Source organism: Chionomys nivalis, chromosome 4 (genome assembly GCF_950005125.1).
Source record: "Chionomys nivalis chromosome 4, mChiNiv1.1, whole genome shotgun sequence".
Lineage (NCBI taxonomy): Eukaryota > Metazoa > Chordata > Mammalia > Rodentia > Cricetidae > Chionomys > Chionomys nivalis.
The window spans coordinates 52,855,342-52,956,427 of NC_080089.1; the positions used below are offsets into that span (position 1 = coordinate 52,855,342).

At 42.3% G+C, this 101,086-nt stretch overlaps 1 protein-coding gene across 1 annotated transcript; it reads right to left on the minus strand.

Annotated features, from left to right (window-relative positions):
- Positions 1–4,133: 4,133 nt before the first annotated feature.
- Elmod1 (ELMO domain containing 1) lies at positions 4,134–70,770 on the minus strand. Its single transcript, XM_057767909.1, has 11 exons — positions 70,467–70,770; positions 48,680–48,781; positions 35,759–35,904; positions 35,589–35,617; positions 34,386–34,483; positions 31,712–31,841; positions 19,024–19,157; positions 17,692–17,760; positions 14,711–14,761; positions 13,407–13,540; positions 4,134–5,537 (listed from the first exon to the last, which is right to left on the minus strand). The coding sequence occupies exons 2-11, from the start codon at positions 48,694–48,696 to the stop codon at positions 5,365–5,367; spliced, it is 981 nt and encodes a 326-aa protein (XP_057623892.1). The 5' UTR covers positions 48,697–48,781; positions 70,467–70,770; the 3' UTR covers positions 4,134–5,364.
- Positions 70,771–101,086: the final 30,316 nt, after the last annotated feature.

A 101,086-nucleotide genomic window follows, 5' to 3' on the forward strand; every position in this document is an offset into this window, starting at 1 on the left:
GCACCACTATGACGTCCCCACTTCCCTGTTGTTGGTACACACTTGGCACAGGGCACCACTATGACAAAAATGTAGTGTGCTCTGATATGAGGAGGTTTCTCAAAAACTTTGTGGAGCTCTGTTTGGGAGTCTTGGGCAAATCAGGAGTCACTGGCGTCCCCTCCCTGACCTAACAGAACATTTACACCTCTTTTCAGCTTCTCACAAGCTGTGAGATGTATTTCCTTGCTCAGAACAACATTCTGCAGATACCATGATGTCCCACGCATGAGGGGCTGCGCCCAGTCAGTGGGCAACCAGGTCCAGTCTTCCAGGCTCGCTGCAGCTCTGACAGTTGTTTTCTTGCTTGTTCTAAAATGAAACAAAACATAAAAAACCAGGTGGGGGACTCTCTACACTTGAATTCAAATCGTATGCTTTTCTCATTTTTGGATTCTGGAGTTAGAAATGTCCTGAATAAAATCAATTTATTTGAGCCTTTGTATGTACTGTAGGCAACAATCATCAATGGAAATGTTGACTTGCAGGGTAGGGAGGGTTTAACTTTTTCTTTTTAAGTGTGTGTGTCTGTTGCACGTTCTCATGGGAATATAGGCATACATGCATGTACACATGTACATGCATACACATATGCAGAAGCCAGGGCAGGATTCCAGATGCCTTTCCTATGCTCTCTGTGTTACTTTGAGACAGGGTTTCTAGCTCAACCAGGAGCTCACCGTTCAGCTAGGCTAGCTTGGCCAGTGAGTTCTCTGGATCCACCCGTCTCCATCCACTGCTGCTGGGGTTACAAGCATGCATGTAACTTTTTACATGGGTTCTGGGGATTCAAACTCAAGTCCTCAAGCTCGTAGAACAAGGCTCTTACCCACTCAGCCATCTCTCCAGGCCTGGGTTTTTCCAAACTTAATCTTGGTTTCTCTCATCTTTGCTTTACTTCCCAAATTGTCACGAATTTTCTTCTATGGCCTCCCCTAAAAGCATAGTACCATCCTAGGTATTTAGATAAAAAAATAACTTTTGATCTGTGACCTTTCTCTGACTTCTTTCACTACCAAGACTGTTTTGTACCTGTGAAGTATCCCAGGAATATTAACAGATGACATTATACTCGTTAGTGTAAGCCATAGCATTCCGGAGGCTGCGCCAGGTCAGTGGGATGGGTGGGTGGAGGGGACATATTATTAATGAGGAGTCCACATAGTAACCATCTCAGATGCTTGAAGAATGGAAGCCAGCTTTCTCCCCCAGGGAGGCAGGTGACAAAGAAACTTCGGATGCCGTCATAATGGTTTGTGTAGCAAAGCAGGGAATTCCTCAAACGCAAATGGGAAATTGGAAAATGCAACAGCAACTGTAGGCATGAGTTTACTTTGCAGGTATCTGAGTGAGAAATATTAACATGCTATCACTTAGGAGCAAGGCATGAACAGCTGTGTTTACAATCCACCAGAAACTCGGGCAGTAGTGTAGAATTCTAAGTGGAGAGTGTGGTGGTTTGAAGAAATGGCCCCCAAAGGAAGTGGCACTACCAGGGGGTGTGGCTTTGTTAGAGTAGGTAGGGCCTTATTGGAGGAGGTCTGACTCTCTGGGACTGGGCTTTGAGGTCTCATATATGCATGCTCAAGCCTTTCCTAGTGACTCAGACCACTTCCTGTTGTCTGTGAGTCAAGATAAAAGAACTCTAAGCTCCTTCTCCAGCACCATGTCTGCTTGCATGCTGCCTTGCTTCCCACCATGATGATAATGGACTGAATCTCTGAACTGTAAGCCAGCCACCATGGTTAAATGTGTTTATAAGAGTTGCCATGGCCATGGTATTTCTTCACAGCAATAGAAATCCCCACTAAGACAGAAGATATAATGAGTAGAAGTCTTGACTTTTGGGCATGGGCACTCCTTCTCTTCTTCCACCTTCCCTTTCTCTCTTTCTCCTCTTCCTCCTCCAATGCTTCTTCTGCCTCTAATTTTGGATTTTGAGATAGGAGCTCACACTGTAGCCCAGGCTGGCCTGGAACTTATGATTCTGTCTTAGCCTCCTCCGTACGGGGATCACGAATGTAAGCCACCATGCCTTATTCATTTACTTGCCTGTCTTGAGTCCTTTGGTACTGCATTGAAATCCTATATGCCTGCCTGTTAAGAAAAGTGGGGGTGGGGGTTGACGGGTAGGGGGGTGCTGGAAAGATGACTCAGAGGTTAAGAGCACTAGTTGCTCTAAAGAGGACTTGGGTTCAATTCCCACCATATGGTAGTCTACAACCATCTGATACCCTCTTCTGACATTCATGGGCACCAAGCATGTACACATAATACATGTATGCAAAATACACATAAAATAAAAGAAATGAATTTAGTAATTTAAAAAAGGAAGAAAAGAAAAGCAAGAAGAGAAGCTACCCAGCTTCAGAGGCTGTCAGGGAGCTGAAGCCATGCAAGGTCAGGGCTAGCAGGGTCCTGACATACGGCCCTGAAGCTCGCTCACTAAATGCTAGCCTTAGAAATGGAATCCATGTTGGAACCTCTTTCCAGGGCTTGATGTTCCACTTGGTTCTGTTTTTCTGTGCTGTCTCCGACTTAAAGCGTTCCCTGACTATGTTCCCAGGAGAGCTGGAGGCAATGCTTTGGCAGAGTGTGGCACTATTGTGCCACAGGTTCCGCCAGGTGGCTCTGGGCTCAGTGAACTAAGAATTTCTGCTTTCTGTTTTCTCTTTCCTCTCAAACATCCCCTGATTTGGGAGATACATTTAATATAAAGGCGTCCCTTCCAGTGTTTGGAATGATGCCTACCTGGGCTTCTTTGCAGATACAGAGAAGAGGATGGGTTATCAGGCAAATGTTCTTCACTGCAGCACAATAACAAGAACTGTGAGAAGGAGGCAAATCCAGCCGAAGTCTTGGAAGCGATGCTTCAAACAGTATTTTTTTTTTTAAATTTCTTTTCCTGTAGTGCAAACTAGACATGTTTTAAAAATCATGTATCAAGTAGTGTTTCAGAAAACTTGAAGGAAATGTGCTACACAATTTACATTTTATGTGGTCAACCCTTGCTCAACGGGATAAATATGAGGCAAGCTAAAGATTCCCCTGGGAACCACATACACACATAGCAGACATCACGTGTCTCTGATGCTCCCCAAACCTTCTCCTTTTCTTTTTCTCACTTCGCTCTGTGTTACTGGGTAGATTGCGTCTCCTACAACGAGGTGTGAATGAGAAGGCTAATAATACCTTGAAGGAGCTGGCAGCAACCGTTCATCCTGAAGCTGTGCAGCCATGTTTAGATACTATCGAAAGCAGCCAAGGAGCAGGGAGGGGAATGTCTTAGCTTGGCAACATGAGCTGTCTCTACCTGAGCAGAAGAGTACCACATGCCATTACACTGCAGTGCTGATAGAGGACCATGGGAAATAGGAAGAGGCAGTGCAGACATGTAGTTAGCCAAGTCTGCCCTGCCTGTGCAACCATGCCTGCACCGGCAGGTGCAAGCACTGTACGCTCAAGGCAGACCGTCCACTTGGCTGGTAGCTTTCACTTCTGGAGATTTTATTCTTGGTGTGCGCTAAGCACCCACTGACGCTCCTCTTCTCGCTGTCAAGAGAGGGCACAGGTTGAAGGAGAGGCAGTGGAAGGGCTACCACCTGACCCCAGGCCTGAGAAAGAAAGGATGATAACCCGAGAGTAGAGAAATCCTACCAAGCAGCAACAGGCAGCGGGGTTTTTTTAAAAATCAGACGTCCTGCAGTAATCAAGGCAGATTTCATAGAATGTCATGAAGGAAAGGTAAGAGGATTAAGGCATGGCGATGTATGCCTTTAATCCTAATTTAACTGGTGATGGACGCAGGTGAATATCTGAATTCCAGGCCAGAGTAGTCTACACAGTGAGTTTCAGGTCAGGCAGGGTTACATAGTGAGATTCTTTAAAAAAAAAAAATTAAAAAGAAGTCTTATTCATTAAAGCATTTCCAGACCTCAAGATGAAGGAAATCTCTCAGCCATTACACCTGGCTGCTCTGAAGACAGTAATTTATAACCAGTTGATTGTCTTTGACATTCCACCCACTCATGTGTTTGCATATCTGAAGACCTACAGAGTACAAAGGCACCCAAATGAAACCCACTCTCTGTTACTGTAGAATGATATGTAATTTATTCATATACTGACAGTAGGCAGTACTCAAAATTCATTTAAATAAGCAAGTGATTACACAAACATCTAGTAATACTAAAATCGATAGTCCCAAAGTATAAAATACCATGGGTATGAAATACCATGGTAAATACTATTCAACAGACTCCAATCATAATTCCAAACTAAATCACATTTTGAAGAAGATGATTCTTAGCAGTTTGAGGATGATTTCATTTTTCTTCTCCCAAGCAACTTCTTCCACTGTTATAAGGATGCTAATTTCAAGAAATAGTGCATGATATCACTGCTCAGGTTCCTTTGTTGTAACACGTTTTCCTGAAAAAAGTTAAAATATTGCCCCTCAACCTAGAAAACAAACCAGTCAGACCTCAATCCCCTAAGCAAAGATGCTCGCATCGGGGTAGCGCTAAGGACAAACTCTGGGTTCAGCAAGAGGCAGGCAGTGAGAAACCCTTTGCAGCCTTGGGAAGATATGGCTTCTTTTCTGGGGCTCCACACAGCATATACATATTTACACACCCAAGCCGTGAGGTGATGGGAATAAAATAAGTTTCTATCCTGATGGCTACAGCAGAGTTGCAACTGTGGTTAAGTTAGGCTACAGGTCTGCCGGATTTCACACAAGGCTGACTCCTAGTTAAGCTAATTCTTTATAGCCTCATTACAGTTTGGTGAAGTGCAGCTATATGTGCAGGAAGAGTTTGGCTTATCATGTGTCTGTCTGTATTATTTGAAAGTCTTATACTTTACCAGAATGGGGTCCAAGCGTGAACCCAGTTTGAGAAGCTAGCAGCAGTCCTCATGAAGCATTTTTAATAAATATGAACACAGAATGTGATCCAGTTAAATCTCTTACATACAAATTACAGCTAGAGAATTATCACACATTTTTAATATTGAACGATGAGGGGAGGAACAAATCTAAAAAAATAGAAAACTTTCTCCATACCTGGGCATCAAGGACAGATGCTCACACTGCAGGATGCCACAATATGAGCAGTCCCTGGAGGGTAGATACCCCAGAAAGAGTGGTATTTGGGGGATCTTGGAATTATGACCAAGAGATGAAAATACTGTACCAAAAGGCATGCATATATTTATATATGTATAGTCACTATGTGCGTTCAGTGTGTGAGCTGTCACCTAAGCAGAGACCTAAGACAACAATGAGGCAGTGTTCTGGGGGACCCATTGAAACCGGCGCGGGCACTACATGTTGATTAAACCCTCAGATGCAGCAAAATGCGGGCACAGCGCCATGTCTGGATTCTGCAGCTGTTTTATGATCCTCTTGCGGAATTTCTCCCGCACACGGTTAAATTCCATTATGTCCATGGGGTCCTCCTCGATCCAAAACTTGTGAAACTCGTGCATCAAATAGCCTGTTAGGGACAAGACAGTGAGATAGTCCTTAGCCACACTCCAAACCACTGCACATGAGCTAGACCAAGGCAACAGTCTCAGCCGAGTTCACATGAAACACCAAGGTTTATTATGACCAGTGGAGTAGAAGCTATCAAGTTGCCTATTTTGTTTTCTCCCTTTGCTGTTAACATTAGAGACATTTTTCAGTTCCACAAAGTAGGAGGGCAAACCAATTCTCTCACTTCTTGAATATGAATCACATTGGGAAATATTCTCTTTTCTTAATTAAACTCTTCTTTTATGTTTATGAGTGTTTGCCTGTGATGTACGTCTGTGCACCACACTGTGCGGTGTCCCTTGGAGGTCAGAAGAGGGCACTGGATTCCCTGGTACTGGAGTTACAGTTGTAAGCTGCTATGTGGGTTCTGGGAATTGAATCTGGATCCTCTGGAAGAGCAAACAGTCAGAGCTCTTAACCACTGAGCAATCTCTCCAGCTCAACTATGATGTCTGGTTTCTTTCCTCCCTCCCTCCTTCCCTCCTCTCTCCCACCCTTGCTACCTTCCTCCCTCCCTTCCTTCCTTTATGAAGCAAGGTCTTTGTAGCTCTGGCTGACCTGGAACTTGTGTAGACCAGGCTGGCCTCAGTTCACAGAAATCCACATGCCTTTGCCTCCTCAATGTTGGGATTAAAAATATGGGCCACCACGGGTTTATTTTCAAGTATTTCAAAAAGTATTTTAAATACTTAAAACTACATTTATTTGTGTATGTTTGTTGCAGGAATGTGGGTATGTGTGCATGCATGTGCACACATTGTAGGGACCGGGGAGAATACTGGGTGTTAGGTGTCCACTCTCCAGCCTATATATTGAGGTGGAGTCTCCAGCGTGAACCCAGGGCTTGCCACTTCAGTTAGTCTATCTAGCTAGCTTGTTCTGGGGATCTGTCCTCTGCCTCCTGAGCACGGGAACTGCAGATGGGCCATCACGTCTACTTGGTCTTTGTGTGGGTTCTGGGGATCTGTGCTCTGGTCCTTGTGTTTGCAAGGCAAGTGCCTTACACAGTGAGCCACCCTGTCCCCAGAACTTATTCTTTTTTTTTTTAAATTTGAATCTCACTTTATAAAATAACTTATTTTAAAAAGCTGACAGTGACCCCTTCATCCTTCCCTCCCAACTAAATTACACAGTGATTCAGTCTTTCAAAATTACTCCAGTCTGCCTTTTGTCCTCTTGATACTCAATTTAACTAAAATTTTAAATTACCCTGACACATCAAACAAAGGCATTTAACCGCCTATTATGAGACAGTAAGAACTATAAATCAAATCTAAGCTACACAGACTCGTGATCGAGCTTCATGAAATCGCTAATAACACTTCCTTCCAAAGCCCAATTCCATATTCAAATGTTTTTGTGTTTCAAAGTTGTTATCTATGAACACTCTGGAGTCGAATTTTTTTGTAATAAATGCTAAGCATTTGAAGCAAGAATCTGTTTATTGTTTTTCTCTTCCCCATTTTTATCCTTCCTTCCATTCCATTGCTTGTTTCAACACACATCTAATTAAAAGGCATTATTATATACTTGTTTGTATGTAGTAAATCCCAATGCAATGGCAGACTTCTCTATAAATCAGAAAAAAGAAAATAATCCCAGTTTAGAAAAAGAAAAGGTGAATGTTATATAAGTTCTTCTTTGTTCTAACTTGAGAAGGTGCCAGAAAATACAGATAGAAAGCTGGAGAAGACCTTGGTTGGGCTCTCAGCTCTTTTATTTTTCTATATAAAGGGAACCCAGGAGGGATGAGCAGGGGAAAGAATTCCAGGCTTTGGTATCTCTAGGAACAACATTGACAGCTACATAGATGAGGGGATTTTTTTTTTTAAGGCCTTGGTATGGCGTCCTGGCTAGTCTTCAATTTGTAATCCTCCTGCTTCAGTCCAAGAGTCTTAGAAGATCCCTGTGTAGAAAGTTGCTGGCTTGTACTTCATGGACCAAATCTAATCCTCTGACGCTTGTAGTGTGCGTTGTGCCCAGCACTCGTCTCCTCTGCAGGGCACGCATCTGGCCTCCCCATCATGGCTCACGTGCAGTGAGTGGTGGCAGCCCTTTGTCCCAGTCATTTCAATGTGTGATGACAGCACTGCTTCTCCTGACCCCTGGCTCCTACTCACCCCCAGGAACTCAACCCTCTGTCCATTTCAGTGACAGGAAAGCTCCTAAAATATCTCAGGAATAGCCTGGGGTAATTTGTTAAATACACAGATCCACCCAGATTCAACCAGACGAATCTCTGTCACTGCAGTTTAAAACCTAAGACCTAGAAGACTCTATCTTTTCACCCCCACCCCCAGGTCTCCTTCTAGGAATGTTTCAATTGATACGGTTATAAAAGAAATGAATGTTCAGCGAGACCGGTTTTGTCCCATGCTTTTTCAGTCCCCGGCCAGCTGGCCTTGGTGAGTTCCCGATAGATCATCCCCATTGCCTCAGTGTGTGGGTGCACCCCTCGCCGTCCTGAGTTCCTTGCTCGTGCTCAGTCTCCTTCTGCTCCTCCTTTGGATCGTGAGACTTCAGTCCAGTGCTCCAATGTTGGTCTCTGTCTCTGTCTTCTTTCATCGCCTGATGAAGGTTAATATTCAGGGGGATGCTTATATGTTTTTCTTTGGGTTCACTTTCTTATTTAGCTTCTCTAGAGTCACGAATTATAGTCTCAATGTCCTTTATTTATGGCTAGAAACCAAATATGAGTGAGTACATCCCATGTTCCTCTTTTTGGGTCTGGCTTACCTCACTCGACAATGAGGACTACTGAGAACTGAAGAACAATGGCAATGGGTTCTTGATCCTATTGCATGTAATGGCTTTGTGGGAGCCCAGGTGGTTTGGATGCTCACCTTAATAGACCTGGATGGAGGTGGGTGGTCCTTGGACCTCCCACAGGGCAGAGAAACCTGCTTGCTCTTTGGGCTGAGGAGGAAGGAAGACTTGATTGGGGGAGGGGGAGGGAACGGGAGGTGGTGGCGGGGAAGAGGCAGAAATCTTTAATAATTAAATTAATAAAAAAAAAAAAAAAAAAAAAAAAAAAAAAAAATAAAAGAAATGAATGAGATTTCATAATTTCTTCTTTTCTTAATATATAAAACACAAACACTTTTTTTCCAACTGGTCTTTGAGCTCAAATAAACAAGCTTGTGTTGCTTTGCTAGGAGAGTCAGATTTCTCACAGTATAAATTAAAATCATCCATGGTGCATCCATCGCATTAGTCTCACTAGCACACTTCCGCTGACACCGAGAAAGCAGCTACTGTGGGAACCATTTTTTTCAATTGTATTTTTGACTGTATTTATATGGTACAATGGGATAAACTGTTGCATGGGTATGATATGGACTATCAAATCAGAATATGTAGCATCTCGATCTCCTTTTAGTGAATGACTTTTTTTTTTTTTTTTTTGTAGTGCACGTAAAGATGCCCACTTTTCTACAGTGTGCAGACACCCTGACTCCACACTCTTAAGAGGATGTGGTACATCACGGAGTTCCAGGAGCACGCAGACACAACTGTTTCCCTCATTTTTCTATTGTACACACAATTACAAATGACCGTTTTGGAGGGTGATGGTGCTTCCTAATCTGATACCAATGTCATGATATACTTCTTTGATAACTACAAAGGTAAATTGCAAATCCTATAGGCAGATTCCCTAGGACTCTCCCTATCCTATCAGGAAAATGAGTAGAGACCATATAACATGATTGCAATAAGAATACAGAAATGGTGACCTGGCTTCCAAACTACACATCATAAAACTCCACTCATTTATTACACAACATTCAAATATTCATTTGGCCCATTGTCTGGTCACCCCATCTGCCAATTATGTTTGTAACAGATACATTGTTGGGCACTGAGGATAGAGAGAAAGGCAGGGATCTCATGTTTCCTAATTCTCTGTCTCTTGGAGGGAGAGAGAGATAGGTATTCAATTTCTGACAATGATTTGTTAGCTGAGAAAGCTAACAGTAGTGGGGAAAGAGGAGGAAGAAAGCAGAGTCAATCTATTGCTTCTAGTCTCCAATTTCATTCATTCCCCAGCGCTGCGGGTTGGCCAAGCAGATTTTATATCTCCACCTTATGGAGATGAACACTCGGGTTCAGCCAGGAAGAGTGAAAGGTGCAAGCTCACACAGTTAACAGCTGGAAGCCAAGGCTGAACCAGGCCATCCTCCCATTGTCTCTACAGGCTGCCTCCTGTGTGTGTGTGGGGGGGGGGGAGTGGGTAGGTGGGAGGAGTTATTCCTTTGTTAACAGTTCTCTCCACTGAAGGTCAAGGAACAGATAATTCGCCCCCTCTTCTGTGCTTGTCCTTCCCTCAGCTTGCTATACCTAATCTTACCCCGTTACTGTCGGGTTGTGTGTTCAGTTGAGCTTTTGATAGGATGGCGTTTTTTGCAACACAATGCCTTGGCAGAGCAGTTCACTGACTAAGACTGTGAAGTCAGGACAATAAAGCCATTACATTCTTATTTCCTTTCCTCTGGATGAAACTCTCGCTTTGAATACTAATTTGGCTTGCCATTTGAAGCCTGACGCATATTTATTGCTGCTCAAATGTGCCTTGGTTTTGCTTCACTGCTTCCGGTTAGCAGAGAGCAGAGGCATGAGCAAGGACGCAGATAATTGCAAGAGTATTACAGAGGAGGTTGCAGAAGTGACCATGCCCGGTGGAGGGACAATGAATCCAGGGCATGGTTGGCCTCTTCTGAAGACATCCGGTCTCTCTGACCATAATCTAATCTGTTGGTGATTGCTGCCCTTTCTAAAACCCGAAGAGTGTCCTGGGAAATGAGAAATACTACTTCATGCTAACTTATCTGGGCTAGGACTGTTCTGAAAAACCTATCAGCTGGGTAAGGCTAAAGCATTTCCAGGTCAGCTACACCCTCTTTTTCTCAGACGATATTATAGTATGTTTTCTGTCAGTTCTTCCATCCACCAGTCAATATAGAGTTACTAAACACTCCGGTAGGCTGAGCATACAGCAATGAACAAGACATCTTCTCCTACCCTTAAATGTCAATTCTTCTTGGTTTTAACTCTGATTCTTTCCTGGGAGATGTCATTTACTGTGTGGTTCTGATTTTTAACTCCATGCAGATGAATTCAAAGTCTGTAGGCAGAACCCTTCCACCTCACCAGGTTTCTAGGACTTCTCATAGGAATGTCCATTTTGTAGCTCCGAATAGATTTCCCCAAAGGAATTTACCTTCAGTTTGCTTCAAGTTAAACTCATCCTATTTTCTCTTACAAGAGCTTCCCTGATTTTCCCAAGAAAGATGGAAACTATAGAAAAAGGCAACTTATGAAAGGCTAACAAAATCATGGTGCAAGATATTTTGTTTGTTATTAGTTCTGCGTGTGCTCTCCAACTTGGCTTAGAGCTCCTCAAGGTTCATTACAAATTCTGCTCTTAAATTTCCTGTATTATATCTAACTATACCCGCTCAGTGTCATAGCTAATCATACCCTCTCCACTATATTGTTTGAATCTGCTGTACACGCCTGTCTTATGGCCTGTGTCCTCACCACTTCTCTGGCTGTACCATTCAGTGCCCATTGCTTTACTTTCTGCCACCCAGCCTTTGGTTCGCACTGAAAATGGCATTTGCTTTAGGGAGCTCTCTCTGCTGCAGACTCAGTGGGTGATGACAGTCATGTGCCTCGGCAGCATTTTGAAACAGTATCTTTACTTCTAAGCATATTGTACTTAGTTGTTTTGATGCCAGTCTTCCTCGGAACAGACACCGACCTGCGGTCAGAACCCAGTCATATTTGTTGGGGACAGAACTGTTACAGGAGTGGATATAACCACCAACTGGTCAAAATGGGAGCTAGAAAACGCCATGTGAGGAGCTTAGATTTTCTACTAACAAGTTATAAAGTAAGTACTTCTTTAAAAGAACACCCTCTTGATTTTTTTTTTTTTTTGCCAATTATACTTGCATCATTCGGCATCAGATAGCTTACTATGTTTTGATGGGAAAACCAAGCACCATGAAGAGGTAGCCCCGTCGACCCTAGTCCTTGCTCTGCATCACTCCAGGTGAGTCTTCTGACTGCCAAACTCTCCAGCACCACAGCCACACTGCACTCCATTTCTGGGCTGTTTTTAACCCTCTGTTTACAGAAGATGTGGTTCTAGCCCCGGTTCACCCGCCCAGTCATACTCAGCCCCTTATTGGTTTTAACCCAGGTCTAACTGCTTTCTTTGTTCATTTACTTAGTTTTCCACTGAATTTAACCACAAACCACTTTCCATAAGGATGCCAAATGCATTCTAGATGTGTTTGAACATGGTAAATGTTTGCTCAGTTCCATTCCAGAACTCGGTCAAATCTAGATCTGTTCTCGGTCTATTACATGGACCCGTCTTGGGAGGGCCCCCTTCCTTCACCTATGAATTCCCTTTGCTTTCCTCCTGGAAAGATTTCCTGTTGTCTGGATTCATTTATTCTTTCTGGGATTACTCTCTTATTTTGTAGAAACAATGCATTTTTTCAGAAGTTTCCTTGTTAAGTTATGGGGAAGTAAATATTTAAGACTTTATGTTTATAAAAAAAAGGCTATCTTATTTTGATACTCAATGCTCAGTTGATAGGTTAGCTTGGGAATATAATTTAAAATTGTAAATCATATTCCCTTTGTGCCACCTTAAGTTTTTGTAGTCATCATTCCATTGTGCTTGAGAATAAAAGGCTGCTTCCGGGAAGCCCAGTGTGGTCTTTGTGTGACAGTTTTAGAATTTTTCAGCATCATCTCCCCAGTGTCAAGTATCTCACAGGGACATAGACCTTGGCTTGGTAGATTTCAGCATCATCTCTCCCCAGTGTCAAGTATCTCACAGGGACATAGACCTTGGCTTGGTAGATCTTAATCTGTTATATGGGTGCTTAGAACTTAAAATATGAAAATCTGTCCTTCAGGCCTAAAGTTTTATCACAATATTTATTTATTTATTTAGAGACTGTGTGTGGAGAGCTTGCAGGAGCTGGTCCTTGCCTTCCATTGTACAGACCTTGGGATCAAATTCAGGCTTGGCAGCAAGTACCTTCACCCACAGAGCCACCTTGCTGGTCTGTTTTTTTTTTTTTTTTCCTTGATTTGGAGATTTGTTTCCTTTCCCTGAGTTTCTCCTTTTTGTGACACCCTCATTCTCCAGGTAAGATATGTCGCACAAGGCCCGTTTACGTTTCAACCTCTATCTTTACTTTTTTTTTCTTTTTTTAAGATTTATTTATTTATTATGTATACAGTATTCTATCTGTGTGTATGCCTGCAGGCCAGAAGAGGGCACCAGACCTCATTACAAATGGTTGTGAGCCACCATGTGGTTGCTGGGAATTGAACTCAGGATCTTTGGAAGAGCAGGCAATGCTCTTGACCACTGAGCCACCTCTCCAGCTCCTCTATCTTTACTTTTTACCAGTACCTTTTTGATCTACATTCTAGGCAAGTCTTTCAACCTTACTGTCTAATCTTCTTGTGAATCTCATTTCTGTCAAGACATAGGACCTGGCAGTCAACTCAAGTTGCCTTTAGAGTTGCTTTCTTCAGTGTTAAGCTGTGCTAGATCAGAGGGAGACAGACAGAAAGTCAGGCCTGAAGTTGACACATGCATATCACATAAGAGCCGAGAAAAAGAAAAATCCATGATACCCAGAAATATAAACGTAGGTGTTTAAAGGAGAAAATAAACAGACAACAAAGTTAAACTTCCTCCAGGGCCTAACGTAGCTCCATCACAATGATTTCTCAGCTTTGACCCTTGTCTGCTCTATAGAAATCCATGCTGACAATTGAATAACAGGACACTTACAGAACGTTTGTTGGAAGTGAGACAGCGTCGGCGCTTCAGGGGCGATGTTGTAGAAGTGGGTTTTCAGAGCACCACTCACAAGCAGATTATATGCCAGATCGGTGATATTGATGCCCACAATTGCAAAGGAGTACCTGCAGGTATGACCCACAAAAACCAAAAGTGTTGCACATGGGGATATAAGCACTTCAAAAACCGACAACCCGAGTTCCAAATTCCTCTTAGACCACCAGAGTGGCAAACCAGCTGTCCATCTCTACCATATCAAAGCCTTGCCCTCTAATTCTACCACAAGGGCTCAGTAGCATGTGCTAAGAGAACTGAGACTTCACATGCTTTGGCTTGGTGATTCTACTCCCAAACATACGGTAGGTGATCATCTGCAGTGGACAAAAGTTTATACATAAGACTATTTATTACAGCATTATTTGTCATGGCAAGACATAGACACCACCAAATATGCTAAAAAGATTTGTAGAGAAATTAATTATGGCAATTTCTGTGTTAACCAAATTATGGTAATTTTACAGCTAACTAAAACTGCATTCTTAGAGACTTTAAAGCAAGACACCTGTGTGGAGCGAGCCGAGATTTAGTGTGGGTGCAGGAGAACCTCTAGAATGAGAAGCGGCGAGTCCTTTCTATGGGTGCGCAGAAGTGACAGGATGGGCTGGTGGCTGAGCTCTGCTCCGCTTTCCTGGGCTTTTCTAAATTTAAATTTTATGTGAGAAAGCTTTAAGATATTATTATGTTTTATACCATAAGGTATATTTTATGTCCCTCTTCTACAGAAAAGGGAACAGAATTCTTAAATTCTCTCTGTTCTTGTATATCCAGCATAGAAATATTTCTGAATGGAATAGGCCAATAAGAACATTTATCAATTTGTTTGTTTACTTATTTGTGTGTGTGCATGTGACCTCACGTGCCATGGCATGTGTGCGTGGGAGCCGAGAGACAGGAGTATTCTTTCCTGCTACATATAGGTTCTGGGGATCAAATTCAGGTCATCAGGTTCGGTGGCAAGTTCTTTTACCTGCTAAGCTAGGTTGGCAGATATTTAATGTTAAAATTTAAAACATTTTTTAAATTTTATTCCATTATGAGTATTGATTTTTTTCAGCATGCCTATCTGTGTACAATGTGAGGGCCTGGTACACATGGAGGCAAGAAAGGGGCGTTGGATCTTCTGGAACTGGAGTTACAGATGGTTGTGAGTTTTCATGAGGGTGCTGGGAAACAAACCTAGTTTTGCTGTCCCTGGGCCAGGAGCTGACAGTATTCACGTATGGTCCCACACTTACCCAATGGCTTTATCCATCCTCTTCTTTTCCCATTCTGCTTTGCTGAATTTGCTGAAAGAATGAATAAATAAATAAATGAACATTTATTATTTAATTTATTCTTGCTCTCTTTGAATGCTTATACTAAACCATTAACTACACATTACATGTACCTCTATTATCGCACTAATCAGCCTGAATATATCACTGCTATAGGCAACAGTACAAGCATGACATGAGGGCACACTGCTTGAATCCCAACAATCCCAACTTGCATTGTTGATTTTAGAGTTAATATGTTCAAGCTGATTAGTGTTTCTGTACATAAATATAAGGTAACAGTTTTAACATAAGCCAGTGCAGGGAGATTTTGAGTTCTAGGCTAGCCTGGGCTATACAGTAGGACCTTGTCTCAAAAACAAACTTTAGCATTGGCGCTACATACAATTTTTAAATCCATCTAAGCGGGGAAAAAGGAGAATTTTCTAGAACAGATGGCAAATGACACACTGCAAACATTCATGTACTACCACAGCACACAATCACAGAAACATAGTACACGATGGATATTTACACACGTGAGCTTCCTACTCTATGAATGATAAATGAATGAATAACTGCTGGAATTCATGCTAAAACATCTCTCCTATTTTTAGAATGTGATTCCTAACCAACAGAGTAAACTAAGGTGGCATCCAGGAGAGTTTTGCCCAGATTCATCTTCAAAATGAGTTGAGTTGCATGTGAAATTAAAACATGTTTTAAGTGTTCGTTTTCTTTCCAACAAAGCTTTGAAAGTCCACAGTAGGTCCATATTTATTAAATGAAATTTTGTGTCTGTATTTGTTAAATGAAATCTTTGTATTTGAAATATAACAAAAGGCCAAGTAGCTTCCATTCATTTGATAACTAATAAGATAGTCCCCAAGTAAACAAAAATCAGCAGGCAGAATTCTCCTCGTAAGATCACATCTACCTTTATCCCTCAAGTTACTGAGGACCCTATGATCAGTCCCAAAGGCAGCAATGTATCATGGTTGCTGAAGGACAGCTGGGAATATGTCCTTAGTACATACATCCATGTCTCACTGCAGAATACCTGGAATGCGCAGAATTTGACAGAAGCTATGCTAATACCATAATTGGTCAAAATTTCAGACAATTATATAAGAAATAAATCAGCACTCTCAAGACATTTTGATACCGACTTGGTGACCTCCACTATCAATTGGAAGCAACGAATACAAAAACGTCTTTCTCTTTGACTGGGTTGCAGCTTGAGGGATAAACTAGGTTCCTTCACAGCACACACAGAGGTCAGCCTCCTGAAGAGTGGTCCACAGTGCCTTAAGCCCTCTCTAATCTCCGCTGAAGGAGCCACGACCATGGAGCCTCTGTCTACCCTCCCCTTGCTTGAGAATGGCTCACTATCAAAATTCATCTCCCTTCCACAGTTACCCCCAAAATATTTTAAGCTTATTGTTACTACCCCAGGACCAAAGAGTATCCATGACTCCTGGTTCTGATCTGAGAAACACCACTTGGAAACACACACAGACTCTCGGCCAGCTTTAGTTAGAAGGAGTTCATAGGCTCCACAATGCAGGACTATGCAATCCAGAAGATATAGTTTAAAAGCCAAAATAACTTGAGGTTGATTATGCATTCTGTCAAGAAACATCTAGGTGATTTTAATGTTTTTCTTGAAATAAATGAAAGTAAAGAAACTGAATTTTTAATCTCATAAAAGACTATAAAAATAAGTTTGAGAAAGTAATATAATTTAATGAACCTTAGTCAATTGGGGTTAGGAGGAAGATAATAGTAACATCAGGGAAATAAACCTAAGTCAATCAATTCCTGAATTTTAAGACTGCTATAGTATAACTTTCGGTTTATTTAGCCAGTAATAACTAAGTGCTATGAGGTGGAGGACAAAAAAATAATCTAATGGGACCAAGACAGTAAAATAGAAGGAACTCTCAGGAGAGCCACTGACTCATACATTAACTACTATTTAGAATTATTAAATTGGAAACACACCCATCAAAGCCAGAAGTGGTGAGATAGGCTTTTAATCCCAGCTCTAGGGAAGTAAAGGCAGGTGGGTTTCTGGTCTACGTAGTGAGCTCCAGGCTATCCACAGCTACGTAAAGATAGTCACCTATGACTACATAGTGAGACCGTGTCTCAAACATAATTACTAATCGAAGAACAAATTTTCACTATGCAAGAAAATTCTAAAATAAAATGTCTGTTGAGGAGATTAGGTCATGTTTGCAAGATGGCCACCTCTTCAGAGGAAGGGATTATATGCCCCTCAAACTGGGTATAATCCTAGCTTTCATTAGATTAGATCAATCTGTATTTTAGCTAATAAAAATGCAGCCGACAAGTGATCAATCATATCAGGTTAAAAGTTGGTGAATGTTTGCCTTTAAAAGTGGTTTTCACACATCTATTTATTTTAGAAATTCTTATCCTATTGATTCTAAAACAGAATAAAAACAACAAACCACAAAAGCAAAGAAAAATACCTTATTTCCTCTTTAGTGATATCCCTTCACGTGTTCAGTCAAAGAAAAGAAATCAAGTAAATGGAAATGCAAGCATAGCCCTGAACTTTAAAACAAAAGAGCCTCAGAAAGTCCAGTTTTCTCCGTGGGGCCTTAACTTCCATTCTTCCTTATGACCAGACCTTGCTCCCTTGTCTCTGAATTCTTTCCTCCATGTCTGTCCGTCCACACTCACCTTTCAATTTTCCTAGGCACTCTTGACACACATCTCTACCTTCTAAGTCCTGAGGTGAGTATCTGAAGCGCTAGCCTTCCTGTTTAGTACCTGTCAAAAGGGCTAGCGAGAGCACTTACACCTGGCTCCCAGTGAGCTGGCTCTCCTGATAACACTTCTCTATAGATCCATGTGGAAAACACTATTTACTGACCCCCCCCCACGCCCGAAAAAACCCAAAACCTAAACCATCTTTTATTTGGAACAATTACCTGCATTTTGGATGAAGAGAGTCGGAGAGGACCTGCTGAGCCACTGTGGCATCCCGTTCTGCGAAATACCTGCAGGCAGAGGGAGACACCATGATTGCACTGTCCGTGAGACAGCCGCCCTCACCTGGTGGGATGCCTCTTGGCACCCAGAGATAGACACTGGCATGAGGTCACCGCTCTTCCAGAGCCAACAGACCTGAAAACTTAATTACAAATTTCGTTACTACCCAGAGAGCCAAGCCTACAATCCAGCATTCTAGATAAGGTGTGGGTGGTTCTGTGATGGGAAGACCCCAGGGGCAGAAGCCTGAGAGAAGCAACATGGTGAAAGGGAGAGAGAACTCTAGGTCCTTCCTTCCCCTCCCACCCCTCCCCTTTCCTTTGTCCTTGTATCCATCCTTTCTTCCTGTGTTTTTTTTCTAAGACAGTAAGTCCGTCTTGCAGCTCAGGTTAGCACTGACCCCATTACACGGCCAAGGATGCGTCCTGATCCCCTAGCTTCTGTCTCCTAGGAGTTAGGATTACAGGCGTGAGCCCCAGCGCCCAGATCAAATGCATCTTTCTTAGAAGGCAGCCACACTGGATTTAGATTCATCTCACAGAACTTAGGGATGTTAATACAGTGAAATTTCTGCCGAATAAACACAAAAACTCACACCACCTCCAAAGTACTTCATAAAAAGTATTTAACAGGGCAGTGATAAAGCTATATTATAAACCCAAATTACTAAGTATGACTCCATATTTTATTACACAAATCTAAGGGGGGTACAGGAAGATTCCAAGCAGAAATTTTAGATTTGTTTGTTGTGTGTGTCTGTGCACATGTGCAGGTCAGAAGACAATGGAGTCGGTTCTTAGCTTTTGTTATGTAGGTTTCCAGCCTCAAACTCAGGTCATGGCCTTTAGCAGCAACCAATTTTCTCTGCTGAGCCATTTTAAGGCCCAGCATTGATATATTTTAGGGGTACATATTGAAATATGAGAGGTGAAGTGACAAACAGTATAGGATTTTTATTAATATTTTTGTCTAAAAATGATGTTGAAATTTCTGAATTCAGTTTATCAATATAAAAGTTTTTGAATATTCTTGAAGATTTCATAATAAAAAATTAAAAATACATATCTAAGAGCTGCTTTCAAAATTCTGTGAAGTCTGTTGAAATACGGACAAGGTGCTGGCAAGTTTGTCTGAACCCGAGCTTCCCCTCAGATGATTTGAATATTCTTCTGGTGTCTTTTGGGACATGGCTTTTGAAAGTGATAGTTCTGCCTTGGCATTTCAATAGACCAGCATCGCTCTAATGCTCAACTCTTCTTCATTCTACTCACTGTAAATTATAAAGTCCCAGGAGACCCATTCCTCGAAAATCCGTTTTCGGATCATCGCCTTGGAAACCGATCTCACACCACTGCTTAGAAATCCGAGATTCCAGGGGCGTGTTGGGCTTCAGGAACTGCCATAGCTGCAGTGGAAGAAAACAGAGCCACTCCTGAGTGTGCACATGCAAGGGCCTTGTCTTATTGGTTCAGATGCTGTGAGCTGTATTCTCACAAGGGGCTTTGCAAAGCTGAGTATAGGCACAGATATTACAATAGCAGTTTTTAAAGGTGACCCCAAAAAGCAAAAAATGTTATTTCATAATAAGAGTAGAGGGTTAAACACCTTTACTCTTTCCTCCAGAGTGAACTGTAGGCGCTGTTATGGGGCTGTTGCTTTGAAGACAACAGAATGCACGCATGTGTATTCTAGTGTTTTAAACCTTTATATTTTTGTTCCTAATCAACGAGGTAAAGAGATAAACAATATCCTACAACAATGTTCTTTTGGGAGGGTCGCTAAACTATTTAAGACCACAAAGGGAAAGGAGAAGGGAAAATGTTAACGTCACCTGCTGTTCAACTCCACAAAAACTTTTTTCTAGCATTCCACCAACAACTGAGCATGGACACCATTAATAAAAACAAAGCACACTGACTCGAGTTTCATCTTTTAGGTCTCATGTGTGACGGGAGTGAGAGCAAATACCGTACAACTAGATAAAGGAACACTGGCAGTACTCACGAGTGAGCCTCAAAATACAGTGTCATCGTGAAGAGTTGCCTAAAATAATTTCATCCAAAATCAACTATATCCCAGTGAAAAATATAAATTCAGGACATTATGCTCTCTACTGCTTTATAAATTTTATTTTCCAGGGTTTCTGTAGAAAACTAGGTTTAGCACACATCATAATGATAGAGCCAGGTAGACAGATGGCAGGGACTGCAATCCATGGCTCTATATAATATGTAATGTTTAAGGGTATGTGCAGCTCTGAGCCTCCTGACTCATGCTGGGAATCGGCTTTGGGTCCTCTGGAAGAGCAGAAAGCTCTCTTAACTGCTGAGCCATCTCTCCAACCCCACAAATATTATATAAATCCAAATATTACATTTTATTTCTTTGTGTGTCTATTTTGTGTGTGTATGTGTTAGAGTGTGGTGTGTTATGTGTGTGTGGACATGTGTGCACATGTCTGTTCATTTGAGCAGGGCCAGAGTTTGGTACTGAGGGGCTTCGTCAATTGCTCTTTATCTTGTTTTAATTTTTTCAGCCCGGAGCTCACCAGTCCAGCTAGCCCGGCTGGCTAATGAGTTCCAGGGAGCCTCCTGCCTCTGCCTCCCCTGGACTGTGGGTCGCAGAAACATGCCATCCCACCTGGCTTTTGCAAGGTTCTGCAGATTTGAACTGCAGGTTCTCATGCTTGTACAGTAAGCACTTTGCTAATAGCCTTTTCCCCCTGGGCCCAAATATTGTGTTTTCTTCCAACTCTTTCAGAAATAGTTAACCTTCTGAATGTTTATTTTATATTAGGTGAATCTTAAAGTTTCAACAGAAGAGTGATATAAAATTATCTTGCTTTACTGTGAATTGTCACATACCAGGCACAGTGTAAAGTATAATAATAGCAAAAAATACAAACAGGTGAAAATCTGCAGTTCAGAGGTAGAAAGAGAACTTAGCAAGTAATGTGCTTGTTACACAGAATGAGGGCCTGAAGTAGATTCCCAGAATTCTGTGCAAAAGCCTGGAGTGATGGCTCCAGATTTTAATTTCAGTTTTGAGGATGTAGAGAGAGAGAGGGGAAACTCCAGAATTTGCTAGCACCAGGTCAATGAGAAACACAGTTGCAAAAAGCAAGTGGGTGGACTCAGGAGTGACATCTGAAGGTGACTTCTCACCTCCACAATCACATGCACAAATGTGCACGTGTCCATACTTGTGTGCATGCACCTGCACGTGTGTGCGCCCCTCTCCCACAACCTTGCAGTTCACTTTTGTTGTGATTAATATAGACACAACTCCAATATTACTTCTTAATCAGATAAAATATTTACGCTGGTGTCACTGCATGCCAGGTCAACTTATCTAAAGATACAGAGACAAGGAGACGTGGTGGTATATGCCTGAAATCATAGCACAAGGAGGTAGAGGCAGATGGATCAGGAGTTCAAGGTCAGCCTTGGTAACAACGTGAATTAAAGGCTCGCCTGGGTTAGCTGAGCTTATAAACTGGGACAGCAAACTCTGCGCATAGTCTTTGCAGCTACTCCGGGCAGTGAGCTGTGTGGACTCTGCTGTCTTCATAGTAGGACAGCAGACAGGGACAACAGAAACACACACACAGCTATGTGACCATACAACACTAACAAAAATGGGTGGTAGATGTGGCTCATGTACTTTTGCTTGAGGATGCTTGTACTATCATCACCCATCTTAAAGATGAAGCCTGAACTGGGGCAGTCATCCACCAGCCCTGGCCAGGCTCTGCAGGCACGGTTTCCTCTGAAAAGATACTGCAGTGCAGTGGCGGGAGCACTTTTTAGTGACGTGGGCTTGCATGGCCACCGCGGAGCCTGCTTTCTCACCCCCTCTCCAAATGGAGATAATACAGTATATCAATCAGCACAAGGTTACTGTCAGAATGGAAATGGAGAACTCAGTGCAGAATTTATTGTAGTGGCCAGAACCCAGCAAACACCCAGCCAGTGTTTCGTTACTATGATGTCATTGCTCTCATACTTGGAATTCAATTACCCAGAAGGGCAGAAGAAAGATCTCACCTCTGTGTGTTCGGGGAAATTATTTCAAAATCCAGTGAATAAAGATTAAGAAAGCCAGGTGGCTTCTTCTGTGAGAACAATGAATAGCAATAAGAAGAACATGAGCAAATTCCTGGGCACTTGGTTGTCACGGCCTAGCCCGAGTTATGGTGAGATGCTCTCTATGTAATGGACAGGGGTGCAGCGGATAGAGCTGAGAGAGGTACCTCAGGAAGGGGCCAAGGTGCTGTTCCGAGCAATATGGACTCCACTATAGGACACAGCAAGTTTGAAGGCGTTTTGTTTTTCTTGAGAAAACGTCTTGCATATAGCCCAGACTGGCCTTTGAGCCCCAGTCATCTTTGCCTTGTGTCCCCAGTGCTGGGATTACAGGTGTCTAGGGATATTAATCCATCTTAATGGCTAGACTTGTCTCCTAGAAACCTCTCTGTCAGTATGAAGAAGATGGAAGGGGAGAGTCTTATGGTTAGGCTCAGAATTACAAGGTTATAATAGCCAAACTGGAGACGAAGGCAAGAAGAAGAGAATGGCTACGGTCCCACTGGAGACATTTTGCTGTACCGTGTGGATAATAGTTAGGGATTTCTGGAGTTCAGAACATGTGCTGATTACATTGCAAATCATGTAAGGGTAAAAGGGAAAGACTGTCATAAGAGGGTCCAACTCAGAGCCAGGCACGGTGGCTCACACCTGTAATCTCAGCATTTTAGAAACTGAGGCAGGAGGATTGCCACAAAGTCAAAGACAGACTTGGCTACATAGTGAGTTCATGACCAACTCACAAAAACATAGTGAGACGTTCTCTTAAAACAAAAAATAAAAAGCAAAAAGTGGCAAACCTGATGGTAAATAGTTCTGGCTTTATTATTTACTGATAGGCGATAGACAGTCTGCCTGAACTAAAATAAATGTAGTTTTTTTGCCTCTAAAATAAAGAACTTAATCACTACATGATTCTTTAGCCATGACATCAGAATGAGAGCATGTGCATACTCAAATCACAGCCACCGATAAAAGTCAACAGACTAGTCCAGGGGGTCTCAACCTGCCGAGTGCAGAGACCCTTTATGTGGTAACCCTCAAGCATAAAATTATATTGTTGCTACTTCATAACTGTGATTTTTGCTGCTGCTAGGAATTGTAATATCAGATATATTTGGTATGCAGGATATCTGATGTGTGGCCCTGTGAAAAGGTCATTTGAACCCCCAAGGGGTTGCAACCCACAGACTGAGAACCACTGGACTAGTCACGTGTGTCTGACGTACTGGATTTCACTGGCTGAAATAGACGTGAAACTAACCAATAGCATTTGGACGCCTGCTATGTGCCATCTTTAGCTGTTCTTAACATAAACATTGTGGAATATTTGTTACACCGTGCGAAGATGTGTCACTGTGATTGGTTTAATAAGGAGCTGGATGGTCAATAGTTAGGCAGGAGAGAATAGGTGGGATTTCCAGGAGGAGAGAGAACTCTGGGGAGAAGAGAGATAGGAACTGGACAGTGAGACACAGGGAAGCAGGACGTGCAGGAGAGAGATGAGGGAACAAGCCATGTGGCAGAATGTAGATTTAAAAATACGGGTTCGAGTCAGGCCCGGCAGGCAGGCCTAGGCAGCAGAAGCACCGGCGCACAGACAGGCCCGGGCGGCGGAGGCACCAGCACGCAGGCAAGTCCGGGCGGCAGAGGCACCGGCGTGCAGGCAGGCCCGGGTGGCGGAGGCACCGGCAGGCAGGCCTAGGCGGCGGAAGCACCGGCGCGCAGGCAGGCCCGGGCAGCGGAGGCACCAGCACGCAGGCAAGTCCGGGCGGCAGAGGCACCGGCGTGCAGGCAGGCCCGGGTGGCGGAGGCACCAACAGTCAGGCCCGGCAGGCAGGCCTAGGCGGCGGAAGCACCGGCGCGCAGGCAGGCCCAGGTGGCGTAGGCACCGGCAGGCAGGCCTAGGCGGCGGAAACACCGGCGCACAGACAATTCCGGGCGGCGGAGGCACCGGCAGGCAGGCCCGGGCGGCGGAGGCACTGGATACAGGATAGTGCGGGCAAGAAACAGTGAAGCCTGCACTGAGAACAGATTGCCCCGCTACAATTAAATCAAACCCAATAGATAGCATCGGTAAGAGGAGATGGGCAGACGCCAAGGCAAGAATTCACCCAACAATCTGAAAAACAACATGAAAACACCAGAACCCAATGATCTTACAACACAAGGACTTGAACACCCTATCACAGGAGAAGAGGAAAAAACTGACTTTTTGAAAGCAATAGAGTCCCTTAAACAACATGTAAAAAACACCCTCATAGAAATGGATGAGAAGTATAACAAAAAGTTTGAAGAAATGAGTAAATACGTAAATGATACCCTGGGAAGCCAAGAAAAAACGATCAAACAGGTAATGGAAACAGTCCAAGAATTGAAAACTGAAATGGAAGCAAGGAAGAAAACACAAACTGAGGACCAGCTGGATATGGCAAATATAAGTCAACGAGCAGAGACTACAGAAACAAGCATAATCAATAGAATACAAGAGATAGAAGAAAGAATCTCAGATTCTGAAGACAACATAGAGAAAATAAACGGACTGATCAAAGAAAACACCAAAACCAACAAATTCTCATCACAAAACATTCAGGAAATATGGGACACAATAAAAAGACCAAACCTAAGAATAATAGGGATAGAAGAAGGAGAAGAGGCACAGCTCAAAGGTCCAGAAAACATTTTTAACAAAATTATGGAAGAAAACTTCCCCAACATAAAGAAAGATATTCCTTTGAATATTCAAGAAGCATACAGAACACCAAACAGACTGGATCAAAAAAAAACGTCCCCTCGCCATATAATAATCAAAACACAAAATATACAGATTAAAGAAAGAATATTAAGAGCTGTAAAGGAAAAAGGCCAAGTAACTTATAAAGGTAAACCGATCAGACTTACACCTGACTTCTCTATGGAAACCATGAAAGCCAGAAGGTCCTGGATAGAGGTACTACAGAAACTAAGAGACCATGGATGCAAACCCAAACTACTATACCCAGCCAAGCTATCGTTCACTATCAATGGAGAAAACAAGACATTCCAGGATAAGAACAAATTTAAACAATACGTTGCCACAAATCCAGCCCTACAGAAAGTAATAGAAGGAAAATCACAACCCAAGGAATCCAACATTGCCAACACTGCCTACAATAACCCAGGCATCTAGCGACCCTTCAACAGCACAACTCAAAGAAGGGAGACACACAAACTCTTCTACCAAAAGCAGTAAGAATAACCGGAGTTAACAACCACTGGTCATTAATTTCACTTAATATTAATGGTCTCAATTCACCAATAAAAAGGCACAGGCTAAGAGATTGGATACGAAAACAGGATCCAACAGTCTGCTGTTTGCAAGAAACTCATCTCAACCACAAAGACAGGCATCTACTCAGAGTAAAGGGTTGGGAAAAGGTTTTTCAAGCAAATGGTCCTAAGAAAAAAGCAGGTGTGGCCATACTAATTTCTAACAAAACTGACTTCAAACTAAAATCAATCAGAAGAGATCGACAGGGACACTTTATACTCATAACAGGAACGATTCAGCAGGATGAAGTCTCAATCCTGAATATCTATGCCCCTAATATAAAAGCACCCACTTATGTAAAAGAAATATTGCTAAAACTCAAGGCAGACATCAAATCACACACACTAGTAGTAGGAGACTTCAACACACCTCTCTCACCAATGGACAGGTCAATCAGACAGAAAACTAATAGAGAATTAAGAGAATTGTTGGAGGTAATGAATCAAATGGACTTAACAGACATCTATAGAACACTCCACCCAAATAGGAAAGAATACACCTTCTTCTCTGCAGCTCATGGAACCTTCTCGAAAATTGACCACATACTTGGAAACAAAGGAAACCTCCACAGATACAAAAAAATATCAGTGTCCACCTGTGTCTTATCAGATCACCACGGATTAAAGTTAGAAGCCACCAACAAAGCTACCCCCAGAAAGCTGGCAAACTCATGGAAACTGAACAGTCAACTACTGAACCACACCTGGGTCAAGGAAGAAATTAAGAAAGAAATTAAAGTCTTCCTTGAATTTAATGAAAACAAAGAGACAACATACTCAAACCTATGGGACACGATGAAAGCAGTGCTAAGAGGAAAGTTCATAGCACTAAGTGCCCACTTAAAGAAAACGGAGAAAGCATACATTGGGGACTTAACAGCACACCTGAAAGCTCTAGAAAAAAAAGAAGCAGACGCACCCAGGAGGAGTAGAAGACTGGAAATAATCAAACTGAGGGCAGAAATCAACAAAATAGAAACACAGAAAACAGTCCAAAGAATCAATGAAACAAAAAGTTGGTTCTTGGAGAAAATCAACAAGATTGACAAACCCCTATCCAAACTAATTAAACGACAGAGAGAGAACACGCAAATAAATAAGATCAGAAATGAAAAGGGGGACATAACCACAGACACAGAGGAAATTCAGAGAATCATTAGATCCTACTACAAAAGCCTGTATGCCACAAAACTGGAAAATGCAAAAGAAATGGACACTTTTTTAGATAAGTACCATATACCAAACCTAAACCAAGACCAGGTGAACGATCTAAATAGACCTGTTAGTCGCGAAGAATTAGAAACAGTTATCAAAAATCTCCCTTCCAAAAAAAGCCCAGGGCCAGATGGTTTCAATGCAGAATTCTACCAGAACTTCCAAGAAGAGCTAATACCTATACTTCTTAATGTATTTCACAATATAGAAACAGAAGAGTCATTGCCAAATTCCTTTTATGAAGCTACAGTTACCCTGATACCAAAACCACACAAAGACCCAACCAAGAAAGAGAATTACAGGCCTATCTCACTCATGAACATCGACGCAAAAATTCTCAATAAAATACTGGCAAACCGAATCCAAGAACACATTAGAAAAGTTATCCATTATGATCAAGTAGGCTTCATTCCAGAGATGCAGGGCTGGTTCAACATACGCAAATCTATCAATGTAATCAACCATATAAATAAACTGAAAGAAAAAAACCATATGATCATTTCATTAGATGCTGAAAAAGCATTCGACAAAATTCAACACCCCTTTATGATAAAGGTCTTGGAGAGATTAGGGATACAAGGGGCATACCTAAATATAATAAAAGCTATTTACAGCAAGCCGACAGCTAACATTAAATTAAATGGAGAAAAACTCAAAGCCATCCCACTAAAATCAGGAACACGACAAGGATGTCCACTCTCTCCATACCTCTTCAATATAGTGCTTGAAGTTCTAGCAATAGCAATAAGACAACATAAGGGGATCAAGGGGATCCGTATTGGAAAGGAAGAAGTTAAGCTTTCATTATTTGCAGATGATATGATAGTATACATAACCGACCCCAAAAACTCTACCAAAGAACTCCTACAGCTGATAAACACCTTTGGTAATGTGGCAGGATACAAAATCAACTCCAAAAAATCAGTTGCCTTCCTATACACTAAGGATAAGGAAGCAGAGAGGGAAATCAGAGAAGCATCACCTTTCACGATAGCCACAAATAGCATAAAATACCTTGGGGTAACTCTGACCAAGGAAGTGAAAGATCTATTTGGCAAGAACTTTAAGTCTTTGAAGAAAGAAATTGAAGAGGACACCAGAAAATGGAAGGACCTCCCTTGCTCTTGGATTGGGAGGATCAACATAGTAAAAATGTCAATTCTACCAAAAGCAATCTATAGATTCAACGCAATCCCCATCAAAATCCCATCAAAATTCTTCACAGATCTGGAGAAGACAATAATCAACTTTATATGGAAAAACAAAAAACCCAGGATAGCCAAAACAATCTTATACAATAAAGGATTGTCTGGAGGCATTACCATCCCTGACTTCAAACTCTATTACAGAGCTACAGTACTGAAAACGGCTTGGTACTGGCATAAAAACAGAGAAGTCGACCAATGGAATAGAATAGAAGACCCTGACTTTAACCCACAAACCTATGAACACCTGATTTTCGATAAAGGAGCTAAAAGTATACAATGGAAAAAAGAGAGCATCTTCAACAAATTGTGCTGGCAAAACTGGAAGTCAATCTGTAGAAGAATGAAAATAGATCCATATCTATCACCATGCACAAAACTCAAGTCCAAATGGATTAAAGACCTCAATATCAGTCCAAACACACTGAATCTGATAGAAGAGAAAGTGGGAAGTACTCTACAACACATGGGCACAGGAGAACACTTTCTACGTACAACCCCAGCAGCACAAACACTAAGGACATCATTGAATAAATGGGACCTCCTGAGACTGAGAAGCTTCTGTAAAGCAAAGGACACTGTCACTAAGACAGAAAGGCAACCCACTGACTGGGAGAAGATCTTCACCAACCCCGCAACTGACAAAGGTCTGATATCCAAAATATACAAAGAACTCAAGAAATTAGACTGTAAAAGGTTAATCAATCCAATTATAAAATGGGGCACTGAGCTGAACAGAGACTTTTCAACAGAAGAAGTTCAAATGGCCAAAAGTCACTTAAGATCATGCTCAACTTCCTTAGCAATCAGGGAAATGCAAATCAAGACAACATTAAGATACCATCTTACACCGGTCAGAATGGCTAAAATCAAAAACACCAATGATAGCCTCTGCTGGAGAGGTTGTGGAGAAAGGGGCACTCTCATCCATTGCTGGTGGGAATGCAAACTTGTGCAACCACTTTGGAAAGCAGTGTGGCGGTTTCTCAGGAAAGTCGGGTTCAACCTACCTCTTGACCCAGCAATACCACTATTGGGAATATACCCAAGAGATGCCCAAACATACAACAAAAGTATATGCTCAACTATGTTCATAGCAGCATTGTTTGTAATTGCCAGAACCTGGAAACAACCTAGATGTCCTTCAGTGGAAGAATGGATGAAGAAAGTATGGAATATATACATATTAGAGTACTACTCAGCAGTAAAAAACAATGACTTCTTGAATTTTGCATACAAATGGACGGAAATTGAAAACACTATCCTGAGTGAGGTAAGCCAGACCCAAAAAGAAGAACATGGGATGTACTCACTCATATTTGGTTTCTAGCCATAAATAAAGGACATTGAGACTATAATTCGTGACTCTAGAGAAGCTAAATAAGAAGGTGAACCCAAAGAAAAACATATAAGCATCCCCCTGAATATTAACCTTCATCAGGCGATGAAAGAAGACAGAGACAGAGACCAACATTGGAGCACTGGACTGAAGTCTCACGATCCAAAGGAGGAGCAGAAGGAGAGTGAGCACGAGCAAGGAACTCAGGACGGCAAGGGGTGCACCCACACACTGAGGCAATGGGGATGATCTATCGGGAACTCACCAAGGCCAGCTGGCCGGGGACTGAAAAAGCATGGGACAAAACCGGTCTCGCTGAACATAATGGACAATGAGGACTACTGAGAACTGAAGAACAATGGCAATGGGTTCTTGATCCTATTGCATGTAATGGCTTTGTGGGAGCCCAGGTAGTTTGGATGCTCACCTTACTAGACCTGGATGGAGGTGGGTGGTCCTTGGACCTCCCACAGGGCAGAGAAACCTGCTTGCTCTTTGGGCTGAGGAGGAAGGAAGACTTGATTGGGGGAGAGGGAGGGAACGGGAGGTGGTGGCGGGGAAGAGGCAGAAATCTTTAATAATTAAATTAATTAATTAATAAAAAAATCAGCAAGGAAAAAAAAAAACTGAAAAAAAAAAAAAAAAAAGAAAAAAAAAAAATAAAAAATAAAAATACGGGTTCATTTAAGTTATAAGAGTTCTTTGGAAACAAGCCTAAGTTAGAGGGCAAGTCTTCATAATTAATAATAAGTCCCTGCACCATTATTTGTGGGCTGGCGGTCTTGACGAGAAAGTATTACTATACAATAGCTAAGTGTGACGGCTAGTCTTGACTGACAACTTGACCACATGTGGGATTTACAAAAACCCAAGCAGCTGGGCACACCTTGTGAGGGACTTTTCCCAGGTGGGTCACTTGAGGTGGAAAGACCCACCAGAAATCTGGGCCACACCTTCCGGTGGCCGCCCACATAAAAGGTCATGGAAGAAGGACGCTTTTGCTTTTTGCCTGCTTGTCCTCTCTCTGGCTGGCAAGTTCATCTGTCCTGTCCCTGGGCCTTTGCTAAACCACCAGTTCTATCAGCTGCTTCAGGATTTCTTCACAGACTGAAGAGTGGCAATTCTCTAGGAATTCCCTGGGACTCCAGCACCAGCTCGAGACCCATGAGACGTGCGGTCTGGTGGGTTAAACCACTGCGGGGCCCATCAGGAGACGGGCCGTTGTTGGATTGCTTGGCCCATAGCTGGTAAGTCACTCTAATAACCCCATTTTAAAGTACATATTCATTCTGTCAGTTCTGTTACTTTAAAGGACCCTGACTAATACACTAAGGAGCTACAGCAAGCCATTAATTCACCTCCCTTTCATGCTGAACACCTACTATAAACCAGCTCATAAACCAGACCAGTCACAGAGCAGACATTCAAATGCCATTAGCTAATTTTGAGTTTATCTCGGCCTGTGAAGCATTTCAGACACGGATAGCCAGGCTGTCAACTATGCTGATTCGTTTCATTTTCATTCACCTTGATCCTAGCTATTAAATCACTTTGGTGAGTTTGACGACCTCCCTCAGAAAACGGTCAGGGGGACCTGCAATAGGAGAAGGCAGAACTCAACTAATAGGCTAGCTAAAATTAACAGGAGAGAAAGAGAAGAAGGCATGCTATTGCCAAGAATGAGATTTCTTCAGGTGTTAATGATCACCTCAGATCCAGCACTAATTAGTAGAGACAAATGAATCACCAGCCTATGTACTTGCATACACAAGGCATGCACTCTTTCACACAAAACACAAGATGCATTAAAAATTTACAGCTGTTGACATTTTCAGCTAAACAAAGGCGAGGCAGATAAACAAAGGCTTCCTTCTTTTTTTGAGATTTGTTTTTAATCGCATATATGTGTGTATCAGTGTATGACTACCCCTACATAAGTGCAGGTGCCTGAAGAGGCCAGCAGAGGGCATCAGATCCCCTGGAGCAGACGTAATTGGCAGTTGAAAGCCAGCAACTTTAAGTAGCATGCTCTCTTGACTGGGCCATCTCTCTAGCCCCTCCCCTAGTTTTATTGCTGCTTATTTAAAATTTAGAAAGAGACAGAGAAACACTCGATGCCAGCAGAGTATCTATTTTCAGAAGTGAATGTCTAAAATGTTTTAATTGAGTTAGCACTTCCAAATGGTGGTCTGAATTTTATTCTTTGGACTTGATTGACCTCAAAAGCTGATGTTTTATTGCTGTTTTCTGATGATGCAGCATCAGAGCTGCTAAGATTTGAGCAAGGAGTACTTTACATTACCTTCCTGGCAATCTCAGTGTGCCAAGTAAAAACCTTTACCTCCTCTTTGAACATTTGCCAAGTTACATGAATAAATAATCAGCAGGAGGATCTTGGGTAATTTCCCCAGAGGACTATTGCTGAAGCAGAAATCAACCTCATTGTCTTTGATGTGTATTAGAGTTGTAAGTAAAAACCCCATGACACACTGACAAATGCTCTCTTGACTCTCCTGCAGCCTTCAACACATTTGAAACAATCCAAACTTGAGCCAAGTGCCAGGTGCCACTCCCCCACAGAAATAAACGTCTGATCTTTTCTCAGATTATAAGAGTCAACTGGCTTTAAAGTTAATTTCTCATATGAATATTCTGATGGAAAAAATTACCCCCAACCAGCAAGAGAACTCAGCCTTGCATATCCGTCACAGCACCCATGTCTTACTCATCTCTGTATCCCCAATGCACAGAGACCGCCTGGCCTGAGAGCTTGGTAGCCATTAACTGACGTTAGGGAAGGACTCACCTTCAAAAGCATCTCTTCGTGTTGAGGGTTGTCAGAATCGTAGGGCTCTCTGCGTAGCTTTTCCACGTCTGCAATGAGGTTTCTGTAACCCACAATTTGCAGAAGGCAAGCCTGGAGAGAGATTCCCAGCCTAAAGTACAGAAGAACCGAGTGTGGGAAAAACGAACCCATGTGCCGTTGGCATTTGTTCCCTTGATACCTATAGCAGTTTTTATGTAAATAGTTTCATGTACATATTTAGGAATGCATACTCATGTATATAGTCACCTTTCCTTTTTCTCTTCCTTTGTTTCTCCAGGCAGGGTCTCATGCTGCAGGCCAGGCTGGCCTAGAACTCACTCCTTAGCCCAGGCTGACCTCAGATTCTAGACAATCCTCCTGCCTCAGGTTCGCACCCTGCCTGGCTAGAAGCACAATTTTGTTGAACTGTGAAAATCCTCCCCCTTCATTTTAGTTTTTTCTTAAGTGCAAAATTAATTGTTTGGCTTAAAACAAACAAGGAAGGCCTTCAGGAAGGTGGCTCGAAAGATGTGAGGGCAGAAAACAATAGATTCTTAGGGACCATTTAGGCGGGTATATTGGATTTACTTCAAAAGTCTGTGTATGAGAGTAAGAGACAGAAAGGAAGGAAAGAGGGAGTGAGCTCTCAGGGAATTCAGAACAAGAAACTTTTCAACGGCAGCTGTGGTGGCTGTGGTGACATCACGCCCGTGAACAGTGTCCCGAGAGCGGAGGGAGTGCCTTGAGCGATATCTCTCCTCCACAACATTCTTTCCAGAGTCCAACCACTCTACACATCTGGACACTTTCCTATGTGGAAACAAACTTGCCTTTTTTTTGTTGTTGTTGTTACCAAGTGGACCGAATTCAGTGCTCTGAACAGATTTACCTCCACCCCCCCCCCCCAGGCCTAATTACTTTATGATGTCTACTCTTCTAGTCCAGGGGTTCTCAGCCTTCCTAATGCTGCGGTCTTTTAATACAGCTCCTCATGATGTGGTGACCCCCCCAACCATAAAATTATTTTTGTTGCTACTTCATAACTGTAATTTTGCTATTGTTATGAATCTTAATATCAGAAACTTATGATACGCAGAATGTCTGATATGTGACCCTGTGAAAGGGTCATTTGACCCCCAGTAGTCAAGATCCACAGGTCCCAAACTGCTGTTCTAGTCTCATTTACAGGGCTAGGGGAAAAAGCCCTATCCCTGCAGCTCCCTCTCATGGGGCATGGCTTCTGATTCATAAGGTACACATTTTGCTGTGAATGCATAGCATGTTGAATATATCTAATTTATGTGTATATCTGTAACAATAATAATTAAAGAAAAAGAAGCCATGAATTTGAGAGGGATGGGGGCAGAACATGGGAAGGCTGGAAGGGGGAGGGGAAGGGGAAATGATAAAATTATATTTTAACTAAAATATAAAAGTGAAAGCCAGTTTTAAAATTTTAATAAAGATTATTTATTATTTGTGTGTGTGTGAGTGAACTTATGTGCACCATGTGCAATAGGTGCCCACAGAAGCCAGAAGAGGGCATCAGACCCCTTAGAACTAGAGTGATAGGTAGCTGTGAGCTGCCCTTTGGGTCCTGGGAACCAAACCCAGGCTCTCTGCAGGGGCACTAGTGCTCTTAACTGCTGAGCCATCTCTCCACCCCATGAGAAAAATTTAAAACTATATTTATTACATAATTAACTCAACCTTAACATCTGAATGAGGCAACGCTATAGCTTACTAGCACACAAGACTAGAAGAAGATGCTGCAGAGACCAAGAGCAAATGGAGTTTTTTGACCAAGCTCTTGGATAGATGGAGAAAGAGCAACACCTAGCAGACTCCGAAATCCCGTTCAACTCTGGCTCCATCTTCGTTCTTAACAGTCTGTGACATTTGATGCCCTCATGCACATAGATCTACAAGACAGTTTGATTGTTACCAACCTCAAGCTGTGTCTAAATATACCTGCATTTAGAATTCATTCTCCTTAATGCCTTTAAGGTCCAAATTCTACTGAAAAAAATTGCTGCTCCCAATGGAAAATATAAAGCTAATTTTAAATGTCACGAACATTGCCAAATGCATTTTAATACTTCCAAGATGAGAGGAATAAATTATAAAGTTCTGAAGTATTCATATAAAAACCATCTCTTCCTCCCACACATGCCTGTCTTCTTGACAAGCAGGTAGGAACTGTCTCCAAGATTATCAGCCCGGCATAATTGAATATTCATGAGGGAACTGAAGGGATATTCTAGATGGAGCAGAATCAGTATAAGCACACTCATGATTTGAATATATGCAATTAATATAAAGCACCCAAATCAAGTCATGTCCTGAAGATGAATGGGCTTCCTTGATCTTGTGTTTTGATATTAGTTCTTGCTCCCTCCGCCATTTTTCGACTCATGGAGACAGGACCATAAGCTTACAAACCAGAAGAAGCCTAAAGTCATTACCACTTACATTCATGAAGCACCTCCATTTTACTTAATGTTCATCTGAGAGTCAAAACACTGCAGATAATTATTTTGAAGAGGGAGGAAGAGAGGGAGGGAGGGGGAAGACGAGAGAGAGAGAGAGAGAGAGAGAGAGAGAGAGAGAGAGAGAGAGAGAGAGCGCCATGTGATTTGGGGTCTGTTTTCTCACATGCAAGTCCAGTTCTTACTGTGGGTTGATGTCAGGGTTGATGTTTTTCAGCTCCATGATGTCGTCGATAGTCTTTTCGATGGCATCAGGATGAACGCTCACTGAGGTCTGCAAGAGCTAGAAAACATCTTTCCATCAGTTTCTCCCGTTAGCAGCGGTGGCTTACATACCCCTGGGGCGGAGGCTTCAATTCTCCACCTCTGTATGAGACTAGGCGCTCAAAACAGACTGACACAGTGTGTTTGGATCCCGGGGCCTTCTGTGTTTCCACAGCCAGGGTAGCGCCATTTGCCCTGTTGAGGTATTTGACATAAGCAGGCACGTAGAAGGCTTGGGCTTTGCTTTATTCTTTTTGTCGTCGTTTGTTTTGGCTTCTTTTTCACTTCATAGAATGAGGGCCCCGGGGACATAGTCTAAAGGTTGCCAAAGTTAAAGAAGATGAGGTAAAATTATCAAAAATCTTGCAAAATAAAGCATATTTTTCTCTTATGTAGATGGTCAACTGTGTACTATTTTAAATATTTTTTTCTTTATGTATGGGTGTTTTACCTGTGTGTATGTCTGTGCTCCATGTGTGTGCAGTGCACTTGGAGTTCGGAAGAGGGCATCAGGGCACCTCCCCCAGACTGGAGTTACTGATGGTTATGAGCCAATATGGGTGCTGGGAATCCAACTTGGGTTCTCTAGCCTGTCCTGGAACTCACTCTGTAGACCAGATTGGCCTTGAACTCAGAGATATACCTGCCTCTGCCTCCCAACTGCTGGGATTAAAGACATGCACCACCACTGCCCAGCTATTATATTCTTGTTTTATGATTTAAGAGATGATACAAAATGGGTTAATTTGACACAGACTAATCTTTACAAGTACGCCTAGAAACTGTCATATATGCAAAAATGCATTTACTTCCTGTCTACATTAGCTTTTTGTCAGTGGTCTATTTTGTTCTTGAAAGTTCAATTTTAGTTTTTATTGTCTTAAAGTACTTTATTCCATCGTGTGCACATCTGTGTGGGGTACACATTGCACAGCAGGAGTGGAAGTCAGAGGACGGCCTGAGGAGTCAGTTCCTCCCTGTGGAACCTGGGGATCAAGCCCAGGCTTGGTGGCAGCCACCTTTACCAGCTGAGCCATCTCACTGCTCCACAGGTTTTATGTTTCATGATCAAAGTAGGACCCTCAGTGAAAAGTTACTGAAAAATAAAAAAACAATTTATTTACCTTACTTTTCGAATCCCTCAGTGATGTTTCTGTTGAAGTAAGAACACACACACACATGCCATTAGCTATAACGAGTTATAAATGTTCGAACATGACTTACTTAAAATATTATATTGCATTCTCAATTCCACCGACTTTGAATTCTGCCCTCCCTTACACTCCCCACTCACCAATTTTCATGGTTCTAGACGCTCCAGGCTTGGTGCTGTAGCAAATCCTTTGCAGTTCACACCTTCCTGTGAGCTTCCGCATCACGAACTTCATGCAGCGCCACAAAAACTTACAGTAGAAATACAGGCACACCTGGATCAGCATCCTGTGGGGAACAAAAGACAGCGCCCTTCCCATAGAAAGCTGCGAGAGAAGAGAGAGCAGCCACCACCAGCAAGGAAAGAAGCCAGGAAGAAAACCAGCCATTAGATCTCAGCATCCACAGGTGTTCATCATTCCACTCCCGAGAGGGACAGTTACCATGGCTACACAACTCCAACAAGCTGAGGGGGGAAACCCTGGGATTCTGTTTCTCCCATCCTTGTCTAAATATTTTGGAACTCAGTCAGTGTTAACATGGCCTCTGCCTGAGACATCGGGAGGGGTGGGGATGCCTCCTCTGCCAGGATGAATGGCTGTTCACCATTCCCCATCCCATCCCCACCCCGCCTCCAGACTTAATTCCACTCACGCCCTACTGTCCGCATTTTCTCTTCCTTTCTCCCATCCTTTCCTGTCTCCCTTTCCCCTGGCTTCTGCTGCTCTCCTTTGGTCTTGTGGCTGCTGCCTTCCTTGCTGACCAATCCCAGCATGCCTTGCTTCTGCCCAAAGGCTTCCTCATCATTTTTCAGAAGAGGCACTTTTGACCTTTTATTCTTATTCCAAGAGGACTATGTTCTCTGATTTAAATTTAATTTTTTTCAGAAACTCTACAGGAGTCTTTTCTGGGCTCCAACAAAGCACCATGTTCTTACCACACATCCCAACTCCAGTGGCACCTCAGCAAACCAGCAATCGTGTCTCTAAACAGGCACATTTTCACACATAACTGAACTTGTGACTTTGCTTTTTATGTAGATTTTTGATTTGAAAATGAAATGCATGCTAGTTTCTTCTATTGTTCAGGATCTCAGTGACTTGTGCTTTAGAGACAATGACAGCCTGTCACCCAGACTGTTAGGTTCAGCCCCTCTTCACATTGTGTTCCTAGGAGACCGAATTATATCTGTTACTTCCCATTGGTGTCATTTCTAAAAGGTTTTTTCCCCCTCAAATGTTCTCCGATTCTGTCTTGTTCCAAAATAAGGTGTTTAGGGCTATTGAGATCAATTACAGTCACCAGCATTCTTAGCAATGGGACTCATTTAGCTGGCCGATTAGTCAACTAATTCTTTGGTTATAGTCATGTGTTTGAATAGGTCTGGTTCTGATATCGTCAACAGCCTTTGTTAAAACTAGAGTCCAATGTGTTTAAAAGGCACAGAGTTTAGGTTTTTATAAACACAAAGGAAATGATGACGAGAAAGAGCACGGCCTCCAAACTGTGCCACAAAGCAGGCACAGTGGAATACTCCACAGGCAGGAAAATCACACCCTAGGACAGCTCATAACACGAAAATGTTCATGATATTTCCTTGATAGGAAAAAGCGCACACAAAGACTCATGCAATGACCTAAATTTCCTCTAGAAGTAAAACCATTTTAATAGTGATATGTAAATAACAGGGGGCTGGCAGGCTTCAGGATGATGATATTAATAATGGCGTTGCTAGTTATTGGAGTCATCAGCAGTGATTTCTTCTTCACTTACTAAGCACACTTTGATGGAGGAAGGTCATTGGTTAACTAATAAAGAAACTGCCTTGGCCCATTTGATTGGCCAACCCTTAGGTGGGTGGAGTAAACAGAAGAGAATTCTGGGAGAAAGAAGCCGAGTGAGGAGTCGCCATGATTCTCCCACTCCAGACAGACGCAGGTTAAGATCCTCCCTGGTAAGCCAGCTCGTGGTACTACACAGAATATTAGAAATGGGTTAGATCAATATGTAAGAGCTAGCCAGTAAGAGGCCGGAACTAATGGGCCAGGCAGTGTTTAAAAGAATACAGTTTCTGTGTAATTATTTTGGGGCATAAGCCATGCGGGCGGCCGGGTGCCTGGGACGCAGCCCCGCCGCACATATTACTACAGAGTGGCGCCCAACGTGCTAATGAACTCCACGTAAAACCTGAGAGGGCTTAAAAAGGACACAGAGAGAATTTAAGACAGCTTTTTGCTGTTTGTGGGTTGTGTGCGGCAAAGAAATTGTCCTGACTCAGCAACAGAAAAAAACTGGCTGTTTTAAAATGCCGGCTTTCTGGGCTGTGCCGCCATCACGATCTCTGTCTGGCTCCTGCGGAAGACAGAGTCTTCGAACGGGGCATTTGGAGTAAAGTGCTACGGCTTGCTTGATGGCAATGTGGACTGCTGTGTGCCTGGAACTGTGTGTGGCTCAGGGGCACCAAATGGCTCTGAGGCAGGAGTGGCTCAGCTCTGCCATCTGTGCTGGTCTCAGGCAGGAACTACCGTAATTACTGTAATAACAGCACAGTTAAAGTTTAGACTGGGCAGGACACAATACCGTATTACCTGTATATGGTGCAACTTAAGTTTTTAAGAAGTGCTTAACATTTTTAAGAAATGCTCCTGGATAGTAAAAAAAAAAAAAATTAATTACGGATTCACAATAGGACAGATTCAGACCTATAAATGGATCACAGAGAAGAAAAAAATATAGAGAATAAAGTTAATGGTTAAAAAAAAGGGTAAAGTCTTTAAAGAGACAGAGTACAGATAGTTATAGATTAAAAGAAATAAAGAAAAATAAGCCACGTAAAAATGGAAAATTCACAGAGAGTCTGGATTCTTTGTATTATTGTGTTTTCTTTAAAATTTTTGACTGTAAAGGAGCTAAGTACAGAGAGACATTTCATTATATGGGCTGCCAAGCTAAACCAGAATGGATATAAGGGTATTATGATTTCAGAATTTGGGTCTAAGGATATGATGCTTTGGAGAGGGTCTTCTTTTGTTTTCACAGAGGATGAGACTCTGTGGATTGCGTCTTTCCCAATATGGTATGATAGACCACGCCCTCCTGAAAGGTTGCTGTGAACACCTTCAAAAAATTGCTTCACTCAACTGCCCACTGAGATGAACCTGGCACACAAGTTATACCATGAAAGACCTGAATAACAGCGCCCCCATTCAGCAGGAAGCAGTTTGGAGAGAAAAAAACTGCGCCCATATTCCCAAATATTATTTATAAATGTTCTTTTACATTTAAAGGGGGATATGATATAGATATGAATAATTTGCATTGGTATGGATTTTAAGGTCAATTTTGTTATATGTATATGTATTTCTGATCTTGATTACTGTATTGTGATTGTATAGTTCATTTAAAATGTAATGTATAATTAGGAAATATAGGTTGTTAATGGACAATCATCAATAATAGTCAAGCTTGTAGTCATGTTAGTTAGATTTTCTAGATATATAGAGATATATTTCAGTTAGATAGGCATTCTTCATATCTTTCAAAGACTACAGAATATGGCATTTTAAATGTTTTAATAACTTAGGGCTTTTCATGACAATGAGACACGTCTGCTCCTGGCAGCACCAATCTACTTCAAGAGGAAGATGGGCATTGAAGAGGCTCCTTATGGAGTTTGATAGCCATTTGGGCAAGAAACTGCTCTTGCCTGGACTATTGCATAAACTGGACACAGAGAACCCGCAGAAAGAGGACTGCTGAACTTGCCTAAAGGTGAGATGGTCTTTCGGGGTTCCTGACTCATGAAAGAGTCTGCGAGACATTCTGCAGGACACAGCAAAAAGTGACTGAACTGTCTTTGGAATTTCCTGCTTGATGAAAATGTCTGCTGGATACTATGGGCCTGTAGGTTGAAGATGGATGCCCCAACAGTACAAAAGAACTTTGGGTGACTGTCCAGGCAGTGAGATGTCTCTGTCATTTCTAGAGTTTTGGATCTCTTGTTTTCTTAGGTAATATTATATCCTTCTGGAGTCTTTGATGGAGTTGAAGAATGGATAGATAGTTATAGTTTTCCTTAGTTATGATAAAATAGATATAAATATTATAACTGTAATTCTTGCCTGATAACTGTTTTGCTATATGTAATCTTACTATGTTAAAGTGAAAGCCTTTCTTTTTTGTTTAAACAGAAAAAGGGGAAATGATGGAGGAAGGTCATTGGTTAACTAATAAAGAAACTGCCTTGGCCCATTTGATTGGCCAACCCTTAGGTGGGTGGAGTAAACAGAAGAGAATTCTGGGAGAAAGAAGCCGAGTGAGGAGTCGCCATGATTCTCCCACTCCAGACAGACGCAGGTTAAGATCCTCCCTGGTAAGCCAGCTCGTGGTACTACACAGAATATTAGAAATGGGTTAGATCAATATGTAAGAGCTAGCCAGTAAGAGGCCGGAACTAATGGGCCAGGCAGTGTTTAAAAGAATACAGTTTCTGTGTAATTATTTTGGGGCATAAGCCATGCGGGCGGCCGGGTGCCTGGGACGCAGCCCCGCCGCACATATTACTACAACACTTTCTTTTTCCTGAGTGTTATTTTAAGAAGCAAATGATAAAGCCGCTAACATGTATAACATGGCCACCAGAAGTCATTATGGGATATGTGTTTTCTGTGTGTAGCCAGTTACTATGAAATCGGCTGGATGCTGCACTTACTGTGTTAATCAAGCCTGACATTTAAGTGTTCAGGTCAAATACATTCAAAGCTCTGGCAGGATTCAGGTTAACAGGTTTTAAAAATAATAGTTACCCTAAAAAATAAAGTTAGTGGAACATTTTAGTTAGGCGCATGAGAAGATTATAAGACGTCAATGTGTTTGTTTGGAAAATGAATGCTATTTTCTAACTGTTGGATGACTATTCCAGAAAAAAAGATTGCCTTGTATATTTGTTGGCTGGTGTCCAGCCAAATGGCCATCACGGTAATCCTGGGAAGTACTGTCCTGTGACGATAAAGTAAAAGTACAGGAGAAAAGCCATCTTATCTGTTCTGTGTCCAGTTCTCAATGACAAATGGCCTCTACATGTGGATCAAAGTCCAGATGAAGCCCCCTTTCAAGTCCGTGCATCGTGACCACATCACACACTCTTTGGGTCCTTGTAGAATGGAATCTCCCAAGAGCTACAAGGCTCTGAGAATCGCTTATGGAGTACTACGGTTTAGAACTTTAACATCCTCCAAAGCCTCATGTGTTAAAGCCTTAGTCCCTAGGAAGGTATTTTTGGGACCTAACGGGAAGGCTTTAGGTCACTGGGAGTCTGTCTGTGAAGGAGACTGTGGGACCTTGCCCCTGATTTCCTCTCTTCCTCCTTTTCTGTGTGGTCATGAGGTGAGTAGCTCTGCTCCTTGACTACTTCCAACCTGGAGTGTTGCCTTCCCACAGGCCAGAGTGCCAGGGCACAGCAGTAACTTCAAAAGTATGAGTCAAGTAAATCTCACTCGAAGTTGCTCTCAGGTATTGAGAATATCAAGAGAAGCTTATTAACACAGAATTGAGCTCCTTCATCGTCCCTCTACCCGGGCGAAAGGCACTAGCCATTTTCTATATTAAATCAAGCTCCAGAATGGCTCCCCTTTGGCTGCTGCACCAGATTTATACACAGGCGTGGCTTGAGACTTGGAAGTACCATCCTAGGTGCCAGGAAGCGTCTATCTGCAGAATGACTTGGAGCCTGGGTGCCATTTCTTCCTAAGGTCTCTTTGTATTGCAGAAGAAAAACCCATGTGGGTCTCATAGACAGGTAACTTTACATAAAAGGAGAGAGAAGACACCCTATTCCGTTTGCTTTTCTTTCTTGCTCTCTTTTTCATACCCACAAGGATATTTCCACTGTCAAAAGTAATGAAAAGTAGTCGAAATGCCGTGGTGGGGCTTAGGAGAGAAGCATCACTCTGAAGTGTGCAGAAGACTGTGACAGCCCACAGTCACATAAACCACACCACAAAACTCGAATGACAAACTCCCAAATGCACTGGCTGTCGCATACTACCTACTCTTTGTAAGCTTCATCCTTGCATTCTTTGCGACACTATTAGTTATCCAAGATACATTTAAATTTCCCCTTATTTTTCTTTGTTTTTTTTCAAAGAAGGGAAGTTTGCTTTAAAGACTTATTTCTTTCATGTGTATAAGTGTTGTGCCAGCCTATATGTATGTGTGCTACATGTGTGCCTGCGTGTTCAGAAGAGGGAGCTGGACCCCTTGGAACTCAAGTTAGGGATATCTGTGAGCCACTGTATGGGTTCTGGGAGCCAGAGCCATGTCCTATGCAAGAACCATAAGTGCTCAAAACTGCTGAGCCATCTCTCCAGTCCCTCTCTTAATTTTCTAATGAGCCAACATACACAGGCATTTCATTTAAAGAACAGCTTGCCATACTACGTACTATCTAAAAAAAAAAAACACCAGATCAATATTTTGACAGACATAATCTATTTTGTGTTTAGTGTGTAGGTCTGGTCTAGGTAAGACATGCTTGAAGGTAGTAGCTCGTAGTCCCCCCTACATTGGCAGTACTATTTTGAGGACAGAAACTACATCCAACTTTCTACCTGGTGGAAGGACCAGGTTGGCAAAACTCCTGTATGCGTGACTTTAAGTCCGAAAGCTCTGAAGTTTGTGGGAGAAACTCGGGATGGTCAAGAGCAGAACAAATTTTTAAATGATAGCAAGTCTTTTGAGATTCTTAACTGTTTTGGCATATTACTCTGAGAAGGAGTAAATTAGGAAACACGTGTGAATATATTTTCCCCTTCTGATTGGGGAAGGGAAGGTAGAGAGAGGGAAGGGGCGAGGGAGGAAGGGTCTGTCCAGTTCTCAGGGTGGGGAGCTTTCAGACTCAGTCTTCATGGTTTCCCATTGTGTTTCTGCCCTCAGGTCTGAAAGGAGGCAGCGCAAACACGCTCATGGGTCAGACCTCGTTGGCTTTCTCTTCCACAGTTGCTCATCCTGTTCTATCTCCCATCCTTCCCACCCATGACCCCTGCTCAAGGGGGCTTCTCCCAGCCAGGACCAGCAACTGATGAAAATGTAGTTTTTGAAAAATATTCTCTTTTTTCCATTCCCTACTGATAAGTCTGTAAGATGCTGTAGGGATTCTCAGGACTAGAAGGCAACACCCCAACAGTCACCCATTCTCAGGCAGCAAGGCTTTGAACTTGCTTCTGATTTCTAATCTTGTCTTTCTGATAATGTTCCAGAACGCGGAAGGGCAGCATCTGGGCAGGGATGCCTTGCTGAAGCATGGGGGTCTCTGACTCAAGTGTAAGTGCTTCTATACATCTCCCATTGCCAGCATTTTATCAGAACACTGCACAGCGGGGTTTATGGCTGAGTTCACAGCAATGTTTTCACAAAACAGTTATGACGATGTTTAGTATTGAAATTCATGCTCTAGCCTGAACCAGTGTAAATTATTGAAAATGAACCATATCCTCGCCACCAAATATACGTGAACTCCTGTCTAGGCTGCTTTGTTAGAGGAACACTATCAGCAGGAATGGGGCCACAGGAAGAGGGGGTTCAGCTAGGTTACACCTCACTCTGAGGATGAAGGGATGGGTACTGGTGTTGCACACTACTCCATCACCTTAAATTTGGGGATCTGACATCTTCATTTGAAATAATAAGAGAAAACAGGTTTTAAAAATACAGTTTCATTGAATGTGCTAATGAAAATCCTGCAATAAACAAGAAGTAGAATCTTGCTGAAAAAAGGAGATATCCAAAAGGGAAATTTGCTCAAATCACTGTTTCCCAAGATGAAACGCTTCTCACGGAAGTGAGCATTAGGTACAGCAGCTGCTCAGCATTCCCAGTCTCTCTCTCTCTATCTCTCTCTCTCTCTCTCTCTCTCTCTCTCTCTCTCTCTCTCTCTCTCTCTCTCTCTCTCTCTCCTCTCCCTCTCCCTCTCTCTCAAACAGTTGGAGAAAACTATGGTTGTTCTTTTGAAGTTCTTAATTAGATGTACCTGGAAATTGGTGTGGAATTAATGTGGCAAAAGTAGTTTGGCTTAGTGAAGGGGATGCTTTCCTATGTAAGCTCCCCAAAAGGAAGGAAAATTCAAATGCAAATCACACATGGAAAATATTTCCCTCCTACAGAGCAGGGAGAGTCCCCGGCCCTGTCACCAGCTGGAGTGGGGCCCAGAGTCATTCTTTGCCCAAAGAGATCATCCTGGCTTCTGAAAAGTAGAAAATAAAGAGACTGCTGGGTAACTATCTTCCACGGTTTGATGCTGTCGGTAACTCTGTTGCCACGGCAACAGGCAACATGTTGATGTTCAAAGAAGTTTTGTCTGTGGGTTTAGAGAACAAGTAGTGATCATGGGTCAGTGAGATAATTAATTAATGGCTCATACCTCTTTCATTAAAGGAGAAGAGGATGGAGGTTTATTTCAATTTATTAATGGCATCATTATTCAAGTTAAAAATCTGATACTTAAAAGCATTCCTTTTACAAAATTCCTATTTTGAAAGTCATAATTTTTTGTTCTGTGTATCTCATGTATGAGGGAAGCAGCAAACACAATATATTGACATTTAGAACATACTTCAATGTCATCTAAACTGTACACAAACTTTTATTGGTAAATTAAAGTATTTTTAAACTAGGGTTGGGGGAGGCGGCTCAGTGAGTAGCTGCTTCCTTCACAAGCACGAGGACCAGAGTTCAATCCCTAGCACCCACATGGAGAGCCAGGTGGCACTGTGCCCTGGAACACTGGTGATGAGGAGGTGATGAGGTATCTCAGCCTCGCTCTCAGCCACTCTACCCAAATCAGAGAGCTCCATGTTTAATAAGAGGCTCTGTCTCAAGAATAAGGTGGAAAGTGATTGAGGAAAATACCCAATATTGACCTTTGGCCTCCACACACATGTACATACACATGCATGTACACCTGACCACACATGGGCACACAAACACGTCTATGTAAAAATACTTCTCAAATCATCAACAGTAAATAAATATACAAATACAGTATGGCCATCTGTAGTGTTTTGATTGCAATTGACCTCCATAAGCTCATGGGAAGTGGCACTATTAAGAGGTGTGGCCTTGTTGAAGGAAGTGTGTCAAAGTGGGGGAGGCTTTGAGGTCTCTTTTGCTTAAGCTTCCCTCAGTGTCACAGTCCACTTCCTGTTGCCTTCTGGTCAAGATGTAGCCAGCACCATGTCTGCCTGCACGCTGCCATGCTCCCTGCCATGATGATAACGGACTGAACCTCTGAATTGTAAGTGAGCCACCCCCTAAAAATGTTTTCCTTCTAAGAGTTGCCATGGCCATGAATAGAAACTCTCACTAAGACTGAAGTTTGTACCAGGAGTAGGACATTGCTGTGGTAGGCTGGACCATGCTCCTGTTGGGAGTAATATGGACTTTGGTACTTTGGGTTAGGAAGGCGGTGGAATGCTTTAAGCACTGCTTAGTGGGCCATCCTAGTAGGGGCATGGAAGACAATGCTGCTGAGCATGATTTGATGTTACACTGGAAAACATGTCCACACTGTCTCTACACTCCTTTATTTATCCTCTGCTCGCTCTAACTACAGTCCACACCTGCTGAAGGGGACTGCTGGCGCTGTGGTGCCCATTCCTACTTCACTTCGTTCATGGTGGCTTTTCCATCTCCTGCACCTGCGGTCCTCATCCTAAACTGTCTATGTCCAAGTTCTGGAGATGGCGTTTGGCGACCAAGGACAGGCTTAGAATGTCTGGTTGCTCTGCTGCTTGGGTACAGAGACCGTCTCCCATCCCTTTGTCCCACCCACAAACACTCACACACAAGGGAGGCACGCAATGCACAAGCTACCAGAAATATGTTGGATTCAAATATCTGTGTGCCTTAGAACAAGCCACTCAACAAACTAAGCTCCCTGTTCTTCCTCTATATGACGACGGGCCATTAAGTTCTTTACACAGTTGCACTGAGAAGGGAAACGCTGTAATATGGGTGTCGTCACAGCAAATGCTGACTGAAAGAATCAATGGGCCAAACGTTAGCCGAGAGTGAATGACTTACAAAGCCCCGGTTACATTCGTGAGGGATGAGGCTTTATTAGCCAATCAGAAAAGTAAAATACTTCCCCTAATTACTTCAAAGCCTGGAGGGAGGGAAGGGTCATGAGTTGCTCATGGCGGTTTGAACTTGGCAAATTCTTGCCTTTCCTTTCTTAGGGGCATACACAGGAAGGTTCACAATGGAGAAGTGAGACTCTGAGGCTGGAAGAGCCGTGGCAATTATTTATGAGGGGTGACTTTAAAATTCTCTTTATCAGAATTTTCCAGGATAATGTTCTGATGACTTAAAAAAATAAAATCTCAAAATAAAGAAATTCTAATGAAGGAAAAGATTTTCAGTATGAGTCTCTAGTCCCTTATTACTGTATCTATCAATTGAAATAAAATAAATAAAGTATGTTATAAAAACTAAACCCAATCCTCAGTTTCACTTGGGGTATAAGACATGCTGACCTCTTTTTGAGACCACAGAGGTACATTTTCTTATTCACGGTATGCTTTGCTTTCTTCTTATGCAGCTGTGGCTAACATCTGATTGAGTGACCAAGGGCCGTTACTTAGTCAATATTCCACAACTGCATTCAGTCACAAACATATCCTTTAGCTGGGCATGCTCATCCTGTAGCAATTATTTGTTATTCCTAACACAATTAAAAACACACATAAACCATTTTCTCCATCCCGTAATGCTCTGAGTAGCTCCACCATCACTATACTCGACGGCGGCAGCAGCGGAAGATACAGGTTACTGATTCGCTTTGACTGTCCCGTGCAAAACTCATGCTCAGACTGATCTCCACTGTCCAGTGTTAAGGGGTGGGATCAGGGATGCCTTTTAGAAGTGACTAGGCCATGGATGTACCACCTCATGGTTGAGTTCATGTATGGGTTAGTGGATCAATCCATTTATGATCTTGGAGTGGGGCATCTGTCACATGCCTCTCTCACCAAGCAGACGTTGTAAAGTCTTGGGATTCTTCAGGGTTTCTGGCAGCAAGAAAGTCCTCTCCAGGTGCAGTCCCTCAACCTTGGGCCTCCCAGCTTCCAGAATTATGAGCTGAATAAATCCTTTCTTATAAATTGCTTGGATAATGCAGTTAGGAAGAAAAGGACTAAGATAGACAGCACACACTTTAAATGTGAATTAGAATTCATTGCTTCTTACAATCTGGATTCCTCAGGGTTCATTTAGTTTCCTCTGGTCTAGGCCTGGAGCATTTCATTTCAGAACACTTCAGAAGTTGACAGATTAATCTTTCCGTGGCCTTTTAAGTAATGCTGAAATTCTCCTCAGGAAAAGTCAGCTCCTCGTGCTACTTAATGTAGAATCAGGAATTAATACCTGATTCATTCAGGCTGCACTTACATAACCTTCTTTTTGGTTGAAATGGAAGGGTTTCCAAAGTTGCCCAACAGCTATGAGAATGTACTGTTTAGGGAATAAATACTAATATAACCTTAGTTTGTAAATTTCTTGATGTCTACCCTTCCACCTTCCATATATTAGCATGAAACGAACTGAAACAATATAACAGTTAAAAGTATTAAAAGCAAAATCCAATAATCAACTAAGAATGGGCAACAAATTTCCTTTTGTTATTTCAAAATAATCAGTAGAAACTCTGTGTGTGTGTGTGTGCGCGCGCGCGCGCCGTGCGTGCTTTGCGTGTGTGTGTGTGTTGGCTCGAGTTTTTCTGAAATTCATTGAGACAGTGTAGAAAAAATTCATCAGTACAGGCTTGACACAGCCCTCATCATCACGTCATGTAACTGGTGGCAGAGGGAGTCCTGGACACTAAGCTTCATAACACAGCAAAGCTGCCTGTTAGCATGCTTCTATAGCTAACCGATCTACATGTGCATCCGGGAGATAGTCGTACATACCAGTTTTCCTTGACTGTGTAAACAGGTGACTTAATAACCATAGCAACCAAAAACATCAGGTCAAATAAACGCATTAGTGATATTTCAGATACTTTCTTTTCACACGGCTGAGAGGAACAGGTTAGTGAACATTCAAGATAACAAGCTCTGACATCTGGAAATGGTCTAAGTGTGATCTTCAGGTAGCTTGCATAATGACCCACTGACCATACCCAAGCACAGTGAATTCCTCACTCCCCTACCCGTGCCTCCAGAAACAGTGATGGAAACAAAACCAGGGGGAGAAGAAAGTCTTAAATTGCCTCGGATAGAGTCAAATAATTTCTTGAAAGAAGCAAGTTCACCCACAACGTGACCAGGGTAGAACAAGGAATGTGTATCAGATGGAGGTCACTACCTCGAAGGAAAGATGATCACACAAGAAAATGTGTTGAATTTTCTAACGCTCTGACTAACTCTATTTTGTAACTTTTAAATATGATTCAATATATTTTATTAATGGAAAATCCAATGGCAATTAGCAGTTTTGGAGTTAGTAACAAAGAATCTAGTCAATGGCTTCTAAGCAACAGGACTGTCCAAAGTCCATTAGCACAGACTCTGTGCAGGTCAGCGCAGGAGCTGTTCATGGATATCACGGAGACAGGAGGGCAGCAGGAACAAAGAGAGCACACTGGCATCATGGGGGAGTACTGGTGTGGACTGGTGTGTCAGTCAAGCCCTAAATTTTGAAGATTTAAAATTCTTTATTTCAGAAAAATGATTTTACAGAAATTACATTTATTGATTATTTAATAGCTGGTTTATTGACTTCAACTTTCAGACGACTGCATATCACTCTTGAGGAACACATGTCTCTGAGGTCATGAAGGACATTCATGCTTTTGACCAGGCTCTCCTGTCATCTCCAAGTGCTCTCTCAATATCAAAGGGTGGACAGAGGAAGAGAGGAGCCCCACTCACAGGTTACCCTCGTTCAAAATGCAAATCCGATGACCCTGTCTGGGGATCACAGCTGAGGAGCAGAGGAGACAGCTAGCTCTCAAACTGGCAAGGAGGTTTCTCCACTTCAGAGGCTCACCCAGGGAGCCTTGATCACTTACCTCAGGAAGTGCTTCATTGTGCTGCTGTTTGCTCTCCAGATACGATGCCAACTGCCTTCAAGCGACTGCTTCCAAATTTTCTTCTGCCAAAGTAAGTGTGGGCTACAGAGAAAAAAAAGTGAGGGTTACTGGAATTACCAAAAACCTCCTGCTCTGCCCAGAACACCATCACTAGAACCTTCCACAAAGGGAATTCAAGAGCTGGAGATGAACGCGGCAGCCTTCCCACTTACGACTGCACAAATAACTTCCCGTGTTAAGTCACTTGACAGAGATGATTGCATGAGCTTCAATAATAAGCCTTTTCTCTTTGGTGGGTATTTTTCCTACATCCTGAGGAACAATACATATAAGAAAAATAAAGAACCATGAAAATTACTATCATGGTTTCCAGATACCCTATGACCTCCAGCCTGACAGCCTCAGCCTTTCAAAAGCAACAATTCAGAAAGAACTGGAAGGAACTGATAATATTGCTGAGCTCAGAATCAGTCCAATTAGAATATGCTAATAGAAGATTTAAAATAGTCAGATACTCCAAACAAACAGACGATGCCTCAAGTGTCAAGTTCAAGTTTCTTGTTTGTTTGTTTTTTGTTTTGTTCTCACAATGAACAGAGTAGTAAGATCTTACATTTGCACAGTTCTTTGCAGTTCAAAGCCTCCCTAAGGCTCAGGGAGCAGATACCATAGATGAGGGAGTAGAAAGAACGTAAGATCAGAAGACAGGGAGACGGACTGGGAAATGCCAACTTCTGGATATGATGTGGCCATCACAGTCACGCTCGCCTAGCAGTTATGCATATAAGTTCTTGGCCTGCACAAGGTTGTTCCTGTCAACCATGAGTCATGAATGGGGGCATCTACACCTCCACCCCACTGATAGATAGATTCACAGAGAGGAGAAGTCATTCATTGTCTTCAGTTGTGTATCTACTGGTGAGGCTACCAAGTTCCAATAGACATCCCTGGTTAAAGTCAGTGGGTGATGAAATCAAACAGGAAGACATGAATGTGAGAGAGGGATTTGGAGGGAGGAAAGGGGTTGATAGGGAGGAAGAGAGAAGAGAGAGCAAGTGGGAAAGTAATTAGAATGCATCAGAGACATGTATGAAGTTGTCAAATAGCAAAGTTAATTTTAAAAAGTCTCAAAAATGTTTGCTTTCGCAAAGCTTACAACATGATATCTTTTGTGGTGGTTTGAAAGAAAATGGCCTCTCAAAGGCTTGCTGGAGTGAGGTGTGGTCTTGTTGGAGGAAGTGTGTCACTGTGGAGGTGGGCTTTGAGGTCTCATATGCTCAATCATGCTCAGTGAGTCAGTTTACTTCCTGTTGCCTTTGGATCAAGATGTAAGAACTCTCAGCTCCAGCACCATGTTTGCCTGCATGCTGCCTTGCTTCCCACCATGATGATAATGGACAGAACCTCTGAACTGTAGTGGGCCACACCAATCAAATGCTTTCCTTATAAGAGTTGCTGTGGTCATGGTGTCTCTTCACAGCAATAGAAACCCTAACTAAGACACTCTCTTTTTTTCTGGAAAGGATGATACATGGGTGGCCTTCAGAGAATCAAGGGTGGGTAAGATGGATGAAACAGAGTTGGCTGCAACTGAGAACAGAGAGAAGATATCCCTGAAGGAGGGGCAAGAGAGAGGTCTGGCTTCAGGAGAAGTGAGTGGAACAGTGAGGGGAAGAGCCACAGCTATCACCTAGAGCAGCTCAAAAGCTGGGGGACAGAGCACAGTTAAAGTCCAGTCTTTCCCTTAACATATATTTTCTCCTTCAAGTACTTTCTACAATGTAGAGTCTACATGTTTGAAAAAGAAAATCAACCGTGGAGACTGTGGTTGATTGCTTCTGGCGAGACAGAGAGGAGAACAATGATCTTTAACCTTTTAAGTGTTTTTCTCAGAAACTATGTTAGAAGCAAAATAAAAAATAATACTTGTTCATTTTGGATGGTGGGACTCCCACATCCTTCTTTGCAGATCTGTGGTTTCTAAATGAATCAATATTTTAACTTAATTATTTTGTGTCTCCAAAGATCTTATGGCTCCTTATTGCTCACCTTTGAAAGGAGTCAGGAAGACTTGGAGAAATGGTCAATCTAAGTCTGGGACATGATGAGAAACATCATGTTGTGCCAGAAAGGGATGTGTTTAAGACAAACAAAATAAACAACAGATATACATGGCCAAAGAAGGAATGATCTGGGCAACAACAACAAAAGGCAGTATTGAATTAGAACCTAGGTATAATGAAGATCCAGGTTCCGTATCGATACTGAGTCAGTACTGGATGACTGGATCAGTAAACACAAGGAGGAGGCTTCATATCTTCTTTCCCCTCAGAGGAAGGCTAGACCTAGTGTCTTCCTGGAGACAGTATGGAAAGACAGAAAAAGGAGTGGATAATACAGAGACTCTTGACAAGCACGAGTCAGGTGATAAAGCAAATGTCACCAGCAAGAAGTCGCGCTGACAACAAATGGCCATATGTAAATGATACTTGCTCCTGTGACTTCCCCTCAATGCTGTCACCCCAATCTAATCAGGAGAGAAATGTCAGACAAACCCCAGAGGGAGGACCTGCCACAGATTACATAACTGAGCTTCTCAAAATGCTTAAGGTAATTAGAAATAAGGACAGTCCAATAAAGAATGAAAACAAAGAGGTGTGTGCCTAAGGAGATCCATCTACTAGATGAGCATCACAGGCAAGGTCCCGAAGCAGAAGAGGGGTGTGCAGTAAAAGCTAAGGAAATGTGAATAAAACACAGCCCCGAGTGTCACTGCTCAGGGGGTGGAAGTGTTGCTGTGCACGATGACCTGAGCTCAGTTCCCTGGACCCATGAGGAAAGGAGAGAACGAACCCCTGAAAGTTGTCCTCTGACCTCCGCACACATGTGGGTGACATTTACATCCTTGCACGTTACAATACACACACACACACACACATGTCATACACATACACACACAGTAATAATAAAATAAAACTGAAAATACTTACAAAGTATTATTTAAAAGGAAAAATATGAACTTGGGTTAATAATGAGATACCAACACATATCTGTTAGTCATAGCAAGTATATTGCATTAATCCAAGATATTAATACTGGAAACTGGGTGGTACAGTATAAAGGAACTACCTGTACTCCTTAGTGACTTCTCTGTAAACAAACGCCATTCTAAACTTGCATTTCTAAGGAGATGTAATGCTTCTTATGATTAGACACCGTGCTAGGCAGCAAAGATACAGGGTGAATTAGAGGGGCGAGACCGCACCCTTCCGACCTAACAGTCTTGAGTGACAGGCTGGCACAGGAAAGCAGATAGGTGCACAGGCACAGGGCTATAAGTGGAAATGTGCCCTGAGATATCAAGGAAGAGAGACGACCAGCTTAAATGAAGGGGATAGGGGTAGGGGGCTCCCCAAAGAGCACATGCGAAACCCCAGAAGTGAAAGACAGGACAATAGTTATAGAGAGGATGTCCCTATGACTGAAGGTGGTCCTCGGTGGGAAGGCGGTAAGAGGTGGAAAGGCAGAGAAGGTCATCTCAGAAGGCTCTGTGGCTGGTGTTGAAAGAGGTCAAAGCATCTTACATGAGTAGTGAGAATTACTACAGGCTTTCAAGCTGGTATGTAACACAGCTTTATTGGTTGAAAAATACTCCAGGGTCTGGAGAGATGGCTCATGGTTAAGAGCATTGGCTGCTCTCCCAGAGGACCCGGGTTTGATTCCCAGCACCCATATGGTGGCTAGGAACCATCTGTAACTCCAATTCTAGGGGATCTGATGCCCTCATCTGGCTTCTGTGTACAGGACACATGCAAATTGTGCACAGAGATGCATGCAAAACATCCATACACATAAAATAACAGTAAAATCTAAAAACCTACTCTGATTGTGGTACAAAGAGTGAGTTGTACCATGAAGAAATTCCAGTGGTGATACCTTTTAGAAGCTTCCGTGATGATCCTGACAGAGATGATGGTGTCGGAAGGCAGTGGATGGAGATACAGAGTGAAGAATTTGAGAGATACTTAGCAGATGGAGTTGGCAAGACTTTTGTAAACTGACCACTTGATGTTTGGATTTGTGAAGGAAAAGGAGGAGCCAACACACGCCCCTTATTGTGGATAGCAACTGGAGAGAGTTCACTGAGACACAGAACTTTGGAGAATTTGACTTAGGAATCTAGGACATTCTTAGTTTTTAGGGCTAAGTGATGGTATGGAGATAGATGAATCTGAAGGCTAGGAGATCATCTAATATCTAAAGATTTTAGATAAATATTTATAATATAATTAGAACATAGCCCAGAAGAAATTACTAAACAAACCAGATATACAACCCGTCTTCATGGCAACTCCTCTTTTTCATGAGGATGAGACTGAATTAGAGTTCTCATAATACAGAGGTGGTGAAGAATGAATTACAGTCAGGAATATGTTGTCAGACTTAACAGACAGTTTTGTCCTCAGGTAGTTCAATTTCATGTGGCTACAAAGTTGTTTTATCTTAGAAAACCTTGTAAGTCCATTTAGCAGAATGATAGTAATGAACTCCGCCTGAGGAAGCTCTGACCTGTCTAGTCACAGTTATTGGCTGGACACCAAGATGGGTGGTGAGGGAAGTGGGGTAGATCAGGAAGAAGCTGGGGTGGTGGTGGATGCGATCCAAAACACATTGTCCACAATTCTTGAAGAATTAATAAAATTTAAAAGATAAAATTAACATATCTAGACTGCATGTCATAACAATATGGGAAAATGAAATAATACAAGAGAAAAACTAAAGCAAAAACTTTCCGGGCTATGTATAGTAGCTCCCAAATTTACCCACGGGGACAAAACTTGTCCAGTGTGTGTGGCCAGCATTGCACTGGATTGTACAGCATGGTTTGGAACTCTGAGGAAGGCTTACATCCATGGGACAAGTCGCCAGAGGGGTAGGGAGGGGACTGGTGGTTACGAGTGGAAGTTTTGGAGAGAAAGTTCACACAAGTACCACTAGCCAGCTGGCAGCTTTAGTCAAGCCACTTAGTCTGTCTAGGGTTCAGTGAGAAGAGCAGTCATAGCTACTTTGCAAGGTAGTTCCAAGAACCGAATGGACCAAAGTATGTAGGTGCTTAGGATACTTACAGGTACATAATGGGCTCCCAGAACTTGAGCACCCACGGTGTTATTACTTTGTCACCATTATTATATCTTCATCTAAAGTAAAAGATCATTTTGTCAAGAGTCACTTACGAATCGTCAAGACAGCCAGGCGGTGGTGACACATGCCTCTAATCTCAGCACTGAGGGAGGCGGATCTCTGTGAGTTCAAGGCCAGCCTAGTCTACAAGAGCTAGTTCCAGGACAGGCACCAAAGCTACAGAGAAACCCTGTTTCAAAAAAAAAAAAAGCAAAAAAACAAAACAAAACAAAACAGAAAACAAAAAACAAAACAAAAAACAAACAAACAAAACAAAACACAAAAAAAAACACAACAAAAAAACCAAAAAACAAAATCAAATCAAAACAAAACAAAACAAAAAATCCCAAGAAATTGTTAAGATATGTTCTGGCAGATTCTTGTGACCTGAATTGACAAATGCTGGTGACGGGGGGAGAAGGAAAGAGATGAGAAATATTTATTGGGCAGAAACAACTGGGTTCACTTATGGGGTGGACAAAAAGTAATGGAGAAAATAATCATCAGTTTTACTCATCTGCCCTCCAAACAGGAGGACAACACAACTAGATGTAATTCATTTGCACCCTCCTTCCCTAGAGAAACATCAAAAATGGCAGGTGTTAAGGAGTAAGTAAAATGCCATTTAACCCATTGCTTACCGCCAAGTCATTATATAAGTTAGCTCAAATCTGTACAGAAAAAATAAAAAAAAATGCTTAGTTAAAATTATGGCCTATTTCTTTATGTTTCAAGGGGGACAAATTTCACTGCTAGACAGTCTTTGCAGTAAGACGTATGGGACATGATCTAAGGTGCCCTGATATTCACAGGGAATATCCTTTGATTGCTTTTCAGTGAAGGTGCCAAGTGCCACAGTCCTCCTTTGTGGCCATGTTAGCACTGGTTGTCCCCCATCTTCAGCACTGCCACAACAGACACTGGTGCCACAGATCTCAAGTGGCCACACCAGGCTACTACGTTTAATGATCAAATGTAATTACCCACTTGGCTGTATCTAGTTCACCCACTGACAAGTACAGGTGTCAAACATTTTTAATTCAGGAAAAGCTCACCAATTTTCTGGCTAGACATTAGTGTCCCCTCTTTCAAGGGTGACAGTATTAATTAAGGAAAACATAAAAACCATTCTTTTCACTGCCCTTATCCATGACTTATTCTCTAGAGGGAGTTTATTCTGGGGTGGACACCAGAATTGTCTGTTGTATTCTGCATCCTTAATAGTGCTCCAAAACTTTTAAAAAAATTTTTTGCTAGTGTGTGTGTGTAAGACACACCCATGTGCTTGTCTGGTGAGCAAAGGAAAATGTCAAGTGTTCTGCTTTAGGACTCTCTTGCTTATTCCCCTGAAACAAGATCTCTCACTGACTCTGGAACTTGCTCTTTTTGGGGTACTGGGGCAGCAAGCCCCAGAAATCCTCCCACCTCTGCCCCACCAGTGTTGGAGTTACAGGTGCTGGCATCTATGTCCAAGAACAAGGTATCTGGACTCAGGTCCCCATGCTGTGCAGCGAGCACTCTCTCCCGCTAAGCTGTCTCCTCACCCCTCACAAATGATCTCTTTGCTGTTTCTTTCCTACCCAGGCTCCTAAACTGAATGAAACCTGTCAAGCTGCACACTCACCAACATATTTGCCAGAACAAATGCTGCACCTTAGGAATATACACCTTAAAAACATCCATCGTTAGTAACACTAGTAAAACAAACTCTAAATTTCCCTCCTGGAAGAAAAAAAAATCATAGATCTTACTTTCCCTATAATAAAGAATACGATTATAAGCTGGGCTTGTTAAACTCGGCAGGGCACGGCAGTGATTTGTCTCTGTGTGTACAGAGACGAACAGATCCAAAGAGAAAGATCAAATGTTCGAGCTTGCTGATCAAACACCCGAGGCGAGTCGGCACTTCGGTATGGGGCTCTGCTGTGATCTGCCTCCTCTCTTTTTCCAGCTGGGAGGGAAGGGATGGTGATGAGTGGTCCAAGACTTCCGAAAGGCTCCTCCCCCGACATTGGGGGACTTGTCAGGCCTTCTTTGAGCATGAAGCTCCCAGAAGGTTCTTTGTAAAGTACCACAGCGTAACCTCATCTCTTCCATCCAGCCATTGAACACCCCAGGGAATGGTTAGAAACTCTACTAGAGGCAGCAAAGCTTCCCTTTTTTAAAATCTTAAACCCTACGAGAGAGAGACAGAGAAACAGAGACAGAGACTACTCCCTGTACAGTCTCGAAGTTTTAACTGTAACAACCAAACTGTCGTGGGCACATGGTGCTTACACACACATAAAAACCAACTCACAAAGTGAATGCCAATTCATTCTAACATCTGTCCAACTTGTGATTATCCTGGCATTTAAAAGAGTATAGAGTACATTTTCAGATAAAGTTCTAATACCAGCACTTGGGAGGCAGAGGCAGGTGGATCTCTGTGAGTTCAAAGACAGCCTGGTCTACAGAGTGAGTTCCAGTACAGTCAGGTTTACACAGAGAAACCCTGCCTCAAAAAAACGAAATAAATAAATAATATTAAGATTCAACCTGAAGAATTAAATCTCAGTTTAAGGTTTTGTGGAACTGATAACAGTTAATATTTAAACACAAGTTGCTAAGAGTTGGTCAACAACCAATGGGTTTTGTTTATAAACTCAATCCTAGCCACTTCATGAAGTGAATCTTAACTATTGTCTCCACTTTGCAGCAGGGGAAATGGAGCTAGAGAGGTTAAGGGATCTTCCAAGGAAGGTCTACGGTTAGTTAGCACATGGCAGAGTTGAGTTTCAGTGGCACTCAGCTCACTTCTGTGCTGCCTCTAGAAGCCACTGGGACAAAATTCTAGATAGACTTGAAAAAAAAGAATGAAAACTCTATTTAATTCACCTTAAAGGGAAAAGTCAGGAAGCAAGCCATCAAGGTGTGGGTCTGAGCCTGTACCCGAAGCTTCATGGCATCCTTGGGGAGCTACCTAGAAGATCACCTTCCAGACACCTCTGGTCTTATCTAACGATGATTATGGCCCTTCTAGAATGTAATGAAATAAGAATTGAGAAGACATTCCTCAGTCAGGTAGGGATTTCGAAATCTCCTAGAAATAGATCCTAGAGAGATGGCTCAGTGGTTAAGAGCATAGCCTGCCCTTGCAGAGGGCTAGGGTTTGACTCCCAGCACCCACATGGTGGCTCAGTCTCACAACCTTCTGTAGTGCCAGCCCCAGGGGATCCAACACCCTCTTAACCTCCATAGACACTTCACAAATTTGGTACACAGATATACATGCAAGTAAAATACCCCCCCCACACACAAAGAAAATATAAAATAAATATTAAAATAAGAAACAGTTGGCAGGTAGTGGTGGTACATGCCTTTAATCCCAGCACTCGGGAGGCAAAGGCCAGAGGTTCTCTGTGAGTTTGAGGCCAGCCTGGTCTACAGAGTGAGTTCCTGGATAACTAGGGCTACACAGGAGAACCCTGTCTTGAAAAACCAAAACCAAAACTAAAAGAGTTGCCATGGTCATGCTGTCTCTTCACAGCAATAGAAAATCCTAAGTAGACAATTAGCAGATTCAGATAATGTCTGTATTTTCAGCCTGCTTCATGTTTAAGCAAGTCCTAAAAAGTAACAAATCTATGTAAAGAATGAGAGCCTTGTGATTGTAAAAGAACATGAAACAATAAAATAACAAACTGAATAAAAATGACAAAAAATGTAAGGAACCAGTAAGGTGGTGGAGGGAGGGGATGGCATGGGGTGAAAAGGAAGAAAAGAAAGAAACCTAAGGCTGTGAGCATCTGAAGTACAGACAAAATGTAATTTGGCATTCACACGATGACAGAAAACTAGATATGAAAAATTACCACCCCGAATGAAAATGAATGAATGAAGTCTTTGAAACTGCACGGCTCCTGTCCCCACACACCGCCCAGCCTACCCCACGAGAGGGGCATGTCACGGATAGCCGTCTCCCCGAGGCCACGGTCCAGGGCTGTTCTTTCCTCCTTCCTCAGCAATCGTCTTTAAAACCGACCTGCTGACATGCCCTGACACGGCAGCGCGGAAGCGCCTCCCTTCCTCAGGCATGGGCACTCATCTAGGGTTATTTTGTGATTCAGAGCGACGGCGGTCCATGCTCGCTGCAGAAGTCAAGGCTGCCCATAAATTTACTCATGACCTGCTTCAAAAGCACACGGTTTTCTGCTTTTCCAGGCTGCAAACGGTTGGCAAGCACAGTTGATGAGATATGTCTCTGACCTTTAAGAGACTATGGGAATTTGAAAAAGTTATAGTCCCTTTGACACAAAGTGTTTTCAATATTTTAGTTGTGAAAATTAAAATTCTAAATAAAAAACATTGTGAAAGGCAGTAGAAATGTGGGCACAGTTTCTCACACTAAAATGTGTTTTCCTGAGAAACACAGATTTGCAGTGAAGAAGGCTTGAGTCCTAGGGACTGGAGTACCAAGTCTGAAAAGTATTACCCTGGTGTAAAGAAACCATTTATTTTATGTGCTTATTTTCATATCTTCTAGTTGTGTGTATGGTGTGTGTGTGTGTGTGTATGGGTATGTGGGAGAGTGTGGATATGTGTGTGTATGGGTATATGTGTGTGTGTATGGGTATATGTGTGTGTGTATGGGTATGTGTGGGTGTGGGGTGTGTGTGGATGGGCATTGCATGGTGTGTGTGTGTGTATGGATGGGTATGTTTGTGTGTGTGTGTGTGGATGGGTATGCGTGTGTGTATGGGTGAGTGTGTGTGCATGCATGTGGATGGGTCTGTGTGTGTGGATGGGTGTGTGTGGATGGGTCTGTGTGTGTGTGGATGGGCATGTGTGGGTATGTGTGGATGGGTCTGTGTGTGTGGATGGGTCTGTGTGTGTGGATGGGTCTGTGTGTGTGGATGGGCATGTGTGGGTGTGGATGGGTATGGGTGTGGGGTGTGTGTTTATGTATATATGGGTATGTTTGTGTGTGTGTGGATGGGTATGCGTGTGTGTATAGGCGAGTGTGTGTGCATGCATGTGGATGGGTCTGTGTGTGTGGATGGGCATGTGTGTGTGTGGATGGGTATGTGTGCATGTGTGTGTGTGGATGGGTCTGTGTGTGTGGATGGGTGTGTGTGCACGTGTGTGTGTGGATGGGTCTGTGTGTGTGGATGGGTATGTGTTCATGTGTGTGTGTGTATGAGTCTGTGTGTGTGGATGGGTATGTGTGCATGTGTGTGGATGGGTCTGTGTGTGTGGATGGGTATGTGTGCATGTGTGTGGATGGGTCTGTGTGTGTGGATGGGTATGTGTTCATGTGTGTGTGTGTATGAGTCTGTGTGTGTGGATGGGTATGTGTGCATGTGTGTGGATGGGTCTGTGTGTGTGGATGGGTATGTGTGCATGTGTGTGTGTGTATGAGTCTGTGTGTGTGGATGGGTATGTGTGCATGTGTGTGGATGGGTCTGTGTGTGTGGATGGGTATGTGTTCATGTGTGTGTGTGTATGAGTCTGTGTGTGTGGATGGGTATGTGTGCATGTGTGTGGATGGGTCTGTGTGTGTGGATGGGTATGTGTGCATGTGTGTGGATGGGTCTGTGTGTGTGGATGGGTGTGTGTGCATGTGTGTGGACGGGCGTGTGTGCATGAGTGCAGGCGGCCATGGAAGTCAGAGGCTTCCTCTATTGCTTGCTGCCTTATTTCTTGCATTAGGGTCTCTCACGGTGAACTTAGATCTCACTGATTTGGCAAGATTGAACCCAGGCACCCTCTTCTTTGATCCCTCTTGGCTCTGGGACTATAGGCACATGCCACTGCACCTGGCTTTTTATATGGGGATATAGGCTCAGGTCCTCATGGGTGTGTGGCAAGCACTTTAAGGACTTTTTTTTTTTTACAAGCTTTTTACTCAGAATATGATAGTTTATATCAATAACATCCTAGGTTCAGTGTACTATGGTGAGCAGGAACAGACTGGTGATCAAGGCATGATACACTCTAGAGACAAAAACTTTATATATTAAAAAAGAAAAAAATGTTGCTTCTTGAAATAGTTGAAACATAATATTTATTGTTCTGACAAGCATTCTTTCTTATAACCACCTCCCATTTCCACCCTAAAGCAATCTTTGAAATCACTATGCTCATAGATTCATACGTCACCACATAAGTTTGCCATTGGACTCCCTACCTCTCCTTACTTATCCCCAGATCACTAGCTCAGGCCACACAAGGTGGCTTGTCTCGCTAACACTAAGAGATTGAATAACTATCTTCCCCCCTTTGCCGTTCACTCAGTGGGTCCCAGAGACTGATGAATGCCCCTCCAGTAGCTTAAGATCAGTCCTGTGCTAATCAGAGCTCACTATTGCACAAACAGAAATTAGCAGGCTATGGCGGATCATACCCAAAACCCAACATTGAAGAGGCTAAGGCAGGAAGATCTCCAAGAGTCCAAGACCAGTCTGGGCTACTGTCTTAAAGACCAAACCCCAAATCCTAAACCAAATAAACCCTTTCTCCTATTTAAGCAGAAAATGCATTTGTCATGAAAATAGTCCCCAGATGTCCAAGTGGACAAGGAAATCATGTCTGGACATTACATAGCACCCCCCCCCCCCCGTGACATAGATGCAACCTAGGAAAGAAACCTCTGCTGCCAGCTTCAGACACCGGCTGGTACTGCTTCTGCACTGTCTGGCATTGGTAGAGGGGCTTTAATGGCTGGAATCCATGAAATAGAATTTGGATGCCAGAAAGAGGTCTCAGGCTCAAAGGTGTGTGAAAAAGAAACATCTGGCACTTTCAACACCTGTTGTGGGAAGTGGAACTGTTTTGTAATGTAGTGGGGGCCTTGTGATGGCGAATTTTACATGTCAACTTCAACTGCTCCAAGGAGTCCCAGTTACATTATCTCTGGGTATGTCTGAATGTAGTTTCTGGATAAGATCAGTGTTTGGATCCCTAGACTCAACAACCCCAGTATGGGTCAACAGTATCCAACTGCAGTGGGCCTGAATGGAACAAGGGTGGAAGAAGGAGGAAGTAGTTTCTCACATGATGTCTGAGATCTGGTGTCTTTTTGCTTTGTGTAGACTCTCAACAGCTTTTCTGGGTCTCTGGTTTGCAGACAACGGATTATGGACAGAACCAAGAGAGCCCATCATTTGTAATAAATTTCTTCATGAACGCACACACACACACACACCACATGTATGTGTGTGCACAAATGTGCCTATCTCCTGTTGGTTCTGTTTCTCTGTATAACACTGAATACAGTCACCAATACAGGACAGAAATTTTGAAGGCAATGTTTAAAATGAATAGCAAATGACCATTCTATAGTATAAACAAATGTCTTTGAAAGACAAAACATGATGCAGAGGGATGGCAGGGACTACACACCCATTGTTACACTCAGTTAGATGCACAACTTAAGATACATGCCTAGGTTTAGGGTTGCTGAAAAGCATCATTATTCAGAACAATTTCAGATATGAGCTTACATAATTAAAGGATATTCTGGAAATAACCCAGTAGTAGTCACTGAAGAGGTATACTTAACTTTTAATTGATTAATTTGTGATTTTTAGTTGCCTAGGCAATATTAAGTATAAAATAATAAAGTTATATATTTATTTTAAAACAAAGGACAGAGGTAAAATAGTTATCTGTTACATATAGCTTATTAAGTTGAGTTAGTCAATGGCAGATTCATGTGTAAACACCCAGGAACTCAATTTAAAGTCCACAATCAAATTTAGGTGGTGATCTTCAGGTCATCTGAGCCAACATCCTATTCAGGGAAATCATTTTTTCTTCTTGCACCTCCCACAGGGGTCCCAAGGGTGTCACTCTATAGATACTATGCTGTATATTTGGTTTCTTGACCCTTTTTGGTTTGAGCTTAAAACATAGATGAATCGGCCGGGCGATGGTGGCGCACGCCTTTAATCCCAGCACTCGGGAGGCAGAGGCAGGCGGATCTCTATGAGTTCGAGACCAGCCTGGTCTACAGAGCTAGTTCCAGGACAGGCTCCAAAGCCACAGAGAAACCCTGCCTCGAAAAACCAAAATAAATAAATAAATAAATAAATAAATAAATAAATAAATAAATTGATGAATCCAACCAAAAGTTCTACTGTTCATATTCAAGTGAGAACACTGTTTCCATAAGTAGAAAAGCTGGTACTTCCACACTCTGGTCTTGGAACTGATTTTAAATCCTAAATGAATCTCATAACCAACACTTTAAAAATATAATCTTACTCTTGATTTTTTTCTGGGCCAAAGGATATCAAATTGAATTATTATTATTATACAAACTCTCTACTTTTTGAGATGTTTATGATGACCTATGTAGGTTTTGATCATTGATAAAGTTGTAAAAATATTATGGCCAATAAGGAGTTCTAAAGTAAACCAGCAATACTTCCACATTCTCTCAACACAGTTGGTCAACATGAGATCACATCTCAGATTTCAATTATCTATCACATTCTCAGATAATTGATAAGATGTATTCCAGAAGGATTCTGTATGTATAGGTATTTTATGAATCTATTATATGTATCTATATATGAACTATCACTCAAAGGAATAGTGGAGGAACTATCTGGTACAGTACAGAATGACAGCTAAGACACAATCATCTGTATTGTTAAATCTTGATCTGTATTTATTGGTCTCACATATTGGGCCATGTACACATTATATACAGGATAGAATATGAAAGCATTCATGTTAGGCATTTTAACAAAGGCCTTTTAAATTATGACTAATGATACATGCAATAAACATCCCAATTAACAGTTTTAATAAGTGTTTACTATTTTAAGAGAACCTATGATTAAGCTTCATAACTAAAAGGAATTACTTACATTTTTTAAAAGCTAATTTTAATGGATCTTTAGGTTAAAGACACTTTAAAACTCAGACCAAAGTATCCCACTTTAGCTGTAGGATCAAGAGAAATCAATCTGGAGCTGACCAGTTGGTTTCTTCCCTGTGGCCAGCTTTGGTTGTGCTTGAAAGTGTTACGAAAGCCATAGGAAGAGGGAAGATGCTAGTCCTACTAGCCCTGGATCCTGTAATAGGACAGAACTGAGCTGCCAGGCAAGATACGCTGCTGGCCCCCAGTGGTGTGACTGTTCTGGGGGTGACCAGCGACTTTCTAACAGGATCTTAGGCCTGCTCACAGAGGAAATCCATGCCTAGTACGGTACGCCCGACTCCAAGAGAGTTGTAACCCACAGGAGGAAACCATCCATCACTATTGTGTTGTCCAATTGCACTCTAAATACTTATGCTATGCCCATAGATTAGTGCTGCTCTCAACCATGGCTCGAGGAGCTTCCTTTCGTGATGGGCAGCAGTTGACAGAGAGACTCAAAACTGGTTCAAGTGCTGAGAATAAGTAGTCATAGGTGCCCAGGCCTCATCAGACAGCTATATCAACTACCCACTTCCAAGACTCAGGAAATACTGTGGAAGGGGGACACAAAGAATGCAATCGCTGGAGGATGGGGAAGAGTGTTGTCAAATGATGTCTTGCGAACATGACATCATCATTGTGCTTCTGAACTCACAGCTTATGACCTACACCAGATCAAGACAGTCAAAATTCCAGGATGATATGGCAGGACTCAGGGCCTCCTCGCTAGCAAAAGGAGCCATTGGCAGTCAACGACGACCAGAGGAGAGAGAATCATTTTCTTTTGGGGGTTTGGCCACTGACAGACTCTCCGTGATCCAGTGGGTGGCCCCATACCCATGTGCAAATGGGTAGTACTAATCTGATTCAGTGGATTGTTAAAAGAAAGACAGAAAGAAAGAAAAGGAAGAAAAGAAAAGAAAGAAAAGAAAAGAAAGGAAGGAAGAGAACGAGAGAGAGAACTCTGGAGAGGATGTGTTGGGGTTTGGTCATAGTTGGAGGAAAGGAGGAAAGGTGGGTTTTCAAAATCTATTGAATGCTTGTGTGAAATTCTCAAAGAATAAATGAACGCCGGGCTGTGGTGGCGCACACCTTTAATCCCAGCACTCGGGAGGCAGAGGCAGGCGGATCTCTGGGAGTTTGAGGCCAGCCTGGTCTACAAGAGCTAGTTCCGGGACGGGCACCAAAGCTATAGAGAAACCCTGTCTCGAAAAAGCAAAAAAAAAATAAATAAATAAAAATAAATGAAAATATTCTATTAAAAATATAGGGGTCAAAGCTGGGCATGGTGGTGCACGCCTTTAATTCTAGCACTCAAGAGGCAGAGGTAGGTGGAACTGTGTGAGTCTGAGGCCAGCCTGGTCTACAGAGCCAGTTCCAGGACAGCCAGAGCTCCACAGTAGAGAGAGAGAGAGAGAGAGAGAGAGAGAGAGAGAGAGAGAGAGAGAGACCCTGTCTCAAAAACAGAACAAATAAACAAAAAAGCAAAACAAAAAAGTAAAGGGTCTACTACACTACACAACTTTTAGAAAAATTGTCTTTCAGTTTTGAATAGAATATCTCCATGCTTCATTTAAAAGAAAAAAGAAGAAATGTACACGATAAATGCTCTCCAGTGACTGATGGGCATTTCACATATTTCCAATGCCACCTGGGGGAGAAAAAAGATGTAGGGAACAGAATTCATGTCATTGAGGATATCTGTTAAACTAAAACAAAACAAAAAAATAAAAAAGTCTATGCGATAAAGAAATGATTAGCTTCATCATGAGTAAAACCGTCAAAACCTTTGGCCAGGGCTGGAGACACGCACAGTGGCCAATAGCACATACTGCTTTACCCAAGGACCATCGTTCAATTCTCAGACCCATGTCAGGGGCCACACAACTGTTTGTTTATTTCTGAGACAGGGTTTCTCTGTAGCTTTGGATTTTGTCCTGGAATTCACTTTGTAGCCCTCGAACTCACAGAGATCCACCTGCCTCTGCCTCTTGAGTGCTGGGATTAAAGGTGTGCGCCACCACCACCTGGCTAACTCTAGCTCCAGGAGATCCGATGTCCTCTCCTGGTCTCTGAGGACGCTGGCATTCACACGCATATGCAGACACACTTATTGTTTGAAGTCAGCTTTTCACCCCCTAGTTGCACAAGGGAAATAGGAAGGAGAGTTACAGTGGCTTAAATAAGCTCTTGCGTCTGGCTTTTAATTAATAAGTTAAATGGAAACTTCAGTGGAAGAGGATGTGAGAAACTCTGAATCTGTGTCATTCATTAGCTCACTTGTGACTGGTCTTTAAAATTACACTTCTTATTTCTTTAGTTTGTGGTGTGTGTGTGTGTGTGTGTATCTGAGTGTGCACAGGCATGCACCACAGTGTATGTAGAGAGCAGAGGACAACCTGCTGGAGTCTGTTCTCTTTTTCCATTATGTGGGGCCCAGGGTGGAAGTTGGGTCATCAGGTTTGAAGGTGTCTTTACTGTCTCAGTCATCTCCACTGCAGGGACTGATCTTGTTTTGGGGGGTTTTGTCTGAAACTTTTTCTTTTCGTTTCCTTTCTTTCTTCCTTCCTTCCTTCCTTCCTTTCTTTTCTTTTTTCTTGGGGGTGGGGGAGAGAGTCCTTGCCTGGCCAGAAACTCATTATGTATACTAGACTGGTCTTGAATGATTGGAGATCTGCCTGCTTCCTCCTCTTCCCAAATGCTGGGGCTAAAGGTATGTGCACCACTATCTCCAGCTGAGACTGATCTATTAAAGGAGCTTAATAAAATCTTACTTATGCAACAACCAAATTGCTTCACCTCAAAAATGTAAACATTTTAAAAATTCCAATGTGTAATTATTTCAACAGCATGGGAAGCATCATTTAGAGTGTACTCTCTTTACATAAGTTTCCAGTTTCTTTGAGGAGAAAACTGTTCACCTATTGAAACCACAACAAGGCCTCAACGTTCATTTTATAGATACAGAAATCAGGGTTAGCATCATATCATTAGATTTTTACTTCATGTCTTCCATTTTACAGCACAGAAACTGGAGTAAGATACAACGCTATTTTCCCACGGTCAGCACGAGGGGGCTGGAAGGTTACATGCTCACGGGATATGAAAACATTCTGTATGCAGAGTGTTTGATTTCAGGATGTTTACTAAGGACTCAGACGGTGAATGAGCATCTGGCATCACCTGAGGCTCTCTGGGTGATAGCTCACATAAGTCGTCACTGGGGACCACTGCAGTGAAGCTTCCTGTAATAAGCTGTGTGCGTCCACCTTGCCGAAAACAAGACCTAGGCTCTAATTGCCTTGAACTTTAATAATGTCGGTATGTCCCTTGGCCACAGTTTTTTCTCTCATATAAACTCAGAATTATGAGGCAGGAAGATGTTTGACCTTTTGCAAAAAGGACCGCTGTAAGTTCCTGAATCAAACTGTTTTCTGCTCTATCTTAGATGATGGTCGTTTATTTGATAAGACTAGGGTAATTTTTAGGATTTTGAGAATTTGCGGTAGAATATGAGCTGGGTCTTATGGGTCAGGCCTGTTAATCCCAGTTACTCAAGAAGTTGAGGCAGGTGGGTTCAGAACCTTCCTTGACTACAGAGAAAGTTCAAGGCCACACTGAATAACTTAGTGAGACTCTCAAAATTAATTTTTTTCAGGGATGCAATACAGCTCAGTACTAGAGTGCTTGCCTGGCATCCATAAAATCCTAGGTACACTCCCCAGCACCTTTATTTTTTAAGGAAAAAAAAAACTAAAGTGAGAATTAGCCACACATATGCATAATTAGACATTTGAGGCTGTTCTGAAGGATGATTGCGAAGACAGCTAGGTTTCTTGACAGAAGGGTAATCTAGATTGGCATTCCAGATCAGCACTGCAGTTTTGCCAGTTAGAATCATGAGAAGCAAGCGACCAGTTTCTCCATGAACGGCATGGGTTTAACCTCCAGCTCCCATGCCACACCCTACCCTGACCCTCAGAGCTAGGACTTTCAGTGTCTTTACAGACACAGCTGTGTTTGCCGCGGTGTTGCCTTGGAATTAATTTCCCTTAGAACACTAAGTAGGTACTCTCTGATACTACAAGCATATGGTCATTTTCGCACAGTGCTATTTCTGTAAGATATACTTTCTCTCCATCCCCAGCATGTGCTTCCTTCAAGACAACTCACGGAAACAGAAAATGATAACAATTTAATGTCTTTTCCCACTCGGAGCAACAGATTTGTTAAAACCTAACATATGCTTATCTTATTTCAAGAAAGTGTACCCAAAGAAACTGAATATCGATTGGCATCTCATATGATACATTTAAATGTCTCCATTTATATCAAAGTAAAATTTAAAGAAGCAATGCATTTCGATACTGTGTGGTGACTTTTTTTTTATCTAAAGAGACCCGGATGGCAGGGGAACAATGAAAGAGCACAATAATGCTAGTCAAAGGCAGGTGACCTGCTTCGTAGAATGCACTGAGAGGGGCTGGAGAGATGGCTCACTGAAGAAGAGGTTAAGAGGTTCCAGGGGACCCAGGTTCATTTCCCAGCACCCATATGACAGCTAACAATCATCTGTAATTCTAGTTCCAGAGGACCAGTTGCCTTCTTCTGGCCTCCAAGGGCACCAAGTACACATGTGGCGCACAGACATATATGCAGGCAACATACCCACACACATTTTGAAAAATTCAAAGTTTTTTTTTTTAATGCAGAGATACCTTTGTCTAACTGCCTTTTGCCAATCCCTACCCTTGCCTCATTTCTGCTCCTTCTTCATTGCCAACCGAAACTATTTACAAGTCTCTTGTGGGGGAGAAAACAATGTAAACGTTGGAGGATGAGGAGGAGTGCTTTGAAACACTGTATTCAGGACAGGACTGTTCTGTGTTTTTAACTGAGGCTACCAGATAAAAATTCTGAAACTGCTGGCTTCATTCTGTTCCCATGTCACTTTCTTTGCTCCTCTTCTCCCATGATAAGAATTCATTCTCATACCTGAGGCCAGCCCTGTCAACACTGCCAGGTAGCTGTTTCGTTCCTTGATGGAATTCTAGCAGAATTCTGTGTCTTCCTCCAGGCTTTTACAGTACGCACCCCCGACAAATACACACCTCACACTTCTGACAAAGCAAGACCTACACTGGCTGATGTGGGACTTGCTACATCTCTGGCTCCTGCTTCTTCTCATCTTCAGATTCTTGGCAACTCTCACAAAGCCTAACAAGTAGAAGCATTCAGCAAAGATGTGCAGAACCGAGAATACTCACTTTCAGGCATGAGCTATTCTCAATAACTCAAGAGCTGAGCTTGCCCCAGATTGTCCGCAGAGCGGCATATGACTTCTGTTCCATTTTGTTTTATCAACCCGTAGGCGACCCCAAAAAAGGAGGAAAGATACCTTTCTATTATGGGGTTGCCAGGAAAAAAAATGCCTGCCCAGTCCAAAGAAATTTCAGAGAAACAACTAATAATGTTTAAAGTATAATTCCAAATATCATATGTGACATATTTAAATTAAAACAGTATTTGCTGTTTAAATTCACGTTTAGGGAGACAGCCTGAAATTTTATTTGCTAAATCCTAAGAAATGATTTCAGGCATTCTTGGAGGACTTGGGGTCTGCTTCCTTGACACACCTGGAAGTCTGTGTGGGAGCTCTGCAAACTTCCCAACTAGCCAGGTTTAAATCTGTGAATGCAGCTGGGGCTCGTCTTGAGTGACTTGGTGACATGCTTTAGGAAATGCTCCTTGTTACATAATATTTCCCTGATTTTGTTAATTCCTCAGAATTCCCTTATAGCGCCATCAACAATTTTTAGCACAGAAGACACTCCAATGATGGCTTCAAAACTCTCTCAGAAGCTAACATTTGCACATTTTCAGTGGAATCCTCAGGACACAATAGAGAAAATGAGCAAAATTTCCCCCGAGTGCTGTTTTTCCTCGTTAGCCTAGCACAGCAGCACTCTCTGTCCTCGGGCTGGGAGAAGCACCCAGGCAGGCAGAGATGGAGCTGGCCCATGATGTTACTGCAGTAGTCTTCTAGGGAGACCCTTTCCTAAATGTGAAACATCTGTAAACAGAAGCACCCCAGACTCTTCCTTGTATGAGCTGACTTGCAAGATTGGGAATTATCGCCTCGTTATTCTTCACAGGGAATCTTGAGCTTTTGGTCAACATCAGAATTCCTTAGAGATGGGTCAGATGACCTACCTGTCTCTCACAGACAGGGAGGGGGACGGGGCTGACTTTGTAGGCCATCATCTTAGAGTCCTGACAGCTATGTAGTATGTCAGCTTGCTGGTTTACTGGTTAATTGTGATGGTAACATGAGAGTTACAGCTCAAAGTGTAAGTCTGCTTCAATCCAGGAAGTTCCCTGCAATAAAACATGTTGCTGTTCTTGACAGCGATGTCTTGCAGAGAAAGCATCCTTTTTTCCCATAAGAGAGAGGTCAAGAAGAAATATCTCACAATAGTGAGGAATAACGAGAATGTGTACCTTTGGCAAAATTTCAACTAGATTGACCTCAAAAGGAAACTTCTAGGGAGAGAATGACTAAGAATGCTGCTACCCCGTGGTATCAAAGACAACAAGGAATTATGACGTTTATCCCAATGTAGTCATGCTACCTGCTTTCCACCATATTGGTAATACCAGTTAAGGACTGTTGTCGAGCGACCGACACAACACGCACACTCACGTTGCTGAGATGCAGAACAAAGACCGAAAGCCTGCCTAAAATCAGTCTCTCCAAATGACAGCCTCAATTTATGACACCAATCTAAAGCTCGCGGGGATTTGTGACGTCTTTTTCTCGGCTTGTGGGGAGAAAGACATGAAATTTGGAAAGCTCCAAGCGGTGGCTGAGGCTTCCATCTGTCTGTGTGGGGCAGAAAGGCTCCCACACATATTCATTAAACTTGATCTGAAGCAAGCGAGTCTGTGAGGTCGTTTCTGAAATATTCATAAGGTGTGTTACCGGACTCGCCACTTAGAGGTTGAGCAGACACACCAAGAGGGGGAGTAGTCGCTGCCCACACTTGGAAATAAAGGCACTTGGAAAAACAGCATGCCTCGCTGTACTGTTCTGTCTTTAACAGCTCTCGGGGCTGTTGTTCTCCGCCTGCCTGTTCAACTGCACCTGCCCCGGAGATGCTCCAAGAGTGGAGTTTCCCACAGTGGGAGGAGGCGCAGCGCGCCAGCCCCGCAGACTTGGCTCGGGGTGGAGACTCCGAGACCTCCGGTCTACAGCTCTGCCACTCTACAGCCTGGCGCCGCCCTGGGGCCTGACCCGCAGGGCCGAGGGCTCCCCGTGGGTCAGGACCCTCCACTCGTCCCAATCAGGCCGCCCTTTGTCCCTGGCTTCGGATCCCTTCCTAGGCACCTGCAGTGGCGTTCAGTCGCTAGGCGACCCGCGCCCCTGGGACCCAAACAGCTTCCAGCGCTGACCCTCAGCGCCGCGGGTGTTAATTTCCAAGCTCAGGATGAGAAAGAGGATTTATAGTCTTGGGTGACCCCGGCGCTCCTGCACCCAGGTAGTGCGCACTTTCATCCACGTCCCTTCACTGTCCCCAACCCCGAGCGTTTCTGCTGTCCCCTACGCAGCTCAGCAGCCGCCTCTCTCTTCTCCAAGGGCATTCGCCCCTCGAATCCTCTGGGGTCGCGACTCACCGGGTCAGGGACAGCGGTGGGCTCAGCAGCTCCGGGAGAGCGCCAGTGTGGTCTCCATCTCCGTCTTCGCTCCGGCTACGCACTGGCGACCGTGACCACCACGGCTGGTCCCTTCGCGGAAGCTGGACAGAGGCGGCCGCGGCTGCCGCACTGGCTGCGGGCGCGGGAGGGGCGGGGGAGGGGCGGGAATCTGGGTCGCGTGGAGCCCTGCAAACCGGGATGCACCCTGGGCGGCCGGCGGCGAGGAGGCGACCGAGAGCAGCTGGGGAGGGCGTGCAGAGGTTTCCCTGGGAGCTAGACGCGGGCGGCTACTGAGCATGCTCAGTCCCGGAACCCCGGGGCGCGGGCGCGGCGGGGAGGAATGAGAGCTTGGCCAGTGCCTGAACCTGGGAGGAAAGGGTTAAAACTGCGGAGTTGCCCGCAGTGGCCCAGTTTAATTGCCCAGGAGTTGACCACCCCTAAAGAAGTCTAGGATTGTGAGAACCTGGAAGACCTGTCAATGGGCTTCCTGAAGAATCTAGGGCAAGGTGTGTTCCTCCAACTCCTCCGCAGAGGATTGCCCAGAAGTCAAAGTTTGTTGTTAGCTCATCGTCAACCTCCCCTCAGTCCAGGTATCCAACCCTCAGTTGCTTTCCTGTGTCCTCTGTCTCCCAGACAACCTCTGGCTCTCCTGATTTTTTGGACAGGTCAGGTCAAGTTGACCAAGAACCAGCTCTTTAATTAGGTATACCTGAGAGTTCAGCCTTCCCAGGTCCACACCTGTATTTCAACCAGGGCTTCAGGAACAACACCTTATCCCAGGCTTAATTATAATGGGATGAATTATACACATCCTGGTTTGCAGTTATTTGGGAAACAGGACTGGCCTAACTCCTAAACACCCCACCCCATTGCCACTCCCTCTCTCTCTCTGTTGTATTTTCTGTTTTATAAAGAACTCTTTATAGGCAAGAGCTTCTGGACAATACAGAGAAACAGGATGGCCTTTGAAATTGACCGTTCCTCATGAAGCTTTGTTTTTGCCCTTGGTGTTGTGTTCTCTCTGGTATACGTTGCTTTCTACTCCACTTCATGAAGCCCTACTCACTGTGATCAATGCCACCTTCTCTGAAACTTGTCTCCAACGCTAGTTAATGTCCCGTTGTCAGAGATCACCTAGGCACGCACCACTGTCACAGTACTTAACATGGTCGGCTACTGCTGTAGAAGAAGGTAAACCAACCAAACCGACTGTTTTGTGCAGGCATCGAAACTATGTGCCAAGAAAATAGCAATAAAGGCAGACAGGGGTTTCCGCCTCAGAGAGCTCACAATCTGCTGAAAAGGACAGGCAAGCCAGCAGTGGTAGCACTTGGGAGGCAGAAGCAGGTGGATTTTCTGAGTTTGAGGCTAACCTGGTCTACATAATGAGTCCAATAAGAACAACAAAAACAGGCAATAAATACCTAAAATAGGAATCATCACCAAGGACAGAGGCCAAGCTGTTTTTGATGTTGCATTAGCCATCAAATGAATCTACAGAGACCTGATTTCTCCCTTGAAAACAGTGGATAAAAGTATTAACAATGACCCACGGCTGTCCAGACTGTATGGGGTCCCTGCTAGTTTGTTTTTGCACCTTTGGTTTCTGCTCCTTTCATTTGGTTCTACTGACTAAAATTGTCCTAATCTCAGACTGTTTGTGGAAAGAAGCTGCCATCACCAAGCGAGGAGTAGGAGGTGTGCACTGGGGGAGGCAGAGCCTCCGGTCTCCACACTGCTATATCCATTATCTAACTTAAGGAACACACTTGTCAACCTAGATTCCCAGATCTTCTAGACTCTTCTTTCACTCTTAATCCCTAAACCTCTCTCCACCTATGCCTTGCATCTATGGCAATAGTTACTCTGCAAAAAATGTATTACCTGACTCTTTGAACCTTCTTGCTATCTGGAAGATTTCAGTATTTCGCTCTGATCCTGTTGTTGTCTGAGCCAGAGAACCAGCTTTCCTGAAGCAGGTGTGTATACGGGTATCCATGGTGATCAATGGCCAATCACCTTGACAGTGTACAATGTGAACACCTCCAGGGTAAGGCCTCATTCATCCTTTTATTGTGGAATTTAGCAGATGACTGATACGTTGTGGATCCTCAGTGAGTTTCCCAACTATAGGAATGCTGGTCCCTCCCTCAGACTGTAGTTCTTTTTAATGAGTCTTCCTACTAACCCTGGGATGAATTCACCATCATGAAAAAGTCTATGCAGAAGATTAACATGCAATCAGCAGCAAAGAGATTGAGATCATGATCTATTATTCGCTAACAATGCATAAAGAATCCCCAGAGGGGGACCTGTACCAGAGTCCCAGCAGGAGAGCTGAAGAGGAAGGGGAAGAACTAGAGGCACCTGCCTCTGTCATCCACTCAGACTCTGTGCTGCCTCACCCTTAGTGATGCAGAGCTCAGGTCTTTCTGGGACAGGGGATATACTTCCTTGATGCCATCACTCACTGAATATTCTCTTTAGGAATTTATTTGACTAAGAATGTCCCCACCCTAGGCTTCTCTCTTTAGCAAGATGAGATTGAGCAATGAGCAAGTAGGAATGTCTCATCTGGATAATTTTGTAGGTGGAGTGAATGCCTTGGTCCATCTGTTTAGTTTCAGTCTAGCCTGAGTATTCTCAGTCTAGTTTTGAGTTTTGTGACTTAGAGAACTAAGAATTGGGAGATAACCCATTGATGAATTTTCTTAGTAAAAAAGAAATCCCTGGACTTAAAATGATTTGGGTCTTGTCTAAGTTTGCTCAGTTGTGCAAAGTTGAGAAGTGAATAGAAAAATCGCTTTGCTTTGTAGTAGAATGGGTTTTCCAGATTTGGGGGGGGGGGTGGGGAGCCGTGGGTACAATGCTTAAGTGGTACGGTACTCAACGTGCCTGTTAATATCTCTAAATATCATCAAGGATAGTCCTGGATCCCCGGATAGCCAGGTTTGAAGGACTCATTGTCTGGGGTCTCCATTTACTCTTTTTTTCTTGAGAATAAACTTTATTACATTGCGTTTGAAATAATCCATTCAAAATGAGGTGTCAGTTAAATATATATGTTGAATTAAGGAAAGACTCTTAGCCTAGGAGTATGGATTTGAGAAGTACCACACATATATAATAAACATCAGTCTTTTTTGGCAAGTTATCTTGTGCTGGTCAGTTTGGTCAGCACCTCTTAGAATGTCATTACATTTAGGCGGGGGTTTTCTAAGCTTTTATGTTTTTTTTTTTAAAGGAACAAACTGTGTTTTCAAAAATATCCTTCTCTGTATATTATCTGTATCAAGAATATTCTCTGTATATTATCTTTATTTTTTATTGTTTTTATTGATATATATATATATATATATATTTCTTATCCTCTCCCTTTCTCCCCACTCCCCTTCTACTTTCTCTCATGATTCCCATGCTCCCAATTTACTCAAGAGATCTTGTCTTTTTCGATTTCTCATGTAGATTAGATCCAAGTATGTCTCTCTTAGGGGCCTCTTTGTTGTCTAGGTTCTCTGGGATTGTGAACTGCAGGCTGGTTTTTCGTTCCTTTATGTTTAAAAGCCACTTATGAGAGAGTACATATTCTATTTGTCTTTCTGAGTCTGGGTTACCTCACTCAATATGGTGTTTTCTAGTCATTTACTCATGTAAGTGACTTGGAGGAGAGGCTTAAGCAGGGTGTGGCCAACATGGCAAGAAATGGCTCCTTTCTAATCCACTGGGGAAGAACTCTCCACCCTAAAGAGAAGACAGATTTCATACCTGGGAAGAAAATAGTTACCTATTTGGGAGAAAGGAAATAGAGAAGTTGGAGAAGAGAGTTAATAATCAGTATTCAATAATGCAGAATACCATAGCTTTTTTTTTCAGGAATGGATAAACAAATAGTCTCAATAATTCTGGTATCACATACTATTTTCATGAGCATTGTGGTACCCCTTCCTCATGTTGTGTTTTCTATCACAATAAAACTTCGTTGGCTTTGGAGAAGAATCTATATGGTCCCACAACATAGATATTATGAAAGGTTGAGCCAGTTTTCTTGGGAGAATTCTGTTGGACATTAAGTTCAGAATGATGAAAAGTTATAAAGAAAAACTCATGCAAAATTATATATATGAACAGGTAAAATACTGGAAGATCATTCCTGAGGGAGACTAACACAGACACATTCCCTTACTGGAAGCTTATTCCAAAAGATGTTATGAATTTTTTGGGGGGGTCTTTCTGAATACTTTAAAATGTAAGTTTAATATTTATACACTTATAGCATTTTGTGCAGGTAATGAACAAAGACAGGAGGCTGAAATAACCGAGGACGCAGTGTTGCATCACTTCTTTTAATGCTGAGGGCCTTCTTTACCTCACAGGAAGGATAAAGCCTACCGGCTTATTTGTTCTGTCAGAACAGAAGTGCTGTGTGCTTATTTGTTTGATGCAAGATTTCATCCTGTGGCCCAGCCTGGCCTGGAACTCACTAAGCAGCACAGGTTGGACTTGAATTTAAAACAATCCTCCTGCCTCAGCAGGAGTGAACCACCATGCCTGGCCTGTTTATTTTGAGGTGAAGTCTTCCTGTGCAGCCCAAGCAGGCCTCAAACTCTCCATCATCTCGCCCTGCTTTCCAAACACAGGATGGCAGACCTCAAGACTTAGCCAGAAGTAGGAGCTTTTCGCTTTTTTTAATTTCAAAATTCAAGATTTCTGATTCTTTTGAATATCTGTGCAATTCCCTGTTAGGTGAGTAAACTTTGAAGGTAAAGTTTATTATAGGTAGTGGGGCCATGAATATCTTTTTTCTCGACAGCTTGTGGTAGAGAGACATGGAGGGGATACGGAACATCCATTCTTTGTCATGGTGGTTCTTTAGGCAGGGAGAAAATTTTGATTTGGATTTGTTAAAAATTTCATAAATGTCTTAAGATATATCCAAAAATGTAATTAAAAGGCCATATCATATAAGCTATCACATATTATACGGGGAGCAGAAAGATACAGTTTTTATCTATATGCTTATTTTTGAAATTTAAATTGTACTCTATGTTGATGATGATGAGTGTGTGTGTGTGTGTGTGGCTATTTTGCTTACACGCACACAGTGTGCTGCACTTGTGCTCGAGGAGGCCAGGAAAGAGTACCCGAGCTGCTGGAACTCTAGTTAGAATTTGGTTGTGAGTCACCACGTGGGTGCTAGGGGCCAAACCTGGGTCCTTTGGGAGAGAAGCAAGTGATTTTAATCACTGAATGGCCTCCAGCCCAGTCTTAATTACTTTAATATGTCAAATCAACATATTTACTTATATTCTTGGAACTAGGTTGGTAGCCTACGCTAAGTGTTAGATGGACGAGAGATAGATGGTGAGTGAATAGGAGAAGAGGGAGGAATAAGTGAATGACACAGCCTTCCTGATGCTATTGAGATTTCATATCTTTTCTATCATTGTCTGTATTTCAAATGACATGTTTCATTCTCTCTCTCTCTCTCTCTCTCTCTCTCTCTCTCTCTCTCTCTCTCTCGCTCTCTCTTTCTCTCTCTGACCAGGGTCTCACCATATAGCATTGTCTGGCCTAACTCTCTATGTACAACAGAGGGCCTTGAACCTATGGAGATCTGTCTGCCTCTGCCTCCTGAGTACTAGGCTGGTTCCCTAGAAACACACACAAGTGCATGCACACATGCTATCTATATAATTTGCATCTGCTGTACACACACATATACATTACCATATATGCAGGGTCATTTCTTCTACTAAATTCTGAAAGTAAACAAGAGAAGATGACTTCAACATCCTATTGTTATTGAACACTTTGGGGGTGCTATATGCTCCATTCTGGTTGGCACTACGAACATGCAGATGAATACATGAAACTTGCCCTCAAAGGACTCATAATCTAATAGAAAATGATAAATAGAAAAAGATCAATTTCAAGCAAAGGAGAAAGCTTCGGACTGGAGATTAGACAATTTTTTGGATAGAATCCCTTGGAGGGATCTCTAGTACATACAGGTATTTCCTGCATACAGTAGCAATACTCCACTCAAAAGCAGGTTAACTCTAGGTTCATGCCTGCAGAGCCAGTGTCCTGTGCTTCATACAGTGCCGTCCTGTAGTTCCTGTTAATGTCGGCGACTTCGCACCTTTTTAAGTGCATTAATTATGATACTGAATAGCCTGGGTGCCGCACATTTGGAAGTCTGACCTGTCAGCTCTCAGAATCTCACAGAAAAGCTGAGCTTAGCGTCCCTGTTCTTTTCTTCTTTCCTGTGGAAAGAGCATTTCTTCTGTGAAGCACCTCTGAAGTATGGCGTGGGGAGCTCAGCGCTGCTAACGGTCTTTTCTTCAGCTCAACAGGCAGTTCTCAAGTGCCTGCTGTAAACGAACCTCATTTCCAGGTGAGATTTCTATTCAGTTCCCGAAACAGTTGGAGCTCAGTGAGATATACATCATTCATCCATGTATCTCCAGTGTGTGTGTATTATATAATGTTTATATATTCTCTCCTTTATAATTCGATAGATCACTTCAGCCATGATTTCCTTAAAGCACATAGAGAAAGGACAGGTTGCAGAATCAGCAAGAGTTTATTTCTAGCTATGATTATGATTATTATTTATAGTGCCGATATGAGTCCAGGACCTCGTATATACCACTAAGCTGCGTTCTCAATCAACAGTGTTTAGAAAGAGGCAGGAAGGTTTCCAATGAAGGTACCGGGGGCCTTGGAGGCTTAGAAGTCATCAACTGTGACCTAATATATGGCTTTTGTTTGTTCATTTGCTTGTTTGTTTCTAATTTCTATCCTTTTATGGAAATGAAAAGCATGATTTAGGCCCAGAGAGATGGCTCAGTGGTTAAGAACACATACTGCTCCTCCAGAGGACCTGAGTTCAGTTCCCTCCCACATCAGACACCAGTAACTCCAACTCCCGAAGATTTGATACTCTCTTCTTACCTCTCTGGGTACTCAGACACATAAATAAAAGCTAAAAAAAATGCTAAAAAAGAAAAGTAAAAGCTGTTAAAAGCACGATCTCTTTACGTAGATAGGATTCCATTGCATTTTCTGGTCCTTTGTTCTGCTCTCATCTCCCAGTTAAAGTTTTAAGTGAACTGAGTTCCTCTGAGAGGAAGGTAGGTAACTACCCTAAAATTTAAAAGTTGTGGGCAAGCATCCAAGAGAAAACTAAATATTTCAGCAGCAAAGCCACCAAGTGTTCAGCGTCCTGGTACAGCATCAGCCTGCAGTCAAAGGGGTCAGTCCCAGAACACACCTCAAAGGTTTCTGTTGCTGCTCTCGTTCAGACTGCAGACAATTCACTAGAAAACCTGATGGCCACTCAGTCCTCATGACACATCATCACATAAGATAGTCAAAGAAGAAAGGATTTTCTTTTGTGAGAAAACTCTTTCGAGAAGAAATGTTCATTAATAATATACGGTTATATGAAAGTGACATCAAAACTGTGGATAGGATATATTCTGGCTGAAGTGGGTTTTTGTTGAATGGGTAGAAAGAAAACAGGCATGGTTGGATCAAGAGATCAGATTCAGACTTATCTGGATAAATGTCTTCCAAATAAGCATACCAGAACACTACCTAGGCCCCTCAAATCAGAATCTTTGGGATATGGACCTAGGACTGTAAGGTGTACAAACTCCCCCAGGGGATTCTGGTGCAAGCAGCTATTTAAGAAACACACAGGCAGGCCAGACCACTGGGAGGAGATGCATGAACAGCAGTGCGGCTGCTTCTGATGACAGCGGTGACCTTCAGAAATTATCTGACCACTGGAGCCTCAGCCTCGCCAATACCAGGAGAAATGGCCATCTGAGCCTTGGGCCCATAAGCACCTGAAGGAATGATCAATCACCAAAGGCTCTCCTCCGCCTACTCCTGAAGGAACGATCCATGGAACCACAGCCACCAACTACACCAATTGGAGAAAAAGGGACTCCCCCCAAACACAGGCTCCACCTGTCCTGATTGGAATAAGAGATGGGTAGACAATAGGGTCAGAATGCACTCAACAACATAGGAGCAAGACAGCACCACCAGAAAGTAGTGGTTCTACAACAGCAAGACCTGAACATCCCAGTGCAGATGAAGCAGAAGAAAATGACACTAAAGTAACTTTATGAAGATGATTGAGGCCCTTAAAGAGGAAATGATTTTTTTCCTTAAATAAATGGAGGAAAAGACAACCAAAAAATTGGAAGAAATTAACAAATCCCTTAAAGAAAACCAAGAAAAACCAATCAAACAGGTAAAAGAAGTGGCTCAAGGCTTGAAAACTGAAATAGAAGCAATAAAGAAAACACAGACTGATGGAAATCTGGAAATAGAAAATCTTGGAAAATGCCTATGAAAATACAAGAAGCTTACAGAACACCAAATAGACTGAAACAAAAAAAGAGAAAGTACCCTCATCACAAAATAATCAAAACACTAAGCATACAAAATAAATAAAGAATAATAAGAGCTGCAAAGGAAAAAGGTCAAGTAACATATTAAGGTGGGCCTATCAGAATTACACCTGACTTCTCAATAGAAACAATGAAAGTCAAAAGGTCCTGGTCAGGCATTATGCAGACATCAAGAGACCGTGGATGCCAGCTCAGGCTACTTTCAGTTAATATAGATGGAGAAAACAAGATACTCCTTGGAAAACAAAAAAGACAGATTTAATCAATACCTAGCCACAATGCAGCCCTACAGAAAGTACTAGAAGGAAAACTCCAACCCAAGGAAGTTAGCTACACCCACAAAAACACAGGCAATAGATAATCCCACACCAGCAAATCCCAAAGAAGAAAAACGCACACATAATACCACCATCACTAGCAATCACTGGTCATTAATATCCCCTAATATCAATTAACTCAATTAGCCTATAAGGAGACACAGTCTCACAGATTGGATATAAAAACAGGATCCATACTTCTGTTACATATAAGAAATACACCTCAACTACAAAGACAGACATTACCTCAGAGTAAAGGATTGGGAAAAGATTTTCCAATCAAATGGACCTAAGAAATAAGCTGGAGTAGCTATCCTAATATCTAACAAAATACACTTTAAACTAAAATTATTCAAAAGAGATAAAGAAGGTCATTTTATATTCATCCCAAGAAAAATCCATCAAGATGAAGTCTCAATTCTGAACATCTATGCCTGAAATACAAGGGCACCCTCATTTGTAAAAGAAACATGCTGAAGGTTAAATCACACATCAAAACCCACATACTAATAGTGGGAGACTTCAACCCCACTCTCACCACTGGACAGGTGTGCCAGACAGAAACTTAACAGAGAAATAAAGGACCTAACAAATGTTATGACTCAAACAAGCTTAACAGACATCTACAGAACATTTCACTCAAACACAAAAGAATATGCCTTCTTTTCAACACCTCATGGATTCTTTTTCAAAACAGATCACATATTAAGTAACAAAGCTAATCTCAACAGATACAAAAAAATTGGAATAACCCCATGTATATCAGATCATCATGGCTTAAAGTTAGAATTTAACAATACTAATTGCAGAAAGCTCACAAACTCATGGAAACTGAACAAAGCTCAGATGAATCACCGCTGGTCAAGGAAGAAATAAAGAAAGAAATTAAAGACTTCTTAAAATTTAATGAAAATGACTCCACAACTTAGCCAAACTTATGGAACACCATGAAATCAGTGCTAAGAGGAAAGTTCATAGCACACCTACATAAAGAAGCTGGAAAAATCCCACACTAACAAATTAACAGAGCACCCAAAAACCTTAGAACAAAAAAAAGCAAACTTATCCAGAATGACTAGACGATAAATAATTAAACTGAGGGCAGAAATCAACAAAATAGAAACAAACAAACAAAAAGCCAATACCAAGAATCAATGAGACAAAGAATTGATTCTTCAAGAAAATCAACTAACTAGACAAACTTTTATCCAAACTAACCAAAAAACATAAAGAGAATATCCAAATTAACAAAATCAGAGATGAAAAGGGGGACATAACAACAGACGTGGAGGAAATCCAGAGAATCATCATGTCGTACTTCAAAAACCTGTACTCCACAAAACTGGAAAACTTAAAAGGAAATAGACAATTTTCTGGATAAGTATCACATACCAAAATTAAATCAAGACCAGTTAAGCAAATTAAATAGACCTATAACCGCAAAGGAAATAGAAACAGTCATCAAAAGTCTCCCCCCCCCCAAAAGAAAAAAAACAAAACAAAACAGGACCAGATGGTTTCAGCACAGAATTCTACCATATTTTCAAAGAACTAATACTCCTGAAATTGTTGTACACAATAGAAACAAAAGAAACACTGCCAAACTCTTTTTATGAGGCTACACTTACCCTGATACCCAAACCACAAAAGACACGACCAAAAAAGAAAAGTACAGACCAATCTCCCTCATGAACACAGATGCAAAAGTACTCAATAAAATACTGGCAAACCAAATCAAAGAACACATCAGAAAAATCATCCACTATGACCAAGTAAACTTCATCCCAGAAAAGTAGGGATGGTTCAACATACAAAAATCTGTCGATGTAATCCACCATATAAGCAAACTGAAAGAAAAAAATGGCACGAACATCTCATTAGGTGCTGAAAAATCCTTTAACACAATTCAGCACCCCTTCATGATAAAGGTCATGGAGAGAGCAGGGATACAAGGAAAATACCTAAACATAATAAAGGCGATATACAGTAAACTAACACCAATATCAAATGCAATGACGAGAAACTCAAAGTGATCCCAATGAAATCAGGAACAAGACAAGGGTGTCCACTGTCTCCATATCTATTCAATATAGTACTCGAAGTTCTAGCTAGAACAACAAGACAACAAAGGGAGATCAAGGGAATACAAGTCAGAAAAGAAGAAATCAAACTTTAACTATTTGCTGATGATATGATAGTATACATAAATGACCCAAAAAATTTTACCAGGGAACTCCTACAACTGATAAACACCGTCAGTAAGGTAGCAGGATACAAGATTAACTAAAAAAAAAAACCCAGTAACCCTCCTATATATAAATGATAAATGGACTGAAAAAAATCAGAGAACCATCACCCTTTACAAGTAACATAAAATATCTTGGGGGTAACTCTAACCAAACAAGCAAAAGACCTGTATGACAAGAACTTTAAGTTTTTGAAGAAAGAAATCAAAAAAGACATCAGAAAATGGAAAGATCTCCCATGCTCTTGGGTGGATAGAATTAACATAGTAAAAAATGACAATCTTATCAAAAGCAATTCAGAGATTCAATACAAATCCCATCAAAATTCCATCAGTATTCTTCACAGATATTGAATGAACAATACTCAACTTCATATGGAAAAACAAAAAAACTCAGGTAGCCAAAACAATCCTGTATAATAAAGGAACTTCTAGAGGCATCTCTATTCATGACTTCAAACTTTACAACAGAGCTACAGTAATGAAAACATCTTGGTATTGGCATAAAAACATACAGGAGGACCAATGGAATCAAATCAAAGACCTGGATATCAATCCACACAGCTATGAACACCTGATTTTTGACAAGCTAAAATTATAAAATGGAAAAAAAGCATTTTCAACAAATGGTGCTGGCATAACTGGATATCAACATGTAGAATGCAGATAGAACCATACCTATCACCATGCACTAAACTCAAGTCCAAATGGATCAAAGACCTTAACATAATACCAACCACACTGAACCTCATGGAAGAGAAAGAGGGAAGTACTTTTGAACACTTTGGCACAGGAGACCACTTCCTAAATAGAATACCAGTAGAACAGACACTGAGAGAAACAATTAATAAATGGGACCTCCTGAAACTGAAAAACTTCCGTAAAGCAAAAGACATGGTCAACAAGACAAAACGACAACCTATACAATGGGAAAAGATCTTCACTAACCCCACATCAGACAGAGGTCTGATATCCAAAATATACAAAGAACTCAAGAAGCTAGACATCAGAAGAACAAATAATCCAACAAAAAAGGAGTACAAACCTAAACAGAGAACTCTCAACAGAGGAATCTAAAATGGTCAAAAGACACTTAAGGAAATGATCAACATTCTTAGCTCTCAGAGAAATGCAAATCAGAACAACTCTGAGATACCATCTTACACCTGTCAGAATGGCCAAGATCAAAAACACTGATGAAAACTTATCCTGGAGGGCTGGAGAGATGGCTCAGAGGTTAAGAGCACGGATTGCTCTTCCGTAGGTCCTGAGTTCAATTCCCAGCAACCACATGGTGACTCTCAACCATCTATAATGAGATCTGGTGCCCTCTTCTGGCACCTGCATGGAGGCTGAACACTGTGTACATAATAAATAAATAAATCTTAAAAAAAAAAAAAAAAGAAAACTTATCCTGGAGAGGGTGTGAAGTAAGGGGAATACTCTTCCATTGCTGCTGGGAGTGGAAACTGGTATAGCTGCTTTGGAAATCAGCATGGCTATTTCTCAGAAAATTGGGAAACTACCTCAAGGCTCAACAATATCACTCTTGGGCATACACTCAAAGTATACTCTATCATACCATAAGGACATTTGCTCAACTATGTTCACAGCAGCATTATTTGTAATAGTTAGAGCCTGGAAATAACCTAGATGCCTCTCAACTGAAGAATGGATAAGGAAAATATGTCACATTTGCACAAGGTGGTAAAACTAATAACATCTTGAAATTTCCAGGCAAATGGACAGAGCTAGAAAAAAAGACAAATATAATATGTACTCATTCATAAGTAGCTTTTAGACATAAAACAAAGAATAATGAGCCTACAGCCCACAACCACAGAGAACCTAGATAACAAAGAAGACCCTAAGGGAGACAGACATGGATCCACCTAGGAAGGAGAAAAAGACAAGATCTCCTGAGTAGATTGGGAGCATGGGAGGGTAGAAGAGGAGAGGGAGGAATGGAAGTGGGGAAAATGTATAGCTCAATTAAAAACAATAAATAAAATATAAAAAAGGAGCACACAGGATACAAGTCTAGTTCTCTAAAAGTATCAACCAAGAGTTTCTTGCTTCATATTGAAATGAAATAATGAAATTTAGATGTTGCCCCAGGGGGAACCTTCTAAGCAGGCCTTCTCTGCATAGACTTAATTGCATTATTTCCTTCCTTTGCCAAAGTGAAGCCAGTTCAGAGGTTGTGTGATGGCAAGAGTGTTTGATAGGCAGACCACAGAGAGAAGACAACATGCCAACTGCTCCCAAATGCTTGCCTCTCTATACCATTAATATTTATTAGGCTGTGGTAGGCATGGTAAGGCCACAAGGGACTGAGACAGTTCCCTTTTGAGGGAACGTGACGTAGCTGACAGAGGTGGGGGGAAAGCCTTACAGCCTTAAAGGGAAGCATTTAAAAAATAGTGTTGAACATCTCCAGAATCTTATTTTATGGCAGGATTTATTCAAAACATTCTATTCACATTATCTAATTTGATCTTTGTAACAACCCTAAAGGCAAGTCTGCTATTGTCCCCATTTTACATCTAGATGAGGAACAGAGGCGGAGAGAAGCCAAGACTCCCAACCCAGTAATGACATAAGAGGCCAGATTCCAGGCTGTCTGATGGGAAGCCTACAAATGGGAAAACAATAAGAACATATGAATGCAAACACATTCACGTGCACACATGACTACACACATACACATATGACACACATGCACAAATAAACAGTTATGTACATATGACCACACATACATTTGTGTGAATGCAAACATGAACATATGAATGCACATATGCACATATGAATATTAATTTCTTCAGGCACATATGTATGTATGCATATATTCACACGAACACACACATGCACATATGAACACACACATGGGCATGCACAAATGAAACCATACTTACACCTGAACATGGTAACACACATATACAGTCATATAGGAACACACACATGCACATATTAGCACAGGCATTCATACACACATATGAACACATATGTACATGCACACAAACCACACATGAACATATGAAAATAATTATGCACATGAAAACATGAACACAGAAAAGAATACATGATTATAAACACACATACATATGGATAGAAACATGCACATATAAATACACAATACTTGCATAAATTTTCATATAAATTCATATACCTATATACATATGAATACAAAAACATTCACATGCATATATGATACACATGCATATAGAAACAGATATGTAAGGCCAGGCGGTGGTGGCACACGCCTTTAATCCCAGCACTTGGGAGGCAGAGGCAGGCAGATCTCTGGGAGTTTGAGGCCAGCCTGGTCTACAAGAGCTAGTTCCGGGACAGGCACCAAAGCTACAGAGAAACCCTGTCTCGAAAAAACCAAAAAGAAAAAAAGAAACAAATATGTAATATGACCATGTACATAGTCACATATGAATACAGGCATCCAAAAAATGAACACATGTACATACAAAAATACACATTTATGAAAGCACATACATGTACACACCCATTCATGCCTGAATTTTTAAAAAGAGAATGTGTACATTTGTGTAAGTAAGATAGAGAGACAGAAAGAGAATGAGACAGGCAGAGAGAGAAAGACAGAGACTTTGGAGGCCAGAAGAACTAGTTAGACCCCCTGGAGCTGGAATTATAGATAGTAAAGGAGAGAACCAACTGACAGTTTGCACCCTGACCTCTCCATGCGTAGTGTGACATACATGTCACCCACTCCCCACTAAAGAATCCATGAGTACCGCACACATGGCTCTCACTCCCGGCCACATAAATAAACCTTAGAGGTGCTGCTGGCTTTTTGACACAGGCAGCGGGATCCCAGCGAGAGCCAGACTGAGAAGAGAGGGGAGCCAGCATGGGTGGAGTCCTGCTCCTACAGAATCAAATCTGCACGGTTCCACACCGCAGTCCAAGCCCACACTATGCCAGACCGTGGTACTGACTGTTTAGACAGACTAAACGCATCTCCAATCAGGAACAGAAACACCAGGAAGTGTGTCTTGTTTGGTTTTGATTTTTGAAGCAGGGTCTGGGTCACTGTAACTGGCCTGGAACTCAGTTTGTAGGCCACACTGGCCTTGACCTCACAAATCCCCTGGCATGTGCCTCATGAATGCTGAAGTTAAAATTATACAGTGGAATTGACCTATAAGCATTTAGGAGAAAATGAAGGGAGACTGGCATCCTCCTTCCGAGCACACACAGAGAAAAGCGTCAGAGGCCATATATTTACATGTGGAAAAGCCAAGGCTGTAGAATGCTTCTGAAAACGTTCAGTTTCGTGGGACTGAAGAGATGGCTCAGTGATCAAGAGCATTAGCTACACTTCCAGACTGCACGGGTTTGCTTCCAGATCCTATGTAGCAGCTGACCATGGTCTGTCTCTAAACACAGTTCCAGATGATACAGTGCCCTCATCTGGCCGCTGGAGGAACTGCGAGCATGTACAAAGAGACCGTGTACATAAAAGAAAACTGATCTGAAGGAGGAAAAGAAGACGAAGAGGACGGAGGAGATCTCTTGATAGATCATCTTTTTAACTGTACAAAAGCTTTTTCATTTTATGATGCTCCATTTGTATATCCTTGACCTGTATCCCAGGGCAGGTGGGGTTCTCTTCAGAAGGTCCTTCCCCACACCTATGCTTCTAGCGGTGTCTCCGTTTGCTCATTTGCCTTTGATCCATTCAGACTTAGTTTTGTGCCTGATGACTGTGAGGAAACCAATTTCGTTCTTCTACCTGTGGGCATCCAGTTTCCCCAACACCACTGTAGAAAGCAATCTTTCCTCCAGTGTGGATTCTTGGTATCTTTATGGACCGGTCGATGGAATATGCTGTCTCACACATACTCACACTGGGGTCTTGGATATGCTTCTCCCAGTCTATATATCCGTTCTTGTGTTGATAACATATCATTTTAGTGATGAAGATTCTGTACGATAACTTGAAGTTTGAAATGGTATCAGGGTCTTTTGGCTAACTGGGGTCTTTTGTGGTTCCATATAAATTTTAGGTTAGTTTTTTTTCTTCCTGCTTTTGTGAAGAATAAGATGGGGCTTTTGATTGGCCTTGCACTGAAGCTAATCATGCCTTTGTGTAGAGCTGTGATATTCATGCGAATATTTCTACTGATCCAAGAGCAAGGCACGTCTTTCTATTTCCTAGTATCTTTTTCTAGTTCTCTCTTCAGAAACATGAAGTTTTCTTTGTAGAGGTCTTTACCCTCTTGGGTTAGGTTTATTCCTAGATATTTAAATGTTTTAGGTTATTGCAAAAGGGAGTTTGTTCATGATGTTCACGATGTCCTTTTGTGTTTGTGATTGGTGCGTAGACAGCTTCTGGAATTTTGCAAGTTGACTGTATATCATGTCTCTTGATGACATGGTGTTTCATTTATAGTTCCCTGGCAGAAAATTCAGGATCTCTGACACAAAACATGTCATTTACAAATAGGGATGTTTGATTTCTTCTTTCCTGTTTGTGTCTCTTCTTCTCTTGTCTTATTGCTCCCTCTAGTGCTCTGAGAACAGTCCTGAAAAGGAGTGGGGATAGCAGACAATCATATCTTATTCCTGATTTCAGTAGGACCGCCTCAAACTTTTCTCCATTTGGGGATTCTCTATAGATTGAATATGTAGTGAAAAGTTCCCTCTAGGACTTTTATCACAAAGACATGTAGGACTTTTCTGCATGGAGATGATCTTTTTTTTTTTTTTGGTTTGTTTGTTTTTTTATTTTAGATCATTTATGTGGCTCATTATATTTAGTGACTTGCATGTGATGAGCCATCCTTGCATCGCTGGGATAAAGTCAACTCAGTCACAGTTGGTGATCTATTTGATGTATATCAGGATTTGGTTTTCAAGTTTTTACTGAGCAATTTTAAGTCTGTGATACACAGAACTCACTCATCCTTCCTTCATTTCTCCCTCTCTCCTTCCCTCCCTCCCTCCCTTCATTCCCTTCTCTTTCTTCCTTCTTTCCTCCCTTTCTCCCTTCCTTCCTTCTTTCTTTCCTTGCTGTGTCTTTACCTGGTTTTTATTAGTCTGAAACTGGCTAATAATAAAAGCTTCATAGAAGGAGTTTGAAAGCTCTCCTTTCATTTCTGTGTTTTTGATTAATTTCTGGACATGTTCGTTGTGCATAATGGGTGAGTATTTTAATCTTCAGTTGTAGGGGACCTGATGTCTACTTAGGTCCTGTGAGGGCACCAGGCACCCATATGCTCAGACATAAGTACAGACAAGATACCCAGCCTTATAAAAATAAAAATTAAATAAAAGGAATGAGCCACCACATCTCATGATTATTCTAAATTTATTGTTAGCATAATTATCCTAGTTTCTAACAAATTATTATTATCTGTTGCTAGGGCATATACCTGCTCCTCTGACTGGGCTAGGTCAGGATACATCTCAGTGGAGAGCAGCCTGCCTTCTTTGCTTCTCCTCGGACTGGGGCGAGTGTCTGAGCCCTTACTGTAGTGTATAGAATGGCAGGTACGCTTGCCGTCACCTGTTTTCTGATCATTGTCTCTACCATGTGCCCAGGCTAGAGAAGGGGACTCCTGGCATAACCCAAAAGGAAAAGGCACAAATGGAGAGCTGCCAGGATTGCACTTTTCAGAGACACGAGGGCTAGCTGGAAGGGAGGGAGTTTTACATCACTTCAAGGTATATTTCTCCACCCCTGCCACCAAAGTGCCCTGTGCCCTCAGTAAGGGTGTCACCGTCTTGTTTGTGGTGGGGATGTGAGACTGATAGCTGCAGTCTGTATTTTCTTTGTTCCTTTGTGTTTGGTGTTCATGTATATGTGCCTATTTTTGTCTGTCTGTCTGTGCTCTTCTTGACCAATAAACTCTGGAAAGGTTTCTCTCTCTCTCTCTCTCTCTCTCTCTCTCTCTCTCTCTCTCTCTCTCTCTCTCTCTCTCTCTCTCTCCTCTCCTCTCTCTTCTTCTCCCTCTCTCTCCCTTTTTAATTAATTTCTTGACTTGTTCACACATAATGGATAAGTTTTTTAATCTCCAGTTGTAGGGGACCTGATTTCCCTCTCTCTCTCCCTCTCTCTCTCTCTCTTTAAATTATGCTGTTGGTCTCTTTAACCCATCGTGGCCCATCAACTACACAGATGCTAGAATAAAGACAAATGAGTTTTGTGATGTGGAATTCTATTATCTCAGACTCCAATGAGAGAAAATGGGACCCCGAGACACCTGCCTATTGTACCAGCAGTTGAGAGGCAGATGCAGAAGAATCAGAAACTCAAGGTCATCTTGACCCTGTGCCAGAGACTGCAGGAAGAACAGCGATGACAGAGCCACAGCTGGACAGCACTGCTTAGATGAGCTCATCTCTTGCCTTCTAGTGAAGCTTTACCTTCTTGTTGGGGATGGGGGTGTGGAGAAGCCTCCATGCTGATATCTAAAATCCAGCCTTCTTAAGTTCTTTAAGGAAACTCTACACTTAAATTCATTATTTGCTAATTTGATTGTACTTCTGCTGGGGAATCTCCTTTAGCCAATGGCCTTGGAGAGACTGGACCAGGTTGGACAGGGCCTTGGGTAACAAAAAGGTGTGTGATTACACGCCCACTCTCTCTCCTCTTTCACCTGGATGCTGGATTTGGTTCCTGATTCTTTTTCGTGCAGAGGACAGTGATCTGTGAGTCCCCACCTAAATAAAGAACCCCTTGTTATAATCAATTCTGAGTTAGTGTGGGATTAATTTATTTGTGTTCTTCTACATCTGGTGCCCAATGTGTTTAACACCTATAGTATAATACCTATACCTAATATATAGGTAAAGATGTTATACCTATAACTGGTATAGGGTTAAGGGTTGGGGTGGAAATTTTGTAGGCTCAGGGATCTCACATAAGAAAAAGGAAATTGAATGGGATAATAGGTAGATTAGTGTGAGCTTACTCACACCAATAATAATAGTTAGTGAATACTTGTGAGCTATTATTTGTAGGCAATTTACATTGGCATAGATTCTTGTATACTGACACAAATTCAAATTATATATGTTATATTAAATATGTTCCTATTTATGTTTACAATATTTGTACACCTATGCAATGCTATTTTGTCATATTGTATGCATACATGCTTTTACCTCTGCTTAAGACATTTTGTATATTGATACAATTTTAGGATATATTTATCATATTGCACTATACATTTCTACTTCTGATCAAGATACGTATACATTGTTTACATTTTGAGGTCATTGTCCTCATTTGCTGCAGAGTTGTTTAAAGACTGTCTAATATTCTAATATGAGGCCTTACTCTTTAAGCTATATATATTTTAAGAATTATTGGTCCATAGCCATAAGACTAATCAGATTCTTTAGATACATAGAGATTTTATTCCACATAGATAGGTAGTCTTCAACCATTTCAAAGAACTGTAGAATATGGCATTTAAATAACTTAGAGGTCAGTTGACATGAGACACGATTGCTCCTGGCAGGACTGATTTATTCCTGAGAGAATGTTGGGCACCGAAGACACTCCACTTGGAGTTTGAGTTCTTGGCAAAGCTGGCCTTTGGGCAAGGAACTGCCTAAGCCTCCACCACTGACAAAATGCACAATATCCAGACTGGACAGGCAGGAAACAAGACAAAGACTGCCAAACCTTGCCAAGACAGGGTAAGATGGTCTTGAAAAATTTTCCTGCCTCTGAAAATGGTCTGACAGTTACTCTAGGCCTTAGCTAAAATTGGTTGCTTCAACATTGCAAATGAGACTTTGGGTGATGGCCCAGGTAGCCAGTTGTCTGCACATTTTAGAAGCTGCTTGATTGCATTTCCTGCCTACTCAAGTAATATTATTTCCCTTCTCAGGTCTTCGATGGGGTTGAAGACTAGATAGTCATAGTTTCTTTCCTCTTATGATTTAGCCAAGCCATTTCCAATACAAGACTTAGACTCCTTAGGATAGAATAATCATTGAAACATTTAGCATATATTTCTTGCTTAATATTGTTTATGCTTGTTGTAATTCTAATTTTTATACTTGATATCTGTTCTTATTATATATAGTTTTGTATTAGGTTTGGAACTCTCTTATCTAGACAAAAGGTGGAGGTGCTAGGGAACCTCCTTCAGCCAATGGCCTTTGAGAGGCTGGACCAGGTTGGGCATGGCCTTGGGTACCAAAAAGGTGCAAAGTCATGTGCCTGCTCTCTCTCTCCTCTCACCTGGATGCTGGATTTGGTTCCTGTTCCCCATTCGTGCAGAGGACTGTGATCTGTGAATCCCCCTAAATAAAGAACCCCTTCTTATACTGGGATTACTTTATTCATGTTCACCTATATTTTTCATTTTCAATTTGATAATATTTAATTTTATCTGGAGGCTAGTCAGCCCTACTGATTCTCCTGCCTCCCTTACTGTCAGGGCTTCAGACACATTGTCTCATTGCCTGGCCCAGTTCTTCTTCCTGAATGCGGCCATGAAAGGAACGAGCCTCTCACAAATATTTTAAATTGTTATCTTTATCAATTACTAAATAATGAAGTGTTATTGTCTCTTTGGCCTTTACGTTATTACTGGGAGTTATTGAGGGAGGGGAGAGAGGCCGAACAGGATCTCTAGACCCTCTTCCCCGTTTGGCCATATTAAATTAATCTCCCTGTTCTACTTTTACCACCACCTCTGCCTACTTGATGCTTTTTCTCCCACATCTGTTTGCCATGATCTTGCTGGATTTTTACTTGCTTATTTATTTCTGCAATATGCATTCATTTCTATAAGAGGGCCTCCCTAGCCTGCAGGGCATTGAACCAGCAAACAGAAACATAATTGATAGTTATTGCATATAATGGACAGTAGATGGCACAAGCTCCCTTTGCATGGGGTGGAATGCACTGGTGTACAATCAGCCCTATTGCCTTCTTTCTTTTTTCTTTTTTTTCTTCCCTCCCTCCCTCCCTCCCTCCCTCCCTCCCTCCCTCCCTCCTTCCCTCCCTCCCTTTCCCTCCTTCCCTCCCTCCCTTTCTCCCTCCCTTCCTTCCTTCTTTCTTTTCTCCCTCCCTCTCTCCTTCCTTTCTTCCCTTTCTCCTCTGTCCTTTTGTTGATTCTTTGGATCCTTAATTTATTTTTATCCTGTGACTTTCTGTGATTCTTCAAGCAAGCCTACAGAGTACCACTTGACCTTGAAGGAAAATGATTTTACTCCATTCTCATTGGTGGGTTTCATCCTGGAAGAAACATTTCAGTACATCATCTTGTATTCTTTCCTCCTCATAGCCACAAGTATTTATTTATTTGTTGCTTATTTATTTATTCATTAATTTAGAAAAGTGTGTGTGTTCCTTTATCCATAAAGCCACCTTGCCTGTCCCAAGGAGTTTCTATATAACACCTAGAAAATGACCTAAACATATTATTTTTGCTTTAACTTCTTTTCAAGAATGTAATTAAAATGTTATTTCACTATCTGTAAAATAAGAACATCAGAAATGTCATGATTTCCCAGGTGTCCTTCAAGCTGATGCCTGGGTCTCCATTGCTCGTGTCTCTCCCAGAGTTAGGATCCGCACTGATGCTAATAAGAAAACGCCTCCTCTGGAGCTCAACAGGGCTACAGTGTGTGAGAGAAGTGTTTCGGAACTACTAATGGTTTAGAGACCCTTACTTGTATTTGGTTTAATTTAGTTTTTATTTTTGAGACAGGTTCTCAGTGTGTAGAGCCGGCAGATTCTCCTGTTTCTGACTTCCTCGTCCTGGGATTAAATGCATATAACACTATACCTGGCATGCATTAGTTCAAGAAAATCATCTAAATTTAAAAAAAATTAAAATTAGTCAAGCACATACATTTCAGCTTACAGGGAACACAGTTAATTTGGTAGGCAGTGTTGAAGAAAGTAGACGTTGCCTGCTTCTGTAAGGTAGCTCATCCTCAGTTATGGAGAACATCTGATAGAGGCTCTGGATTTCCTGAGCTCTGCTAATTTGTTGCAGCTAAACCATCTTTAAACATGGATACATGTTTCCCTTTACTGATTCTCTTGCCTCCTGGTCTCCTAAGCTTCTTCCATCCATAGGTCCATCTCATCATCCATGCCATGCAATTCCAGCTCCTGATAAATCTGTGTTCCATTTACTATAGCATCTGGTGGCAGAGGTTGGGTTCTGTCCTTCTGATAATTTTTAATTTTCACAATCATAATAGGGTCTCATTGCATACCCTGAAGGCTGATATGTAGACCAGGCTGTTGTCAAACTCATTCTAAGATCAAAGAATTGCACACCAGCCAAGCTGGTATCAGCTTACTGCTCAGCCCATTTGCCCTACTCAAGTGCACAAAAGAGTTTGTGTTCCAGTCACATAGGTTTTTAAAAAATTATTATTGTTTTACACGGGGTCAAACTATGTAGCCTTGGAAAGTCCAGCGTTTTCTATGTATGATGATGATGTCTATCTCCCCCTTGTGGTTCAACCAAGTTCTGCTGTTCACAGAATCTCAAGCTCACATGTGATGGTCAGCCCCATCCTTCCCTTATGGAAAAGGTGTGTGTAGTGTGTGTGTGTGTGTCATGTGTGTGCGTGCATGCATGTGTGTATGTGCATGTGTATGTTTGTGTGCATGTGCATGAGAGAGACTTTGGAGGCCAGAAGAATGTATTATATCCACTGAAGCTGGAATTACAGACAGTAGAAAACCAACTGACAGTTTGTCCTCTGACCTTTCCATTCTCATTGTGACAAACATGTCATCCACTCCCCACTAAATAATAAGTATCACACACATGGCTCCCCCTCCCAGCCACATACAATAAGCATCAGAGAAACATTGCTGATGTTTTTGACACAGGCAGCAGAATCCCAGTGAGAGCCAGACTGAAAAGAAAGGGGAGCAAGAGTGGGTCAAGTTCTGTTCCTATGCATGGTTCTACACCACAGTCCAAGTCCGCCCTATGCCAGACCATGGTACTGGCACAAGTGTCTAGACCAAAAGTTCTCAACCTGTGGGTCGCAATCTTTTGGGGGAGTCAAACAACCCTTTTGCAGGGGTTACATATCAATTATCCTGCATATCAGATATTTACATTATGATTCATAGCAGTAGCAAAATCACAGCTATGAAGTAACAATGAAACAATCCTATGATTGGGGGTCACCATGAGAGGATGAACAACATTGGAGATGTTCAGAACTACTTGTCTAGACAGACTAAGGGAATCTCCGATCAGTAACAGAAATACAGAAAGATTTTTGTTGTTGCGTTGTTTTTGCTTTTTGGGGCGGAATCTATATAAGTCTGTCTAAACACTTGTGCCAGTACCACAGACTGTGGCTATGTGAACCAGGCTGGTCTTGTTCTCCCCAGTCTCTCCACATGTTCCTCATGGGTGCCGACATTAAAGGCATAGGCCACCACACCCAATTTAGTGCTTCTTATGTTAAATGCTTGATGCTATCCAAAATCCATGTAGAAGAAAATGAAAGGTGGTTGGCATCTTATTTCATAAAATATATAAGAACAATTTTTAGAGGATCAAATACTTTTATGTTGAAAAATTCAGACTGTAGAATGACTTTGGGAAAAATTCAGTTTCATAGGTCTAAAGAGATAGCTCAGGAATTGAGAGTAATAGCTCTTCTCCGGGAGGACATGAGCTCAGTACCAGTCCCTAAGTGGCCGCTGATGGCAGAGGGTAACTCCAGGACCAGCAAAGATATTAATGACAAACCTGGCTTCTCTCTTAATTCCAAACCTAACTAGAAAACTAACCATAGAAACAGGACCATTACTGTCCTTAGCCCCCCAACAGCAACCAAAACCCTACCTTTCACTATAACCTTAGAAACAAAAAAGTATCCCTAGCCCTAACAGTAACCACAGGCACAGTCCTTGCCCTACCACTAACCCCAGTCCTGACCCTAAACCTACCTAACACTGACCTTGACCCAAATCCTCCATAACCCCAATCAACAGTAGTCAACACCCAAAATCTAAACCCAAATCTATCACAAACAATAAAACTAGCTCTAAAACTAATTGTAATATGGTGTGGGAAGTCCTTCTGCCTGTGTGTTGCTTTTATTGGTTAATGAATAAAGAAATTGCCTTGGCCTGTTGATGGGACAGAACTCTAGTAGGTGGGGAAAACTGGACTGAATACTGAGAGAAGGAGGGCAGAGTCAGAGAGACACCATGTAGCCTTGCTGGAGACAGATACTGGAACCTTAGTTGGTAGGCCATAGATACGTGGTGATATACAGATTAATAGAAATGGGTTACATTAATATGTAAGAGATTAGCCAATAAGAAACTAGAGCTAATGGGCTAAGCAGTGATTTAATTAATACAGTTTCTGCGAGATTATTTAGTTCTAAGCTATCAGGGTAGCCGGGAACCAACAGCAGCCCTCCTCCAACAATAATACAACTTCCAACAATTAGGTTAGGCTGTAGCCTTAACCTAATGTTACACTGAGCACTATTTCTAGTCCTAAATCCAAAACTAGTCACAACCCCTAATCTTACCATAACCTCATGGATTTATTTGTAAGTTGACATCTAGACTGAAACCTAAATTGACTGCTAACATTACCTTAAGCCTACAACTAACCGTAAGTGTACCTAGAGACCAGACTCACCCTAAAGCTACAGTCAGAGTTAATCATGACCCTAACCCAAGAGCTAAACACAACCATAGTCTAACCAGCACTAATGAAGGGTCAATGACCTAGAGTCTCAGGGAACCAAGAAGCTCTGGACAGGCAAGTTGATTTGACTGATGACAACCACGAAAGGTTTTTGTAAGACACACACACACCAAACCCACTGGCCTCTACCATTTCCAGACTGAAGGGGATTTGATCTGTAGTTGGACTGTTTCATTCCCAGAGTACCCCCTTCCATCCTATAAAACCCTAAGACCCCTGAGCCATGTGGGCCCAGTCTCATTTTGGTGGAGAGGCTATGGCCCTTGAGCTGCTCTGGTTAAAGGAGCAATTCTGCTTGCACAGATGTCTGTCTTTCCTTCCTACGTTGCCCTAGCAATCCTGACCTAAAGGTAAACATATCCATGAACTTAACTGTACCGTAAAACAAAGCTCTCCACCTAACACAGACACTGGACACAATGCTAGCCTTACCCACAAAAGGAATGCTGACAGCTGTCCTAGCCCTAAACATACCGCAAACTCTATCTCAAATCCTAGCCCTAACCCAAACTTAACACAAGTTCTAACCCTAGACCTAACTTGAATACCAAATACAACACCAGCTCTCACCTTAATATAACCCTATATACTAGAACTAAATGTATTCCTAGACGCAAAAGAAATATAACCCAATCTCCAACCCGAACACCAAATCTAGGTCTCAAACTAACCTTAACACTAGTTTAATCACTAACTGTACACTACGTTAGTTCTATCGCTACTGTATAATATGCTAGTTCTATCACTAACTGTATATCATGCTAGTTACATCACTAACTGTATACCATGCTAGTTACATCACTAACTGTATACCATGCTAGTTACATCACTAACTGTATACCATGCTAGTTACATCACTAACTGTATACCATGCTAGTTACATCACTAACTGTATACCATGCTAGTTACATCACTAACTGTATACCATGCTAGTTCTATCACTAACTGTATACCATGCTAGTTCTATCACTAACTGTATTCTAAACTAGTTCTATTAATTACTTTATACCAAGATCTAACCAGTCCCTGTCAATAATCCAAACCATAGCTCTGCTACAAAGCCTTAACTTAATCCTAAACCTAGCTCTATCCATAAATCCAGTTATAACACCAAACCTAAAGAAATACCAAGTCCTAACAATAACCCTATGTCTCACTAGCCCTAACCTTAAAAATAACACCAATACAATTCTGTAACCCAAACCCTAACCTACCTGTAACTCTAATAATGACCTCCTACTTCTAACCCTAATGATAAGCTTAGAAATATAGCCAATACTGTTCCAAGTCCTAAAACAACTTCAGGCATAACCATAACCCAAAACCTGCATCTGTCACATTCCTAACCCTAAGCCTAAGCCCTAGAATTAGAAATAACCTTAATACCAAACATAACTCTAAATTAACCACAAAGTGCACAAACTCTAACCCTAACCTTAGAAACAAAACCAATGGTGTGTGTGCCTAACTCAAACATTATATTAAAAATATTCCTAAAATTATCTATACAAAGTCATAACCCTACCCTACCCATAACCCTAACTGTCCAAGCCCTAGCCCTAACCAAATTCTTAAACTAACCCCTGACACTTAACACTAAACCTAACTCACAGTCTAACCCTAACATTAACCCTAATTAGACCCTACTCAGAACCCTAGTTCTAACTCCACATCTAGCCTGGATACTAAAACTTGTTTTAAAACACAACCACAAACTGATCTCTAACACTCACTGTACCCTCTACCCTACTGCCACACCGAGCTAATTCCCTAACAGAGGTCTGTTGTGAAAGGGTATCAGAAAGCCATGAATCTCACCTATTAGAATTTCTCACTACAATAAACTTGGACATTTGTTTCATGAAGATCCAATAAAGAGGAATGGTAGACATTTGTTCTTATAAAACAAGTCATTAAGTTTCATTTCCAAGATCAACTGAATCTCCCAAAACAATGCTTTTGTCATCAGCTAGAATTTCCCTTCCCTACAGGAGACACTTTTCACCGTGCAATTAGAATTTTGATATTCAACTCTGTGGCCCAATGTTAGAATTATTTCTGATGGCCTGTTGTGAGCATCGTTTACTAGTCCTGCCTTTCTTGAGTTCTTTGTTCTGGGGACCATTTACCATTGATTTGTGTCCAGGAGCAGTTATCACGTTAGCCCAGCCCAGTAATGAAATGGCCAAAGTTGCTCTGTGTAGGAGTCAGTGATCTCATTCTTGCCATCTTGAAGCATCTGCAAACTTGTCAACACTGCTTCCACATCAGCTGCCCCCTCCAGAACATGCTTACAATGCAAACGTCTCTCGTCTTCAGCTGCAGCGTCGTTGGTTACAGATCACAATATAGATTTGTGTGGCAGTGAAATGGTAGAGCTGAGTTTAGAAGCCTTGTCCCTTCCCTTCAGAATAAATCTCACAACCGAGAATTGGACTGTTTTATTTTTACACATTGAAATGGTTATAAAAACTACTTTTCAGATCTTTTGCTACAGGGGTGCAATCAACAGCCTAACTGATGTGTCTCCGGATCTGCAATATTCTAAGGCCCTTGGTGCAGCTGCTCAAGAATGCTCCTGTCGTGAACTATTTTATGTTGGGCACAGTGTTTTTAGATGCAGATGAGGTATAAGAAGGGACTTTGTCTGTCTTGAGGTGCTGTGGATAACCCGGTAACGTCAACTGGAGGAAGGCAATGAGCAATGATACATGTTACAACCTCCCCCATGTGGGCAGAGGCATAAACAAAATGAGAATCACTATCAATAGAAACCTGTACAAATTGTACTCTCCCCAAAGAGGGGACATGAATAACATCAGTCTGCCAGAGAGCATTGGGAAGTAACCCTCCAGGGCTAATGCCATCATGGATGACAGTCCGAAAAGGAACACAGTGGGTGCATTGATTACCTATCTGCCCAGCTTGTTCTGGGGAAATAGCAAATTCCTTTCATAAAGGGATGTTTTGATGGTACAGAACATGACTCTCATGGGCTTTTATCAAGACAGACTGCAGAACAGCACACACAATACATCATGCATCGGCTGTGCTTTCCCTTCAGCTGATGGTCTGGGGAGACTTGAATGTGATCGAATATGGCCAACATAGTGAGGACACTGGAGGCAGCCCGCCGCGAGTTCCTGGCTCCTACGGAAAAGATGGCTTCACTCTCCTTCTGGGGTTCAACTAACACGGGGTGTCTCCAAGGCCTGTGTTACTCCGACTACAGAAGAACAGTCACTGTAAACATTAAAATGAACGTCTCTAAAATCATGCGGGCTTCAGAGAGTTCTGCTTGGAGAGCTGAGCTGTAGAATGTGTTTTATTTCAGAACCCGAGGAAGAGTGGTAAAGACGGTTTAGCCAAAGCAACGGGTAGAGACTGTGTGACCTTGACAAAAATAAAACCTGTGGGTGGATGCAAAGTGTAACATCCTGAAAGGTGGAAAATGAGAATCCAGCTGCGGGCCGTGGGGGGGAGGGGGCGCAGGTATTGTCAGGCAGTGAACTGTCGTGGGCTGATGTGGTTGGTCTCCTGAATATGGGGCTATGGTTATTTCTGTCTCTTTACCTAGAATTTCTATAGCGCATTCGTGTCCCTTCGAGATTAATTTTGCCCCCAAATCATACATAGTAAGGGTTAGAAGCCTGGAGGTGGAATGTTCCCAAATGCAACCATTCCAAAATGCGCTGCAGTTGCCAGAGTAGCCCAGTAGGGGTCATAGTTGCTCCCACTTCAGCTGAAGTCATCCTAACCTCTTTTGAAATGGCGTGAAGAGGGATTGGCATTATCTTAAAATCTGGAAAGGTGTACGAACTTTCTGGGTAATAAGCTTAAGAGAGAGTCTGAGTCAATTACTGTCTCCCAGCAGTTCTTAGAATCACTAAGAGGTCTGAGACAATCCTTGCCCATTTCTAGATTTCGAGGGCATAGAGAATATTCCTGTATAATTATACCTAGATATTGGACTACAGATGTCTTTTGAAACTTTTTTCTGGAGTAATTTGAAGACCATGGGTCTAAAAGCTGCTTTTGAGGTGGACACAGTTAGCTGCTAAAATTCAGAAGTCAGAATGGCTGTTTAGAATATCATCTACATAGTAGTTAATACAGGCCTTAGGGTTTTGTCATACATGGATGGGTGGCCTCAACAGACTCCTGACTCATAGCAGGGCTGCTTTTCATACTCCAGAGAAGAATCTTTCATTGGAGGCAATGTGCCGGTAGATTAGGTTTTAAAAAAAAAGTTTATTGAGTACCTTCCTTTGTTTAACCTTGAAGGAATATCATCAATTGGGCTATTTTTAATTCATGTATAATATCAAACCAAGTTGGGGTAACTGAGTCAGAACTTTAATTTCCTCTGTATAATCTTCATCTCTTACCTCTGGGTGGAGCTGTAGTCCCCATAGGGTCTGGTTGCTTTTTCCATGTGCCAGCAGGGATAGCTTGGGGTCCCATGTTAGAGGCTGTTTAAGACATGCGGTAGCAATGAGGTAGGAACCTCCGCTGCCTTAGGCTGCTCTGGAGAGCTGATGGATGACGATGTACTTAGTGGCTGAGGGTCAGCTGTCTGCTCTGTTGGTTCACAGGCCTCCCCAGGCAATAGCCCTTACAGTTTGATGGTGCTAGGGCAGGCCCCATTCCTGGCCCCATCAGAGGTTGCCCATGTATATCTGTGAATGGAATTCGTTAATCCAGGGGATTCTTCTCTGACATCGTGGGCATAAACCAAGGGGCCATGCAGGTCATCCAGATGGTACTGGGGCCTGCTTGCTTTTTAATTTTAAATCCATGTGTTAATCACAAGCAAAATGTCGTTTTCCCACATGTATAACAGATACCCTGTTTCCCTCAAGGCATGTAACTTCCTTAAGGGCTGCTGTGAGAGCGACACCTTGTAGGCTAGGACCTGCGTCTGCACACAGTATAATTGTCTCTTGTAAATTTAAGTGCTTATCAAACCCCTAAGTGCCTCTTTGCATGTCTTGTTAGCATTTTCAAAAGCCAACTGTTTTTTGAGCATCTTCCCTGTCTCAGGACTATCTGTAAGGTGTCCTTGTGGGAACCAGGTCACAAAGTCTGGGTACAATGCTTCTGAGCCCTGGTGAATGTCGGTTATCCATGGAGTTTTTTGCCCTTTGGTGGGCGATTGTCTCCCTGCCTTTAATATGTTCCCATGTTCATGTGGCAGACCTGCAAAAGCTAGTGTGATTGGTTGCTGGTCACTTCATAAGGTCTTGGACACAGGAGCATGTCTTTGGTTATAGCGACTCCAGGGGCTAGATTATGTTGTTCCTGGTCCTGATATAATCCTGTAACTCAGTTCTAAAGGAAAGGCTGAGGCGAGATTTTCCTATGCTTAGCCAGTCATGACTTGTCAATGAGGACACTGGGAAGAGGTCCTTAGATAAATGGGGCCTTAGGCCCACAGGTCGTGCAGACTTGTTGGGTCTCCTTTAAGAGCTGAAAGGCACAGTCTCATGATAGCAAGTCAGGCCATCTAGTTTGGATTCTGTGAATCAGGTTGCTCAAACAGGGACAAACAATTAGAGCCATGAGTACCTTTCTCGGGGTCTCTCACCTTAGACAGGGCTGCTGTAGAGGACTGAGCCCACTCCCCCTGCAGTCTCTCTGTGGCACAGCCCCAAGATGCACTTGTGGCTTGGGTCGGGTGATCTCATTCTCAGAATCACCTTCCTGCATATTAGCATCTAAGGTACCAGGCAGGCTGGGGTGAGCATGATCTGAGCATGGAATTCACCTTTCTATCTCCGCAGGATGCAGGGGTGCTACTGGAGTTACAGATGTGAACCCCATCCTCTGTGCAGTAATTTTAAAAAGTGGCACATCAGAGGAAGATGTCACTTGACAGAGCTCAGGTGGAGAG

Bases quoted from the DNA above. Each gene is read 5' to 3' on its own strand.
- Elmod1 (XM_057767909.1), bottom strand. The intron at 13,541-14,710 runs GTAAGTGTGGGA...TCATACCTGCAG, and splicing joins AGGATGGATAAAGCCATTGG to GTACTCCTTTGCAATTGTGG. The intron at 5,538-13,406 runs GTAAGTGTCCTG...TGTCCCTAACAG, and splicing joins TCACTTCCAACAAACGTTCT to GCTATTTGATGCACGAGTTT.